The sequence below is a fragment of the Pavona decussata genome, unplaced genomic scaffold (assembly GCF_977016875.1).
Source record: "Pavona decussata unplaced genomic scaffold, jaPavDecu1.1 SCAFFOLD_16, whole genome shotgun sequence".
In the NCBI taxonomy this organism is placed as follows: domain Eukaryota; kingdom Metazoa; phylum Cnidaria; class Anthozoa; order Scleractinia; family Agariciidae; genus Pavona; species Pavona decussata.
This window is the reverse complement of record NW_028145439.1, coordinates 137,870-280,660: the sequence shown is the minus strand read 5'-3', so window position 1 is coordinate 280,660 and position 142,791 is coordinate 137,870. Positions and strand designations below refer to the sequence as shown.

Here is a 142,791-nt window from a genome sequence, read left to right as displayed (position 1 = left end):
TTTGTACTGCCCGCTATTCGAGCCCGCTAATAGACTACAACTAACTCGCACATTTGATCTCATATTTATACGCTTCGCGTCTCACTGTTGTACAATTTTTTCCATCCAAAGCAAAACACTGATGTTTGATGCTGTTTGTCCGTCGAATTCTCTGTTTTTGACAGTTGAATTCCATATGAGCAAACAATACGATTGAAATCTAGAAAATCCTCGCGAGTTCATCCAAAGCCAGTTGGTGACCTTCGGCCATTTCCAGCGAACGCAGATGTGCCGCGAAATCGTTGTCTATTTTAAACAGACTTATCTCTTTACCAATTTTCCACGTTTGGTGGACGTATCTTAACCACACAGGATTTCTACATCCACTCCACTCTGTCCGCTTTAACTTATGTGCTTCCAGAGAGTCCACAAACGTCCCGTCGCCGGTCGGCCGCGACGTCTCCTTGCCGATCCATCGACAAAAATGTCGTTTTCGGATGCTAAAACACATTTAATCTTACAAAAATCGAACTTATATTTACAACAGGAAACAAAGATTATAAAAAGTGAAGAACGAAGAGCGGATGATCCCAATTCGGGCGCGATTTCACCAGATTGTTCCACCACAAGCTCGCATCGAATTTAGTGTCGACCTGTACAATTTATTTTTGAGCCGTGCGCTTGACCGTGAAACTCGGCCTTTGAGTCGACTCAATGTGAGGTCTTTTATAGTTCCTTGTCAGCCAATAAAATATCAATAACATATCTTACGTTAAATCGCCTTTCTGCGCAGACAAAACGCCAAGGAAAGATCGAGTTATGTGATATTCAGTAAGAAGATGAAATACAGCAATACTGAGACTTGTTATTAAAAGAAATCCAGATCATCGTCTAGCATGTAGGGATCTCCGCCTGACGGTGAAGTTGTGGGTCTATCACTACATGCACCAGGTAAGTTTCCTTGCGGTTGGTGGCCATTCTCTGGTGCTGTTGGATCATCCCTCACCGCTTGAATTGCAGGGGGATATGTTGGATTGCTTACATTGCTAGATGGAGGGTGGTTCCGGTCAGATTGGTACCCTATGAACGATGCTGATGGATTATTTCTGACTGCTTGCACAAGAGGAGGATATGTTGCATTACTTGTTCTTGCACTCGAAGAATCATTCCTGACTGCTTCTCCTATAGCAGGATATGTTGGGTTGTTTCTGCTGCCACCTGAAGAACGTTCCCCGGATTGGTGTTCAGTGACTGCCATCGATGACTCATTTCTAACCGCTTGCATCATAGGAGGATATTCAGGATTACTTACACTCGTTCCAAATGATCGTCCTTCGGGTGAATGGCCAGTGGCTCGTTCAGGTGTATCACCCTTGACTGCTTGCGTCATGGGGGGATATTCCGGATTGCGTACTCTCGTTCCAGATAATTGCCCTTCAGATGGATGGCTAGTGGCTGGTTCCGGTGGATCGTTATCTCTAACTGCTTGCATCATAGGGGGATATTCTGGATTGCTCACACTCGTTCCAAATGATCGTCCTTCGGGTGAATGGCCAGTGGCTCGTTCAGGTGTATCACCCTTGACTGCTTGCGTCATGGGGGGATATTCCGGATTGCGTACTCTCGTTCCAGATAATTGCCCTTCAGATGGATGGCTAGTGGCTGGTTCCGGTGGATCGTTATCTCTAACTGCTTGCATCATAGGGGGATATTCTGGATTGCTCACACTCGTTCCAGATGATCGCCCTCCGGATGAATGGCCAGTGGATGGTTCCAGTGGGTTATTTCCAACGGCTTGCATCATAGGGGGATATTCTGGATAGCGTACATTTGTTCCAGAGGTTTGCTCTGTAAGTTGATGGCCAACGACTGGTGCCGGTGCGTCATCCCTGACTGCTTGCATAAGAGGAGGATACGCTGGATTGCTTCTATTTGAATCTTCAGATTGGTGGTTAGTAACTGCTGGATTATCACTTCCCTCAAAAGAATGTTCTTCTGGTTGGTGGCCAGTGGCTAGGGTTGTTTGGTCATCTCTGACTGTTTGATCTTCAGAGCAACTACGGGCAAAGGGGATATTCAGTGGATCACTTGTATCAAAGCACTTGGGCGCGCCTGTTTCCATCACTGGTGGGTGACACGGACTGATTGTACAGTGTCCAATAGAGTATGGCATTATCCCTCTTACTTCTACCTTCTCAACAGCAAATAATCCCTGGCCATTTTCCATCAAGGTCAGCAGAATTCGCATCAACTGGTCACCCATTCTTGGCGCTTCATTTCGCATTCTCTCAATGTATTGCAGGGTGAATGCTAAGTGGAATTCGTTTTCCTCAATGGTGGATGGTTGCAGAACCACATAGTTCCCCTGATACCTTGTGAACTTTAACGCTAATTTGCCTGGAGTTGTGTGTCCAACCTAAAACAAAAATATCACAGTTAAGTAAATGTTTAGAAACTTTTGGAGAACAGTGAGATACTAGGTGTGATTTGGATGGGTTAGGGCCCATTCAGATTAATAAGTGTTTCCAAAACAGTTTTACGAATGACACAATTGTCATTGAAAGATTTTCCAATGATGAGAGCTCTTCAAAGTAAGTGACATACGTGACACCAGTTATCTATAGTATGCTGTGATGCAAGACGTCCAGAAGCAAGAACTCTCCACTGTTGCCATCCTCACTGACTCGTAGTTTTAGCCTTACACATAACGCGAATTCATCCACAATCCACCCTCTCATCGGTTATAGCCATGATGAGGAAACACTCTACAATGACACTGACCTGATAAAACATTTCTCCAGATTCCAGGTGGTTTGATGGTGCAAACAGGTGAGCAATCACTTTACCCTCCTTCACCAAGGGAAAGCCCTGAAAACGGAAAACACGGAGAGATAACATGTTTTGAAAACTTTCTTCAAAGACGGAAGGAGTTCGCGATCGAATATGCGATTTTCACTGACGATTGCACAATATTGTAGACAAAACATTAGAGTGTGCGTGCAAAGGTCGTGATTGAATCGCTTCATCTAGAAGAAACATGTGCACAAGTCGACAGTATTAAATGGAAGACGAAACAAAGCAAGAGTCCACAAAATGCTTTTAGGTTTAAAGCACTGATTTCCTAGTGTTCATAGGTGTAGTGTTCGTATGCTAGAGACAAAAGCGAATTCAATCAAGCCGTAACAAAATAAGTAACGAACAAACAATACATTACAACTTAACCCCATTTGGGCTCCTCAATCTCAAATGGTTCTAAATCATTGTCAGGTTTTCAGCAGATACAAAGAATTTACCTTCGCTTTCAGATTCTTCAGTAAGACAATAGTCGACCTGATAAATTTGGTAGTGAAGTCCTGCTGAGAACCGCCATATCCCTCATTCAGTAATCTCTCTAGGCCTTGGCGTACTGTATCGCTGAAGGGATAGTTGTGTCCATAAACAACAGCAAGCGCACGCTGCGCTTTGACAAGGGTGTTCTGTTCATAAACAAACCCCAGAATTAAGTTTAAGTCCACTAACATAACATAACGTAACGTAACGTAATTAACACTTCATTTAAACACGGTAAAAACATCCCTTGGCAATAAATACAGAAAATAACTGATTTACACATTGCCGTGTGGTAGTAAAAAGAGGACATAAGACAATTTTATCACAAAATCTCCTTATTTAAAAATTTCATGAAAGATTTGGTGACTCCAACGCCATAGCTGAAAAACTACTCCAGACTGAGCACTGGTAGAGAATGCTTTTGTTCGATCCAGTCTTGATGAAAAAGGAAATTAAGAGAGACCTCAAACTCGATCACTGAATGCAATGAATAGATGAAACGTAAACAGAGGAATGCCGAAACGAAGTACAGTAAAAAAACTCAAACCAATTGACGTTACAACTTCCGGTTTCAATTCTTGCTAATTTTGTTTACTCAAACGGAACAAGCAACAAGCATATTTTCCGAACATGATTCATTGGTTTCAAAATACTGATAAACTACATATATTTCGCCTTTTCTGCTACGCAGGAAATGTTTCAGAGCAGCCACTGAACAACAGATTTTAAAAATCTTGAGTATATGACAAAAGCTTGCCGCAGATGTTTTCAGTTTTGAGCGTAACTTGTTCGAACTGAAAATAAATCAGCTGAAGAAATCAATTATGATCGCAACATGCTTGCTTGATCACAAAAGTGTGGTAGATTTTAACCAAGAAATTATGTTAAAAAACATGGGACATAAAACCGAAATAAAATGCAGCGCAAGCGAAAAGCAAACGAAGCAGGTAATTTAAGCTTACAGCATGTTGACTAGCACGCGCGTGTACTGATCATGAAAATCGAATGTTTCAAGTGAATCTTCATTTTGGTGCTTTCTGGATTTACATTCGATCTTAATTTCAAACTTCGTCGGTTATATATCGGTTTTTCTTCGCCGTCTTTTCACCTTTTCACTACCAAATGCAATAAGGCACGTGAAATTCCAAAAGCAATTTCCACTGACGCAGTACTGACAAACAGCATCTCACAATTCATCGACTTCCACGAGTCAACTCGACACACAGACTCAAAATTTTCAACGACTACACATAATTTGAGCAGTGAAACGCTTTAAAAATGATGCAATAGTAAATTTTACCTCAACTTCATCAGAAGTGGGCGCCATCGATGAAATGTAATGAAGGGGAAAATACCTTTGTAGTTTCAGTTTCGTACTTCGGACGTGGCTTCTAGGAAAAACAGGAAGAGTTATGCTTATACTTATGGATGTACTATTTTGGACTGGACTGCTGGAAGCGAATCAACAGGAATTCTCGGTGCCGATCGTCCTTCAGTGTATTAAACGTTGTGCCTAAAACATCAGAAAGAGTGAAACGAGACGCTTAGTCAATCGTGATTACAATTTTGCGTACGTATACCTTGGAAGTAATGCAAAAATTGCATTTCTGGCAGTCAGAATGAAATACAGGGGAAAACGACATTTGTCATACGAATGCTTTTTATAATCCCCGGGCTTTAATCCTTACGTTTTCACCTTTCGTTTAGAGACAGAAACCATTTGTACGGTCCTAATATGTATGTCAGTGACGCCGGGTCAATGAGGGATCGTAATTTTCGGTATGATCTAGACCGGGGTGGGGGTGGGGGGGGGGAGGGGGTTACTCCCTTATGTGACCTTAACTGGGACGTGCGGCCCGATAGGGTATGGTTTTCAGGGTGTTTTGTCTTGAACGGGGTATTTATTTCATCACTTTCTGTCTTAAACAGGGTATCCCTACATGACCTAATGGCTTAAACAGATTGTGATTGCCAATGCATTAAAATACAGTAAGAAAGCAGTGTATTCTTATTTCATTCTAGTCTTAACCAGGGTGTGATTTTGAGTTAAATGTCTTAGAAAGGGCCTGAAAATTTTGAATTCTGTCTTAAAAGGGATAGGGAAACCGGAGAATTGTGTCTTAAACTGGGTCAGGATTTCCAAATCCTCCAAATCATAGATGGCATTTAATAAGAAGAAAATCCAGCGCTAAACGAAAATTTACAGGGAGCACCGCTCTTTTCATGGAGAAAAGGGTGTTCTCTGGTAGACATATCCGTGAGGGCAAAACTCTTATTTAGGCTAAACACACACATGAGAGTCGCGCAGGCCTGTCAACCCCATTATGCCACGTTGATTGTTAACAGACAGGCCCCGTTTCATGTCGTGAAAGACACACTGTACATGAACTCCGTAAAAACAAAGACGAAAAACGTACTTCTCGCGGTGTATACAGCTTTATACAGTCTCCATAGTGAGCTATATGCTGCAAAACATATGCACAGTTCTACGGAAACACTTATCCGCGAAAAAAATGGCAGTTCATGTACAAAACTTAACGTTTTAGCCATCATAGAAAACACAGCGTCAAGCTTAGCCCTACTATGGATCGAACTCGCACTGCCACCAGATTAGCTAAAACCAAGGAGCCAATTGAATTGCAGGGTTTTCGATCCGAAGCATGGGTTTATAATTTGACAAGAGAGCGCGTTTGTTGAAATGATACCGAGAACTCATCTCTATCATTTCTGAAGAATCGGCAACTGAAGAGATCCACAAGATTAGGATCGAAACCGCGGTTTTGCCTGACCATGCATTGCCTTAAATGCTACAGAATTTACTAACGGCCGAAGGACTAGAAGCAGCCCCTGGCCAGAGCACGTAATAAAAACACAGGAGGAAAATACTAAGCTCCCGCAAAACAAACCTCACAGTTACAGAGCTTAGCGGAGCGACAACAAAACACAAAGGAGCCTCTCTATGGGTACCCACGGTCTTCGTTTTCTTCGCGAGTTTTTTTGCAAATCTTCGTTTTTTTTTTAGGAAGATCTTCGTTTTTCGGATTGAAATGGTTTAAACGTTTATTTAGTGTTATTCACAGTTGATAAATATTTCACTTCAATAGGAAATTGCATAACTCACTGTTTAAATTCACGAAAAGCAATATAAACAATTGAAACAATAAATAATTGTTGGATTCTTTGGCGACGTTCTGTTTGTTCAGTGCTCCATGCCATGTGCGACATGTTTTCACGATTTTCAGATCTTCGCTTCAATCTTGAGATCTTCGTTTTTTCCGCGGTGATCTTCGCGTCTTCGATTTCTTCGGAAATACCCATAGAGAGGCTCACAAAGCCGTAACTTAAGCGGCCTTTAGCCCTCAATTTGGTGCATTGCATAGCTTTCAAAGAAGCTACAATGTTTAAGAACGGATCAAGGGACAAATAACCGCGATAAGAAGCACAGCATCTTGCAACAAAAGCAAATAACCGGGCCCAGCAATCTGACAAAAGCTGCAAGGTAATGTATAGTTATTACACGGTTCAAATCCTATCCTTACCGAGAGAGGCTATACTGTCACCAGACGTACTGAAATGAGCCATACCAAGCCTACACTAAATGCCACAAACGGCATAAGAACAACAGTCGCTAAACAGAAACGTAACAACAAGAGGTCAAAATGACCTTTGAGATCAATTACTACACATGCGACAGTTAAACACATGGCTTTGTTCAGTGTCTATCGCGCAAATCCTCCAAATCATAGATGGCATTTAATAAGAAGAAAATCCAGCGCTAAACGAAAATTTACAGGAAGCACCACTCTTCTCATAGAGAAAAGGGTGTTCTTTGGAAGACATACCCGTGAGGGCAAAACTCTTATTTAGGCTAAACACGCACATGAGAGTCGCGCAGGCCTGTCAAACCCATTAAGCCAAAAAAAAAAAAAAAAAAAAAAAAAAAAACCCGGGTAGCCTAAAGAGCACTCCAGTTAGCCTAGTAAATTGCACTTAGGTTAGCTCAAATAGCTCCCCAGTTAGCTTAACGGTTAGCAGTTTATGTTGGAGTTGTTCATGCCTCGCATGCCTCACATGTTTTGTTTATGCCTCGCACGTCTGGCTCGCATATGATAAACACTCCTCACGGCCCGAAAACAAAGAATGCGACCGAGAATTTAAAGAATTTGATAACATGACATAAAACGTAACTCGTACCAGCCGAGTACAAAAAACGAGACCGAGAACAATAACTCGAGGCCCGAAGTCTTATCTCTCGGCCCATCGTGACCCCAAAAAGAAAAAAGAATTTGATAATGCTACCGAAACCTTACCTCGGTCCGCCTTACGGCCCGAGTAATAAGCCGTTCTTAAATGATTTTTTTTAGGGGCTTATATGCGGCGCGGGAGGGCAATATGCGTTTCAAAACCGGCTGGGCTTATCATTAGAGGGAACTTTGTGTCGGCAATTTTTCAATGTGCGTATGGTAATATTGTGGTGTTAAAAATTAGTGACAGCGTATCGGCCTCCTGGGGGCTTATAGTATTTTCATGTAGTCAATGGTGAAACCGGTTCCGACGCCGCACATTTCACGCGCCGTATCCTTCCCATATTATATTATGCTGCAAACCCGACTGTTACCTTGAAGTTCAGCCGTAAAATGTACCTACCTAGTCCAAATCTGAAAAAAAAAAAAAGAAAAAAAAGAAAAAAAAATCGATTCAAACACCGTAACCCTGTCGAACAACTGCGTGCAACTTGGTGAATGACGTATCAGCGGCACGGCGTTTGAACCGGCCATAACTAAGTCCATCTGCTGTTTCAGTGGAGGTACGTTGGTCCAGCTGCTGGCACCACACCGTTCAATAGCCTGCGAAATAGACATTGTCTGGGGTTGGGGTGAAAACGATGAGGACAAAAGCAGCTGTCTGGGAAAAAAAGGTAGGGAACGTTTAATATCAAACTGGCGGAGACAGAAATGAACTAATCGGCGCGGACACATGCACATAATTCTGATTGGTTAATGTCGAGCCGGACTGACGAAGCCTCCTCAAGCAAAATTTTTGTAAGAATAGCCTATTGTTGGAATAACAGTAGGCTATTATTCAGAAACAACAGCGGGAATGGACCATAAGCTAGGTGGTTTTTCTGATAAGTGGCCGCTGGACTTTCATTTGCAAGTCGTGTTGTTCAAATGGTCCTGTGGCTGGCCGAAGCCGTCGCCGCCACGAACACGAAAATTAAAGATCACAGGATGAATGCACTTCAATGTTTAATACAAAAACGAAATACGGAGATAATAGATGACAAGTGACAAGTGTGATTCAACTGAAATAAAATAAAACCGAAATTAGAAATTCGCAGACTGAAGAAAAGCATTGAGAACTACGCGAAATGAACAAACTGAAATATACAAATAGACAACTGAGAGTAATTCTAACAAAACTGTGACCATAAAAACTTGAAAGTAAAATACAAAGGCGAAAGAACGCTAAACTGAGCAGAGAAAATAACAGCTCGTAGAACACGACGCAATCCAAAAACTTGAAATAAACAACAACAAAAAAAAAACACGCTGAAAAATATTCAGCTTAGGCCCGGTTCATACGTTGAACTTTACATGAGCCGTGCCTAATCATTTGTTTCGGCGCATGTAAAGATCGAAGTATGAATCAGTTAGGATCGACAGATTTGTATTTGGGTCGACCCGCCGTTCTATGGGTGCTCTTTTAGTGTTTTGAATACGCAAGATCGACTTGTCGAGTTATACCAGAACATTCGTGTTAAGAAGCATCATAGAAAGAAAGCAATACAACTGTCAACTGCTTCCAGCTGAGGAGTATATCCGAAATTATTAAATTCTCAGCCTCGGATATTGCATTTCTAGCGTTCTGATTGGTCCACTAAATCTCGGTTATCAGCTCATATACCGTAGTTTGACCTTATATGGAAAACGAAAGCCCCAGGTGTCGCTAAGCTAAATTTTGTTTTCGGCGGGAAGCAAAAGTTTCTTCGGAAAAATGTAGGAAAAAAAAAAAAAAAAAAAAAAAGGAAAAGAAAGAAATACCAAACAATGCCATCTCAATATAACAACAATAAAAGGCACAAAGTTCGGTATGGCACTATTTACTGGTACGTATCTCTGAAGTTTCCTTTAAAATCTTCAAAATTGCAAGATTTTACGATTTTTTAGATCACATAACAACAACAATAACAACCGGTTACCTTCAAAAATTTCAGGATGGCTTGCAAATCCTGGCGGTAAGAGGCTAAAGCCAATCGAAGAAATTTCTCAGGAAGAGCTTCATGACTGCCTTTATGTTTTTACGAATTTACGAGGACTTCAGATGGTTCATCTATCAAATCCGTACGAGCGGCGGCCATAATGTTCGTTTCCGTCGCTCGGCACCAATCAGCAAAACATTTGCACTAATGTGCACAGCTCTTACGCTTCTCAATAACCTTGAAGTTTAAAAACTTGCACTGAATGCTTGTCTCAGTGAGGTTGTACCTCGTACACCTGGACTTGCCTGAAGTGTTTTAAATCGTCCGCGAGGAATTCAGTTCAGTATAATAAAAAAAAGCCGTCCTTGCCTTGATCTCTTCCTTCGCTCGGCACCACACAGCAGAACATTTGCTCAAATGTGCACAACTATTACGCTTCTCGATGAGCTGGAACTTCAAAAGCATTTGAATGCTAGTCTCAGAAAGGTTATAATTCGTACATTTAAACGTTTCTTGAATTTTAGATGTCCGACTGTGTCCGATTTCTGTGTCGCTTTCGATTTTTCATTCAACTCCGTTTGCAAAGCGCTGCGCGTGTCATGTGATCATTAGGTTTCGCGCGCTTTGGTCGGAGGTTGTCTCAACATCCGGTCGTTTAAATTTGAAAGAAATTTTTTCTTAAAATATAAAAATTCAGTAAACTTCAACAGCAATGTCCAAACGTGGAGAATTTAATAAAACAATTATTCCATTCGCGCTTGTTGGATATGAGATTAGTTATAGCCAACTCGGCGCTTCGCGCCTCGTTGGCTATTTACCATCTCATATCCAACGCGCGCTCATGGAACAATTGTTAATTACTAGCACTTGAAGAATGTCCTATAGATTGGTGACCTGTGCCACTGTCGTCTGACACTGGCTGAATTGCTTCCAGACCATCATGAATCATTCCTAACTGCTTGAATAAGAGAAGGATATGCCAGATTGCTACCATTTGCACTTGAAGAATATTTTCCAGATTGATAGATTGTGCCCTGTGTTGGTGAATCTTCCCTAACTGCTTCCATGAGAGGCGGATACGATGGATTGATGTCGCTTCCACTTGAAACGTGTTCGTTAGAATGGTGACGATTAGGGACTGATTTTGGTGGATCATCTCTGACTGCTTGCATAACACTAGGATATGCCGGATTGCTTCGAACTTCGTTGGGAAGATGTTCTCCAGATCGGTCCCCTGACCGCTTGCATGAGAGCAGAATATGGTCAATTGCTTCTTCTTGCAGTTGAAAACTGTTCTTTAGACCCTTGGTGTCCCATGAATGTTGTCGGCTTATAGTTTTTAACTGCTTGCAAGATAAAAGAACATGCTGCAGAGGTTCTAATTGGTCTTGATGATCGTTCGTTGTATTATTTACAGAGGTTGGTGGCGCTAGATTATCCCTGACTGCTCGCATAAAAGGCTGACAAGTTAGATTGCTTCCCCTATGACTTGACCATTGTCCCACAGCATTTTGCCCAATCGCTGCCGGTGTCAGCTGATCATCTCTGAAAGCATGCTTAAGAGGAGAATCGGGTGCATTGCTTTTACGTCCACATGAACACTTTTCTTCAGCGACTTGTCTTGGTGAACCATCTCTGAGCGTATGGTTGAAAGGAGAAAAAACAGGATTAGCTATGCTTTCACTTGAAGAGGGATTTTCAGTTTGGTGACCAGGGACTGCTGTCGATTGATCATTTCTAACCGCTTGTATAAGAGGAGGATATGCTGGATTGCTTGCACTTTCAATTGACAATTGTTCGTCGTGATGGTGACCTATGACAGGTCCCAGATGATCACCTCTAACTGCTTGTACAAGGGGAGGATACATTGGGATCATTCCACCTTCACTTGCGAACTGTTTGCCTGAAAGGTGTCCTGAGACAGCTGCTCGTTGATCGTCTCTTACTGCTTGAATAAATGGAGGATGAGCTGCACTGCCTACTCCTTCACTGAAGGACAGTTCCTCACACTGGTGAACTGAAAATGTTGTCGATGGAATATCCATAACTGCTTGTGTGAGAGAGGGAGACGTAATATTATTTACACTTGTCCCGGAAAAGCGTTCATCTAGTTGGTGGCCAGCCTCTTGTCTATTATTACCAGATTCAGATCGTATGGCTTGATCAGGCCAGTTGCCAAAAGTTAAATGCTGTCGTCTCATGTTACTCACAGCGGATGACTTTGGCATGACTGTTTCCATAACTAAGAGGCGACTGGAACCCCTTGCACGATTACCCGTCGAATTAGGCATTATGCTCTTTAACTCTATCTTTTCGGTAACAAGGACTCCCTGAGAATTTTCTGTTGAGGTCAGCAGAACTCGCATTAACTGGTCGGCCATTTTCGTGGCTTTATTTCGAAGGTTTTCAATGTATTGCTGGGTGAATGCTGAAGAGAAGTCAATTTCCTTTATGGTAGATGGTTGGAGAAACACAGTGCTACCATGATACTTTGTGAACTTTAGCGATAAAGTCCCTGGCGTTGTATGGCCAACCTAAGAAAGAACGTGAAATGTTCCCGGTTACAAAAATAAAATATAATTTGGATTTACAGTTAGTTGAAATATGACCAGATTTATTAATCTGTTGGCATTAAAATTTAATGGGGTGGACAAATTTTTCGCCCCTCGAGCAGCCGTTTTGTTGTTAATCCCTTCCTACCATTTTTTGTTTGTTTACTTTGCGGTGTATCTAAACATGCTGATCATAGTTCCATGATAAAACATTGCTCGTTTTTAGTTATAACCACTTAGAGTTAAAATTAGGAGTGATTAGAAAACAGAAATCACTCTTTGTTTTCTCCTTCATAGCCGGTTCTTAAAATTTTAGCTAAAATTCCCAAAGTAAACGTTCTCGTTAAAAGGAGCCTACAAAACAAACTTATTCGTGATTGTGAAAGAATAAAACCACGATATTGTATTTAAAATTATTAACAAGATACTTGGATTTCAATAACAGCCCCACTAACTCGAACTACTTTTTGTTTCCCTTGGGGTTTTTGCTGTATAGACAGCAAGTCTTTTTCTTCTCAGTTGTTGGCCTATTAAGCTAAGCTGTAGCTATTTAATAGTTGCCATTGGCTAATCTTAGCATAGTAGTACACACAACTGAGGTCTTTGTTTATAAAATTGTATTATAATATTTATTGTAGGTCTCGATCTACAGCTTACCTCATATGTCAATATGATTAGCTATACGCTACACTGAAAAAAAGAGCACACCTGTCTGATATCATTCGAAAAATGATTATATAATAGCCAACACTAGACAACATGAATTATATTCCTGTTTTTTTTTTTGTCATTATGAACCAAAACTAATCCTCTTTGAGGATCTTCATTAGGCTTGCAAAGATCTTTGCAGGAATATTTACCAGGATCTTTGTAAGATCCTTGCAAGTTCCTTGTCAATTCCTTGAGGATCTTTGCAGATAGTGTTCCAAGATCTTGGAGATGCAGGATCTCCAAAGATCCTATAAGGATCCTTTGAAAATCTTTATCTTTAAAGATCTTTGACAGGTGTTTGAAGATCTACAAAGAATCTTGAAGGTTCTGTGAGGTTTATCACCAGGGTGAGTCATTAGGAAATGGCAAAGCCGGCCAAGCAGCAGTCTACTTGGCTAGGTTTTTTTTTTATAAATCACTGTGCTGACATGTGCCAGTGACATGCCAGTGGCGTTCAATCAACTACTACAAATACAGCTGCATCTCATAGTATTGTGACACTGACCTGATAAAACATTTCTCCAGATTCCATTTGGTTTGATGGTGGCAACAGGTGAACAATCACTTTGCCTCTCTTAACTAAAGGGAAACCCTTTAAAAAGAACGACAGCAATTAAAAACTGAATAAATATGAAATAAATAAACATAATTAAAAAAATAATTCAGCCTCATTCCCAGGCCTGATCGAGCGTGCCGAGCTGCCTGTCTAAGGCTTGGGACCGAGCATGTCTTCCCGATCAGTTCAACAGGTGATGTCACCTCGGCTGCACACCAACGACGACTGGAGACGTCAGGCTTAAAATAACTAAAGCTTATATTAAATAAAAAAGTATAAAATAAAATGATTAATGATAATGATAATAAATTAAATGCATCCATCAGATGCAATGATGCAATGAACACAATGACTTTGCAGATTGTGAATTCCATCAACATTTCTGTCAGTGCCATATATAATTACACTTTCAATAACAATTTCTCAATGTTTCACTTAAGGAACATATAAAGAACTAAAATGCACTACAAAGTATATAGCATCAATAGATTTCATTTGCCAGATGGAAAAACTGTAGGATTTCAGGGGCATACCGGTAATTCACTTTTGAAGCAGTGCTTAAGCCAAAACCTTTTTAGTGTGCATGTTCTCAGTATCACTATTTTATACCTGCGAGTGGTGAGCAAGCTCGTATTTCTAGCCAATGATTTGTTTTTATGGATCATTTTTTATGCAAAAATCTTTACACATAAAGGGCATAATAGCTATATGTTAAAAAGGTGTGTGACAAATATGCAGACTGCAGATTGCAGACTTGCCGACCTGCAGACTTGCAGACTTGCAGACTCAACATACTGGCCTTTCCCAATTCATTTTAAAAATAATATTGTGTAACGTCCACCATTCCACATCATGCGCTGTCCACTTGGTACGCTTTAAGGCTACCTGGCTACTTTCACGTTTGTCCTGAAGGACAACCGTGAAGACTTGCCGGCCTGCATACTTCCGGATTTATGCGACTTTGGAATTTAACGAGAATTATGTGCTAGTGTTGTTGATTCCATGGAGTGCTGCTGATTCACTAGCTCGCTGCATTTAGTACGAGGCGATATAATCAACTGTGGAGGCATGTATAATGTTTACGAAATTTAACGAGCTAAAATCTCGCACAGGAATTTTTAAATTTAAACTAACTTTAGCATGGCGACCACTTGAATAACATGTCTACATAATTCTTTTGCTATTCTAACTTTGAACTCGGATATCTCGATAACCAATCAAAATATCGGAAAAGCCTTGTTGATGTCTTGTGCATAACGCTGCGCTGCTATTTTGTTCTTGCCAGGCTCTCAATACCCGATAAATTCAATCCATAACAGGCCTCATTCGTCAGCACAAACAACATAATATAGACAGGTCACTGTGCTTGTTTAGAATAAGGATATATAAACATAAATATAAATATTAATTAATTGGCTGGCCTTACGCATCAAGGAACAGATATTTTGTTTTCAACTTGAACATGCTTTAGCGCACGCTAATGAAATGATAAATTATGTGCAGAAAGAATGCACAATGCAATTCAATGGAATCACCTTTAATAGTTATGGTAGACCCATTATGTATATATAATTCAGTTTTGACAAAAAAATCACAATCAGCTCGGAAAAGATCAGCGGCCCACATTTCAAATTCAACGCCAGCATTAGAGTGGTTTCCAATTGAGTGTCGTAAAACCAAAACCAAAGTAATAATACTCTGGCCAATCACAACAGATGTAAACAACACAACAAGCCAATCAGAATTCGAATTTGACGAGGGGAAAGGCGTGCCGCCAAAACACAATTGGTTTTGGTTTGGATTCCCATTGGTTGAGAAAGTGACGTGAGTTTTGTTAACCAATCACAGAGCGTAGTATGCAAAACCAAAGCAAACACGAAATTACTTTCGACACTCAATTGAAAATCGCTCTTATGATGAGGGTCCTTTAAAATAATCAACAATGCTACAATGTTATAGTTAAATTGTGATAAAAGCTTTAAGGTACCTCAACTTTTAGTCTCCCCAGTAACAAAATCGTTGGTCTGATAAATTTATTAGTGAAGTCATCCTGAGAGCCACTGTATGTGCCATTCAATATTCCATCAAGGCCCTGTTTAACTGTGTTGCTGCAGGGATATCCATTTTCATAAACAATAGCTAGTGCTTCCTGGACTACCAAGATGCTCTAAATTAATTAGAACAAACCCAAAGGAAGCCAAAAAAAGAAAATAAAAATCAGTATTTGGTCATGCCTTCATGTAATTATAGCAGTTGAACCTACATAATTTAAGCAGTCACACTCAAGGAAATTGTACTATGTAAGTTACACAGGGTCCTTGGTAAGATTTGTAAAAGAAGGTTACCAGTTTTCAATAGCAGGTGGGTGCCATCTTGTTAATGTCTCCCAGGGAATGTGCAGTTCCAGAAAATCTCCATACTCCCCCTAAAAGGGCTTTAATTGTTTTGCACCCCTGCTCCCCTGGTGAAAAACCTCACAGGATCTTCAAGGATCTTTAAAGATCTTCAAAGACCTGCCAAAGATCTTTAAAGATAAAGATCCTCAAAGGATCCTTATAGGATCTTTGAAGATCCTCCAAAGATCTTCAAAGATCCTGCATATGCAAGATCTTGTTATACTATCTGCAAAGATCCTCAAGGAATTGGTAAGGATCTTGCAAGGATCTTTGTAAGATCCTTGCAAAGATTCCTGCAAAGATCTTTGCAAGGATCCTTCAAGATCCTCAAAGATTTGATGAGGATCTTTGAAGAATCTTACAAAGATCCTTTTAAAGATCTTGCAAAGATCTTTGTAAGGATCCTTCAGGATCCTCAAGGATTTAATGAGGATCTTTGAAGAACCTTACAAAGATCCTTTTAAAGATCTTGCAAAGATCTTTGCCAGGATCCTCAAGGATTTAATGAGGATCTTTAAAGAATCTTAGAAAGATCCTTTTAAAGATCTTGCAAAGATCTTTGCCAGGATCCTCAAGGATTTAATGAGGATCTTTAAAGAATCTTAGAAAGATCCTTTTGAAGATCCTGCAAAGATCTTTGCCAGGATCCTCAAGGATTTAATGAGGATCTTTGAAGAATCTTTAAAAGATCTTTTCAAAGATCTTGCAAGAGATCTTTGCCAAAATCTTCAACAATTTAATAAGGATCCTTCGAAGATCTTGCAAAGATCTTTGTCCGGATCCTCAGGGCTCCTAAAGGATTTTTAAATTAAGCTGAATTATCTTTGACGGATCTTAAAAGGATCCTTGATAGTAAAGATCTTGCAAAGACCTTTGCCAGGATCCTTCATGAGCTTCAAGGATTTAATGAGGATGTTTGCAAGACCCCTATGATAAATAGAAAAAAAAGGTGATGGAAAATAAAAGGCCATTACACTTGCAATTACAGTGTAGGCATATGGTAATTTATTTTATTAATCAATAAGACCGTTTATTCAAATACACTTCGCAGTCCAAAGACTGAATTGCATGTACAAATAATTAAATTGTATGAAACTGAAATACATAAATATATATACAAAATATACAAAAAATTTAATAATTACAGGTAACATATAATAAAGAAGAATTATGCATAAAACTCTGCGAGAGGAAAAAGGACATTATTTAAAAAACTACATACTACTACTAATGACTAATAATAAAAGAGTTCTTTTAACGATTGGTCTTGCACACCGGAATTATAAAACGGTTATTGCTCCTAAGCTTGTGGGATGAAAGGGCAGGTGGAGGCAGCAAATTTGAGCGTTTGTGGTTTCTTGATGAAGATATAGAGTTAAAATAGTTTGTTCGAAAGAAAGTCACACAGATCTGCCCGCTTTAGTAACAAATACATTTGTCACTTTTAAAATTAAGAATCAAAATTTCTGTTTCTACTGAGTTTGAGCTTCCAGAGTAAATAATTATACCTTAAAGGTGTTGGAAAGTACAGACTGTTGACTAAAACTCTGAAAGTTGCAATAATGCAATGTCATCAATACTGCTGGTTTTTTGCTTGGAACTATTGCTTGGATGTCCCAGAGAAACGGGTACGTGTAATATGGAATTTCGTTTTGGCAATTTAAATTTGTGATATGTTGCACCAAGATTCCTGCTTTATATGGCTTCCCACCAAAGGATATAATTCAATAGACAAATAAATAAGTTTACTCAGCTGATTGTCTGATCAGTGCTTGTCATGCAGCATGATAGTGTCTTAGTGATACTCAGACTAAGCAATTCATTCTTATAAATAAAGAGTGATTTCCAATAGCTAAAAGTTTGCTCACAGTCTTCATCAAATGATTACCCTGTCGCTTTCTTGCACAATACTTCTTTTATAAAGGAAACAAGGAAAGAGCGGCAGCCATCTTGGATTTCCATCAGACTTGGAAGACTGGGCACGAGCAAAGCCAAATTTGGTCAGCAGCTATACACTGCAGGCTCGCAGAAAGACCGTTTCTTTCGGATTTTTGCAGGACTCAAGAAAACAAGGCACATTTCCTCGGTTTTTTTCTTCTTTTAAGCTAGAAAATGATGGCTTTAAGCAACAAATCGTGGACAACTACTTTTTAGAAACAGGTAGGCTTTAATATCAATGATTTTGATAAAAGACTGGCTTGAAAATGTGATGCACAATTCAACCAAATGAATGCATGTGCTTCTGTGAATTTAGCTACAAATTCATCTGATCTCGGTTGTCGAGGTAGCCATTTCCTATTTATTTTTAAAAGAAAACATTTACAAACGTTTTTATGGGGTAAGTTTGTAGTTGTAGCGCTAGTTGAAATGAACAATCAGATGATTGTAGTTGTACTGAGAATCAATTGCAAGCTTTATTTGTATGGTGACTTATTCGATCGAGTATAACATTACTTTAATTTGCCTGTGATTTGATTAAGGTTGAAGGTCATTTGGTGGAGTATTATAATGCCCACATGTACAATAAAATAGCACCATCAGTTAAAAACGAATGTGAACACTGTAATCACACAGAAGAACTGACTAAAGTGCATGATTTTTTCTCTTTTTGCTTTAGATCTTCAACTCAATGTTGTTGTCAAGGCCGATACCCAAGACTGCAGCTTCAGAGTGTGTGAAGTCACCAAATCCTGCTCAATAAGCTAAGTCACTTGTAAGCAGGGGAGCCTATTTTTAACTGATTTAGTATGGTTATGAATTGTGACTTCTACTACTATATATACTACTCAGGAACAATGAAAAAATAAAAAATTTTGTAACTTTGAGCCTTGAATTCATTACTTGATGTTTGATAGTTTAATAGAAAATTAGAGGGTCAAATTGTTTTGGTCATGTAAATTACAAGCAAATTGGTACTTTTTTGTCTTTTAGCACTGTGCTTGCACAATTATTATGCCTATCAAATTTTTATAGTAGCACAACATTTGCTGATGTTGTGATTGCACTGTTTTGTTACATTATTCATTATCTAGAATATAGTTATTCCACATTTTGTGGGTCATCACGAGGGAAAAACTACAATTTTTCTGAGCCACTATAAATGACGTTAAAGTTGTGCAGACAAGGCAGTAACTTTTAAGTTTTGTTAAAGGCTGATAATTTAGAGAGGGATTTTGACTTGCACTACTGTTGTGAACAACATCTGTTGAAATTTGTTGCACTGTGTAGCCTTGTCATTAGAACTTTTGTACATAATCAGAGCTTGCTATAAGTTATTGTTTTTCTGTTATTATGTTTTCTTGTACAAACGTTTTCACTGGCAATTGTCAAACCAAATTTTAGAATAAAAATTATTACAGTTTCTTGTACATTAACATTAGGATCGTGATTACCCAGGCTTCATGTTGTAGTCAAAATTTTGTCCATCATGGTTGAGGTAAAATATCCATCTGCTGAATATTATTCTTTCACAATACATATTAAAAGTTATGTTTTTATTTCTGATTTTATTTACACAAGTTATTTTGTATTGAATTAGCATTGTAGACCTACATTTATATACAAATAAATTCCTGAATCTTAACTAAAATAAGTTAGGGATTGTTCAATAAAATTATCCCTTTTATGACATGCTGATGTTCTTTTTCATCTACATACTACATGTACATTCTCAACAGCTTATTCTGAGACTCACCGGAAATTTCAGTCACAAATGTTTTTGAGATTTTGGAAAGTTCAAAGTAGTAAAAGATCTTGAAAAGGTTCATTCAAGATCCTTGAAGATCTTTTGCAAGATTATTGAAGATCTTCAAAGATCTTGGCAAGAGCTGCAAAGGATCCTGTAGGATCCTTGAAGATCTTTGGCAAGGTTATTGAAGATCCTCAAAGATCTTGAAAAGGTCTGCAAAGGATCCTTGAAAATCCTTTTAGGATCTTTGGCGACATAATTGAAGATCCTCAAAGATCTTGGCAAGTTCTGCAAAGGATCTTTGCAGATCCTCAAAGATCCTGGCAAGATCTGCAAAGGATCCTTAAAGATCTTCACAAGATCTTGGCAAGATCTGCAAGGATCCTTAAGGATCTTTGAGGATCCTCAAAGATCTTGGCCAAGATCTTTAAGGATCTTGGCAAGAAAGTTGAGGATCCTTAAGGATCTTGGCAAGGATTTTTGAGGATCCTTAAAGATCTTTGCAAGATTGTTTAAGGATCCTTAAAGATCTTCATAAGGATCCTCGAAGATCTTCATGAAGATCTTTGAGGATCTTTAAAGATCCTCAAAAGATTTTCACCAGGGTCCCCCTAGGAAATTCCAGTTTAGCTTTATACTTTGCTTCTAAAATTTTGACTTTTAAGACCCTCCTCCCCCTAGGAATTTCCGATGACCTTCCATGGGGTGGGTATGGATTTTTTTTTTTTTCTGGAACTGCACAATGATACGAGCAAGATGGCCATGGGAAGAATGAAAACCAAACATGGTAGAGCTAACAAAAAAAAAGGGACATGATTGTCACTTTCGACATGATATTATCTGCTAGAAATCATGTTTTTACATTATTTATGGAAAGGAAATTCCCCAAAAAAGAAGAGATTTTTTTTTTTTAAATACAGTTGAACCTTCCATAAGCAATCATCCATAATGTCAAGGATATGTCGTCGCTTACGGGAGGTGGTCGCTTACCAGAGGTTACCACAGGGGTCTAAATTTCGGGTTATTTACATATGGTAAAAATTTTGCGGAGACCTAATTACCCTTTTGCCAGTGCTTATCGAAACCCATAGGAATAACTTTTCTTTGCTACAGTACAAGTATATTAAGACTGGTCCAAAGTTATTTTAGGCAAAAAATCTGAGGGTCTATAGTGATTATTGTTTGTATCTCACAAATTACTTAATACAGCGACTGAGAAAAAACTTGACTCTTTTATTACTCCAGGTGGCGCTGTCCAAATTTTTCAGGGAACGGAACAAAAAAAAATGCGCAAAAGGATAAGAAAGATAAAAGATTAAAGAGTTTTTTTCCTACAAGGGATTCAATCTGATTAAAGTTTATTTTAGTGTGAAGCATGGTACATTTGTATTTTATCAATTGTTTCAATGCTAAGCTATATTGGGAAACACTTCCGGTAGCTCCGACTGTGAGATTTACGGTGTCCGCTGTAACGATGTGGGCAATATGTTACAGCGACACATTTTTCAATTTCCACCCGTAAGAGATACAGCAGATTGTGTGTCAAGTGGTCGCCTACGGGAGGTTAAAAACAATCGAAAATTTTAAACAATCATCTCTAAAAGTAGTCGCTTACGAGAGTTGGTTGCTTACAAGAGGTGGTCGCCTACGAAAGGTTCCATCTATAGTGATTAATGACTTGAAACCTTTTGGTATTTTGGAAAAGAGGTCGCTAATGAGAGGTGGTCGCTTACGAGAGGTGGTCGCTTACGAGAGGTGGTCGCAAAGGGAGGTTCGACTGTAAACAGTCAATGAATTTTTGAAAGTAGTTTAAATTATAATTTCAAAAACACATTTTCACGACAGCGGTAACATGTACGTGAAATATAGATGGTAAAATAACCGGTTACTGGCTCCTGACAAGAGGCCCTGTGTACATGAAGTAATTTAACACAACGGCTCGTGACAGCGTACATAAAGTAATTCTACATACACATAGTTACATGTACTGTTTTCATGACTGCCTACATGAATGAATATTTGATTAGGCAAATTAGATTTTAAAAATTATATTAAAAAGCTTAAGGTTTTTACAATGTGTCGAAAGCCTACAAAAGAGGCGACGTCTCATTCTTTTGATTTATCTCATTGAAAGAAAGTTTCCCAACTGGTGCCATATAAGAACTATTATGATAAAAAAAAAATATGGAGTATATTCATGTTGATAGTATTAATAGTTCAACGTTTCAAAATGTTTATCAGTGAGATTTCAATCTTCATCGAAATCGGGTCTGTTAATTTTCTGCTGACAATATTTTTATCCTTAAAGCTCCGCGTTCAAAACCAAACCACATTTCACATTCTGATACCCTTTATTTGAATTTAATTAATAGCCGTACGTATATGACTCAAAAGTTTAGCTTGGTCTTAATAACGACGAAATGCGACTGTAATTCATGCTTCTAGCGATTAGACGATTAAAATACTTTGTTTTATATAATGTTCTCACCTCATTTTCCTCCAATGAAGGCGCCATTGCCGGAATTTCACGGGGAAGGTAAATTAACAACTTTCACTTTCGAATTTCGGTTTCGTTCTGACGTCAGTTTCACTTTCGCAATGCTGACCGTGACTTAGACCGTGACATTAGCGTGACACGATGCTCATTCCGTCTTCGCGTAAATTAAGCGTGGACTACTGGACAGGGAAACGGATCGTAAAGCTAAAGGTTTTTAAAAACTACAACCAAACCTGTATCAAGCTGTCACCCTCGGAGAATGGCTAAGCTACCGCTTAACGTAGGTTGCACAGAATACACGCCTGATAAAAAAAGACATTTTATGTAACATTTGATATGACTTGATGTACAGTTTTATATGCATTCACAAAAGCGCTCACAGAGTCACTTACTTGGTTAAGAAACTGCTGCAATAAAATATGGATTGCTAAGGAGAAACGAACTAATAAAGCATTATCACTGGCACCAAGATCCTTCAGTCAGTATGCGGTAGGTCGTTAGAAATTCAATTGCCTGACACGCGAGTGGTTTCCTTTAACAATTGAATTTCTTGCACCTACCGACTTAGACTTAGTAAAGAGTGAACGAGACCGCTTTTTATTAGGTCACCGTTCAATAGAAGTCACAATTACTGCAGTGCAATAATTAAGGGACGTAATTTGTTTTTCACAAATGACCGCGCTTATAATAGAATGTTACCACCTAATACGGTGCCGCTTAATACAGGTTTGACTGTCCTAAGAAAACTTCACAAAGTGACAAGCACAAATTCGGCGCAATATTGATTTATTTTGAGTTGCCAACATCGGTCATTGCGGAACGTACGTGGCTTTGTTAGTCTGGAATGAAATCCAGGGAAAAGCTATGAAATATCTAGAAAGTTTGGTTTATAAATTTCGTTGATAAATAAAGGTAACTTGACCACCGTAAAGCCTAACAGCTCAAACGAAGGGCTATCTATCACTCGAAACGTTAGCACTCGAATCTCTCTTTACTGTGGACAATTTACCTTAATTTTTTCAGCTCTATTGATAAACCAAACATTTTTTTTCTACTCCTCATCGACGCAGCACCGTAGCTTCTTTAGAAACTAAAATATCCATATGAAATATCTAGAGGACGTCTCAAGAGTCGAAGGAAACGGGCGGGGGGTTAAAGCAGGGAAAAGAGAACTGAAAGGCAGTGATTTTTACCTTTAATCCTGAAATATTTATACCCATCCCAATTACCCCCTTATGGTTTTACTCTGGTGCTCAGTTCACAAGACGTTCTAGAAACGTTTCGACAATTTTGAAAACTTCAGAAAGAACCATGTACGATCAACTTGCTCAACGTGGAATAAAAAAAAGATTGTGATTAGTTAAAATAAACTGAAAACTGCTGAAACATTTGTCAGAAGATTATTGCCTGAACTGATCAAACAGCGTATAAAAGCGTTGTTGCAATGTTTCGGCTGTTCATCTTGAAAGACAAAAAATAACACAGCCCGCCACCGAACATACCCCTTTCCACAAACACCATGTCAGCCACACGTGCAAATTGTGTGAATTACATACAAATACATACATACATACATACAAACCTTATTGATGCTCCCTAAGTGGGTTTTTCAGCTCAATACAAATTACCGTTACAAATCTAAATTAAGTAATTAAGGATATAAGTACAACAATATTATAATAATATTACAATGTATCAAGAGTATTACAAGTATATATTAACCTAATAAAACATTTGCGAAATGACGCCTAGAATTCTTGGGGCATTTTAAGAACTTAATACTATTATTCAAAGAGTTCCTGAGTTTGGTTCCTCTAAAAGCAAAAGATCGCTGCCCTGTTGACAGGCGACATAGGGGTATGTCCAAGGCACCAGACGATCGAGTTTGTCTATTATGGACTTGGAACGTAGTATAAACTTATCAGCAAGATAGTCTGGAACAAGATTGTTAATACATTTGTGCACCATGGTTGCATCGTTTAAAATAAGTTTCTCTCTAATAGGAAGCCATTTCAGTGATCGCAGCCCATCCGAAATATGGTCATACTTTCTTAGTCCCAGAATAATTCGTCCAGCGAATTCCACTTCCCTCTGATATTATTTTGGTCTAAACCCCTATTCACACCAACAAAACATGTTTATTTAAACCAGGTTTAACAAACAGAAAGCTGAACCATTGGCTTTGACATAGTATTCAGGTAAACTTTACTTTATGCTTTCACTTGGGCTAAATCTGTGGTCGACAAGAATCCGAAAGCAGCTTTTATGTAGAAAACAATTTTAAACTGTGTTAAACTAACGTGTTTAATTACAAGCCTTGGCCCCCCGGTGTGAATGGGGCATCAGTCAGTTAGGCGTTTAATATTCTTCAGTAGCAGGTCATCCACGGTGCGTTTGTTCCTCAGCTTACACGAATTAAGCTGAGCTACTGGCTTCCATTCCTGTCCTCTTCCCAAAGTGTGACGTATTGATCTACACCAGACAGTCCTTCATCCGGGTACTTGATCCTTGGATTCTCCCTGTGTTATCCGTAACCTGCCCCTCTCTTTCACCCGGCATAAAAAACTGAACCAAAAACAAAAACCTGAAACAAAAACAAAGTAAAGGAGAGAGAGAAGAATTCTAAAAACGTTCCCGGTTCCGGCCCGCTGCTTACTTTACTTAATAAAAAGAGCTACCTAAAATCTCACCTCTGTTGATTTTCCTTTTTGATTTTCTTACCGTCTAACGAATCAGGTTTTGCACAGGATCATCATTAAGCTTAGCCGACTTCTTAAAGATCTTTGTTCTCTCTTTTACAAGACAAGCAAAATCTGCCGTGATAAAAATAAATTACAATCGCGTTCGCAAAGGGAAGAAAAATAAAAAGCAAAAAAATGTTTTCTCGCTCTTCTACTGTTTTTGTCAAGTCAAACAATGATCGCTGCTGCACTTATACGCATGCACGTGCAAGTTAACAATGGTTTATAATCTATCTATATGTTTCTCTATATGTTGCCCCGACTGAATTTTTTCAGCCCGGCATTCTCCAGTCAAAGAGACTTCTTTATGTGGTCTCTAAGGAACACGTCGGTTTCTTTTAGGGTGAAAGATCAATCTAAGGTAGCCTATCACAGTCCAGTATATTCTGGGGTATCTGAAGAAGCAGTACAGCCATCGGTGGGTGTCAGGGGATAGGTAACTGCTAAATGTGGCTCATTTGACTTTGTGGCCACCTTTTGGAAAATCAGCTCAGATATATAAATGTACTTGAGAATGATGTATTATTCAGCGCCGTGCCTGACACAGGCATATTAGGAAAAAAGGAAATCCGAGTGCTCCTATCAGGAGTCGAACCTAAGACCTTCGGATAACTAGCTCGGATGTCAGTACCACTGAGCTTTAAGCGACTCGTGGGAGCTAAGGCCATTAAACTAGGTTCGTGGGACAAACATCCTAGATACTGCTAGGATACCTTACCTGTAAACTTGTGGGCAAATGTCGAAAAGAAAAAAGCAAACCGCACTCACAAGGTACATGTAAGGTAACGCTTTTAATTAGAACTGATCTCAAGGACTCTGAATAACCAACCCGATTTCAACTCCTCGGCTGTGCTTGTAAATACCCAGCTGGCCTGCCTCCTGCCAGTTGAGATTTTTAACTATGTTATTTTCAATTTAAATCATTACTTTGTGAAGTTTAATGCTCCGCCTCATTAGCACTTGGGTGATAAACACTGTAAATAAAGGTTATTTACTTTCTTTTACTTTTTGTACCAGCCCGCCGAGAGAACTAGACGATGGCGTTCACGTCACTGAAACTTGATGATCAATAAAAACTGTCAAACCGCAGAGAGGGAACAACTACTAAAAAATCATTCACAGATCATCACAATAAGCCATATATTAACGCTTGTACAGCCGGTTTTTTTAAGAAATTCATAATACGTGAAGTTCCTTCAACAAAACCACACTCTCAAACTATTTCATGACAATGTGCTCTCTCATGGCCTACCCTTCTTCGAAATGCAATTCTTTCGACGAACGTAGTTTTCGCATTTCAGTTCGCAAGATTAAAATTCACTTTGTTTCCAAATCGAATATCTCCTTGGAAGCTCTAGACTGAAGACTTAAGTCTTTCGGATTTTTATCGGGCCCTTTAACTATTGGGACGTTTACGGGAGCTTCGAGAAACGCAACTTAGGTCCAGAAAACGTGTCCCGTAGAGTTAACGGCCCCAAAAGTTACCGGGAGTTTGGAGAAACAGCCCCCTAAACCGGAGGCGGCTCATTTCCCGCGAGAGGCCTGAGTGAGATCGATGGAACTGAAGAGGTCAGGAGCGCTTTCCACTTTGCTAAAATTTTCGATTGAAAATAATTCTGGGAACTTTCCGTGTCAAACGGAAAGGCTTTTTTTTTCCATTCCGGCGTTCCAAACTTGTAATCTCACTGGTAGATCAAAAAACTTGGTGATGGCGCAACGGTAGCGCATGGCGCTGTACTTAATTTAATGCCCGCCAGTTATTCCTTTGAAAATATTCATTAAAAGCAGAATCAGTGCTCTTGAGGGTGAAAGAAGTAAGCTAAAAAATCAAATAAAATAAATAAATAATTTTTTTCGACTATAAACTTTTTATTGATGGTCAACACCTGCGTTCCTTTTAGGACTGTCTTTTCTTTTTTCCTTTTAGGACGGTCTTTTCTTTTTGAGAGACGTTCATTTTGCACTAAAGAGGCGTTTAGAGGGAATACAGAGCTCAAGGAAACAGCATAATAAAGAAATAATATATGGTGTCTCTCTGTTTCCAGATGGCATTTATTTAGCAACTTGACATATATACACAATGATTATGTGCTCACTGTTTCTGATAGTTAGTGGTGGGAGACATCTATATATTCTGTTAAAAAGTTAGAAAAAAATGAACCATCTATGCAAAATTTACACTTATTTTTCTCCTTTATGAAATAAAAACTGCAATATTCGATATTTACAGAAACAAATCGTAGTAAAGAATTTAAAACAGAGCGTCGAGATCTGCTAACTCTAGTCTAACGATGACTGCACCAACGTTGGAATTCCAAATGAGCATCACAACGTCAAATCAAACTTGACACATATATACAAAACACTTTTGTGCTTCCTGTATTTGAAGGTGCTCAGTGACACTGAAAATCAACACCAATTTGTCCTCTTTGTAAAATGAAAACTGTAATACTCCATATTTACAAATTCAATCGTGATCGAAATTTTAAATAAAAGTACAAAGTCAACTGACGACGAGCTGTCGGGAATTGAAAAAGGAGCAACTAAACTAAGGGGACTAGCATCTCCTTTTGTTTGTTTTTTTTGTTTTGTGAAAGTTTGAAAAAGCACTGTCTCTAACTTATTAATACCTAGTAAGATACAGAAAGAATAACTTCCACTTTGCAAATTTTGATAACTCTAAATTCTACCTTAACTCCTCACGTGATTGCAAACACGTCTGTTCTTGAATCTAAAGAGACCAGTAGTTATCTATTTCATGCTAGCAAAGCTAAAGCTGCTTTGTGAGTAGCTTTTGATGTAGATCACTTTGTAAGTAATAAGAGTCTGATAAGAATCTGATAAGATGTCTTCAATCCAAGTGATTGATCGTTCACTTTTGTTAATTTACTGTTCAATGTACTGACGCCTTCTTTCCAAAGAAAGTTCCAATTTTTAAGACAGGCATTCCTCTGCCAAGGTGAGACACCTGCAAATGATAAACAAAAATTAGATTTTAGGGTCAGTTTTGTGATCTGCTTTATCGGGCATAATTCTACTCCCTTGCACATAACTAACAAAAGGGGGAGGCATAACGATTAGCAATCACTGAGATTGTTTTCAAAACGAACAGTTGGTCTGATAACAACAGCACAACTTCAATGAACGAGCCTATGCCATTTAGTCGACTTTCAGGTTGATAAAAATCAATACTAATTCTCTGCGATACACATCGATATGTAGAACCCAGCTTACAGCCTTACAACAGACTACTGCACAATCACGTGATCGCGAAAGTCGACAACTAGACTATTTCCCGGGTCTCCCACACGCATTACAAAGCACAAAATGGTTTTATCACAACTCTAAAAGGGATCATTAGGAATGTCTACTGACCGTAATTTTTTTGTTAACCAATTCCGTTGAAGGAATAAATAACAATAAATCATAAATAAATATTGGAATAAAGTAAATAATTAATTCAGCATCCGTAATAATATAATTCAATAGCAAAACTAACCTTTACTTTCCAAAATCAAACGTCACGTTATCTCCAATCAGCATGAATGGTGCCCATTCGCAAACGTCAGAATAGCCGTTACTTCTCATCCACTTCATGGCCTGGTGAAGAGACTCACTGGCACTTTCCCCACGAACAAGGTGCTCATAGAAACGACTCATCAGTTTCTTTGTTGCTTCGTCTGGTATGGCCCACAGGGCCACCAACACTGAGCGTGCACCGGAACCTAAGAAAGCTCGAGCGATTCCAACGACTCCCTCCGCTTTAACATGTCCTCGTGCGCTGTAACTGCAGCTGAGTACTACAAGTTTTGCACGCAGTTGAACTCGTGAAATGTCAGCCATTGTCAAGAGGTAGTCTTTCTCGGTCGCAGTCCCCGGCTTCATTGAGCTTTCGGGAGCAAGAGCAATTTCTCCTCTGTCGGCATCACCATGAGCAGCAAAATGAATCAGACTTACAGAGTGTATGTTCTTAAGAACCGCTTGCTTACTTGCTTCCTTCCCTAACAAGGGCTGAGCTCCGATCAGTTTTCCGATCATCTCCGCTTCCTGTGTGGCAGATGGTAAACGGGAAAGATTCCCAAGGCATCCCTTGTAATACACGTCCCTAACGTCTGGATCGCCCACTATCAGTGCTCCGGTCTGACTGTGATAATGTGCTGGACAGTCCTGAATGAGCCCGAGAGTCGTCAAAGATGGAACAATGCGGATCCTGTAAGCCTCTGATAAGTAATTTCCTCTTTCATCCATTAAAGCTGCAAATGGAACTTTGTACAACACACGATCAGGAACAATCACAAGTTCAGGTTGATCGAGAAAGTCAGCCACAGGAGCGATGATCATTTGGTAACGCTCGGCTAGGGTGGGAAGGGGTTGCAGGTTTTCCTCTTCTTCCTCCTCTACTGGGCGGTAAACTGTCAAGCTTTCTTCCTCGGCTGGTTCACGTGTTGAGTCGCTGGCTTTCAAAAATGACAGTGATCGATCTTCGCACTGCTCTTGTGAAAGGATATTAAACCTTCTACAGCTTTCCTGACTAAAAACCTGATCAGCACTTCTCTTCAATCCCTTTTGAACAAAACATTCGTTGACGTCTATTTTACGAAAATGCATTGGTTTGTTTCCTTTAAGGACCGCCAAAAACATAAATTGATCAAGATATGAAATGTATAGACAGCTACAGTTACTTTCTCTCTTCAAGATCCTTTCAATAGCAGCCCAGGACGGCGGATTAACTGATAATTGTTGTTGAGAATAATGCTGAACTGAGATTAAGTCTGCCAAAGCTCTGGCTCGTGCAAGTTCTAGAACACAAACAGCATCTTTTACATTTCCACTAGAGAGAAGCAGTGCGGTGAGTAAATGATAGGAATGACTGCGGTCTTCTATAAGCGATATCTTAAAATTGGTCATTGCGTCCGAGAAAACTTCGCATTTTCTCGCACTTGTTAATGCTTGCAAAGAGATTCGAAAATATTTCATGTTGTGGACCTACATTTCCTTCTGAAATGTTGTCGTGTGTAAGTTGAAGGTGCCACGTAGCCTCTGCACTTATGTCATTGATCTCTCTGCTTATGGCAACTGCCTTCTCATGACACTGTTTAGCCTCAGAATGTTTACCAAGAGAACGAAACAAAGTTCCCAGGTTTCCATAACAGGCAGCTTCCCCTTCTCTGTCGCCAATTTCTGTTCTTATTGCAAGTGCTTTCCTTTGGTATTCTTCGGCTTTTCCATATTCACCAAGAGATTCAGAGACCCTTCCCAGGTTTCCATAACACGCGGCCTCTTCTTGTTTGTTACCAAGTTGTCTTTGTATTGCAAGTGCGTTGTTTAGATATTCTTCAGCCTTTGCATTTTCGCCGAGGGGAAGATACACAGTTGCCAGGTTTCCATAACATGCAGCTTCCCCTGCTCTGTCGCCAATTTCTTTTCTTATTGCAAGTGCTTTCCTTTGGTTTTCTTCAGCTTTTCCATATTCACCAAGAGAACGAAACAAAGTTCCCATGCTTCCATAACATGCGGCTTCCCCTTCTCTGTAGCCAATTTCTTTTGTTATTGCAAGTGCTTTCCTTTGGTATTCGTCAGCATTCCCATATTCCCCAAGAGATTCAGAGACCCTCCCTAGGTTTCCATAACACGCGGCCTCTCCTTTTTTGTTGCCAAGTTTTCTTTGTATTGCAAGTGCGTTGCTTAGATATTCTTCAGCCTTTGCATATTCACCACGGGAATAATACACAGTTCCCAAGTTTCCATAACATGCAGCTTCCCCTGCTCTGTCGCCAATTTCTTTTCTTATTGCAAGTGCTTTCATTTGGTATTCTTCAGCTTTTCCATATTCACCAAGACATTGAGAGACGCTTCCCAGGTTTCCATAACACGCGGCCTCTCCTTTTTTGTCAGTGCCAAATACTCTTTGTATTCTAAGTGCGTTGTTTAGATTTTCTTCAGCGTTTACATATTCACCGAGGGAATGATACACAGTTCCCAGGTTTCCATAACACAAAGCTTCTCCCTTCCTGTCGCCTGTTTCTATCATGATGCTCAGTGCTTTCTTATAAAGCTCTTTTGCTTCTTTATATTTGCTCTGAAGTTGATATAATTCTGCCAGTTGATAGGTTAGTTTGCCCTCTTCTGCCTTTAAGTTGAAGCCGTTAAGAAAGTCCAAAAGTTTTCTACCGCAGTTTATTGCACTTGTGTGATCGTTAAGAAGACGATACGCCTGAAATAACATACCGTATATGCTTGCGTATGCTAATTGGACCTCTCGCTCTTGGGCTGTGTTGCTTAGAAGAATCAGACATTCCTGCCACAACTCAGTAGCTTGTAGAACTCGACTTGTATTAAGAAGAAATATTCCAACGAGAAAGATCCACATGATTTTGTCTGTGTTGTCCATGGTGGTCTTAATTAAAAACCTGAGAAAGAAAACAAAAGTAGTGTCAAGGTTTTCTTTATACTGGTAAACCAGTGTTGAGCGATAATCATGTTTTCTAAGAGTGGGTAGTAACGACGTTAGTTTTATAAGGGCGCAGAAATGAAGGGGCGCCTGGCCACTTGGCTTTGACGCGGAACGAGACTAGGTCGAGAGCGCTGAAGGGTGCTCAGGCTCAAAACTCGCATGGCGGCCAATGAAGTTCAATCGGTTGATGTAGAAAATGGGAAAAGGTACAAAATTTGCACTTCCATCTTGTAAGATGAACATTTCTATATGATTATGAAGCTATAGGTGCTAAAGAAAGGGTTTCGATTTGCGGCCTGAAACAACACATGGTATATGGTTGTGTACGCTTATTCAATGGGGTTGATGCAGAATATAGGATAAGTACAACGGAACGGTTCAAAATTTAAAATTTACACTTCCATCTTGTCAGATGAACATTTTAATAGCATTTTGAAGCTATAGGTATGAAAGAAAGGGTTTAAATTTGGGAATTAACGGGGTGTTTTTTCAAATTAATTCGAACTTCTTCAAATTGGTATGCCATGCGATGTGTGAGAGCAGATTGCGTAAACTTCAGACTGAACTGATGAAAGGCAAGCTTAGCTCATCCATCTTATCCATTTTATTTTAAACTTTTCTGAACTTTTTGAATTAGAGACCATAGAACTGGATCCTTTATTTGTTAGCCTATAGTTGAAGTCGTGACTGAAAACAGTTTTGTACTGATAAGCCCAATATATTGTTATGTTTTAGAGAGTAGAGTCTTAAAGAAACTAATTTGAAACTAGCCAGGCTATGGGGTAAACCAGTTGAATGGACAGTTGTGCTTATATGCAGATGTGTTAGGCTAAAAGGGTAGGACTCGAACAGATCAGGCTAGGGTAGAAAATAATTGGACTTCAGTGCGCAGACTGTCAGCTGCTTATTAAACATTTTATACAATCGTCCGAATCGAGATCCGAAATTTGCAGGCTACCAGGCGTGTGATTACCAAAATAACGAGGCATTTCTCCCTTCTTGACTCTAAATTTGGTATGATCCATGATTATTTGTATCCTTTGTTCCGGAGGTAGCAAACCATCAGTATTTGTGGAAACATTCCTAACACCAGCTTTCCAGTAAATTGGTTTCACAATGCCTCATTTTCCATGGGGAGTATTTTCATAAGAACAGCTTGGGGTGGTGTTTCATATATCAGATCGATGCAAACGTACCAGCAACTGTCTCATGCAAAGATGAATTCAAACAAAACTAGCTGAAACTATCTAGAAATCCACACTAATAAACATGCAAAGGAAACCAACAAAGGATAAGGCTCAAAACACAAAGAGTGAAAATCATTGTTGCTGGTACTAACATATCAGGGAGATAGCCCTCAAGAGAAATGGGGCTGTAAGTCGACAGTGACAGGAAAGCAAAAGCAGCTGATCTTATTCGTTCCCCTCGGTCACAAAATTCAACACAATTCTGACGTATACAGTATTTCGTTTCTGATAAAATGATTTGATGGATTGATCAATTTCACAGGGGACTTGGAGGGGATCTAGCACAGTACGTTATTCACAACTTTTAAACGATCATATCACGTTTCGGCGTTCGGAAGAGAAAAGCCGACATTTATTGACAGAAACGTGCGTTAAAAGGAGGATGTTCCACACGAGTGCCTACGATATTCTAAGCAAATTGTTGTCCAAAGGTCTTAAACCATTCGAATGCAATAATCAACCTTGGTCAAAAGCAAAAAATAATTGTTCAATATGAAAAATTAGACAGAGCAAAATATTACCATTGAACTGTTGAAAACAATTAACTCTAATTCCTTTTCTTCATGGATAATTACATATTTGCTTCTTTTTGTCTTGTGGGGGGGAGGGGGGGTAGGGTGATTCGCCTCCTCTCTATAACTTCGCAAGTATAAAAGCCATAAAGCTGTGACGGTGAGATGTGTCCTTTGAGGTCCGCAAAGAGAATTGATGACGTCACATTACGTTGTAATAACATCAAGATTGTCAAATGGATGCCCTGTTGGATCCGCATCTTGGATTTCTGGATTTCCCCGAAACTTCAGGAAAGCGCCGAAATTGAACGAAAAGTAATCATCACCTATAAAAGAACACTAATATGGGCTAAAAAAAATAAAAGTTACAGAAAGAAAAGTAATTTTTCTTAATTTAAAATAAAGGATTTTCAATTTTCCGAAAAAATATGACAATCAAAAATTGTTTGCCATGAACATGAAGAATCAATTGAAAAGTCAAATCACACTCTGGTTCAATTTTAGCCGAAAGCGCAGCAAAAATGTACTCTTTTATAGTCTTTTTTACCGGATTAAAAGCTTAGGGATTACATACTTTTCAACAAACTATTTCCTATTTCTATCATCAAAATTGTATTCTAACGCCATTCGAATTTCGTTATAGAACGATTTATTGCATTCCATGTCATCGTTCAGTTTTTGATTTGGCAGTGCATGTAAAATTTGAGTTTCAGACAACAAGAGATAAACTTATTTTTTTGCTCTATATATACGCTAAGGTCAACGCTAAGGTGGTATGTACAAAAATCTTTCAACACTACTTACCACAATGCCTCTTACACTTCACAAATCATCACCATAGGCCAGTCGGGTCGATCGGGAATGACCGGAATCCACACAGTAGCGGGGAAAACGCACTTTTTTGATAACAGCTAACGACCGAAAACAAAAGCACTTAAAATTTGAAAACGAACATCAAAATCTCGAAAACAAAGCAGTTGAGACGCGAAAAGGAAACGTTCATTTGGAATGCGGACTGTTGAATATCAAATCAGATTGTTATGCCTCCTAACTTAAATACGTTTTCCGATTGGAGGAGAACGTGTCACGTGCCATGGGTCAAGACGCACTAACTTCCTAGGGCGAACAAAACCTTGAAACCGCGGCAAATTTGTGTGCCAGCCCGCGTCAAGAAAATAATTTGTATATAATTTGTTCTCAGCTTCGCCTCGGGGAACATTGAGGTTCTCGGGGAAACGAAACTCACTGTTTCCCCACGGGCCAGTCATTTAGTGCTTATGAAAATCAGCTTTGGGTAATGATTGGGTATTGTAGTCCATAATGACATTTTGATCTGTGAATGGCAGGCACTGACCAATACTTCGAGGCGATTTTGATCTCGAGCTTTGGGCTTTGTTTTCAAGTCTGAGTGGATCGTTTTTGATTGTCGAGTGCTGTTTTCTTTGATTTTTTTTTTTAATAGCTGATGAATTCGTTTACGACTTTTTCCTTTTCAAGTTTGCTGTGCTTCATTTTCCTGATTTAGGTCAAATTCTGTCAAGCAGGATTGAATTACCATGAGACGATCACATGATAACAATCAGAGCACCTAATCTCCCAATACGCAGAACACTATAATGGTTAAATAAACTGCACGTGATACTCAAGGAAGGCCGGCTATGACAAGCACATGCGTCAATAACATATAATTTACATGAAATAGATTGGCGAATAAAAACAAGTCTTAACCTAGTGAACTCTTCTCTAATGGTATCACGTGGGTGACGTTTAGTGGTGCTGGGTGACCGGCTGGCGGCAACAGGCGTCGCCAAAAATAAAAGTTTTGAAGTGCTTGCACTTGGAAGACTAGTCTACACGCTCCTTGCACTATTTAGAGTACTCCAGTATGAATTTCGAATCTCGAACAAATCAAGTTTCAAAGCCCTCTCTTACTTCCCTAAATTGCCTTATTTTGAAATCTTTGTCGAAAATATTGTTTTTTAGCAGACCCCCTGACCTCCATAAAACGCACGCCGACTGATAACCCCGACTGATGACTGGAATTTACCCACTGGGTGTTCAAATTGGTTCCCTTCTGCCCAATAATCAAAGACTCTTGCCGATCATCTTCCATGGTCGCAGCACCGAGGTTATGGAACTCCTTACCACTAAACATAAGATCTACGACAAGCCTGTGATATGTTTATAACTTAACTGAAAACATTTTTATTCAAGTAAGTTTTTTCAGAATGCGCTGAAAAATTGTTATACTTCCATGTTTCTTATCATTTGTTTCAACTTTCAGTTTGTAAAGCATAGTTGAACATTTAATTGGAAATTGCGTCATGTAAGAGTTGTAATTAGTAATCAATTCTCTTATAGCACAGACCAATGATGTCGCAGCTCTTTATTCCATTTTTATTGCAAGTATTACTATCAAGAATTCTAAACCAAAAACCAAAATCCAAAGAGGTACTTGGAAAAATAAGGTTATTTTTTTATTATAAAAAATAGGCTGTCTTATAAGATAAAACGAACAAGTTGAAAAGTTGGTAACTGTTGAGCCTGTAATTAACTTTCTTTCATTTAAATTTATCATGATGTTTTGGATAAATTACGTTACTACGTTTGAAGCTTTTTTGCTGTTTTTTATCATCCAAACATGTACTGCATCTGTGGTGTTTTCAGCTACTTCAAGTGCACTTGAGTACAACAAACATGAAGTGAAAATTAATTATTGAAAGAATATACTAATTTAGTCAGACAGCACTGTTCATCATCCAAGCGAACATCCGTGCTCTGTTCCTTGTAGGATCAAACAAAAGGTCGAAAATAATAAGTGAAAAAAAGGGATTTTCCCTGCAGAGAAAAACACACGCAATAGAGCAAGCACTGCCAGAATCTGCCATGCCTTGGGTGAAATTTTCAAAATCATAAAGATTAAATTCAGTACAAAAAGAACTGAATAAAAGAAATTACGTATTGATTGAGCAAAGGTCCTTTAAGTTGACAGTATCTGTTTCATTCCATCACCACGAGTTTCGTTGCGTAAGAGTTGACAATTATATTGCATATATATTCACCTTCAGATTTCTAAATTTCGAATTAACGAAAGGCGCAAAAAACTGTGTAGTTTCATACTATTTCTACGTATTTCAACGTTTTCTTATACAAGTATTTGGTAATTAAAGTCTTTTACGAGGATAGGACCGATTAAAAGAATAAGATATATAATAATGGAGTTAAAAACTACCAAATTACAATAATAGAGTAATCAGTAAGGAAGTAATCACTAAGGAAGCTAACTAACAATTTCGAGAAATGACAACCAAACAGCTCAGCCCTCTGCAGAGAAAACGCATGTACGATTTTGATACAACTGCGTTGCTATTTGACGGCAACGATAAAATGGAAATTATAGTTATATTTACTATTCAAATGGTACAAATAAAGGGCATACAAGAAAACAAATATCGAAACTTACCACGACGCCACTTACTGTGATAAAGCGTCGCCTTGCGCAGTCGTCGGAATGTTAACAGCGGTGGCGAAAAAGAGGACTTTATTATTGCGGACGCTAAACATTGAGAGCTCGAAATACAAAGCGCGTTAAAATCAAAAAAGGAATACCCAATGTTGGCAAATGATGTCACTAAAAGTGGAAAAACGAAACACCTATCGATGGCTCGAAAACGAAGCACCGAAAACTCGAGAAACAAAACATCCTAGTCTTGCATATTAATCGGCATCCTATAAAAGGAATAGTGAGCGGCAGCTTAATTGTGTGTCATAACTTGGCTATAAGGTTCACAAATACTAGACGGACCTTACTTATCATATATAATTTTATTTATTTTCAAAGCTTCCGCCTTAAAAATTATTCTAAAAAAGAACTAAAAACAGAAGGGAGACAAAAATCAGTGGTGACGCGTATCTTGAAACCGAAATACGCAAAGCTGAAACAGAAATACACTGGAAACACTTGCTTTTTACCGCTTGAAATTCGAGGCGGTTGACAAAAAGGGCCGAAGGCACGATGCGTCAAATGCGTGGATTCTCGCGTGGGAGCATCACTCGCTTCAGACTTTCGTTTGTAGACTGCGGGCGTTCGTATGACGGACCAACGCAAAAATACGGTCTGTTTTGCAGTTTGACAAAGCACATATTACATTCGAATACAAAATGAAGTACCTGAAAAGTCAGCCGCTCAACTCGAAAATGAAACAGCTGATAATTAAAGTCTTTGAGACTTTAATATTACACTACTCGATGCTTCATCGTAATCATAATCAACTTTAATCAGGTGGTTTTGCATATGTAGTGTGAGCAAGAGACAAGGAAAAAGGAAAATCATAGTATTCATATTTAGAAACAGCTATTAATTTTTTTTTACGCGAATAACATTGAATAACATTGAAACTGAAATTGTGACTTCCTTGAACATGAAGTATGTTTTACATGAGGCGAATTTCTCGTAAAGACAAACAAACAAAAAAAACACAGAAATGAAATCAAGGCTCCTGTGAGCCAACTCGTGACTGCAGATGTGACTGGCCGGGTAACAATATTAAAAGCGGTACTCGCATAAAACTAAGCTACAAGGAGGCCGTCGATAAAACCAGGAACATGGAATATTCCGGAACATTCCGAACATCCCGGAACATTCCGGAACATTCCGGAACATCCCGGAACAAGAAAAAAAATTAAGATACAAAAAAATCAGTAATAATAATAATAATAAATTAAACAAAAATAAAGAAAAAAATGAAAAAAAGTGTGTATATTTATATAAAATTAAATTACATTGTATCCGAAAAAAAATTCATATAAGAAGAATTACGGAGTAGGTGGAGAGGTGGGACGGTAGTATAAATGGGGTGTTGAACTGACCACACTGGATGAAGGCGCAAGAACTTTCCCGCCATTTGCAGCACGTGCTTATCGTCCGCTACGCCAGAAACTGATCAGTTCCGGCTATTTTCAGTGGATTTTATCTTAAAAACAAACAGGCCTAACAGGAAATTTTGTTCATATGAAAAATAGTTATAAGCATAGAGAACAGCTTTGTAAAAGCAAACAATCTACAAGGAACCGCACAACGAAAATGCTGCAAGTATACGCAGGATCTGTGAAAGATCTAATCAGCCAAAAATATAAATGACTCAAATTTCTCAAGGCTGATCGGACTGCTTAGAAAACCTAACACGACAGTGACATGATAGAGGTTGCCGCATTCTGTTGATTCTCGGTTTGGTCTCATTGGAAGGGAAGAGAAGTTTTCGTGGCTTTCGTTCGAGAAACGGGTCCAAGCTCCCGAACGACTAACAAAGGAGTACAAATACGGAACGTGAGGCCCTAGGCGAAGACGGCGGGGAACCCGGGAGGGTTTTGGTAAAAAGACTGCGCGAACGACTTTTAGCTCCACTCTGAACATCAGGAAATTGATTCTTTGGTCAGCCGAGCCGGAACTGATCCAATTCTGGCGTAGCCGGCGATAAGCACGTGCTGCAAATGGCGGGAAAGTACTTGCGCCTTCATTCAGTGTGGTCAGTTACAACACCCCATTTATCGTAGGTACCTCATATATCCCCTATTATAATAAGGGATACATGAAGTACCTACCATTGAAGTACATACTCCATTTATACTACCCTCCCATCTACTCCGTAATTCTTCTTATATGAATTTTTTTCGGATACAATGTAATTTCATTTTATGTAAATATACTCACTTTTTTTTTCATGTTTTCCTTTATTTTTGTTCAATTTATCATTATTATTATTTTTTTATCTTAATTTTTTTTTCGTGTTCCGGGATGTTCCGGAATGTTCCATGTTCCTGGTTTTATCGACGGCCGCTACAAGGATTCGTGGACGCCATGCCAAATTGCCGGAATGCATTATGTACATAATGTCATTTGCTTAACACGTAAAACAATTAAATTACGCACGCACTCTGTTTCCTTTCGGTGCGCGATGCAACGCAAAGGTGGACGTACACGTTCTTTGGTGATTTTACGTGGTTGTCTATCGACTTAAAAAAAGCGTCCAGTTTTTATTCCAAGAACCTCCGTAATTATTTTTTCCTTGCGTCGTGTTCTTACCGAATAAAACTTGAAATTTTGTTTGCCTAGACGTGACTAAAATCTTGCTGTTTTCAGTATGGTAATATTCCTTTTAACGTTCAAACGACGGCTCCTCTCAGCGTTTTATAACATCGGAAGAAGCTTTCAATCTTGTTAACGTTGCTTTTTAGGCTTACCAAATGAACGTAATATAGAAATACGTCAAGCGTTGCGCTGATTTTTTACTGATGTGCATTAGTAAACTTTTAAGTGTTTACATTTGTTGTTGTGAGTAGATCTTATCGCTCACACTGGACCCCGAATGAAATTTATTGCGAAGCTTAGGTTTTTGTTCCCTATTTTACCCTTAGCTTTTCATCCACGGAACAGCCTTGAACAGGGTTTTTTTATATTTATATATATTTTGCAGCCAGAGATAGAAGTACATGAAGTGTTGTGTTCGGCTGCATGTAAGTTCCTTGTTTACATCCTGATCTTATCTATTAGGTTTGACACCGAAGGGAGATTTATCGCTCAGTGGAATTTCATATTATTTCAGTCACGTCGTTTCCACGGATTTTAGGGTAAGCTCCTTTAAAAGTTTTCATGTTTGCATGACAACTTCACGTCGATTTAAGTGTGTACCCACGTTTCGTGGGTCGTTAAGTATTCATATATTCATGCTATTGTTTAGACTCATTGCCGATTCATCTGTGTTCACGTCGGATGTCACTCGGGAATGTAAGACAACTATAGAAATCGGAGGGCTCTTTGAGGAAATGTGTGACAATTTCCTTTTGTTTGTCATCTGAGAACGAACAATAGCTGTAATTCTAATTATTTCCCCTCGCATTCTTTAACCACACACTGAAACGAGCAGTTCCGCCTATCGAAGATTAGCCTCTCTCGCAGATTGGCTCGTCACGCAATCTTTTCTCCCCAACAAGACAAACCAAAAGAGCGTCTGCGAGGTAGGTTAACGAAGTAGAACTTTTGGAAAATATTCTTCCTGAAAGGAAAGTTGCCCCTTAGTTTCGGTCAATGGAAAGAGTTAGCCGACAACACTTCTGCTAGCTGTTTTCTATTAAGATTAAGTTATTCGTTGAGTTGATTTTACGCCCTTGTTTTTTGAATTGATATAAAGTTTACAGCTTATCGAGCGAGCGAGTGACATTCAGCCCACAGCGATAACTCGTTCATTGCGCAAACACATTCACGAGTTAAAAAGGATAACAAACATTCTTAACCCCTGAAACTACTAGGCGAGGACAAATAATTGCGTTCCCTGGGCATCAGCCAGTTGTACCGCTGTGACGTCATTAGTTTTGGTGATTTGAGCCGTTTTTGGAAATAAACTAGTGAGGGAGAAAAAGGTCTTGGAATGCACACCTAAATGGTAAAATCAAAGTGAGTTGTGACCCGAAAACCAAGCATTTTTACTCGACGTTTTTATTTATTTATTTATTTATTTATTTATTTATTTATTTATTTATTTATTTTGGAAAATTCGATCTAACAACCAAATACCTCTATGTGCTTAAAATACACACAGACATACATACATATGAACAAGCTTAAACAAGCGTTATGAACTTTTATCAACATGCAGGTATCGATGAAAATACATTCTTAGTGCATGCCTCTTCATATGAGCCCGGTGACCGGGCTGGCTCGGTAGCTCGCTGTTCATATGGGAAATTTAATCCCGGTTAATTTACCGAGATGAAAAATGTCCAAAAGGCCCCAAAAAGGCCGGTGGAACCGCGTTCCGACTTTTCAGCGACCTTACAAGCCACGCAATCTCGGTCGCAAAAACCGAGACCTCGGTAACCGGGCCAGCCCGCCTTCTCATATGAACACATCGAAATTTTTGTAAAGAAAAGAGTGGAGAGGCCAGATCTCGGAAACGAAGCCAGCCCGGTCGACCGGGCTCAAATGAAGAGGCCCTTAGATATAAGAGTTAAGCAAATGCGCGCGCGCATGTATCCTTAAAATCTGTAGCATTCTTTTTAACGGTCAATAATTGTAATGAACTCCACAAACCCAAAAGACAAATTAAAAAGAAGAAAGAAGAGAAAAAGGGAAACAAAAAGACGAGCGTGTAGGGGAAAGTTTCCTGCTTTCTGCGCTTGCATTAAAACGAACTTTTAAAATTGTTTGCCAGTCTAAAGAGAAAGGTTGAGTTACAAACAACATTTTAGGTTGTTTGGTTGTAAGTGGACGTACTACCGCACAAAAATGCAATTTCCAGCTTCAATTTGCGGTATGTGTCTCGAATTTCAGCAGCCAAAGCTCATGCACAATCAATTTCAACTGAAGTCAGATCACACTCTTATTCAATTTCAGTCTTAAGAGCGCCTAGAATACAGGCTACTGAACACACTATGTCCTCGTTCTGTCATTTAAGTCAATGTATTTCACTGGCATCAGAGTTTTGGCGTTACAGAAAGATTTCTCGTACTCCAGATCTTGTCTTCAGTTCTTAATTTCGGAGCGCGAGCAAAATTTGCATGTTCGTCAGTCAACGCAAAGTAAAATAAACATTTTCTTTACTCTCTACATACGCAAATGCCAACGCTAAGGTGATATATACAAAACATTCAACACAACAAGCTTTCGAAATTATTTGTACTTACCTCAATATCTCTCGCACTTAACAAATCGTCACAACGGGAATGAGCGGAATTTACACAGTAGCGGGATAAACAAGTTTCTTCATTACCAGCTAACGATCGAAAATAAAAGCACTAAAAATTTGAAAAGGAACATCAAAAGTTCGAAAACGAAGCGTCTGAGACTCGAAAATGGAACGTTCATTGGTTTATTCGGGTTGTTGAACACATACTAATATCAGATCAGATAACTAATAACTAATATCAGATCAGATTAAATGCACACAGGTGAATTAAGGCCTGGTCCTAAATTCCTGTCTTGAAAAATTTAGTGTGTGTGTGTATTGTGTTGGATGTTGTCTAGGTTTGTTAACATTTTACATAACTTAAAAAAAAACCTCTAGCATCGGCTTAATTGTAATAAATTATAGAAATTGAAAGGGTTAAGGAGGTCATCTGTTGTCACGTTGCTCAATTAAAATTAAAATCTTTAGAGCAAAGTGGGAACACTTTTTATTACTTCCTGGAGGCTCCCACCTGGCTCACATAACCTTTATACTGTCAAGAATATCACTTCCAAAATTCTCACGCTTGGTAACTTTTAAATAACTTTATTAAATAACTTTTTTATAACTTTATTATGTTATTATATCTTTATTTCTTATTTCTTTATATCTTTTTCTCTTTACTTCATTATAACTTTTAAATAACTTTATTATTATATACCGCACATATCACCAAGTCTCATGGCGGTTTACAATTCGATGGGGTGAGATCGGACGTCAACATGTGAAAGCGCCTCTGGCAGCCGTTATCGGTCCATATTAGATCTCACCCATCCACCCACTCAACCCAAGCATGAATGTGGAAGATAGGGGGCCAGACCACAACACCGCGAACTACGTCCCCTACTCTTGCAAACAGTGTGTGGGTTCTTTAACGTCCCACAAAGTAATCATGAAGGGTTGTGAGACGGGACGGACGATTTATCGTCCTTATCCGAGAAGACTAGAAAGTCTAGCCATTTGCAGATGCCATGGGCATTACAAAGGCAGCACTTTTTCTCCTCACTTAATTTAAAGACCCTGAGTGTTGGTCCGGCCGGGGTTTGAACCCGCGACCTCCCGCATGGGAGCCCGGTGCTCTACCAATTGCAACTGAGCCAACCGGTTGGTACGAAAACATCAATGATGGTTTTAGACACTGTGTTCAAGTACAAAACATTATTTATTTTTAGAACTAACGAAAAATTTAATAATTTCTAAGCACCGAACTTTTATTTTTGCAGTTCGTACCTGTCTCGTACTAGTAAAGGTAAATTACTATCAGAATAAACTGTTCCGACTTTTGGTCGAACGTTTTCCAGCATTTTCTGGCCTCACCGAGTCACGATATTAGTATGAAGGCCTTAGAGGATAAACCCGGACCCTGACTTTCGTGTCTAAATTTACTTGAGTAGTTTTAGGTATTGATACTTGGGTATTTTAGTTGAACGCTGACATCTGGATCCGTGTCCGATAGTTCGTTTTAAAGTTTACGAATTTTGTTAGTCTGAGTTGTTCCTTTTTTTTTATTTAATGATCGCGTGCTCTTTTCTTTGATTTTTTAACATTGCCGATGATTCGTTTTCGAGTTTTTTTCCTTTCCAAGTTCCCTTGTGCTTCATTTTCCAGATTTAGGTTGATTTAGTTTTGGGTGCCTCGATGCTTCCTTTCTTGGTCAATGTTGCTTTTTCGACCTTAGCATGCTTCTCTTTCAAAATCCGCGGTATGACTTCGAATTAATTCTTATTCAGTCAAGGTTGGAGTGCTTCGATTTTCAATTTAAACGTATTTTTTGAGGTGTTTGTGCGCGATACAAATTCTTTTCAACATTAATAAATAGACACTGGTCAAGTACAATTGCCCTAACATGAAACGACCACGTGAACATGCAGAGCACGTGATGTCTCGTTACACCAAAAACCCTAACGGCCAAAAAGAGTGCACGTGATACTTCTATGATGCAGACTATGAGGAGCATATACATGCACGTCAGTAACATATAGGTTACACAGAACGGACTGTGAATAAAATGAAGTGAAAAACAGGAGCTCTTAACCTAGTTATCTTTGTAGTTATAAGGGTAGTAGCGGTGCAGGAGGGTCTGGATGGGGGTGTCTCGAAAACACTAAACACTAAAATTTTTCCTTCTATGACATCAAACAGTTAAATTTTCGGCTGTTTAACATCTAGCACTAAAAAATTCACTGTAACACTAAATTTGATACAAATGTAAGCGGAAATGGCTTAAAAAAGCGAAAGATACCAATTAAGACAAACATGGACATTCGATATGGAATAATATCTACAATTAATTTACAGACATTTTCATAACAATTTTGTGTTTGCTCATTGTTTATGTTTCTATCATGGAAAATCATGGGAGACTTTTTTCTCAGCAGAAGGGTACATTATGCTCGACAATGAAAATTTTCCTCTGTCGTTATTACACTTTTGCAATCTTTCATTTCAAATTTTTTTTAATCCCTACAGCCGTGACTAACGAAAAACAAATGCAACTGCAACTCTTGCGTGACTTTGAGAATTTCGCAAGAAGAATGAGACTAAGATATATTTTTCACGGGCAGGATAAAGAACCGCATCCGTTCCACGTCAAATCTACGTGGAAATCACCAATACAGCGGTCAGTTGCCCTAGAGAGTTGTTTAGAAGAGGTTAAAATACAACTTGCAGAAATCAAACCCACAAAGCCAAAACATAATCTTCCAGCAGCTGAACAAAAGGCATTCAAGGCCTTAAAGCACGACAAAGAGATCAACCTCAAAAAGGCAGATAAAGGGACGACCACTGTTGTATTTAGCATACAAGACAAAATCAAAGAAGGTCAAATTCAACTAGATAACAAAGAACACTACAGACCACTTGAAGAACCAATGGTAGAGGAGACAAACCGCAGAGTTATACAACTAGTTAATGAACTCTACCACAAAAACCACATAGACGAAACAACTAAAAAAATGGCTTTGTGAAAGATCAAACCCGCGTCTTCTACAGACTTACTAAAATTCACAAACCGACACCAGTCGGAAGACCCATAATATCAGGATGAGTTGGCCCAACAGAGAAACTATTATCATTTGTTGATAGAACTCTTCAGCCTATAGCAAAACAGCAGAGATCATATCTGAAAGACACAACTGACTTCATTAACTTCATAGAGAGAACGAAAGTCCTAAAGGGGATTTTTCTTGTTTCAATGGACGTAACGAGCTTATATACAAACATACCACAGGAGGAGGATGCATTCTATAAAAATAAACCTCCTATCCCTACTCCACTACTTAAAGAAGCGCTCAGGCTTATTTTACAAGAAAATTCATTCCAGTTTAATGGAAAGAATTATCTCCAAACACATGGAACCGCCATGGGGACAAAGATGGCAGTCGCCTTTACCAATATTTTCATGGGCAGAGTTGAAACAGAAATCATGAGCCAAAGCACAATCAAACCGCTCGTTTGGAAACGCTACATAGACGACATATTCTCCCTCCTGGAACACAAACTGAGGAGAAATTACACAGTTCGTTGAACAAGCAAACAAACACCACCCTACAATCAAATTCACGGCTGAAGTTTCAGATACTGAAAAAGCTTTCTTGGACACCATTATCTACAAAGGCGTATTTTTCGAAACAAAATCAGTAGTTGATATGCGAACCCACTTCAAGCCAACGAAGACATTTTAATATACACATTTCTCGTCCTGTCACCCACCCGGTGTCAAAAGGGGATTTGTGAAAGGAGAGGCTTTACGACTTCTAAGGACAAACTCTTCTAAAACATTATTTGAAGAGAAAATTAAGACTTTTAAAACGCACCTTACAGAGACAGGTTACCCTAAAGGGTTTATCAAAAAAAAAAAAAAAAAAAAAACCCTCGCACATGCAAGTACATTTTCAAGATAGATCACAAGCCCCCCAACAAAAGAATAAAGAAAATAAAAGAATCTTGCCGTTTGTAACACAATATAATCCATCAGTGCCAAACTTAAAGGAAATCCTTATGAGCAAATGGCATTTAATAGAGCAACAACCAAAGCTCAGAGAGATTTTTGAGGAACCGCCACTAATCTCATGCAAGAGAGGGCGTTCCCTAAAAGACATACTCGTCAGATCAAAACTGTGACTGAACATGGCCAAAAACACGCAAGTGGGGGTCGCGCAGGCCTATCTTCATTCCTTTTTACACAAAATGTCTGAAGAACTTATGCGCATAAGTACAAAGTATGCATATTGACCAGTTCGGTCAGTTGTGCGCAGGCTCTTCTCTTTTTGTTTCTAGTTTTGCACGCCTTTATCATAAGAGCTAAGTTTGAAGAACCTTAGTCCATTTTTTCTAACATTATTGCATTCTCTATGAAACTTTTATTGATCTTTAATGCGTGAAATCACTGTTCTAATACTTTTTAACACTTAACAGTTAACTTTTTTAAAACGCTAAACATTAAAATTTTACAAATTTTAACACTAAACATTAAAAAAAAAAAACGCCAAATAACACTTAACACTAAACCCCATCCAGACCCTCGTGCAGGGGTAACTGGTCACAAGAGGCGTCTCTTATAGTCTTTATGGTCCCAGTGTAGTGTGGTGTGACGAGAAAAAGTTTTAAAAGCGTTTGTATTTGGGTGACTATGCTACACGCTCCTTGTACTATTTAGAGCGCTTAAGTACGAATTTCGAGTCTCCAACCAATCCAGTTTTCAAAGCACTCTCTGTTCCCTAACGTCTAGCAATGAGATTTGTGTGTCAGCCGACATGACACGTGATAATCTAGAGCACGTGCGATAGGTTTAAGAAGTCGTGCTTTCACTTGTATTTAGTGTTGTGCTGGTACTACGATCTGAGGGTTTCCGGTTTAATAAACCAACATTTCAGAACGGTGTTTTGGCATAAAACGCATATAAACTGATCATGCAGTTACGGTACTCTTTACCCACTCTACATAATATCTAAACACATGCTAAACACAAGGTACCTAAAAATGTAGCCTGCGAACGCAGACGTATTTCCGGAAATACGTCTGCGTTCGCAGGCTATTAAAAATGTGGACTAATTTCTAGCTTGGTCCAAGATATACCACATATTATGAGCGACTTTAACTGCTGCCAGCAATCGAGGCTCTCCAAAAAAATCCTCTTAACTTTATACTCAGAAATGAAATTCTATCAAAATATTAACCCACCTTACTCCGATAAGAGTTATCACCAAGAATATATAGTCAACTCAAGGGACCCTTGGCTGTGGTCTCTAGGAAAAAACTGCAGTTGATTCTTTCTTGCCTTTATATTTTTAATCGAGGGAGGGGTTGCTAATACCTGTCGACAAAAGGTTCAAAGGTAGACTCGCTGTGCCAGACATCTATTGATTGATCCTTGTTTCCGGTGAACACCCGGTTACAAGCAAAGGCCAGAGTGTATAAAACTTTGTAAGCTATTCTATGACCGTGATGATAGGGGCAAGGCCCGCTTGTGGTGTCAAGGGCGGGGACCGGTGCTCTGAAGGAGTTATCCCTTTCCCCCATCCCCGGCTTCCGTATTCTGTATTTTCAAGTGTATTAAAGACAGCCAGTCAGTTAATCAATCAATCAATAATTAACTTTTATTTACCTACTATACCTTAACTTTGATAAGCAGCACATGAGAATCTACCTCATTCAGCAAATTCATAGTAAGCTGGTTTTCTGGCAGCCGTAAAATTGACAAATACTGTTATGAAATAAACCCGTATCAAACTACTTCTGTTAGCTACAGTAAGTTTTATCAGTAAAAATAACCCATCCACTAATAATTAACACTGAAGATCTAAACTAATTATTCCTCTTTGGAAAATGAAAACTGCAATGTACTCGATACGTACAAACTTAATCTTCATCGACGTTTTGAATCAACACACGACGAACTGTTAGAAATATGAAAAGGAGCAGCAAAACGTAGGGATATTAGCATCTCTTTTGCTTTTGCATGATTGACGATTAACAAACATATGAATCATTTCATATACTTCACATCACATTCATTTGTGTAAGTTTGAAAAACCAATGTCTCTACCTTATTTACACCTTCTAAGATAGAAAAACAATAACTTTGACTGTGAAAAGTTTGAGAACTCTAAGTGCTGAAAGTACCAAATTGGAACCCCATTTTAGACCCCCTAAAGGGTAGGACGATTACCCATTTCGGTTTATTATAGAAGGCTCCCCTTCCACGAGAATTTCGTAACAGCACTAAACTCATCACGTGATTGTAAAATAGTCTGTTCTTGAATCTAAAGAGATCGTTATCTATTTCATGCTGGCCGAGATAAAGCTGCTTGCTGAGTAGCTTAGATAACTTCAAACCAGACAATAAAGTTAAATTCTAAGTAAAAAGAGTCTGATAGTTATTGCCTTCAGTTTAAGTGATTGAGTGTTATCTTTGGTTAACTGAATGTTCAGATGTCCTCTTGCCAAGTTTCAACTTGTAAGGTATTCTTTAGTCAAGAGAAGTCACCTGCAAATGATAAACATAATCGGTTTGTTTCCTAAACGAATAGTTGGACTGATAACAATAGCAAAAACTTTATGAACATGTCCATTAGTCGAATTTCAGGTTGATGCAAATCAATACTAATTCGTCTCGGTATACATCGAAACAGAACCCAGCTGAAAGCCTTACAACAGACTAATATACAATCACGTGATCAGGGAAGTCGACAACTGGACTATTTCCTGGGTCTTCCACACGCATTATAAAACACAAAATGGTTTTATCACAACTTTAAAAAGGATAATAAAGAATGTCTACTGAACGTATCTTTTTTGTTAACCAATTCAGTTGTTGGAATAAATGACAATAAATAACAAACATTTGTTGGATTAAAGTGAATAATTCATTCAGCACCCCTAATAATGTAACCCAATAGTAAAACTATAACCTTTACTTTCGGAAATCAAACGTCACGTTATCTCCAATCAGCATGAATGGCGCCCAGTCTCTCATATCACGATAGCCATTATTTCTCATCCACTTCATGGCCTGGTGAAGAGATTCACTAGCACTTTCCCCACGAACAAGGTGCTCATAGAAACGACTCATCAGTTTCTTTGTTGCTTCGTCTGGTATGGCCCACAGGGCCACCAACACTGAGCGTGCACCGGAACCTAAGAAAGCTCGAGCGATTCCAACAACTCCCTCCGCTTTAACGAGTCCTCGTGCGCTGTGACAGCAGCTGAGTACTACAAGTTTTGCACGCAGTTGAACTCGTGAAATGTCAGCCATTGTCAACAGGTAGTCTTTCTCGGTCGCGGTCCGCGGCTTAATTGAGCTTTCAGGGGCAAGAGCAATTTCTCCTCTTTCGGCATCACCATGAGCAGCAAAATGAATCAGACTTACAGAGTGTATGTTCTGAAGAACCGCTTCCTTAGTTGCTCGCTTCCCTAACAAAGGCTCAGCTCCGATCAGTTTTCCGATCATCTCCGCTTCCTGTTTGGCAGATGGCAAACGGGAAAGATTCCCAAAGCATCCCTTGTAATACACGTCCCTAACGTCCGGATCGCCCACTATCAGTGCTCCGGTCTGACTGTGATAATCTGCTGGACTGTCCTGAATGAGCCCGAGAGTCGTCAAAGAAGGAACAATGCGGATCCTGAAAGACTCTGATAAGTAATTTCCTCTTTCATCCATCAAGGCTGCAAATGGAACTTTGTACAAGATGCGATCAGGGACAATAACAATTTCAGGTTGATCGAGAAAGTCAGCCACAGGAGCGATGATCATTTTGTATCGCTCGGCTAGGGTGGGTAGGGGCTGCAGGCTTTCCTCTTCTTCCTCCTCTACTGGATGGAAAAGTGCCAAACTTTCTTCCTCAGATGGTTCACGTGTTGAGTCGCTGGCTTTCGTAAATGACAGTGATCGATCTTCGCACTGCACTTCAGAAAGAACATTAAACCTTCTAAAGCTTTCCTCACTAAAAACCTGATCAGCATTTCTCTCCAATCCCTTGTGAACAAAGCATTTGTTAACGTCTATTTTACGAAAACGTATTGGTTTGTTTCCTTTAAGGACCCACAAACACATAAATTGATCAAGATATGAAATGTATAGACAACTGCAGTTACTTTCTTTCTTCACGATCCTTTCAATACCAGCCCAGGACGGCGGATTAACTGATATTTGTTGATGCTGAACTGATATTAAGTCCGCCAGAGCTCTGGCTCGTGCAAGTTCTAGAACACAAACAGCATCTTTTACATTTCCACTAGCGCAAAGCTGTGTGCTGAGTAAATGATAGGAGTAACTGCGATCGTCTATAAGCGATATCTTAAATTGGTCATTCCGTCCGAGGAAACTTCGCATTTTCTCGCACTTGTTAACGCTTTCAAAGAGATTCGAAAATATTTCATGTTGTGAATCCACATTTCCTTCTGAAATAATGTCGTACGCAAGTTGAAGGCGCCACGTAGCCTCAGCACTTATATTACTGATCTCTCTGCTTATGGCAACTGCCTTCTCATGATATTGTTTAGCCTCAGGATGTTTACCAAGACAACGAAACAAAGTTCCCAGGTTTCCATAGCATGTAGCTTTCCCTTCTCTGTCGCCAATTTTTTTTGTTATTGCAAGTGCTTTCCTTTGGTATTCCTCGGCTTCTCCAAATTCACCAAGATATTCAGAGACCCATCCCAGGTTTCCATAACACGCGGCCTCTCCACTTTTGTTGCCATGTTGTCTTTGTATTGCAAGTGCGTTGTTTAGATACTCTTCAGCCTTTGCATATTCGCCGAGGGAAAGATACACAGTGGCCAGGTTTACATAACATGAAGCTTCCCTTTCTCTGTCACCAATTTCTTTTGTTATTGCAAGTGCTTTCCTCAGGTATTCTTCAGCTTTTCCATATTCACCAAGAAAATGATAGACAGTTCCCAGTTTTCCATAACATGCGGCTTCTCCTTCTTTGTTGCCAAGTTGTCTTCGTATTGCAAGTGCGTTGTTTAGATATTCTTCAGCCTTTGCATATTCACCACGGGAAAGATACACCGTTCCTAGATTACTATAACATGTAGCTTCCCCTTCTCTGTCGCCAATTTCTTTTCTTACCGTAAGTGCTTTTTTCTGGTATTCTTCAGCTTTTCCATATTCACCAAGAGATGTAAAGACACATCCGAGGTTTCCATAACACGTGGCCTCTCCTTCTTTATTGCCAAGTTGTCTTTGTATTGCAAGTGCGTTGTTTAGATACTCTTTAGCCTTTGCATTTTCACCGCGGGAATGATACACAGTTCCCAGGTTTCCATAACAGGTAGCTTCCCCTCTTCTGTTGCCAATTTCTTTTCTTATTGCAAGTGCTTTCCTTTGGTATTCTTCAGCTTTTCCGTATTCACCAAGAGATTTAGAGACCCTTCCAAGGTTTCCATAACACGTGGCCTCTCCTTCTTTGTTGCCAAGTTGTCTTTGTATTGCAAGTGCGTTGTTTAGATACTCTTCAGCCTTTGCATTTTCACGACGAGAATAATACACAGTTCCCAGGTTTCCATAACATGCAGCTTCCCCTTCTCTGTCGCCAATTTCTTTTCTTATTGCAAGTGCTTTCCGTTGATATTCTTCAGCTTTTCCATATTCACCAAGATATTGAGAGACACTTCCCAGGTTTCCATAACACGCGGCCTCTCCTTTTATGTTGCCAAGTTGTCTTTGTATTGCAAGTGCGTCGTTTAGATATTCTTCAGCCTTTGCATATTCGCCGATGGAAAAATACACAGTTGCCAGGTTTCCATAACATGCAGCTTCCCCTTCTCTGTCGCCAATTCCTTTGCTTATTGCAAGTGCTTTCCTTTGGTATTCTTCAGCTTTTTCATATTTACCAAGACATTCAGAAACACTTCCCAGGTTTCCGTAACACGCGGCCTCTCCTTTTTGGTTGCCAAGTTGTCTTTGTATTACAAGTGCGCTGTTTAGATATTCTTCAGCTTTTGCATATTCGCCGAGGGAAAGATACACAGTTCCCAGGCTTCCATAACATGCAGCTTCCCCTCCTCTGTCGCCAATTCCTTTGCTTATTGCAAGTGCTTTCCTTTGGTATTCTTCAGCTTTTTCATATTTACCAAGACATTCAGAAACACTTCCCAGGTTTCCATAACATGCAGCTTTCCCTTCTCTCTCACCTATTTCTATCAGGATGCTCAGTGCTTTCTTATAAAGCCCTTTTGCTTCTTTATATTTGCTGTGACGTTTATATAAGTGTGCCAGTTGAAAGGTTATTCTGCTTTCTTCGGCTCTTAAGCCAAGGCCGCAAAAATAGTTTATAAGTTTTCTACCGCAGTTTATTGCACTTGTGTGATCGTTAAGAAGGTAATACGCCCGAAACAACACAGCGTATATGCATGAGTAGAGTAATTCGACATCTTGCCGCTGGGCTGTGTTGTTTAGAAGAATCAAACATTCCTGGCACAACTCAGTAGCTTGTAGAACTCGACTTGTGTTAAGAAGAAAACTGGCAATTAGTGTACCAATACAGATAATCCAGATAATTTCGTCTTTGTTGTTCATGGTGGTCTTAACTAGAAACCTGAGAAAGAAAACAGTAGTCTGGAAATTTTCCTTATACTGGCAAACCGGTGTTGGGTGGTAATCATGTTTTCTAAAAGAGGGTAGTAACGATGTTAGTTTTATCAGGGGTCAGAAGTTAAAAGGGTGGCGAGACGGCCACTTGGCTTTGGTGAAGAGGGAGAATGGGTCGAATGTACTCGAGTGCTCATCAGTTCAAAACACGGAGGCCAATGAAGTTTAATCGGTTGATGCAGAAAATTAGATAAGTACAACCGAACTGTACCAAATTTACACTTCCATCTTGTAAGATGAACATTTGTATGTGATTTTGAAGCTGTAGATGTTAAACAAAGGGTTTCGATTTGTACCTAAAGCATTACAAGGTGGATGCTTGTGTATTCATCAATCTGTTGATGTAAATGAGATGTAAATGGCACAAGTGCATACCGAGCGGTACACACTTTACACTTTCATCTCGTAAAACGAACATTTCGATATGAATTTTGAGGTTATAGGTACTAAAGAAAGGGTTTTGATTTTTTTTTTTTCAAATTAATTCGAACATCTTAAAATTGCGGAGCTCTATGTATATAAACGGAAAAGTCGAACATTCTTTTCATGCTATGTGTGGGAGTAGAAGGCGTAAACTTCAGACTGAAATCATTAAAGACAAGCTTAGCTCATTCACCTTTTAAATTTTATTTTTTAAATTTTTTCATCATTTGATTTAGAGACAACAGAAGTGGATACTTTATTTGTTAGCCTAAAGTTGAAGTCGTGCCTGAAAACAGTTTTGTACCGATAAGCCTAATATATTGCTATGTTTTAGAGAGAAGACTCTTAAAGAAACTAATTTGAGACTAGCCAGGCTATGCGGGAAACGAAGTGAATGGACAGTTGTTTTTATACGTAGATGTATGAGGCTAAAAGGGTAGGACTCGAACAGATCAGGCTACGTTAGATAACAATTGGACTTCAGTGCGCAGACTGTCAGCTACTTGTGAACATTTTAGTTATCGAATCTCCTAAATCGTGATCTGAAAATTACAGACTGCCAAACGTGTGATTACGAAAAGGTTGAGTCATGCGTCCTCTTTGACTCTAAATTTGGCTTATCCATGGTTGTCCTTAAGCACGGTAAGATAGCAAACCACCATGCAGTACTGATTTGTTGAGAGATTCCTAGCACCTGTTTTCCAGTAACAATATCCAATTTTCCACAGGGAGTATGTTTATGTGTTATGGAAGCAGCTAAGAGTACAAAAGTACTAGTAACTATCCCATGCAAAGAAGAATTCAAACAAAACTGAAACTATGTAGCAAGCCAGTAAATAAGGCTCAAAACACAAAGAGCGAAAATAAATGTTGTTGCAATTGGCAGTAAAAAAAAAAAAAAAAAAAAAAAAAAAAAAAAAAAAAAATGAGGGAGGTAGACCTCAGGAGAAAATGGGGGTGCAGTGATATAAATTGGACTTAAACAAGAACATTAACATGATTTTCCATTGGAAAAATCAACCAGAGCTTAGATACATACGGTAGTCTGTATCTAGTCTGTTTTATTAAACCGTATTAATGAAACTGTTTTGTTGCAGTAAGGTCAGTTACAGTGATATGTCTCTAACATGTAAGCAGGGTGAACTGTGACTCAACATACCGTACAATAAAAGTTGAAAATATTAAGGTTTCTTCCACTTAATACTGCTGCTTGTACAGAGAATTGCAAAAATTAGTTCCCGGCAGAAATTTCACATATTTTGAACCACAAAAATGTGTTCCCGCATTAACCACAAAAAAATCGCCAATCCGCAAAATAAAACTCCCGCAAAATTTTCGTGTTACACGGTATCAACTTGTGAGTCTACATGAAGGCGCAAGTATGTCAAGAAAATCCGCAAAGTGGAAAAACCCGGCAACTAAAATACCACGAAAGTAATGCAACTATACAGTACAGCGGAAGTACTAGGGAGAGTGGAATGGATAACTTCTGGACTTCGTGGAATGACCTAATATATTCTTATTCTGTTTGTCGACGAAATGACAAACAGAAGAACATAAAAATGTCATTCAGATTTCCGTTGTAATGAGAGTAAAATAATAAAACTGTTAATTTGGGACCACAATTTCCGTATTTAGCGGGAATTACTTGCACACATCTCTTTGTAGTTTTGGTCGGGGATTTAGCTCCTGTCCTTAATAACGGGGTCAGTGTCGGCAAGGCGAGAGTTGACTGTATATGCTGTCCTTATACAAGGTGAAAGAGACAACATGTCTTTGCAAATGACCGTCCCACCCTTACTCACTGGAAAGAAAAAGGATGAAATGAATTGTAAACAATATCGATCACTTTGGTTATTTTTCTCGCTTACGTCGAATTTTTCTCAAGTCACTCTATCACAAAAATAATTCACTTCGTATTTTTACTATAAAATCTGTAAAGATGAGAGTTTCTATTATACCTTATTATAAAAAGGGGTCACCTTCTTTTCGTGGGACAGTTTGATGTCTTTCAAACCTTAGATCGTCTTCGAAAGTAAAAATAGATACTACTTGCGGCAAGGCGCCATGTTTTTTTGCAATATATATTTTTTGGATGTTCTCAACACAGTCAAACGCCGCATCAAAGGTCGCTCAAAAGACGAGTGGCCGTTTCACCTCCCATTCTTTTCTGCACCCTGGTTAAATATTCCGTAATACATGTATAGCACAAGTCAGTAGGATGCTGTAAACAGTATTAAAAAAGAAAGCAGTGAATTAAACTGCCGCCTCTTCAGCTTTACATTTGCTGGGCACGGCACCCTTAAAATTCGACACTCGTACCTAAAGTTTGAGTTCCGGCAATCTCGATATATATTTGGTACGGGGGTCGAGACTAAATGAATACTGAGGTGGTCCCGGTTCCGCCCGATAGCGTGGCTGCCGTCTGTCGTGCCCAAATTTTTCTCCTTTCAGGTAAGCATTCTGGATCGCCGCAGGAGCAATAGAAGATGGCATCAGCGCGCTTTAACGTGGTAAGGGGGAGGTGGGGGGACCACAACGCTAATTAAACTGTGAGTCAAGAAACCATATCACTGTCATTGGACGCTTCGAAAACATGTAAAGAAACAATTCAAATCTACAAAACCTTGCTGGTGAGCTTAAGCTTGCCTTGCATGGCTCGAGTTTTCGGCGCTTTCCTGAAGTTTTGGGGATATTCAGAAATCCAACATGGCCGCCATCTGATAATCATGATGTCATGACGTCATATGACGTCATCACTTCAAAGGAAACATCTTTACACGCACTCTCTCTCTTTCAAGTCTCATTGTCATAGCTTTTATACTTGCGAAGTTATGGGAGAAGACAAGCCCGGACAATACATACTAGTTATGCAATGCTTTCGAGTGGTAAATTGTGAATTATTAAAAACTGGATCATTGTATAAGGCCCGGTTCATACGTCGAACTTTACATGAGCTGCACCTAATACCTATTAAGATCGACCCAAATAATTAAGTTCGGCAGTTGATTCAGACGTCGAACCTAACTGAAGTCGAACTTAAGGTGAGAACTAAGGTGAGAAATAGATTTTCGTGGTCAGCGGCTGTTTTTTTACTCAAAAAGATACAAAAAGGCGGGAAAAATGAATTCTGACATGGAAGAGCTTGCTTGGTAATATAATGTAGACAGGCCAAACACGGCTCCTATTGCTCTTACGAGTACGTCTTTCAAAGATCTCCCTTTTCTGTACGAAAGTAGGGAAGGGACTTTGTAGATCCTTCTTAGCAGAGGCTGATTTTCTTTTAAGTGCTATTTACTCATCTGAATGGTTTCAGGTTAGGCACAGAAGGGCGATATTCCGTAACAAACGGAATAATGTCTTTGCGCGTTTTTTGTTTGTTTTGTAGTGCCGACATTGACTTCTGAGAGAGTTTTATCTATAAGGTTATCGAGGTAACCTCTGTAGCGTAATCTCTGTTTGGATAGAGTAATGTTTTCTTCAAATGTTGTTTTTGACAAGTTTGTGCTGAGAAGTCTTGAGGCTTCGCCTTTGATATAGCCTGTATTGGAAAGTTTCTGTCGGTTTGAAGTGCGTGTGTACATCAACAATAGATTCTTTTTTTTTTTTTTTTTAATCTTTCGCATCTCAGACAAGTATATTTAGTTGTTTCGAAACAAGAAAACAAGCACATTCCTCTTTTCCCGCCATCTTGTTCAGAATGAAGTCCTTTGCGCATGCCAAGTCGATGGAACGCGCAGACCTCTGGGATAGATATAATTTATATAATTTATACGTAACGTATGCATTTGGTTCGGCACATGTAAAAGTTCGACTACTGAATCGAAGTCGAACTTTTGCTGTTCTATTCGACTGCGCCAGTCGAATAGAACGGCGGGTCGACCCAAATACAAATCTGTCGATCCTAACTGATTTATACGTCGATCTTTACATGCGAAATGAATAGGTTCGGCTCATGTAAAGTTCGACGTATGAACCGGGCCTTACCGGTCATGGTATATTACCATGGCCGAGAAATGGCGACCATTAAATTGTCTCCTGGTTGTTCTTGCACAGCGAAATCAGTGACATCTAGCAATATTTCTTGATTGTTTTTAATAAAAAATTATTCCACTTGCGCTTGTTGGATATGAGAATCTAGGCGAATCGAGGCGCGCTCGTGGAATAGTTGTTAAGTATCCCACGAGTGACTTGATTTTTCTTAGTAAGCCCGTGTGTATACTAAGAAAAATCAAGTCACGAGTGGGATATTGATTCCCATCAATTGTGCAGTTCCAGAAAAAAAAAATTCCATACCTATCCCATGGAAGGTCATCGGAAATTCTTAGGGTGGAGGGGGCGGCTTAAAAGCCAAAATTCTGTGGTGGTGGGGTATGGATTTTTTCTGGAACTGCACATTCTAAGACCATGAACAGTTAATCTTGAAAATTCATTAGGCGATGATTAACGAAAATTCGTTACTAAAATGAGTATCCCCATTGTAAAAACATCTTATTTTAGTTTGATTGTAAATGGTTTGAACCCAGTTGTGCTCGCCTTGTTAAGGTCTGTACAGACCTTAACAAGGCGAGCACAACTTGTTTGTGACTCACCTGACAGACTCGCAGACGAAAACAACTACTTAGACAACGTCTTCAACAAGAACAACTATAACAAGGACTTTGTTAGACGTAACACTTACAAGAACACTGAACCTAACGTCACAAACAACGACGCGACTCCCGTAACTACTGTAACTATACCTTACGTAAGGGGCACTTCTGAGACTATCGCACGGATTCTACAACCCTACAATATCCGTGTAGCTCACAGACCTATAACCACTTTACGACAACTACTGACGAAAGTAAAGGACAAAGACGAACCGAACCGCAGACAGGGAGCAGTTTACAAGATCAAATGCTGCGACTGCCAGGCCACTTATATTGGTGAGACCGGCAGAAATTTAAACGTACGACTGACTGAACACAAACGAGCAACTAGAAATGGTGATATCAACAATCACATTGCTGGGCACCATTTACAAACGAACCACAGAATCGACTGGGACTCTGCCAAGTACATTACCTACTGTACAAATTACTATCAACGACTCACTCTGGAAAGCTGGGTTACTAACTTAGAACAAACGCCACTCAACCGTTGCCTACAACTACCTGCACCATACAAACGACTTATTGACAACAACAACGAAACAGACAAACAATAGACATTTTACTAACAATAGAACCACGGACTTTTTGACGAACAAAAGACGGATCGAAACACACCAATCACTTTTTACAGTCTTCACAGCCAATAACATCACGGCTTACTGACAAACGACCAATAACATTTGGACTTCGTTGACCAATCAGGTTAACAACCAGAGACGTATATACCACCTACTGACGTTCCACAATTCACTTGACTCTGAAGATGACTTCTGCTCAGGTTGTCGAAACGTCAGTCAAAGTCACCACAAACAGTTCTTCTCAGGACTACACTCACCCGGATGATCATAATTTACGTACTTATTTTAGTTTGCGCGATGAAACAAAACAATTCTTAGAATTACAAGCATCTTCCCATTTCCAATATGTTACGCTAACAGCATTTCAAGCGATACTGACAGCTCGTGTGGATCGATATTTTTCAGGAAAATTTGCGTCCCTGTCTTTTCCAAAGTTATTCATTAATGACAACAACAAAAACAGGATACTATGTTATTCAAACGGTTGATAATCCCCCACATAACCGCCGCGGATTCCTAGAGTTAAGTAAAATCACTGCGAAAAGTAAATATTCTTGTACGTTCCCGTCGGCCGCACACTACCTTGAAGACGTGAAATAATTGCTTGAACGTATTTCGTTTCTAAGAAAATCAACTGACGATTGGATCGATTTCATAGGGTAATAAAAGGTGGGTCTGGTACAACACGTTTTTCGCAAACGAGCATTTCACCGTTCAGAAGAAAAACCTTTAGTCTCCGTCTCGCGTCTTTAAGCGGCAAAAGCACATTTTGCAATTTTAAGACTTGTTGAAACTTATCGTTTCTAAGGGAACAAAACTAGGAACTCATCCCAATGCAAAACACTAATTTTTTTTAGTTGGCCTCTAGTTTGTATCAACTCCTGAAATTCTATATTCACGACTAAAGCAGTTTTGCGTCTGCGAAGATTATGGGAGTCTATATAATGTATTCAACAATATGTGCGTGCATCTTTTAAAGCTGTAAATCTATTTATGGCAATTGGTTACATTCCAGTTACTTTAAATGTACGTACCGTTCAATTGCATGTCAAAAATATCGTTTTTGAAACGAGTTGAGTTCTCAAACGTAAATTCAATCCGGAAGAGGTCCCTAACTCGAGAGTTCAATCACGCGTATAACTGTGAATATGCCGATAGCAAAATGCATTTAATATACCATTACAATTCATGAATATTTTGCATATTGTCAGTCTGGTCACGGATAGCGCAAATTTAAGGAGTGAACCTACAGCACAAACTTAATAGCCTTTCCAAAGGCATAAGTTTGTGAGTTAACACAGTGTGATATGTTCGGTCACTGTAGCTGATGCCAGCTGGCCAAGCTACCTCGATATCTACAATGTTAGCGACATATTCTCCTCTCCCAACAAAAGGAATTAAGGAATTAACTTTCCACTGTTTGTTTCGAAAGTTTGAAGTGACATTTCTCTACACAATACTCAAAGCTTTTACTACAATCTAATCCAAATTTCTTGTGTGGTTACATGGCTTAGGTGCTCCGAACAGATAATCTACCAAAACGAAACAACGATGTTTCACAATGCAACGAGCTTCTTTCGCCTAAGCTTCGATCAACTGTTCTCCACAACGCTACAATTGTATCGTTAATGTGTCTCTCACGGCTTTTTGCCGCAGGTACGGAAAGATTAGTTCTACTTTAAGCTAGTGTAAACTACACTAAACGACATGGTAAGGGCACTGAAATGAAAAGGTACTTACCGAAGACTGCGTCGCACCGTCACAATGTACTGATGAGTTTACACTAATGAGTTCACACTATGGTGCAACATACATGAAACATCGTAACGGACGAGTAGCCGAGAGCCTGGTACTGAAGAGTTACTTATTTTGGAAAGCAACCTTTAGGAACGTATTTAAAGGGCCCTAGTCAGCCACACCTTTGTTTTTGTTTAAATGCGAGAGTTTGGCTATTATATTTTATTCGGAGCATGTCGAAATGAACGAAATCGCTGTGAAACTACTAAAGATAATGAAACATACTTTCAGGAACACAACTTACAGTTATAAGCAATAATATTTAGCTTCACCATGCAGTATCAATAATTTCGATGGCATCGAAAATGGCGGAGGCTGACTAGGGTCCTTTAAACGAAGACAATCAAATATGTCAATTCAAAGGCTATCACACCTTGAAGCGGAAGCCTGAACGAGAAGCCCGAAGAACGAAAAGATGTCTGGAGACGCAACGCATCCAATGACTATCAGACTGTCAATGTAGAAGGCTCCCTTCATTACACGACCATTGGAACTCTTTCGAAGCAGGACAGTATGCTCAGAGCAATGTTCAGTGGACGAATGGAGGTTTTAACAGATAGTCAAGTTATGATCTGGCACATAAGCTTATAAGTCTATTTCTCGCTAATCGACCATCGAAAGTGTAATTTTCGATATGTTTTCATGTGCCTTAAATGTGATGATAAAGTCAAGCCTACAAAGTTGGGCCGGTTCTGTCGCCATATCTGGCATAAAAGTTGTTGGCTGTTTTCAGCTCAAAGACAGACTTCGTCTACCTGTAAGCTGAAAACTTTTAGTTGTAACCACCTTTTGGAAATTCAGCTCAGATATTAGCCGGCTTGATGCAAATGGCCTCTGTCTGGCGTCAATCAACTGGGAAAGCAGTCAGATGCAGCAAGGGGTAGCCACTGCAAAAAAAAAACCCTTTGCTTTCTGAGCTGATTTTCCAAACTGGAGGCCACAAATTCAAAGGAGCCACATCTAGCAGTTACCCCTCCCCTGACACCCACCGCTGGCTGGACTGTTGCTTCAGCTACCCCAGAATACAATGGACTATGAGAGGCTGCCTGAGATTGATCTTTCGCCCTAAAAGAAACCGACATGTTCTTTAGAGACCACAAAAAGAAATCTCTTTGACTGGAGAATAGCTGAAACAATTCAGTCGGGACAACATAACCAGCCAATTCATCCCATCCCTGACCGATCTAATGTCATCGGTCCAAAAGGCCAGTCCCTGGCCAGTGTGCTGTCATACCAGTTAACGCGGCTCCCCCTCTAGTTTAATCCAGTGCAGACGTCGAAGTTGTTGGCTGTTTTCAGCTCCATGGCGCGCAGACTTTGTCTACCTTTGAGCTGAAAACTTGTAGCCACCTTTTGGAAAATCAGCTCCGATATATATGGAGAATATTCGTGTTATTTTTAATAAAGTTGAACGTTTCAAAGTGTTTATCAGTAAGATTTCAGCCTTCATCGCAATCAAGTCTGTTGATTTTCTGTTGACAATATTTTTATCCTTTAGTAATCCGCGTTCAAAACACATTTCACATTCGATTTTGTGTTTACCCTTTATTTGAATTTAATAGCCCTACGTATGACCGAAAAGTTTAGCTTGGTCTTAATAAGGACGAAATGCGACTGTATTTCATGCTTCTAGCGACTAAAGGATTGAAATACTTTGTTTGATATAATTTTCTCGCCTCATTTTCCTCCAATTAAGGCGTCATTGCGGGAATTTCACGGGGAAGATTAACAACTTTCACTTTCGGTTTCGCTCTGACGTCACTTTCACTTTCACAATGTTGACCGTGACATCAGCTTGACACGATGCTCATTTCCGGTCCCAAAGAAAATTCAAAATTAGAGCGTGGACTACTGGACAGGGAAACGGATCGTAAAAATAAAGATTTTTAAAAACTACAGCGAAACCTGCATCAAGCTGTCACCCTCGGGGAATGGCTAAGTTACCGCTTAACGTAGGTTGAACCGCCACGCCTGATTAAAAACGACATTTTGTATAACATTTGATATGGCTTCGTGTAGTCTGAAATGTCAGCCGTCTCCTCCCCCTAGGGAGAGTGAACCTACAGCACAAACTTTTAGCCTTTCCAAAGGCATAAGTTTGTGAGTTAACACAGTGTGATATGTTCGGTCACTGTAGTTGATGCCAGCTGGCCAAGCTACCTCGATATCTATACTGTGAGCGACATATTCCTCTCTCCCAACAAAAGGAATTAAGGAAGTAACTGTCCACTGTTTGTTTCGAAAGTTTGAGGTGACATTTCTCTACACAATACTCAAAGTTTTTCCTACAATCTAATCCAAATTTCTTGTGTGGTTACATGGCTTAGGTGTTCCGAACAGATAATCTACGGCTGACATTTCAGACTATGGCTTGGTGTACAGTTTATGCCCAAAAGCGCTCACAAAATCACTTACTTGGTTAAGAAACTGCTGCGATAAAATATTGATTACTAAGGACGAACGGACTAATAAAGCATTATCACCAAACTCCTTCAGTCAGTATTCGGTAGGTCGTTAGAAATTCAATTGCCTGGCACGCGAGTGGTTTCCTTTAACAATAATCGAGACCACTTAATAGAGGTCACCGTTCAATAGAAGTTATAACTACAGTAATTAAGGGACGTATTTTTTTTTTACAACTGACCGCGCTTATAATAGAATGTTACCGCCTAATACTGTGCCGCTTATTACCGGTTCGACTGTCCTAAGAAAACTTCATAAAATGACAAGCACAAATTCGCAATTATATTGAATATTTATTTTCAGTTGCCAACATCGGTCATTGCGGAACGTATTTGGCTATGTTAGCCTGGAATGAAATCCAGGGATAAACTATGAAATATCTAGAAAGTTTGGTTAATCAATAAAGTTAATAAATAAAGGTAAATTGGCGACATAAGACTGAGAGCTCTAACAAAGGGGTAATACGTGAAACGTCAGCACTCGAATATCTTTACGGTGGCCAATTTCCCTTTAATTATCAGCTCTTATATTGATAAACCAAACTTTTTTTTCTACTCCTCACCGACGCAGCACCGCAGCTTCTTTATGAACTAAAATATCTACATGAAATGTCTCGACGACGTCATCTAATCCAAGGCTTAAGAGTTGAAGGAAACGGGCGGGGGAGGTGGTGTGGGGGGGGGGGGGGGGGGTGAACTTGGCTGCTCCTTTTTAAAGTAGGGAAAAGAGAACCGAAAGCGGTGATTTTTAACTGAATCCTGTAACATTTATACCCACCCGAATCACCCTGTTATGGTTTTACTCTGGTTCTCAGTTTACAAGACGTTCTATAAACGTTTGGACAATTTTAAAACTCCAGAAAGAACCATGTACGATCAACTTGCTCAACGTTGAATACTGTTAAATGAAAGACAAAACATTACACAGCCCGCCACCGAACATACCCCTTTTCAGATACCAAACTTGGTGATTACAAACACCTATTCAGCTTGCATGCAAGAATTGTGTGAATTCCACTTCCCTCCGAGGGTTTTATCTCAGCTACACAAATATATTTAACAATTATTCCACGAGCGCGCGTTGGGTATGAGATGATAGATAGCCAACGAGCCTCGGAACGTAGCGCCGAGTTGGCTATCTATCATCTCATATCCAACAAGCGTGAGTGGAATAATTGTTTCATTAAAAACAATTGAGAAATGTTGCTAGATCTTACTGATTTTGCTTTGCAAGAACAACCAGAAGACAATTTAATGGCCGCTATTTCTTGGGTATGGTATAATGGCTCATATACCATAGCCGCTTAGCCAATCAAATCCCTGTAATTGCATTATACAATGATCCAGTTTTTAATAATCCTCATTATTTTAGTCTAAGTTAGGTTTAAGTATTCTTCAGTAGCAGGTCATCCACGGAGCGTTTGTTCCTCAGCTTACACGAATTAAGTTGAGCTACTGGCTTCCATCACTGTCCTCTTTCCAAAGTGTGACGTACTGATCCGCTCGCAGCTGCTCTACTCCAGGCAGTCCCTCATCCGGGTACTCGGTATCAATACCATAGCCTGTGATGTACACTTTAGTGTCTTTCAACTGTAAATGACATGAATCACAAAATAAAATTACGTGAGTGTAGAAATAGTCCTTCCTCTTACGGAAGATGCCAGTAATGTTCAAACATGACAGGAGAGTGGTAAAAGAAAAAAAAAGTATGATTCGCCAACGGGCAACGGGATTGGAACCAATGACTCCCCGCAGATGGAAGATCACGGGTTCGACTGTCTTCGGATGGTACTCAGGTTTTCTCTTTGACCAATTCTAGCGAAAGCTACATCGTTCTTGCTCAATAAAGCTTAAATTTCACCGTCTCTCTTTCTTTGCCACCACTAGCATTTTGTGTTCTTTGCATGTGGAGTGCTAGTGGGTGAATCTGAAGCTGTTTATTTCTACTGAGGTTAATTACCCCAAGAAACGAATTACCATCGTAACTGGAATATTTGACCTCTGACAATTGAATTCTTTGGTCATTACCCTTTTAGGGCGAAGGCGATATCAACACTCCAAATTTAGCTCATTTTGCAAACCACTCAATGAAAAATGAAACAATTACGGAGCTCACTGCAAGATTGCACAAAAAAGTATCTAAGTATCGTTTCAGAAGCCATTGGATAGGTCCAGACACTACCAACGCTACTTTCTAGGAGATACTGAGTACATGAAAAATAAACCTTGTGTTTGTTAGTTTTTATCGTCTGTTGACATTATAAAAGAAAAAAAATGCAAATAACACAAAAGTACCTCACGTTTCTTGACATAATCCACAACTTCTGTGAACTGAGATATCAAATTCATTTATTTAGTCAAGTTATATTTTATTACAAGATGAACAATAGGACCACTAACTAACTAACTAACTAACTAACTAACTAACTAACTAACTAACTAACTAACTAACTAACTGACTGACTGACTGACTGACTGACTGACTGACTGACTGACTGACTGACTGACTGACTGACTGACTGACTGACTGACTGACTGACTGGCCTGCCTGCTTCAGTGTTTGGTATTATCGATTGACTGACTGACTCCCTCACTGACTCACTGACTCACTGACAGACTGACTGACTTACTGACTAACTGACAGACTGACTGACGGACTCACTGACTGACTGACTGACTGACTGACTGACTTACTGACTCTCTCACTGACTCACTGACTGACTTACTGACTGACTGGCTGACTAACAGACAGACTGCCTGACCGACTGACTGTCTGACCGACTGACTGACTTACTGACTCCCTCACTAACTGACTGACTAACTGACCGACAGACTGACTTACTAACCCCCTCACTGACCGACTGACTGACTGACTGACGGACTGACTGACTGACGGACTAACTGACTGACTAACCAACTGACTGACTGACCGACTGACCGACTGACTGACTGACTCACTGAAACCCTCACTGACTGACTGTCTGACTAACTGATTTTATTAGTAACTAAACTGACGGAATGACGACAACAACAACGACAGCTCGCAAAGAAAGAAAATAGATCACTTACTGAGGCGTGTTCTTTGGATCCATTCTCCCGCGCGTCCACAACCACAGTGGAGGCCTGGAAGAAAAACTCGTACACGTCGTCTTTGAAGCCAGAGTCAACACAGTATCCCAGGATTGGCTTGTCTTTGAAGTAAAGTACGAATCCTGTAAATAAAATTACACGAAATGAGCCTGATTGCTGTTGTGCTAAGAATTGGTTTCTCAAGAAAGGAATAAACAACAGCAATGTTCAGTAAACCAAACTATTTAATACACAAATCCTCTAACTAAAACCTATCTCATAACCGCGCGGCCACCTCTTTACTGCGACGGCGGGAAAATTATGTCCGAAGGTGACCGCTATAGAGAGGTTCAAGCGTAGCTAGTTATAGACTGAAATCATCAAGTAGCCAAATCAGCTCAGAGATAAAGAATCCTTGCAGACTCGTGTCTTGTTACACGGGACGGTCGTTGTCCGCGAGAGTTACAACAGCTGAAATATTTCGATCTAGATCAGATTATAGTTTCTATCCTGTTTGAATAAATACGCTTTTCATAATTTAACTTTCCTACCTACCATAACACACTTCGCCATGTAAAGTTCGATAAACCTTGATGAAGAAGTGTTTGCTATCATCTAGGTATGCTGGCTCTCCTCCCGGATGGCACACCACCCAATCTGCCACTTGTTCCTGCGAGTAATAACACTAATAAGAACATTTTCAATGACGGCTCCAGTATGGGGCTTGGATACTACTTGTCTTTTTCCGAATTTGCCCCGAACCGGTAAACGCTATTCCAAGATTCTGCTTACTTGGTCATTGGTCAATAGAGATTTAGAATTACGTTAACGCCAAACGGTAAACGACAAATGACCACGTGACCATGTTTATCCTACATTTGCCTATAGCTGCAGTTCAGTTTCTAAGTAAAATTCAGTAGTTTTGCATAGTTTGGTAACAGACAACTAAAAGCTGATTTCGATGTGGGGTGTTTAGAAATGAAAAGAGCAACAGGTCCAAAATAGTACAAGTATGTGCGAGCACATTTAAATTACACCACGAAAAGATAGACTACTACAATACAGTTAATTACATTACATTACATAGACTACTTTTGTAGTGAGTGGAACTCTCTGTACTCTCTCTGAACCCTCTGTGCTTAGTACAACTCAACTGATACTAACTGGTTTACACAAGCTCAGCATTTCATCAAGTCTGTGTATCTTCAGTTTATGTTCCACCTCTGGGCCACACAGCACCCTCAATCGTGGTTCGCCAGCTAAGTATCTCCTTTTGCTCTCAACTGCAAAGAGCATTGGCAGCTCTCCAGAATGATCCATGTGATTGTGCGAGATGAATACGTTTCTTGGAAATTCATTGTAGGCTAAGGATTCAAAACAAACGTCTCAAAGTCAGCCTTTTTAGGAAGTGGTCAAATCTACCATGATTGAACAGGACCCACCAAACCACAAAATAGATGGTGGCCTCTGCCTGCAATCCCCTATAATCCTCAACCTTAACAATTGGTGTCTTTGTTGCATAGCCACTCATCTATAGCTATCTAGCAGTAAAAATGACGATGAGTCCAAACCTCACTTTTGTTTTTTATCTAGCAATGCTGACTCTTGCTAGCTGAATATTTCTTTGTCAACTCAAATTTTAAAGCCAATACAATTTTGTCGGTAAAGTTCACGAGATAGGTGGTGCTTTCAATAACCCCTCTACCGCAGAAAAGGTGGGACCTCTTCGAACAAACTTGTTATGACGAATTCCCTGATTTTATTCTTGCAGACGATGAAAGTATGCGCGACAACGACTCCTAATACAGTTTGAAGTTTTAGATTAAAAGATATAGACGGGTTAAACAATTTGTTACAAATTCGCCACCTAGTCCAATCCTGGCCCTTCCGTTCTCTGTCAGCGAGTTGCGTGACAAAGTGCGGAGGGGCCAGGGCTGGACTATTCGCCACCAAACAAGTAAATAAGAAAATAAACAAGCACACAACAACAACAATGAAACAAAATCAAAAGCGAACAAACCCTTACCGAGCTTTTCTCTGCAAGGTTTAAGAACTCCAGCTCCAACGTCAGCCATCAACAACGGCTTTCCACCCTGCGCAATAATGACTGACGAACTTGGCTTCCCATGTAAGACAGCTGTAAGCAAAGAAAGTAACAGTTTTACGGAAATGATAATGGAGAAACGGTCACTCAAACGAAATGTTGTATTTTGTCACCACATCACAGGACGGAACCGGTGCGTTTTCGAGAGCTATGATTTGCCATATTTTTGGAGTGAAATGTGAAATGCCTGTTGTCTCTCTCGTGAAACTTGATTTAAAAGTGGCTACATATGCTTCGATTTTCTATAAGCTCTTCCTTTAAAGCGAGAGCGGATTTCTTAATTGTCATTAAATGTGACCTTGTAGAAAACAATTAAGAGTGTCTTGACAGTTGATGAGCTGGAATTTATGTTAAATTGGCGGACCCACCTCCACCTACTAAACTCTCGCATATCACCTACCAATGAGTCACACGGAACGGAGTCAAAAGGTGTTTTTTAAAGAAAGTCGCTGGCTTACCTGAGATTCTAGATACAGTCAGTTGACTGAGAGTGGATTCAAACCGGAATAGATTTGATAAAGATGGTCGATTACGAGAGACTGTAAATACAGTGTAACACTGTGTTTGACTGAAAACCGACTCAAATGGGATTTGATAAAGCTTGTCACTGAAGGGAGGTTGTCGCTTATAAGAGATTTTCAGTAATACGGAAACTAAGAACTATTTTAGACTGCCTGCATTTCATAAAGATGGTCGCTTCCAAAAAATGTTCAGTAAAACAGTGTTTGATTGTGAAATAACTCAAGTGAGGTTGCATAAAGATGGTCGCAGATGGATGTTCAGTAAGATCAGTCCACTATACCATCGTACCTGTTGTACCAGTGCCAGTCCCCACGCAGTAAAGCTCCACTTTGTTTTTGTGCGCGGTTACTTTTCCTTTCAGGATACTGAGGACGAAATTCATTTCGGGACGGGACTTTTCTGCCTTCAGACATTCGTCAATGATAGTTTTGAGCTTTGTTGCAAGTTCCTCGCCAAATTCTTCAACGGAAATTTCCTGGAAGCCAGTGATATAGAGTGTAATAATAGTGATACCCAATTCTTAATTCCTTAATGAACATGTAATTATCTTACCCTAATCAAGCAGATAGGTGTTGAAAATTACTTCAATCATCACCACGGGAAAGATTAGCAAAACTGTTTCAATAGGATGTCATTAACTACACTTAAAAGGGCTTAAAAAGAACTGAGTGTATTTTCTTGGAGAAGAAATCACCCAAGAACACTAGGAAAAAAAGGAAGGGTCAAGTGATTTTCTCAAAAGGAGAAAAAACATTATAAATTTAAATGATTATTTTTCCAAAACAAAAGAGAAGAACTCTGCCATTAAAAGAACTGAGCCCAATATGCCATTTCCGATTTGCTTTAAACCTCATTATGAAAACGAGGCTTCTTATAAAAGCTTTTCATGTGAAAATAAGTGGTTGGTTTTATCAACAGAGTTGACAAAGTAATTTGTCCACCGTTAAGAGATTCGAGTGCTGACATTTCGAGCGATAGCCCTTCGTAAATAAGCGAATTTGGATTCCCTGTGACGAAGGGCTTACGTTAGAAACGTCAGCACTCAGATTTCTTTACGGTGGTCAAATTACCTTACCAACTCTGTTAAGAAAACCAACTATTCGTTCCCATTCTCCTCCGACGCAGCACCGCAGTGTCTTTAGAAACTAATACCCTTACCCATATGAAAATTACGTTTCTTAGCCTATTTATGAAAATGAAGCTCAAAGCAACTCCGAAAGTGCCTATTTTCTCCTGTTGCAATCCACTGTCATCATGGGCATCCATGCATTGCCATGCAAAGGTACATATTTAAAGTTTCTCAAAACAAGTTATTTTAAAGAAAATTGAGCCAGTAGTTTAAGGTTTCTTTTAGTTCCCATTCTCCTTTTAACTCGTTAAAGAAGTAAGTAATAGACTCCGTAAGGGACTTCCCTCGGAATAAGAGATATAACAGAAATTCAGAATTACGTTCCCGGCAATGGCAGAAATGACCACGTGACCATGTTTACCCTTCATTTGCCGCTCGTTTTTTTCAGTTTCTGAGTAACATTGATTATTTTCCTTTATTATGAAAGGCAAGGCCAGGATTGTTTTGCACTATTCTCACCTTTGCATTTATTTTTTTTTCCAGAAAACATAAACGCGAATCTCACGTTTGCCGTTTGCCGTGAACGCCACTCTAAATCTCTCTATTCTATGCAAATACAATTTGAATCGTGTTCTTCAGAAAGCCTTTTTAAAGTGATTATTACCGGAATAGTTGGATTTTCACCAGCCATTTTCTTGTTAAAGACAGTTTCATGTTGAAGTATGTCAGCATACACAACTTCGCCACTCAGCACTTCAATCAGGCACAAACCTAAGGGTACAAGAGAGGAAGCATTATCAGTTAATTAATGAATGAATGAAGAAGCTGTTTTGGTAACCGGTGTCTTCTTGGCACCATTATCAAGTAAAGAATGTAACAGAGAAGATAATTTATACAGAAAGTAAAGGTGAGAAATAAAATAAATTAAATTAAGGCTAAAAGTAAGTGTCAACTGTATTTCTAAATTTAATCTTATAATTTAATTTTATTAATTTAATTAGTTTCAATGGAGTTTGGTGAAACCAAACCCAAAGGAATTACTTTGGCCAATCACAACAGACGTAAGCGGGGCAATTTAACCAATCAGACCCCGAAGCAAATACATCAACCGGAGCCAAGCGCGGGAAAACGCCTGCCGGCAAGCAACGACTGATTTTGTTTTTGTTTTTCACTCGTTGAGAAAGTGGCGCGAGTTGCCAACCAATCACAGAGCTATGTAATGCAAAACTTAAGCAAACGTAAAGTTACTTTCGACACTCAATTGAATCAATTAATCATTAAGGCACTTGAATGACTACGCACCTATTGTCGATGTATAGTTATTGACTTTTAATTAATTAATTAATTAATTAATTAATCAATCAATCCTGTGTTGGAGCATTACCCTGCAGGTCCGATGGCGGCTGCAAGCTAAGTACAGCGGTAAGACAAACAGTTGGAATTTATGTCCTTTTCTGGAATCTTATTGGCTCATTTTGTTTAAGCGACTCCAATTTTAAAGTACCCACTCTGTAAACGTTGTCTCTGGTTTAATGACTTGACCGAAGAATAAAAAAAGAAAGAAATTCTGTTCATGGACAAGATGTTGCTTACGACAGGTGATGGCTTACAAGAAGTGGTAAGCCAGAGAGGTCCATGTTGCCATTGACTCACCAAAGCTATGAACATCAGCCTTCTTAGAGTAGCGTCCTCCAGCACTGACCACCTCTGGCGCCATGTAGCGGTAAGAACCGATCTGTGTCTTTGTTTGTCGCGTGCCTTCTGTTGCACGGGCCAGACCAAAGTCTCCAAGCTTCAGAACAGTGTGATCCTCAGACAACTGGGTAAGCACAATGATATTCAATAGTAAAAATACTCGCCTAATACTTTGTTTTTAGATGGTGGTATAGGCTACGAGTCTAAGTAAACTTTACTCTGCGTTATATTTTGCAAACCTATATGAAAGGAAAATTAAAGCAAATATCCACTTTTAACTAAAAAACGGACAAACGGTGCACAGAGATTCCACAAGCCCAAACAACTACGACGCAAGCGAAGACGGACATGAACAACTATTTTCCCGCCAAACCTTTCCGAAAGAAAGTAACTTTTTCCTATCACAAGTAGCTGCACGCTGTTTATTCTACTATTGGGGGCACAATGAACAGAACGCTATTCCACTCATTCCTTAAACGAAATAGGTCCCAAAAGAACGAGATTACTAACTATATATCAGGAGAGCGTATTCCTGTTTCACAATAGTCCAGTCTCGTGTTTTTTTTTTCTCGACTAGCTATGCATAGATCAGACAAAAACAATATTCTTACAAAAACATTTTCAGGTTTAACGTCTCTGTGAATGATATTTAGTGAGTGAAGATGTTCAATTGCTGAGCCAATATCTTCAGTGAATCTGACTGTGAACTCTTTCTTCTGTCCACCATCTTGGTGATTTTCCAAAAAAGCTTTAAGATTTCCTCCCGCCATAAACTCCATTACAATTGCCAGCTGATTCTGGATTGAGATACATTCAATCACTTCCACGATTTTCGGATGCTTTGCTTCCCTAGCAAGATGAAAAAAAAAAACGTTATTGAAACGTTATCAATGTTAGCCTTCCTCGCATCAGGAGACACCGCATGCCGTGTTAAGCGCGGAAAAACAAAAACGCGGGGTTTTTATGGGAAGGACACCCAAAACTCCCCACGCACCGCAGTCTACGAAGACTGGTGCGGGACGACTGAGGGCTTGGCAACTTGAAGAGTAACTGTGTGACAAAAGCACTTTTTTGCCCGAAATCATTTCCAATAATTTGCACAGTAGTCAAGGAAGGAAATATGAATTGCTTGTAGTTTGACTTAGTTACTACCAAAAAGCATGAACTAGCACTGGTAGATCTAAAAATAGTAAAACAAAAAAAGGCATAAACGGTAAATGTGTCAAGATAATTAGTTAGTTGTGGTGCATGTTAACAAGCTCACTGAAAGTTTTACAAGGCCATGCAATATATGTCATGAAACAGAAGAGTGGATTAAGACCATCGAGAAATATGAGCGAATGATAAAGGCAACTATTGTCGCATGAAGCAAATAAACTTGGATGGAAGAAGACAGAAAGGAGGTACATTCTATCTGTCTCAGAACACAGAACGAAAGCAATGGCAAAGCTGGACATCTCCAATCTGATTGAATATCTGTCTGTACACCCGGTAGTTGCCAGGACAAGAGAACCTCAATGAGCTATTGTTTAACGTAAGTAACAAGATTACCAACCTCAGCATGTCCACTTCTCTTTCAAAGTCCTGGACCTGTTTGCGGTCCGCTATGTCCTTAAGAATCTTGACAGCAACTGGCCTTCCGTCTTTCTTGGCTCGAAACACCTGACCGAAACTGCCTTCACCAAGTGGATCGAGGTAGCCTGGATCCAACTGACTTCTTACTTTTTGGCTTATGCGGGTAAGAGTCTCCAAGGCTTCCAGGTCTTTTTCCTTTTAAATAAATTAGGGCTTTCGTAAAAAAAAAAAAAAAAAAAAAAAAAAACCACAATCTACCACAATAAACAATAAACAGCAAACAATGTTTGAACTCTATCATCAAGTATCATGCAGTGCAAACACCCAAAGGCTGACTCGTTCCCAGTCGTCTCTCAGCCCCCGCGCTTCTCTCCCCCTTGAGCGCGTGTTTCCGAGCGCATCTCCTCAAAGACAAGAGAGAGAACTGAGGACGAGTCATATTCAAAGGTGTTGCCAGTTTTACGTGGTGTGCCTGCCGGAACGATTCCCGTTCTTAATTTCTTCCCTTTCATCTTCGTTGATTGCCATTTGCTGTCGTCATTCATTCGTTTGTTTGTTCGTTCGCTTGTTCAATGTCATTTATTCGTTTGTTCGTTCGTTCGTTTGCTTGTTCAATCAGTCAGTCAATCAATCAATCAATCAATCAATCAATCAATCAATCAATCAATCAATCAATCAATCAATCAATCAATCAATCAATCAATCAATTTTAGTTCATGTCGTTACATATGTAGTCATGGTTTGGCACTTATCATTCGTACTTATAATGGCAAGAATCATTCTTATGTATACTTTTATACATCTTGATGTATAAGGAAGAATAACTGTTGTTGTTGTTGTTGTTGTTGTTGTGTATGCTAAATAGCATTTGATTTGTCCGTTTAAACTGAATGTAATCAAGAGCTGATGTAATGTAATACTGATATATTGCAATTTACTTAAAGGACTAGACTGGTTACTCAATACTACATAACTTACTTCAATTGCATCGATGCCAAATTTTTTCTTCATTTCCACGTTTTCTTTCATGATTGCAGTGGCCAGTTTCAGAATGGAATCTTCGTTACTCCAGGCGTTTGCTCGACTTCTTTCGTAGACTTTTCTCTTGTTCAACACCTCGTCACCATTGATGTTGATCAAGTGATTTGCAAACTTTCTGTCGTCTGGCGAAGTGGCTGTTTCCGCGTAACAAATGGCTTCGTCTTGTCCACCTAAAATAACAAAAGTTAAAGTAAATATAAGGCGTGGAGGGTGAGCAGCTAAGCTCCTTGGAAGAAAATTAAGGCGAAAAAATAAAAAAAAAAAAACTGAGAAAGGTGGAACATTATCCAAGCGAGGCATCATACGGCTTGTCAGCAATTATCGACTTTATTTTGGCCTAACTTAAGGGCCTGTTCGCAGGATATGTCTTGTTTTCTGTCATCCAATTGCAAATGTTATGGCAAGGTGCTAGCCGCAGAGAAGCTGCCCAGGTGAAGAAACTAATATTTCTCTTGGGTAGATCGAAAACATACTTTCTCAGTCTCCGAGGTTTATCTGCATGGTAAAATTTGAGACTGTGGATGCAATGCTTAAGTGTGACCATTCAAGCGAAAGCTACTGAGCAGTACTTTCCTTTGGTGTTGTTTATTATGCTGGACAATGCGGTTCTTTATTTTTAATCTGTGGATGGTGAAGTCCTAAAGCGAGACCATTCAAATTCATAATTACTGAGCCGTAAGTTTCTTTTGTGCTGCAAGTCGCTTGTTTTGAATATCTGTCAAAACGGCAATTTATTTAAAAAAGCTTGAAAAGCTTGGGCCTTCAAATGACTTAGTGGTTTACAGCGTAAATAGATGTCGATCGACCAACCTTTTAGGCGGATAAGAGCAAAGGTTTCTTTCTCCACTTCTTGTACTTTGTACGTATCCTGATCACCAACAATACGAATTTCCAACGAGCTGTTGCTTCGCAGAAAAGACTTGCAAAGCAAAATGGCCTTTGCGTATTTACTGAGAGAAATCTTGCATTTCTGCAGGATTTTTTGCTTCTGATCTTCAGATAAAGATTCTGATTTTTCTGCTTCCTTCCACGATTCTATCTCTTTTTTTACTCCATGGTAAAAGAACAGCGCGGTGATGTTCGTCTCGGATTGCGTGACCAGCTGAAAGAAGAACGAATAAACATCGATGACTTAGAAAAAAGGAAGGACGGTACCTCCTTTTGCTATTGCGCATACGTTCTGCGCATCTCAGGAGGGTCCAAGAAACGCTGATTTCTTACGTAATTCAAATGTGTTTTTGCGCAGTTATACTGACTATGCGGGGAGAGAGGGTCTTAGCAAGGGCTTTTGAAATCCAAAAAGAAAATTGGGGGAAACCACGCATTTTTCAGAGATAATTAAGCTTTAATTTGGGAAAAAAGGCCATGCATTGTTACGTATATTAACGCTAAAAAAGGAGTGGCTACCCCAAATTAATTCTTTTTGGATTCCACCTGCCTTTGCCAAGGTCTGCTTTTCCCGCATAGTCATAAGAGGAGGCAAAAATACTTCTGTATTAAGAGGTACCATCCTTTATAAAACTCTATTTTATTTGCGCTGTAAATATGCACGATAACAGCCGGCGGACTGCTAAAACCCTACAAGCAGCTACAGGAAGCCAAAGCGCTACAAATCGTTACTAACACATGCTGAAATGGTGAATAGAAAGTGTCGAACTGGCGTTAATTTTTTTGTTCCTAAAGCAAAAATTATCTTCGTTTAGCATTGGGTAGCTCGCTTACGATCATCATACATAAGACCGGCAAATAACATCTTGACAGAAATACCGATGCATTTTTCCAAGGACATCCGAAAATTGTCACTTTATGGTTTGAAGAACATTTGCTCTAATCAGTGTTAAAAGTTAAACTGTATGACGGATCCAACTCTATTTTTAATAGAGCTTCAAAGTTGACACGTCTACCTGAATCAGGTTATCACGTCTTCCTTTCATAGCATCTAAAGACCGCTGGACTTTCTCTTCGGAGTAAACGCCTAGAAAAAAAGGAGACATGTAACCTATTTTCTAGTTTTTTCTTTTCTTCTTCGTTTCCTTTTATTAGTTCGCTGGCGTACGATTTCATGCGACAAGCAGTTTTACATTTTTTTCCAACCACAAGGGAAGGGAATTGAAATGGCTGGCAACTTGAAGATGCAGGGTCAAGGAGTGTACTGTACTCCATCTCCATTCAGGTCTGTACGCCAAACGACTTTTAAAGTACCAGTATGATATACTTGTACACCGAGCCTCTTTTAAACAACACTGGGACATAACTTTCAGGTTTCAATTGGAGTAAGACTGTTTCTTGCGTCAAAAAAAAAAAAAAGCTGCCAAAGTCCCTTTAACACTTATTATTAAAGTATGAATATATATAAAAAAAACGCAATCAGCTTACATACCAAAGGGATCATTAGCAAATATGTTTTGGATCGTTGGACGTGAAACCTGTTCAAAGTATTCGTCAGGTGAAAGTGCGTTTGTGATAGAAATGGTGTGAAATACGATCTCCGATGCCATTTTCTCCAGTGTAAGTTGTTGTCGAAGATATTCCTCGCGTTGGATTCGCAAGTAAGATCTTTCATAAACCTTGAGAAATGAGAAAAACGTGGAATTAGCCAGCAACAGCCAGGCAACACGAGAGAGTCTTTGCGTAAATTAAATCTATTTGACAGCCAGGTGGCAGGTCAGTCAGTCCGTCCGTCAGTCGGTCGGTTGGTCGGTCGGTCAGCATTCACTCGGTCAGTCGGTCAGTTTGTTAGTCGATCAGTCAGTCAGTCAGTCGGTCCGGGGGGTCGGTTTGTTGGTTGGTCAGTCGTTGAGTTGGTCATTCGGTTGGTTGGCCGGTCAGTCGGTCAGTCCGTCGGTCGGTCAGCAGTCAGTTAGTTAGTCGGTCACTCAGTCAGTCGGTCAGTTGGTCGGTCGGTCGGTCGGTCGGTCCGCAGTCAGTCGGTCGGTCGGTCGGTTGGTCAGTTAGTCGGTCATTCTGTCAGTCAGTCAGTCGGTCGGTCAGTTGGTCGGTCAGTCGGTCAACCAGTCAGCAATTCTGTCAGAAAGCCAGCCAGCCAGTCGTCAGGCTTAGTACGTTGTAAGTGATTCATTCAACCAGTCAGCCAATCAGTCATCCAGTCGGTCCGTCACTCAACCAGTAACGGGTTTGCTCTTGCACGGGTCAAGCTCGAGCCCGAGTCAAGTTCGAGTCACCAGTCAAGTTCGAGTCAGGTTCTGTTTTCTTTTTCCTTTTGCTTCGTTTTCGTCTTGATCAAAGGCTATGATTGTGATTCTTGCTTTCATAATGATGTGCCAACAAATGTTCGTCAACACGATCGCGAGAATTCATTGTAAGTAGCTGAATTAACCGCATGCAGTCCTCATTCATTCTCACCATCTATAATTTTCCTGAAAGGGTTTATCCAACGTTGTTGGTGACTAAAGCTTCAGTCCCTATCTCTTGTGAAACCCACGTGTTAGGAAAATTAAAAATTCCCATGGTCGTCTACATTTTGCCCGCGAAGGGTATAGATCAGTTCTATTCTATGTTATCCTGGGTGTCCTGTGGACGCAACAAGATAGCTCTCATTACCGTCCGTTTTCTCAGTCGTGGAAAAGGGAACCCTACTGCAGGTGTATGTAACTGCAGGTCTTAATCTCCCTAGGAAATTTATGAACACTAACAGATGCCACAGTAGCAGCGAACCACAGCGGTATAAATGGCTCTAAGCGGTTGATATAAACGAAAAATGTTGCAAATCTGAAAGTTAATTTTTCCCGTTTACCACTAGCACATCGTTATATAAAAGAAGACAACAACCAGAAGACATAAGAAGAAGAAAAAAAAGAGAGAAAAATAAAAGTTGGACCCTGACTCGAACTAATGGCGCGTGACTCGAACTTGACTCGGGCTCGAGCTTGACTCGTGCTACGAGTAAACTCAGGTCTTAATCTTCCTAGGAAATTTATTAACACTAACGGGTGTCGAATATCTTTCCACAGTAGCAGCTTTAATGGCTCTAGCGATCGATAACGAAAAATGTTGCAAATCTGAAAGTTAATTTTTTCCGTTTATCACAAGCACATAATTATATAAATGAGAATAATAACCAGAAGACATAAGAAGAAAAAGAAAAACAAAGAGAAAAATAAAGGTTGGGCCCTGACTAACTTGGCTCGTGACTCGAACTTGACTCGGGCTCGAGCTTGACTCGTGCTACCAGTAAACTCACCAGTTAGTAGTCAATCGGGCAGTGAGTTTGACCGTCAGAAAGTCAGTAATTTAGTACTAATTTAGTGTGAAAAAAAAAATACTTCTCAGATGCACGACGAAATACTACCTTTCCAGGCTGAATGTTCTCTTGAATGGTTCCTGTACTCAAGAACTGCACGAATTCCCAGGGCTGTATGTTCGCTTTTAGAGTAAGAAGATTTCCATCCCTCTCCAGATCCGACTGGTCACAAGTCTCAAACTTGTAATGTTTCATCTGCAAACGGAGAAAGAAGGGGAGAACAAGTTCAAAAACTTTGCTTTCCTTCCGATTCAATGCAAATTGTTAAATGAATACGTTTCTGTCGTGAAACAATTTCGTTATTTCAGTTGGTTTTGAGTTAGGGTTAGGGTTAGAGAAGGACAAGGCGAAACAATGACGAACAAACTCAGTTTGCTTCCCTTCCGATTCTATTTCTACAATGCAAATTGTTAAATGAATACGTTTTTGTCGTGAAACAATTTCTATTTCAATTGGTTTTGCGGAGTACTAACACAGGTTGACGAAACAACAAGCTATCACTGGACTATGATATTACGTAATATACATGAGTGAATTTGAACACATGAACTCCTTCAAAGTCTTACTTCACGCAAGGTCCACATAAGGAAATAAAAATCTCAATTTACCTGCCCATTGACAGCAAACTTTTCGAAGAAGTTCTTGTACTCCGCGCGGTTTGGATCACAGCCGAGGAAAAGAACGGATCTGTCGTTAAAAACTTGACGCATAAATTCAACTTCTGGGCTTTCAAGAGTACTGCAAAAGTCTTGGAAGTATTTTTTGCTGCTTGGCTGGAAATTATAATGAAAATAATTAAAGCTCTTTTAAAGGGGAGTGTCATGGGGTTTTTGACCTCTTTTACTAAAAATGGTGAAATAAGACCTTCACTTACTACGGCTACAAAATAACTCTAGAACAACGAGAAGAAAGAAATCAACTCAATTCTTGAAAGGAACAGCTTGCCATCTGTTCTAGCGCATTTTGGAAACAGAAATGTGAGAACTTGAAAAAGTTAGCCAAACATTTGTCAAGTTTAAATCCATTCTGGACAACCTACTCTGTCTCTGGCCAGGGGCACTAATCGACAGTTTTATTGCACTGGGTGATAATTTATAACAAAACTAGACATTTCTTTTTTTGAACTGTTGACAGACAAACATTTTTGGGGTTTGAAATGACATCAAATTCGCGTAATCCTTCCCCTTTAACGGAAAAATACGGGGACAAAACAAGGATTGAAACTCGTAAGAACTTACCAACGTGCGCACATTAAACCCGCCATCACCAAGGCACTTGATCACCAAGTCTCTGTGAAGATCGGGCCAGGATTGAGCCAAGCATGAAATCTAAAAGAAAAAAAGAGATATTTATCTGTCCTTCGTCCTTCAGGGTAGCTCGCGCGAAAGTATGACCAGTGCTATGACCAAACTGTATGTTAAAATTTCTAGAGAATTTAGAATTTCTTAGCTGCAACACTTGTTTTCAATTTTAGTTGAAATCTTATCATGTGTAATTGACTTTCTGCCCCAGCCTTACTCTTTTTGAAGAAACGACCTAGCACTCTTTTGAAAAGAGACAACTCTGATCTTCCCTTCGTCATGAGTTTGTATTACGATTGTCTCAGAGAAGGTAGAGCTCACTCAGTCAGCTTCTCGGGGCGGCACAACAGTAGTTCTTATTCCTAAGCCAAGATAATTTGTGTATTAACTCAAAAACATTCCGCTAGTATCTAATTTAATGTGGAATCACTACAACTCAGAACCATAATACGTCATCTCACCTGATCTAGTCGTAGTTTCTCCCCACCATTCCCAGTCTTCCACAGGAAACACTCCAACAGCTCATCCATGTTGGTGGTAATGATAAGAGGAAACTTCCCAACATTCCTTAGGGCATTGTGAACACGTGACGGCGCTTGCTGAAGGTTACCCAAGAACTTCTCCTCGAGATCCAAAAGCGCCTTAACGCCTTCCTGTAGGTTGACATTTGCAAAATAGTTACAAGTAGTTAATATGGTGGTTTTAATTGAGTGTCGTAAAAATCCTCAAGGTATATGTACTGCACTCTAACCGAGGTCCAAAGCGGGTCCCTGCGACTTGTTCAACTTGTTCGACTTGTTCAATGAACTAGTTTGAATTGAAGAGGCAAATGCCCGGGAATTGCCCCTCAAAACCATGCTTTTCCCATTGCCTGCTCCTTCATGTGAACTATGCGTGGGACAAGTCCAAGTCTCAAAGCGGTCATCAAGCGAACCGAGCCTATGTCGGAGGTTAGTTTGGGGTCGAGCCAGACAGCATCTTCTTAATCAACTCTACGAATGACGTCACATTTAATGGCATACCAAGGGTGACTGTGAACGAGGCTCGCGGAACAAAGGATCTTCTTACCTCAGAATGATTGACAACTTGCCACCAGTCATCCAATGAGGGATGCGGTCTGTCTGGAGTGACCAGGGTTGATACTTGCTCGCCAACGAAAAGCACGAGATTCCCTGCTACAATTTTAGAGCGAATGGCTTGGAGTTCTTGCGATAGAAGCAGGCGAACGTCAGTCTCATCTCCTGTCATCTTGAGTATTCAGTTCGTTATCCTTGCGTAGAAGATGGAGCGTAAGTAAATAAAGATAATGCGTGGAAAGAGCTAAGAAAGTTACCACTGACCAGCATTACTAAGAAAGAAAAAATGAAACTTTCGGTTCCTTTGTCGGCCACAAGTTATACTGACTCATGTGATATCACAATATGAATAGGCATGCCGAAATTGAAAAGAAAATGCGTTCGTTTTAACCTTTTCCGCGTCTCCAAATATAGAAGATAACGCCTTGCTTACTTTGAGCTTAATAGTATTGTATAAGTTTAGTTAAATGCGGATTCAAAGAAGCGCATATGAAGCAAGATTTTCAAAGTTTTATCGATGAAAATTGTCTAGTAGCAAGAGAGAACAGTAGTTGGAAGCTTTTGGCGCTGAACTGAAGCTTGGCAGTCCAAATTCGTCGTGACGAAGAGTAGTTATCTTGTGGGATTTTTGCAATTCGCTCCGGTATTGTGTTTCCACTTTCTTTTTTTAGCAACCATTTTTCTAGGGGGAAAATTGTGATCATACATAGAAAAGGAACTATGACGAAATACAGGAACATTTAAAAAGGTCCACTTCCGAGAAATTCAAAGAAGGCCACAATGCAAGTGAGCAGCACTTTTCAGTTTCTTGAAATTCTGACAAAAAAATTTTCCTGGTTGTAGATCATCAAGCGAGAGAAAGCTGAAACCCTACGGGCAACAGGTACGTTGGATCTTCAGTTACTTTCCTTTTTTTTTTCTTTTTTGAGCACGATCACACAGGGTCAAATCAAACATTTACTGACTGATCTCGTGTCCGTTCATTCTTGAAAAGCGATAGGCAGAAACAGATACATATAAACCAACATTAAGTAATAACTCTCGAAACCTACCGCTAAATACAGCTTGAGCCGGAATTCCGAATGTAACTAACCTGCGAATACAGCCGCCTCTCATTCACTCGCAGTAGCGGGAGCGAATGAGAGGCGGCTGTATTCGAACGCTAGAATATAACTGGTTTTAAAGAAATTTCAACGAAATCGCGGAAGACCCACAAAAGATCGACAGAACATTACTAAGTGCGGGCCATAAAGCGACTCACGGGGTGCTTATCATTTACATGGAAAACCCGGAAATTCCAGTTGGAAAATCAAATGGTACGCATCGTTCCATTTGGAGTACTTCTGAAATGATGGGCTTCTGGTCAAAGTGATGCATTTTTATTACTTCTTTTGGGATTTAAAGCTGATGTTCATACATTTTGCATGTTATCCATCTACTGTTAAGACAACGGCTAAATCATTTCATATTTATGCCGAAAATCAGTTCCATCCCGGTGGTTTGCGTAAATGGTAAGCACCCACGCATAACTCTTTTTGTAAACTGTAATGACAAGAAATGTCAAAGGCAGCGGCCATAATATTGTTGTGTATGTTAATGCGTATCTTTTTCCTTTAAAGCGAAGTGACCCTTAATGCAGAGAAAGACTATGGATCAACATGCTCTCGTCAAGACTTTATAAATGTGACCGCGATCGCTTAGAGCCCCTAATCACTTTTTCCATGTAGCAAATGACGATAAAAAGCGACAAGATTTTTGGACCCGTGAGAAACTTGCCGCTTAATAAACATTGACCCTTCAGTACAGGGCCCATTAATACAAATTCTAATCAGGGCAATTCAGAGGTTGCCGAAATAGCCAATAACAGTCACAACAAAATAGTAACACAACCGAACGTATACAGTCGAACCTGTATTAAGCGGTCACCCTCGGGGAATGGCTTAGTGACCGCTTAATACAGGTTGACCGCTTAATACAGGTTGTACAGAATACATCACTTCCTTGGTTAAGAAAGTTCGGCGATAAAATGGTATGACAAAGGAGAGCATGGTATTGAAATGGACCAGTAAAAAATTAACGCCACGATTGTGCAGCTCATTAGAAACTCAATTGCCTGACACGCTGTTTGTTACCATATTTAAGTGGTTTCCTTTTACAAAGTGACCGTTTAAAACAGGTCAAGACAATAGAAATCAGCTCGTTGGGACTTAATTTTGGGTGACCGCGACCGCTTAATAGAGGTGACCGTTTAATACAGGTCAGGATAACAGTAATTAAGGGAAGTAATTTTCGGGACTTTGACAACTGACCGCTTACTAGAGGGTGACCGCTTAATACGGTGCCGCTTAATACAGGTTCGACTGTAGTAAGCGTAATAGAAGATATGTATACAGGATTAGACAGCAAGGCAGCCTGGTTCGGCTTGCATGCAACACGACCCTAAAAACAAAATGGCAACATGAGTTAATACTAAATCACCTGCAACAGAGGAATCTCTTATTTTATTTCTGGTGTGAAATGTTTGCGAAAAGCAGTACAGAACCTACAGTAGCTACTCTCCAATCCTTTCCGGAAGTCCACACCCGCATTAATATTTTCAGGTCATTGAGCTAGAGATACATGTACTTTTCTTTGATAAAAGCGGAAGTTACTCAAGTTACATTGAAAAGGCCTATTACATCATGTCAAAAAATACTTCTGCGATGCAGTTATTGTGCTGAGTAAAAGAAATTATTATAAACAGTTGCACTAACTTGTTTTTATCATAATTGCAAACCGTCCTGACCAGGGAGATTTAGATGTTATTGTACGTTATACGTTTAAAAGTTTCGTGTAAACTGAAAGCATAAATCTGTCACATAAGCCACCACTACTTAGTTGTTGGTGATTGACTGTGCTTTAAAATTTTCTATGGACTGAACACGAAGGTAAGTCATAATGTTTCTTTTTACCTCGCAATATTGATATGATTGTCTCGCGGGACTACAGCGAATCGAAATTGAAAAGTCTATGTTCAATCGGAGCACTCAACTCAGTCTTATCCGTCTATCGCTTGACCTCACCACAAGAACAGTAATATGTATACATGCAGCTTTAGCACTCTTAACCTATTTTAGTTGTGAGTTGTCGATAGTTCACTTTAAGTATGGATTTGTTACGACTTGAATTAACCTGCATAATGCACGGAGAAAATTGACTTTACTACACAGAGAAATTGCCGTTTCTGGAACCAAAATCAGAAAACCAATGAATGAATAACTTACCTAGAAAGTACTTTGTGTAAATCATAAGTGGCGAGCAAAGCAAATTTCACTTTCTTGCAAATGCTCGGGAAATTTCCCGGAAGTTTTGTTTGTTTTATAGCTTGAGTCTGCGATCGCAGATACCTCGGAAACATACTTCATGTACTTAAGCACGGGGCAAAACCCGCGCGCACGATAACCCCGATTTAACAGCGGAGCATAGATCTGTTGTTTTTAAAGTATGATATCTTTGAGAAATGAACCACGCTTAAGCTTTATTTTCCCTTCCTTCTACAAAACAGTGCCATTCTGGAGTACAAGATCACACGAGAGGGAAAGCTGATCACAGTAAACCGCATTGTCAGGGCAACTTTTAGTACGTACGAGAACAGTCGTCGTCTGCTTCGGATTGTGACACAATGTCCCACCAAACCAGCGTGGATGTAAGTAATACACCGTGATCGCAAACATCTCCAGGAAAAAAAATTATACAGTCTGAAGCCCCTACCCTATACCAGACCATGTTCAACCCGAACCACCCTATTCTTAGCCTGCGCGCGAACGTAGTATTTCTAGCTGTCGCTTCTCTCCGCCGACAGAAGCAACAGCTGGAAATACGTCTTCGTTTGCAGGCTACCCTATTCTAGACTTGACATCCAAATCCCCACCAAGGCTTGGGTCTTAAATTTTTGTTCCTCTGGACAATGAGTATAAATGATTGAAAGAAATCAGTTTGAAAGAGGGATAAGGAACCTATTTGGAGGGCTGGTGTTTACTGAGACAAATTCTCCCAACTTAATTAGTGTCATCCGTGGCATTGATTAACATCAAATAGGCCTTATCACGGTTTTCGACGCCATTTTGACGGGTAGGCAAACAGGCTTGAAATAACAGTGTTTGTATGGAAATCCGATGTCAAATAATTTTCATAAAACATCGTTTCTGAAAAATTCATGAATTGGAAACTTTTGACACTAGGAAAAGGATGTTAAGGAAAAAATTGGAGGGATGTTTTTTTTTTTTTTTATTTATTTATTTTTTTTTTATTTGTCCATTATATTATAAACACAATCAAATAGAATCTTATGACTGCTAACTTAGATATAATGGCAGGAGATCTTAGCAAGCTCAATGAGCTTTTCTATGAAGATCCCCTATTCAAGCTTAGACTAATTACAGGGCAGATGGTGATTTATTATAATTCTAGATAGATTACTTCTAATACTTGCTTTGTCCTAAAACAAAACTAAAAACATAATAACCTAAGATACTTTGATTTTGCACATAAGCCTTTATGCTTCTCTTAAAAATGTAGCTGTGACAGAAAGCGTCCAGTCGTGTTTTGAACTTTCCATACATTTCCCTGTATTTTTTCCCGCGAACTATTTTTAGTAGCAGATCACGGCTGGTTCGCTATACAGACAAATGTATGGAAAGTTCCAAACACGACTGGACGCTTTCTGTCACAGCTACATCCCTCCAATTTTGTTCTTAAAATCCTTTTCCTAATGCCAAAAGTTTCTAATTCATGAATTTTTCAGAAGCGATGTATTATGAAAATTATTTGACATCGGATTTCCATACAAACACTGCTATTTCAAGCCTGTTTGCCTACCCATCAAAATGGCGTCGAAAACTGTGATAAGGCCTATTGGACTGCCTGGGTTAAACCCCCGGGCACTTCACCATCCTCCATGAAATGAATGACAGCGACTGCTGATGACCTGACCTGTAAATAGAGATATCTTATATCCCTGATCTCGATCAGCTGCTCACAGGGAGTTAGACAAGGTGCGCATGTGTACATGTATGCTGTTTTCTTTTTTTCTCTTTTTAACCCATTGATAACCAACTGTTCCCGGAGGTTTTCTAAACATAATTTCATCAAATTTGCAAAGTGGTTATTTCTAACCTCATGTGCAGTAAAAATGCACAACTTACAGGGAAAAAAAAAACAAAACCCTTTGGTCTAAAAATATAGTCAAAATTACTAATATGGAATTAAATTAATTTAAAAACTAACCCCTCCTCCTACCACCCCCCCCCCCCCCCTGCCCCCCTCCACCACGCAAGAACAAAACAAAACAAAAACAGAAAATTCAATTATAATAATTCTTCTTTCAAATATCTGGCAGGAGTGCATCAGAAATGTGGCCAGGATTTTCCGTGATTACTACCAGTGTGAATATCCAAACAGCCGTGCTGTCAAAGAGGGACTGAAACGACTGTTGTGTGACAGATACGGGAATAACATCACTAGCTTTGTAGACAACTTTGTTCACCCCACACAGAGTCTGCTCAGTAAATTACAAGAGGAGGTATATCATTGCAATCTCTACATGTAAATGCACAAATTGAAATAATTACAATGAAATCCTGTAATACAACCACCTTTAGAAGGTGAAAATGTGGTTGTAATATACAGTAAACTCCCTTAATATTGCAGACACCTTCGAGACCATGAGTTGGGTTTTTGATATCTTTTGTTACAAATGATGAAATAAGACCTTCAATCACCTGCCAAATAATTCTAGAATGACGAGGAGAACGAAATCAACTCAATTCTTGAAAGAAACAACTTGTGATCTGTTCAAGGGTATTTTGGAAACAAAAATGCAAGAACTTGAAAAACATTAGCCTAATACTTTTCAAGTTTCAATAGAAACCGGCCTACCCTGTCTCTGGCCAGAGGCACTTATCGACAGTTTTATTGTACTGGGGTGATGATTTTTAACAAACCTGACAATTATTTTGTTGTTTCTGCTAACAGTCAAACATTTTTGGGTTTTGAAATGACAGCAAATTTTTGTGATACTTCCCCTTTAATAGTGAGAGTCTGTTAGTAATAGCAGGAATTTGTTTCAAGCAAATGTCTGTAATCTACTTTTGCCGAGGACTTAGCTGCTGTTCGTATTATCAGGGTGACTGCAATAGCAAGGTGTCCGCAAGGCGGGAGTTGACTGTATGTAAACAGTGTGGTCAAAACTAAGATAATGACTGGAGTTTCAATTTGTTTGGGGCATAAAAGAGTGGTTGTAATAACGAGGTGGTCATAAGGTGAGGTTCCACTGCATTGACACAAGGCTCATACCCCTCTGGGGAAGCACATTACACCATATTTGCTAGCTCCAGTTCAAGGGGTATCTCCACAATAGTGAATACATACACTTAATGAACTCTGTTCAACTACTTTAGGTAAGGTTCAACTTTTCACAATAATTTTATAGTATTCTACATGTACCAATTCTCTGTTTTTTTATGCAGAATTTTCCTTTTATTTTGTCCAATGATAACATCAAAAAAATTGTCCTTCACCTGGTGCCACCTCAGCATAAACTGAATATTGGCGAGTTCTTTTACCAGGTGAGCTTGTTTTGTACATTTCATTTTCAACTTGCCTTGTATTTATTTCCCCTTATATTTACGCTTGTTGTGTGGGGGGTGAGCTGGTTAAAAGGGCTCTGCAACTGAAGGTACATGTAGATCATTCCTTCTGTATCTGTGTAAGATATATCCCTCAAGAATTGATTAGCCAGTGGAGCCTTCAGGATCTTTGCATAGACCAAATGAAGATCTTTGCAGGGACCTCAAGGATTACTGCACAATCATGTGAGATCCTAACCTCCCAAAGAGACATTTTTAGGGGACCTGTATTACCTCCTCCCTAGCCTGCGTAGCAAGCGTTTCCGTGCTGTTTCGGAGCATAGAAAGACCGAGGAACGAGATTCTCGGTTTTCGCTTGCTACGCAGGCTACCTCCTCCTCTTAAAATGGCTGCGTGGGAGGCTAGTGAGATCCTTGATGGATTAACAAATTATACTGTGATAGTCACAAGGTGGCAGTACACAAGTAATCTTCAGAGCTTGGGAGAAGTTGCTATACAGAATTAACTGCACCACAAGGAGTGACCTAGTTTAATTTCACTCAATAATGAATTCACCCCCAAAAAGAGGAAGGATGACTGGGTGAACTGGAGTGTATTAAAGGATAAAGTTACACTAATTCAAGGCATTATGGCTTGAATTAGCATTTGGCAGCTTTTATAGTAAGACAGTGTCTCAAAATTCAACTAACAAGTACAGCTGTACTATGTACAAGTAGTCTAACTGAATCTACTTTTGGCAACTGTTGCAGCAACAAAAAACTATGAGACTGACATGGTCACTTCAGGACATGCTATGCTGGGCAATAATTCTTAAAATTGAGTTGCAACAAAATTGCAAGGAAAGGTGCAAGAAAAATTGCCTAGTGTAACAGATAGCACCTCAAAGGTCAGGCAAGTCTCCTAAACTCAAATGTTGCAACACTACCTGTCTGTTTTTCTTAAAGGTTGGTCACACCAATCCTCGCACGCTGGTTGTTAAATTTGCCATGTATCAAAACAGAGGAATGTCAGTGAAGGAATTGCAACGTGCAACAGTTGATGAAGGAGATTATGACATAGCTTTCACAAAGGAGTACTTTGACAAAGTGCGAAGTGAGGCAGAAACATTAGGAGATGCACTGATGCGCACCTTAATTGTCTTAGGTGCCCCAGATTGGTCAGTTCAGAGAGAATCTGCAATCACTCATCTGAGAGATGTATGTGTGGTAACGTGATTTCTATTTTTATCTTGTTACATTCATCTTTAGTTAGTACAGGATGAAATCCTTGAAAAGATTCATATCAGGTCCAGGGCCCAGTTGTTCAAAGCCTGATTAAGCTAATCCTGGATTAAAGTGAACTTGGATTCAACTACACTAATCAGATTCAACAACACTAATCAATAATGATTCTTGCAAAAGATTTTTGTCCCTCTGAGGGCCTCAGTTTTGACTTGGAGTTTTCTTTACCATTAGCTTAAAGCTTGCCTTTAAAAACATTTTCAACGAGTGAGATTAGCTTTCTAACAACCAGGCCTGAAATGTAGACAACAAAATACAATTTTTCATTTTTTAAATATTCATTCTCCTGTGCATTCTGCTGTAATTCAGGATCTGGGAAGTGTGCTTCCAAATTATTGGTTACAAAACATTGACCCTACTTGGAAACAGAAGACTGACTATTTCATTTCTCTTCTAGTGCCCAGAAGGTAGACATGGAAGGCTGAGGTCTGAGTCTCATATTTCTGTCCAGGAAAGCTGTGATGATGAGTCCATCGCCAGTGAGAGTTTGGGTCCACACACACCTACCGAAAATTATGATTTCAGTTCAACAGATGATGTATTCAGTCACTTATTATCCATTAGTTCCAGCTGATCTAGAATAATGGGTTTGTCTTCCTTGTAAAGCTAGATGGTAGTCAATGGGAAGGGGGTGCTCCTTTGATGCTCACTGGATGTTTCAAAACAACCTCCTTTAAGGTAACAGAAATTTATCTTGTAGGTGTAGCCCCACATGAATCATCATTCAAATAAACATGTTCTGTGTGACTTGAAATTAGAGATCCCACCCCATCCTAGACATACTACTGTTATGGGATATATAAATTCTCAAGTTTTATAGTTACGTGTTTTTACAAACTACAGGTATGTACAGGTGACAATCGTTTAATTTTGGTAAGCAAATAAATTGTTTTAACTATAAAAGTTAACGTTAAAAGAGAACGACGTTTCGACCGTCCGACGGTCATTTTCAAGTTCAAAATGAGAAGTAAAATATGTGCTTATATACAATTGTGAAAAAACTAATGAGATACTGACTTAAAAAGCTCTAAGATATTCACATCTAAACAATATCAAAAATAATAGCGTGAATCATAAATACAAAGGAACGCTAAAAACGATAAAAGGTATTTAAAAGGTATTTAAAAGTGAAATAATTAAACAAATAACTTCGCGCGGATCGAGTCGCATTGTTTGTTCAGTTTCGGCTTTAGGTCGCGAATAAACAACATCTCGAAGATCAAGCAGTCGAGTTTGCTCTGACACTTTCTCAGGATTCTGAAGTTGCTTTTAATGGTCTCTGGATCCTGTCCATGCTCGTCCTTTAACAAATAAATTGTTATCATCAAATAAATATTGTGCTTAATCTGATTGTTAATGCTGAAAAGAACACCAAAAACCATGTTTTATTCCTAGTTTGATATTAATTTTAATATAGCGGTAGTCAGGAGATTTTAGTTATTTTGAAAATTTATGCACCAAAAGTTTAAAGGCATTAATTAAAGCAAAAAAGGACCTGAAGTGTACATGCAGGCAAACAGTCTTCAATAAATTGTGAAATAAACAATGGTTTTGTTTGTTTCACTGAAATGTCATTTTCATAGTAATAAAAACAAAACAACATTTTCTTTTGAGATCTTCTCTGCAAGCCTTGTGTTTCTTGTTATAAAACCACTACCTTTTAAGGTGATTGACCAAACACCTCCAAAAAAGGTTGATAATTTCCCTCTCCTCTGGCATTATGATCGTTAAGGATGGCAAAAGAAATGTGCTTGTATCTGTTCACAAATTCTTCCTCGGATAACACTTCCTTGAAGAGCTCAGCCACATGACGTGGCGGGTTTCTGAATGCCCCACAACCAAGTGCTGACAGTACCAGCGCGTCATGTCCATAGTACAGTCCTGTAGCCAACATGCACCGAATCTTTTGTTTTGTTTTCTCTGCAAATTGTGGAATAAGCCTCTGTTTGTCTTTTGTAAGAGGGGGACTACAATATGCAGATAGGGCAAGGAAAGACATGGGAACTGGATCTTTGAGGAATGCATATCCTTCTGCTTCTGAGGCTCGTATGATGAATACATTTGTGGAGTAGACACATGAAAATTCTGGGAGTCTGTATGTCCATTTCCTTTTGGGGTCAAATTCTTTGTCAGGGTCTGCTAAATGTTGCACATAATTTGTTCGGCGAAATAAGTTCTCTTCTTGTGCACCAGCCCCTGACAGGTAACCTCCTCCTGTGAGAAAGAAGAACAGAATGGTTTCAGGAGAACACTGTCATCCTAGCTTCCTTTCAATGGCAGATCCAGTTAATTGTGCACGTGTAAAGTGAGGTGCCGGAATTAAAAAGGGGAGCCTACAGTTATTTTTTTTTTTTTCAAATTTTAATGTATAAAAGTAGACTCAGACATTTCATTGCAAAGGAGGTTGGAGGCTCTCCAAAGTCTAACCTCCTGGGCCCAGTTGTTCAAAGCCCAATTTTTGCGCCTCAGTTTTAACTTAGACTTGTCTTTACCTTTAGCTCGAAATTAGCCGTTATAGCCATTTTTAACGAGCGAGCTGAAAGCCTTGATTAACTTCTAATCATGGATTAGCATTAATTTGCTTTTGAACAATCCGGCCCTGGGCAGTCATTTCTTGGGGCATTGAACTCTCTCCCCTTCCCACAGTAATACGACACCCCTAAAAACGACTGCATGGGAGGCTACACTAAGTCCCTTACTTTTTTGGGGGGGAAGGGGGGGGGGGGGAAATCTGAGGCTATTCAGTTTATCAGGTGGCCAAATTATGGAAAGATGACAATTAGTGTTGAGTTAACGCTGGGACCCATGCATGAGTGACATAATGGGGCCCAGCAACCCTCAGCCCATGGCCTGCAACTTGGCCTGTAGCCCTGTGACCCCCAGCGCACACCGCTTCTAACCCTAGCCCTTCGGGTCCAGAAATGGAGCATGGGCTACCAAATAAGGGTTAGTATTAGAGGTGTGAGTCGGGGTGGGGGGTCAAGACGGTCCAGGTTACTCTCAGCCACACACTCTGGACCATCTGAGAATTAGGCTAGTGAGGTAAGAGGGCGAGGGTCACTGAGCTGCAGGCCTAGGATGCTCATTGGATGTTTCAAAATAAACCCCTCTAAGGCAACAGAAATTATTTTGTATGTGTTGCCCCACTTGAATCATCAAATAAACATGTTCTGTGTGATTTGGAATTGGAGATCCCCCCTCCCACCCCCACCGGGCAAAACCCTTTCTGAAACGCCTGAAAGTTTACCTGGTCTTCGCGAAGAAGCCATGTTTAAGACAGCTGGATTGAAACCCTCATTCTTCAACCGAATAGCTTCCTCAAGGCAATCAACATTTACCACAGTTATTTTTGTTTCCAATTCATCACTTCTCACTTCTCTTTGCGGCGCAGATTCCTCCACGTGAAGCTTCGTTTTCCGGGCGTATTTTGAAACACTTTCACGATCTGAAAATGTCACCTCCGTACCATCTTCTAAAGTATACTTGAAGTTTTTGCAAGCCTCGAGGGTTTGCTCTATAATTTCTACTCTTAGCTGTTTAAAATTTTTCGAGGACTTGAACTCCGCAAGCCATCTCTTGTGGTCAAAAATCGGTTGCCCCGAAGAACTGCTGCCTGTAGCTGAAGCCATTGCGATTCGAGAATATAAGAAGATAACTGTCGATGCAATTCTCCGCATATATATGCCCAAATGTTGCCAGTTGTTGTGAAATCTTTTAGTATATTTCGCTGACTGCCGCAAAGTAGAAATTTGATTCAGGAGCGCGACGAACCTCGAGGAGAGATCCTGGGAACGAGGTTGGCGTCCGACCAGCGCTCCTATCCAGTCAGCGGTGCTAGCTATTAGACCCAGACCTCTCACGGCTCCCATACATTTGGTCGCCATTTTGCGAGAAGTTTTGGGGTTTTAGGATGGTATGTACCACTTCTATCAAGCTTTAGTTTATTCGAATTGGGCCATTCGATAGTTTTCTTACTACCTAGTCATTTTTTCACTCAGGGGAAGGCGAAAAAGACGAGGAAGTTTGCGGCTGTGAAGCGAATGATCTCTCCCAAGGACATGAGAATGTGAGTTTTAGTTCGCCGCATGCGAGAGTTTGAGCGTTCGCGTGTATGGCGGGTTATAAACCTCGGAGGAATCATGTCTGTTGGGTTCAAAAGAGAGGTATTTTTTTTTACATCTCAAGATTCTCTTTCAGTCAGAAAAATCAAGAAAAGGAGAAAGAGAAGAAAAAGAAGGAAGAAGGGAAAGAAATCCGCCACGTGTAAGAGACGTTTATAAGTTGTTTTCGTTGTTTCCCTTAGATAGTGTTTACGGTAATTTACCACTGGTTATCCGAAACTCGTGCTCTCTTGTGCAAATTTTTGTGGTAGTTCATTATTTGAGATAAGTGAAGTCTAGTGCACATATAATAATGTCACACAAAAGAGGAACAATTTGTAGAAAATCTGGGCAAAGATTTTGCATTGCCGCCATGTTGGTGCCAATCTGCTCACATAGTTTGTATAAAAATGGAAGTTAACTCCCAGAGGAGAAAAATATCATTGCTCCTATCCACCAACATGGCTGCCATGAAGTCACATGCAATTGACCTATTGCATAGTGAATGTCAGGACGCTTTGAGGCCATGCAAGCATCAAATGCATGACCTCTTAGCATCCTGCACAGACACTTCTTGAGCTTCTCAAGGATTTCTCATGACAAGTGCAAAGAACGTCTACATATGAGGCCAGAGGGTTCTGGGAGGTATCCTGTCCTCACAATTTTTTTTCAAAACAAAGGTACACCACTACAACTCCTCTCTTTGCCTATCAGCAAACTGTTTGTGGCCTCTCTGCAACCTTTCAGCAACCCGCCAGTCAAGCGTTGGTTACCTGTGAGTGCCAGCCAATAGTTGACGGACAGTTGGTTGAGGGTGGTTGCCCTTCAAAGTTTTCCAAGTTGTTATGTGTAGTACAATATTTGACTGAGTATTAATCATCTTGAAAGTGGAACTATATATCCCTTGGAATTTATTTCATTTCTGTTTCAAAATTTTTAAAAGTATGTTTTGTCAATTTAATTCCTTCTTACACAGAGAGCAAGCTTCATCTGCCTTGTTTTTTCAATACAATACTCAACTTGGGCCTCCATACTATGTTCTGGTTGACACCAATTTTATCAACTTCTCCATTAAGAATAAGCTGGATATTGTCAAGTCCATGATGGACTGCCTATACGCAAAATGTAAGTTGTGTTTTCTGTTGCATGCAGTGGGTGAGGTTTCTAAAACCGGAATGTCTACATACATGTAAAATGCTTAATGCAGTTAAATGAATATCTTAGCAAAGTTTACAAGCCTACAAATGAAATGTGCACCAGTTAGAAAGTACCTGCCTGGACCAACACTTAGGGTCTTCAAATAACTGAGGAGAAAGTGCTGCCTTTGTAATAACATCATTCTGCATATAGTTAGACTTTCTGGTTTTCTTAGATAAGGACAATAAGCTGTAGGTCCTGTCTCACAACACTTGTTCCTAATAATCCTGGGGCATTCAAGAACCCACACAGTGTTTGAAAAGAGTAGGGGACACAGTCCCCAGTGTGGTGATCTACAGTATCTCTATCTCTGAAATCAAAATATGGACTAATAGCGGCTGCCAGTGGCGCCTTAACCAGGGTTCTCATTAGAAGGCGGGACCTGGGTACCAGTACGAGGGTACATGTACACAAGAGTCAGTACCTGACTACTTTCAAACTGAACATAAAGAAATTCACTTCAAGTGTAATTTTCTGCCCGGCTATGTACTCTCCTATAGGTGCCCCCCTACTTCAAAACTTAATGAAACCCCTGCTTTACATGTTCACATCTGATCTCACCCCACAGAAGAATTGTAAACCGGCATGAGACTATGCAATATGTGCAGTTATCGATATGTGTGGTTATTGCCATTACCACTGAGAGACTTGTGATAAGCTGGGCCAAATAATTGGGTACATGGCAGTAATGATGATTTGCACTGGGTTATGAGCCAATGATTCCCTTGCATCACTGAATTGTCATGAATCATGTGTGTTTCCCTGTATTGGTCATTAATTTTCATAAAATAAATGAACTGTTAGAATCACATAATGTGGAGTTGCTGTACAGTCATTAATTTTGTCTTCTTACCAGGTGTTCCTTGCATTACTGACTGCGTGATGGCCGAGTTAGAAAAGCTTGGATCCAAGTACAGAGTGGCACTCAGGTGTGTGCACTGTACATACCAATGTAGAATTGTTGCTATAATAATTTTTATTGGAACTGTGTTTTGTGAAATGTTCTCAGTTGAATCTGTTCACACTTTTCTATTAAACTGTAACTTGTTTGTAATAACAGTGACGCCAACAAAACACACTTAAAATTAGATTTGCTTTTTCGAGCTCCAGCTGTACTGTACATGTACTATGTCACACATTGTTATTCTGACTTGTACAGTTTGTGTAATGTGCCTGAACTGTCTAAAGGATGAATTTGTGAGGGTAGATTCAACTTTGCAAGGATAAACTGTAGGGAAAATCATTGCATGTATTCATCTTCTCCATAAAGCCTTCAATCTGGTCACCTCATGGTGCTGTTGTGTAGAGGAAAGGAAAGAAATGTGCCATATATTACACATACATGCATTTACAGCCCCATTGTTTTGCTCATTAAACCTATCAGCTGCAGTATGGCTCTTGACATTGTAGTTGCCATCATTGTTACTTCTTAAATTCCTTAGTGGAGCAAGCAGTGTTAGAAGTGCTGTAGTGCATTGGACAGAATCTGTGTTAAGTGCACCTGTTTGATGAGACCTGTGTAGGTTGTAGCAGTAATTGGACTCCCAATAGACCATGTACTAGTAACTTCACAGTTAAAAGTTAGAGAATGGAGAATCAATCAGGCATGAGAGAATTTTGTTGTAGAATAATGAGATATGGTTAAACATGTGTAGTAAGAACTTGTTATCTCATTGAAGCTCTTTTGTTGTAAAAGGAAACACCCCATTCTTTCACTACAGTGGCTCTCAAGCTTCTATTACTTTTCAATCTACCAATAAAGTCACATGATTGTGCATGTTCAAATCTTTTGTGCAAAACATGTAAAACTATGTACACTGTATTTTCAGTACTGTTTCTGGTAAACTAAGTATTGTTAGGTGGATTATGAAAGATTCAAGAGACAATGGCAGTAATGATGATTTGCACTGGGTTATGAGTTCGAATGATTCCCTTGCATCACTGAATTGCCATTGACGAACATTGTGTCAGTTTTTTCAATAATTGTTTATGATGTTAATTTTGCATTGCTAAGTGGATACAATGTACATGACTATTGTACTTTCCTTTTATTAATACAGTGAACACTGTATATTCAAATTTTTAGATGTGTTTTATATGCGTATTCTAAATAAATAAAAGGTCTAGTCAGTGTGTGGAATACTTGCACAAAAATAAAAAGTTGAATTGTACTCAACTTCTTTAGTGTTTACCTAATTGGCTCATGAATGTATAATTTTTATTGCATCTTTACATGTATTTCATTTATGAATGTGAAACAGGCATAAAAATGACATAGCACTGGAAATCTACCAAGTGAATAAATTAATTCATCTTCAGTTAAATGGCAAACTAAATTGTACCAATAAAAATAATTATTGTTCCTCCAGGATGGCTAAAGATCCACGCTTTGATCGCCTTCCATGCATGCACAAAGGGACTTATGCTGACGACTGTATAGTTAACAGAATACAGCAGGTAAGTGAGCGCAATCATGTTGCACCTTGCATCTTTTTTGTTTCATTTTGTCTCTTTTCTTTTTTCTTAATTGAAAATGGCAAAAATGATGATTTGCACTGGGTTATGAATTATCATCTATGATTCCCTTGCATCACTGAATTGCCATTACAAATACTGGGCAGTTGCTCAATTATTGTATCCAGGAGGGAATACAAATGTACAATCATGTTCTAGGGAAAAAAATGAGGTGCATGGGTTTAGTACCCAGAAGAAAAGTGTGGTGGTCAACATAAATATTAATTTCTGTCATGTTATCCATTGCAGCACAAGTGTTACATTGTAGCCACATGCGACAGAGATTTGAAAAGAAGAATCCGCAAGGTTCCAGGAGTTCCCATCATGTACATTGCACAACACAGGTATAATGTGGAAACTTCTATAATCTAATCTGGTCAAAATGCATCATGTCACATAATGATGTTGGTAGAACTTTCCACATATTAACATGTAACGTTGGCATTACTGTGCTACTTATCGTGGTGTGTGTCCTCAGGTGGCCACATAAGCCAATAGGCCATTTTCATGATGGCGTCATTTGACTACAACTACCAGAATTCATTTCATTTTCCTTTTCAAATTCAAATTTTGTAATCCCAGTGGAGAGCAAAGAACAATAGCTCTAATTAGCATGAGAAAACAAAAAAACTGAAGGATTCTGGTAGTTGTAGTCAAATGATGCCATAGTGAAAATGTCCTATTCTGATTACAGAATATTTCATTGGCAGGGGAAGTCTGTTGTATTTTGTACAAATGATGCTGCTATCTGGGGTCAGTTTAATAAAACTTTCACGCTTGCTGTGCCCTTGCAGTTACACATGCATGCAGAAAAATTGATAGTCACAACAAACATTGTTAGAAGTCTTTACTGAGGATAATAAAATTATTGACATCATTTTTGAACTCTTCATTGAGTATTTTTTCTTGTGTTCACACATAAAGGCAAGGGCCCAGCTTGTAAATTACATAGTTTTGTTTAATATCGCTGTCTGTCCACAGTGGCTTTCTTTGAAGGCTTGACAGACAGTCCTGATGAGTGCTGTCAGCTGGTGCATTCTCAGTCTTTTGGACAGTCACCACTGTACTAAGGGTTGTTGATAAAGCAGTGACTGGTAGGACACTAAAAAGTCAATGTCCTGCTTGTACAAGTATTGGTTTTGGCCTAAAATATCGGAGGGATAAGAAGTTTATGTGCATGTCCTTTCTTTTATTACCACAGATACACAATTGAAAGAATGCCTGATGCATATGGAGGTAATCATGTTGTTTATTTTGAAATTTATACCATTCTCAATTACTTACTGTACCTTGGTACACCTTGTGACACAGAGATCCGACTTTTCAGCCATTCTGGCAGAAGACAATTAAAAGAGTTTGTCTTGTTACTCATTTGTCTTGTTAGTGGAAGAAACACGGTGCATCTTAAAGAAAAAATAATAAATATTTTCTTGGTTATTGTGATGATTTGCACTGGGTTATGATTAAATTAATGATTCCCCTTTGCATTACTGAATTGCCAAGACTTTCCATTCAAGAATTTCATTGAATTGTACCATTTAGTCTAGATGTTGACAATTACAATAGATGAACATCATTTTAACATTAACATAGAGAGTGAATTAGGCCCTTCACATACGTGACTATGTTTTACCATCATAGCAGGCTATTGGTGTATCTTGTTTAGTTGAATAGATTCATTTTAGACCATTGCAAGTGCTATTATATAATTTTATTTATATGTACACTGATTTGAAATAACTCATTCTGTGTGCTGCATACCAGGTGATGAAAACGTTGCACGCGATTTTGACCCCAATTGGTTTAAGTGATTCATGCCTTGCTGTTGCAAGTGAAAATTTGTTGAAATCTCTTAGCAATCTTCTGATGGCTCCCATCGAATGTGGTTTATTAGTTGAAAGGAAAGAGGTAGAAACTTGTGAAACACCAAACAAAGCCTTTCTGTGAGTGGCAACAGTGCGGTGCTTAACACAGTATGGTAGTCTTCTGGCCAGCATTGCAGACGCCGAAGGGGTAGAGGGGGCGCCCCCTCCCCTTATGTTAAAAAATCCCGGAACACCCTCTCCCTGCACTTTTGGCACTTGCCTTGAAGGCTAACAAACTTCAGCAATCCACAGAAGGATTTTTCATTGATTTTGAGGCACAAATTAGTTAAGAAGAAGACCTGATGCAACATCAATTTCGTACTGTTTTATTCCAGCTCCAAGAGTGTAACTGGCATTGAGCTGGTGTGAGCGTGTTTCCATTGGCTGCTGATCGCACCTGACAGGGCACACGTGGATATGGAGACAACTGAATGAGCTGGAACTGGAACGGTGGGCAGCTGTGTATTCCAGCGGTAATTCGTGAGATGAACAAAACAAGCACCATGCAATATGGGTGAAAATCAAACTGGTGGTTGCTGGTCAGGACCCAGTAGTTCAAAGAGCGGTTAACTTCATCCAGCAGATAAGGCGCTATCCAGCGGATGAAGTGTATTGGTGGGAGTCAGTCATCCGCTGGATAGCGATTTATCCACTGGATAGAGTTATCCAACCGCGGCCAGAACCTTAAAGCAATAGATTGATTGCACATCGTTGTACTGTTGGAGCTATTTATGAAGGCAAAAACAGCTTGTAATTGCCATGATAATAAAAAGAAAAAGAAAAGAAAAGAAGAAGCGAGAAAGGCGATAAAAAATGTTACTACTGCTTAACAGTTAAAAACAAGTAATAAAATAAACTGAATCTATAAACTGAATCTAGCTGATTTGTTGAGCAAAAAACAAAGCAGACTAAAGCAAACAAACAACAACATCTGATTTACCGCAAATTATAAATTATAATGCTCGTCGCTTCACCCGTGGAGTCCTCGGCTCACCCTCCTTGCCCGATTCACAACGTAAAATAGTATTTTTATTCGTTTAATTCCCTGAGTGGTCCAAACCTTGCATACGGACAACTAACAGGAACCGAATATGCAAAAGAAACTATACACTGCACTTGCAGTAGGAGCCAAATCCATCTTTCAACTAATCGATCGACGATCAAGCGACAAGGCTTGTGTGTCGTGTTTCTACTGAAAGTACGAAAAGAATAATGTAGTTCGAAGAGTTAGGTCATTGAGTAGACATAGATCAATATCTTCGTTTAAAGCGAACTCCATTGCTTGCTCTTTTTCGTTTTGTTGCCGGTTATACTTTTTCAGGTGTGTATTGAGCTTTCTCGCATCACTGAATACAGTTTACCTGAAAGCGACCTCTGGCAATGCAAGGTCAATAACATCTACATTTTCCTTCAAATGGAAAAGTTCATTGCCTGCTATTTTTTGTTTCTTTGTTTCTCAAACGTTTTTGTCTTATCAGACAATTTTGTCATTGCAATTATGTGGTTTGTTTGCAAGTGCTTCACGGAAGAAGCTTGAAAAGAAACAAAAATAAGAATAACAAAGAAATAGTGCACAATGTGCACAATAGTGCACAACACGTTGCTTCAAAAAAAAAAAAGAGGTGTGAACAATGTGTTGAAAGATGTTAACTGTCGATTATCACCAGTAATGTGCCCCTAAAAGCATTCTATTCCGTATTCAGATTATTAGTATTGTTTATTAGGCAATGCTAAAAATCGTATTGCTTTCGATGATTAATTTACATTTCCACAACTGTATATTTTTCTTGTCGTTGTAATAATTTAGGTCGCCCAAAGAACTAACTTGTTAATTCATGATTTATCTAACAATTCGTTGAATGCGGAAATGTATTTTTTACAGTTCTCGTAGTTTGAAGTCTTTCACGTGATGGAATCGCATTAGGCTGGAAATCGTTATAGGCCTTAAAAAAAAAAAAAAAAATTGGAGGAATGTAGCAGTGCCAGATAGCGTCCAGTCGTGTTTTAAACTTTCCATACATTTAACAAATCGACGGCAGTTTTCTATGGTCTATACTCTTATAGACCATAAAATGACGTCAAAAAAATGTTCAAAACTCAAGTGGAACCACGAGCCGCAGGCGAGTGGTTTCACTGCCAAGTTTTGGACATTTTATGGCGTCATTTTATGGTCTATAAGAGTATAGACCATAGAAAACTGCCGTCGATTTGTTTTTTACAATAACATGGAAAAATTACGAGCGCAATTGGCTATTTTTTTCGTTGAGAAAGCGCGCGCGTTACATCTGACGTGATTTTTATTGTCTACACTCTTATAGACAATAGCTACGAGCCAATCAGCGCGCGGGAATTTGGACAGTTATTGTAAAATTGTCTGTATAACGAACCAGCCGTGAACTGCTACTAAAAATAGTTCGCGGGAAAAACGTACAGGCAAATGTATGGAAAGTTCAAAACACGACTGAACGCTTTCTGGCGTAGCTACATCCCTCCAATTTTTTTCTTAAAATCCTTTTCCTAGTGCCAAAAGTTTCCAATTCATGAATTTTTCAGAAGCGATGTTTTCTGAAAATTATTTGACATTGGATTACCATACAAACACTGTTATTTCAAGCCGGTTTGCCTACTCGTCAAAATGGCGTCGAAAACCGTGATAAGGCCTATTAGGGAAGTGGTCAAAATTAATATACTTGAACAGGGCCCACCAAACCACAAAATAGATGGTGGTCTCTGCCGGCATCCAACTTCCTCAAACTCAAAAGATGGTGTCTTTATTGCACAGCTACCCCTCTATCCAGCAGTAAAAATATGATAACGAGATTCAAACCTAACTTTTCCTGTTTATCTAGCAATGTTGACTCTTGCTAGCTGAATATTTCTGTGTCAACGCAAATTTTAAGGCCAATAAAATTTTGTCGATAATGTTTATGTTCGAAATACCTCTCTACCCAGCTAGCAGAGGTTTCTTTCTGCATGTACGGAGTCATTTGCGTCTCTAGTGTTTCGCGTAGTCGGCTTGTCTAACTCTCGGGGAAGTAAACAAGCCGACTACGTGTAATACTAGAGACGCGAACGACATCTTACATGCTAAAATACTTGCCAGAAAGAAGCATACCAGCCGGGTAGCTTCGAACAAAAAAATTATTCCCCAACATACCCGATCAAGACTGTACAATCGCCAGCGCGCGCTGTTTCCCGCGCAACCAGCGTCATGAAAGGAGAATTGCCGTTTCCATAGCGACGAGGACTCGCCAAAGCTGAATTTGAACAAGACAAGCCCGAGAGCAAATACAAAAGATCAGCGAACCTAGCCAACGTGAAAATAATGTCGGCAGGTGGACTACAACCTATTTCGGAGTCACCGGTTGACAGTTTGAAAGACAGTGAGCAATTTAGCATCAAGGTTAGTCTTCGTTCGAGTGGAATAGAAAATATTTTTCACCGATAAAATCGGCGACAAAATTTTAATTTGCATCGCTTTGTTTTTGGTCCAGGGAGATGTGCTACTAGAGGAAAGCGAAGACGAAGCCGCTATGCCGGCTGAAAGCGTCGGAGGATTTTTTCTGAAACATGGCACTTTCATGGGAGCGGAAAACGAAATTTCTCAGAACTCTGATGCTGCGGGAAGTGACAGCGATTACGACACTGATCTTGATACGGAAGGTGAGCTTCTTTCCTTGAAATTTGCTAAACGGTATACGAATAAATTAAACATTATTGGTAGTAAACGAGCGATCGGTTTTTCATAGAAGTGGAAATTTAAAAGTCATCGCTATCATCTTAAATCGTAAGTGACCTTCTAAAAGACTTATAAATAATGTTTTTAATTTTTTTTAACGGTCGAGGTTTAACTTAAAACTTATAGCTCAAATTTCTCTCCGTTTTAATAAGTAAATATAAGCTTCATCGGCTGATGAATTTTATCAAGTCTTAATCAATCATGGAATTAACATTTTCTTGCTTTTTAAATTTCTGAACTAATATTAAGCTTAAAATTAGAACTTTTTCGAGCGTTTGTAATGAAATATGTAAGCTTAAATTAAAAAAAAAGTTTTTAATTTCGAATGAGATGTCGTTACAGATCTGTCGATCAGCTTGGCAGTGCAAATGTTCTAGCCGATTCCTTGTTTTGTTTAATTGTCGTGCTTAAAAATAGTTTTCATGTTATCACCACCGAGTTCTGAATTATTATAATTTAAGCTCAATTGAAAAGTGTTTATTATTAAAAAACTGGTAACGAGTTTGATAGTGAAGGTCCGTTTTTAATAAACGGTGTTCAAATTTGACCAATATTCGTTCGCCGGAAAAGTTAAACAGATTGCGGGTAAATCTTGGACAAATGTTAAACGGAGTGTTCAAACGGCTTCAAAGCCATTCACCGTTTTCGAGAACAAAGGAAATTTTGAATCGATGTTGAATGAAAATTTAAATCAACACGCTTTCAACAAGCTTTCAACATTTTTTGCACTATCCGGCAATGTTGGATGACGACCTGTTCAACCCGACATTTGGTTCAACAAAGTGCACGTTGAACGTCAACTGAAGCAAATGTTGAAACCGGCCGGTTTATTAAAAAAAATTGACGAAGACGAAACGCCGAGAAAACTCGGTTGAAATGTTTCGATTCTGCCACCTTCATTTATTATTAGTTTATTTAGCTTTATAATTAATACAAACAAATCAAGCTGTGTTTCTTAAAAATACCAAAAATATATGGGAAACATAACATATAGAATATCTTAAAATATCTTACCCTTCGGCGCCGGCTTCAATTAGTCTTCAATTTCACCGTTGAGAAAGATTTGAATTCACGACCCGGCTGAATGGTCTGTCTACTGTTGTACTACAACATCTGATAGGATCAAAACAAAACTAAACAAAACATTGCCGAATTGTTCTTCCAACCAAGGGCATATGTTAAAAAAATTGCTTTTAGTTTCTTCCGAATTTTGAGTAACACATACGGGACTCGATAAGTGCGAGAGTCGAGTGACCATTTTTGCGATTTCGGACACCATCTTGGTTGGGAAGCAAACGCTGATTTGCCCCACTTTGAATCTCTGTAACTCCGCTCAAGATTGACGGACTTCCAAAATTTGACAATATTTTGTTTTAAGTTCTCGAAAATTTGCATTTTTGGAGTCACCCTGCTAGCAGGGCTTTTCTTTTGAAAGGAGGCTCTGCTCGGAGGGTGTTTTGGAGTAGAAGGGTTTGTATGAAAGTTCGTAAAACTTGTAAAAGTGCGTTTCCGGCCGTTTAAAAAAAAAAGGAAAGATTCTTGGCCAAACACATATACGCTGTCAAAATCCGGCAAATTTGAGTTGAGTTACAAAGATGCGTGTAGTCGACCAAAATCCCATACATTTGCTGTAAATTAAGCCGAAACACCCCCTCCCCCCCCCCCCCCTTCAAGCCCCCTGACCCCCCTTCCCTGATCAAGATCAATCATCAGGAACCGTAAAATTCAAAACAAAACGCTTATCATGATCAAACTTCTGATCTCCTTCTGTAATCTTGTAGCGAAAGAAGAAAAGTATGATGCTACAGGAAGGAAAGTCTACATCGCTGCCTGTAAATGCTTGGACATAACACCTGCATCATTCTTCCTGAAGAATATCGAAGAAAAACATCTTGACTTCAAACACCGCCTGCTGGGACCGAAAGGAGCACGGGCCCTCGCTGCTGCCCTTGAGGTGAGGGAAGATGCTCTTATCGTTTCACCTGCTGCCTTGCTTTTTATTTCGCTGCAGCCCTAGCTGCAATCATGTACCATGCTTCATACATTCAGCATCCATGCAGGATGTATTCGGTCTCTTATATTGTGGTTTTATATCATGCGTGTGGTAGAAATCCTGCTTTTTTTTTATTTATTTGCAAAACTTCCAACCTCACTAATTAACAGTAGATAGTAACATAATCATAGTAAAATTAAAACTACGAAGGTGCATGAGGGACTGCACAACAGAGCTAGGCTTCGTATTAAGTGCACCCATTGAATAAATATAATAGAGCTAGTATCTAGTAATAGATATGCTTGTCACTCTGAACACAATAACAGTAGGCCTGCACCTTGTCCAAGCTCTATTTTCACTTGACCCAGAAAACCTTCAGCTCCATATTTTTGTTTTTGTTTTGTTGCTCGTTCTTTTGTCCTCTCGACCAATTATGCGAAAAGTTGCAAACGGTGCAGGTCGCCCACACAATAAACCCAAGCACATGCACGAGTATTATTAAGTATTAGAGTGCCTGACGTTTTGAGCGTTAGCCCTTTGTCAGAGCCATTACAGAAGGGGTAACACCCTGCTCGAAACGTCAGTACTCGAATCTCTTTACGATGGTCCAATTACCTTAAGTTATTAACTGGGTTGATAAACCAAATATTTGTTTCTACCTCATCACAGTTTATATAGAAACTAACCCGCTCAAGCGCATTTTTCTTTTCATTCTTCTTAGAATGAAGAAAAATCTGTGCTGAGGTTTTTAGGCCACGTTTAAGGCAAACGGCAAACGTGAGATTCGCGTTTATGTTTTGCTAATTGAAAAAAAAAATGAGTACATATAGATAAAAAAAAAGTACAAGATAATTCTGGCCTTTGATGCTAACGCAAAGCTACTCAATTTTTCCGAGAAACAGAAAACAGCGAGTGGTAAATAATGTTGTGTAAACGTGGTCACGTGGGCGTTTCTGCTGTTTGCCGTTTGCCCCAAACGTGGTGCTTAATCTCTCTAATATGAAACAGCCTTTATCAACAAAGTAATAATTGTCATTGTTCTGCTTTTCAGCGATTTAGCTAGCTTCCTTAGTTCTTGTTCGGACAAGTAAAACGTTGTTGTTTATTATTTCATTCAGCAAAATACAGTACTGACCACCCTGAACCTGCACGATAACTACTTAGAAGGGGATGGTGGGGCAGCCATTGCAGCCATGCTCAAGGAAAACTGCTACATCACAGAACTGGTAGGTACGGACGAGATCAAAGGAGAGAAAAAGTTTGCAAGTTTAAACTTTCACTCGCTGCTCTTTTAGCAGCAATGAGCTGTCGAAAAGTAATCTGGGGGATGGAGGGTGGGGGTAATTAGGAGGTTCAAGCCTTATCCTTTCACTGGGACCTCTTGCACGTTCGTTATACGCGAAAATCGAGAGATTTTGAATTACGTTTCCGGCAGGCGGCAAACGGCAGGAATGACCATGTGACCATGTTTACCCTACATTTGCCTCTCGTTGTCTTAAGTTTCTCAGAACAAAAATTGAGTAGTTTTGTGTCAGCATCAAAGGTCAAGAATTATTTTGTACTATTCTCATCTACCGTCGATTACATCTACTCGTGAACGCACGCGCGCAAAACATGTTTTCACGTGATGTCAAACGTCTAAGTTTCAGGTGTCAAATTTTGAAGTTTTCCCGCCCAAATGTGTGGTTCACTTTGTTCTCTTGACCGTTCACTGTCAGCGGGGTCAAGAAATCAGCGAAAATCTCTTCACTGATATGAATGGTATCGATGTTTACATTGATCAGATTGAATAAAGCCTTATTATAATTATGAAGAGCCGAAAAAAATCGAGGACTTTCTCAGAGACGTGGATGAAGACTTATTGATATATGCTGGTGAACTACGAAGCAATGGTTTTACGTCAACAGCGAGCGCAATTTCCACACCGCCACCGAAAATTATACGGCTCAAAATTATGAAAACTGATAAACGCGGATCTTACGTTTGCCGTTTGCCGTAAACGCGATTATAAATTCTAAACTGTTTCCCTCTCTTGTACCACAAAGATAAACCAAGGCCTCGTCTAAATGTGCAAGCGTAATCTTTCGCGTTGTAATTTCTGCCACGAATTTCTCATCAGTTTTTGCTACTCTTTCCAATGCTTGGAATGAATTGCCACCCTTTCTGTTCAAGGTCTAGTTTTGCGTACTACGAGAGTAAAAACTTAAAGGGATATTTTATTATATAGACACGAGTGTTTTAACTGGAAATACAGTGTCACTCATAAAATTCATACGAAACCACAACCGGGACCTGGTGGCGTATGTTCCATATCTTCGCTAGTGAGGATATTGATGAGGTCATTTCTGTCTCTTTGACGGTTGTTTGTGCAAACAGTCCGTGAAAAATGGCGAACGATGATTCGATCGTGAAGTTCTCTGAAGCCGACGTAAAATCGTTGACTAAGGAACAGGAAAATGTTAACAAGAAGAAGAAAACTTCATACGACTTAATATTATTCAAGGAGGTCCTCTTGGTCGGGCTTACTTTTTGGAGAATAAAAAGTGTTGTAACTTTAAATTAATTCGTGTGTTTTTGGCTTTTTTTTGTCGATATACTAAAAAGAAAATAACACGGTGGCTTGAAGAAAGGAATTTCATTTTCTCGTGTTGATATTACGACTATTACCACTCGAAAATAAAATTCATGTCTTCGCAACCGTAGGACCAGGGAATTCCTAAGCTCGAGTTTGAATCAAAGTCGACATCAAGTTGAGTTTCCAGTAAAACATTTTAAGCAGATTTTAACATTATTTTGAGATTAACTAAGTTTAAGTGAATTTTTTCAAGTCATGCATGATTTTAGTATTTTATAGTTTTTTACAATAAACACTGGCTTCAAACGGCTTGTTTTTAGGAGGGATTGTTACGGGCCTTGCTTGTGCCTACTCACTCAGTGAGGCTTAACTCGAACCCCAGAACACAAAGATCATTTCATTCGCCCTTGCCGGCTCTCGTTATTAATAGAGACCCTTAGGTTCTAGTACGAGGACTACTACGGCTACGAAATTAGACTTCAAGTTTTTAGCGAAGTACTAAGAAGAGAGATATCCCAGGAAGCTTCATTTTATTCTTTGTGAGCGACGAACTTGTCACAGTTGTTTTGAATAATGATAGCTAAGCCCTTTCGTGATTCCTAAAAGACAAGATCACCTACTTTTCGAGGACTTGTTTTCGCCACTACGTCGTTCTCACATAATCTCGTAGTAAAGTGACGACGGCTATCTCGTGCGCGTTTTCCCGCCAAAACGACACTGCTTCACGCCTGCGCACTCTTTATCCATTGGAAAAACTCGTATTCGTAGTCGTACTCGTACTAGAATCTAAAGGTCTCTTTAATGTGTCAGGAGGAACTAGAACCCTGTGAAGACAGGATGCTAATTGGGGGACACAATTATAGCTAAGATACTAAAACTCACAATTAAGACTAATTAAAATCCTCAAGCTCACCATTAAATTTAGAATTTAAAATAACATTTACAATTTAAATTTAAAAAGATAATCAACGAAGTTCTGAACTTACTATCATTTCATCTGCAACACCTATATACAAACTACTGGAATCGTTTGGCCACCAGCTTATGTATTATGTAATTTTTCATATTACAGGATTTGTCGTTAAACCACCTCGGTGCTAGGGGCTGCCGGTGGATGTGTGATATGCTTCAAAACAATGTCACATTACTAAAGATAGATTTATCTGACAATGGCTTTAGTGATAGCGACACAAGCTGTCTACTTGAAGCATTGAAGGTAGGATATACAAACGATGTAAAATTCGATGCGCATTTACCTTGTGAATAAAGCTTGAGATTTTCTAACTTGTTTTTGCGGCACAATTACACTATAGTTTGTACAAAATATTCTTTTAACATCTAAGGTTATTTTTTTCAAGACAGGTTTGGCTTTATTTCTTGAAATACCGATTCCACAACGTTTACTTCCTGCTTGCTCACTATGTCCGCCGTCCCTGCTGTGACGTTGAAGCGGTGAATGTGTGGCAATAGTGGGAAGAGCTATCCCTTTTCTAGTGTTGGTTCCTGTTTAAAGGGAACCTTCGTTTTTACAACAAATTGACATTAAATTGTTTGAAATAGTGTCTGAAGTTCAAGCTTAGTTAAAAAAAAAGCGGATAAAGCATTTAGTGTTACAGTGCGACTACTATTGCCGGAAACTTTTTTTTTTTGCTTCTTTTTTCCTTTTATTGAAGTACCACACATTACTTACAACACTAACACTACTTACAATACTAACATTATTACTAAACTAAATTTCTAACAATGCATAATACTATTTACAATGTAGTAACATTAGTTACAATACTAACTATAAATACAACACTTATGTTAGTTATGCTAGTTATATTTATAATACATATAATTTTTAATTTTTATTTATTTACCTAGTTTTCTACAGTTTGTCACTAAGGGAGAAAAAACGAGAGCACTGTACCGTAATTAAGTATCTAAAGCGTACCGTCTATATTTTTTACATTTAAGTTTGCCGAAAACTGGCCAATCAGATCACAATATGATACGAACAGTGAATCTTTCCAAAATTTTGGGTTTTAACTTTTGTTTTCTGTCTACTCGTGATTGGTTCAATCGGCTATGGTTGAAGTCCGTTGTTTTTGTCCTGCCATGCGATTGGCCAGTTTTGTTTACTGCGCCTTTCAATAACATGCGGACTCTGAAGTTCAAAATTCAATCAACCGGTACGCTTTTCACTGCCGTCAATCACTGCAGCGGACCTCTTAGAAAACAAAACGTTTGGCTCAACAGGGTCAAAAGGTCATGCTCGTGCGCTGTGATTGGCGGATTTCAATCCACTTTGTCGATTTCTGTATTTTTCTGGTCAGTTGCTTGTCGCCGTAATTATGATTGACGGCAGTAAAACACACAAATCGTTAGCTGGGTTGAAGTTCAGAGTCCGTATGTTATTGAAAGGCGCAGTAAGTGACCCCGGTAACAGCAGTCGCACTGTAAATCGGATATGACTATCGCTCACTTTCGCGTTTAAATTTCCCGCCCGCAGCCATTTTCGATTCTATGACGTTACGGCTATCGTCTGGAAGGAGAAGGTCCTTTGTGTGGAATAATTGGGCAGCCGTATGGTATCATGGAATCCAAAAATATGACTTTTGTCGTAAAGAAACCTGGTTGTCTTTCTTTGTTTTATTTATTTTGGAACTGAAATTATTTCCTTTTAAGGGAAACGATAAGGTCACCTGGATGAACCTCAGTCACAACAAGTTCTCAGAAAAGTCAGGCGAAAATCTGGGCCTGGGAATAAGTAAGTTTATAATTACTTAAGGACGGTGCCTACTTTTGCTACTGCGCATACGTTCCGCGCATCTGGAGATACTCGGGTTTCCTATGGGTGGTGTCTACTAATACGGGGATATTTTTGCGTAGTTTAAAACTATGCGGAGAAAGCAGAACTTAGCAAGTGCTCCTGGTATCCAAAAAGAAAATTGGGGGTAAGCATGCATTTTCAGAGATTTGAAAGCTTCAATTTGGGAAACAAAAAACCAACAACAAAAACAAACCAAAACAAAACGCCATACATTTCTTTATATTTTTTTTCTTTTTAGAATAATTGTTGCTTAATTACCTTAAACATGCCTCGCTATCCCTAATTTTCTTCCTGTTTTTTCCAGAAGCCCGTATTAAGATCTTCATTTTCCATAGTAATAAACTGTGCAAAAATACTTCCGTGTTAGAAGGTACCGTCCTTATTTATTTAATTAACTACAAAGAATGACACACGACTTACATTAGTTTTCGAAAAATTCGAAATGGATAAATCCTCGAAAATAAGAACAAAAACAAAAGTGACACCAGCGTCAACAGCAACAACGGTAGTGACAAATCCCTGCACAGTAAAAAATAGATTTCGTTTTTACGTTTGTTTTATGTTAAGTATAATTTATTATTTTATTCATATATTCTGTACAAATTTCAAATTTCATGTTAGCGCCATTGAATTTGTTGAAATGCAGTATCATCAGAAAGAGATATCTAATCTATAAAACAAAATCATATCAATTTTTTACTTTTCATTACACTTGAAAATGAAGAAATAGACCCCAAACAAATAGCTACTGATGCATTGTTTACCCTTTTGTCTGCTCCCGCTACACATTTCACAATGGCTTGATTGAGACTTTGAAATGATGTGACATTTCAAAGTCTCAATCATAGTTAATTGAGAGACTAGTTAGGAAATCTCGCCATCAAAACAATGGTGCTGTAATTTATGTTGGAAGGGCCGCGACCCTGCACAATCCTTTGTTTTAACGTTCACACCACAGTTGAATATCTTATCAAAAACGTTTCGATTGGTCAATTGCTCCAACACATTCCAAATTCTATTGTTGTTTGTGAAGGGTCAAGACCTAAAAGGCAAACAAAAACGCATAACAAAGAAGTTTGTCAAGTTTCATAACCATTACCTTTTATTAACTATGACTCAATCAAGCCATTGTAAAATCACGAGCAATTTGAAGCTACTTTCCACAAAATCACCCTCAAAAATTTCAGCAAAAGTTGCTTGTTTTTCTTCTTTTACTTTCACTTCTCGTTGCAGGTTCTAACGATGCTCTAGAGTATCTGGATTTGAGCTGGAATCACATTCGACGTAAAGGTGCCATCGAGATTGCCAATGGTTTAAGGGTAAGAGGACAAATCTCAGAACTCATACTTTACTAAAGGGATAATGCACCACAGATTTTTATTATTTATTTTATTATTTATTTTATTTATTATCATTATTTTATTATTATTATTATTTTTTTTTTGCTACTCTACTCACATTACGACTAAGTACCCTCCTTCAAAAGGAAGGGAAATTCTACCTAGTGGTTAGAGTTCTGGACTTGTAATTCAGAAGTCTTGGGTTCAAATCCTTCCTTCTCTGCTACCAGTGGATTTGTCGGGTAGTCCTGCGGGAATTCTGCTCATCCAAGTCATGCATGCCATTTAGAATTCGTAAATATCTTATCTTAGTTTAAGAATCCCACTTTGTAAGCACAGGCCCGCAAGGTGATCAGTTTAAAATCTAACGGTGTATAATATTTAAAAAAGAGTTTTACATGCTCATAAGCGAAATCGTGCTGCAAACCAAATGGAAGATGTCAACCTAAAGTGAATTCTGGAGCAGTTTTTTTCTGAATTTTCTACTAGGACACTTGCCACCATTACTGACACACTTGTTGGTAGTTTGAGTAGACAGAATAATAGAGAGACTTAGAATTTCGTTTACGGCAAACCGTCATTTCTGCCGTTTGCCGTAAAGGTTAGTCTAAATCTTTCTAATAAATATAATTTTACTAAATTGAACTATTGTTTTTTGGCTTTCAGTCCATGCATATCAGAGGTTCCCACTCCCCTGATGCATGAATTAATCGTATATCCTTTTCTTTTCAGAGTAGTACTCACAATATAGCTGATCACTATAATCTCATCTTTAGCGAGTGATACCTGATGTGGCCCTCGTATTGAGTTATTTTTTTGTTTGTTTGTCTTTCGTGAAAATGTTTAATAACTAAATTTATATCTCTTTGAACTTGCAAACGAGAGACGGAGCATTGAGAAAGTTTTTATCACCTGCTGACATTTTTTGTTCTTCCTTCACTGCATTAGACAAACTGTACTCTGAAGTCGTTCAATTTGTCGTACAATGGGTTTTCCAATGACGGAGCTGTTGCATTAGGAGAGGCAATCAGGGCAAATAATACACTGCTTGAATTAGATATCAGGTGAGCAGACAGACACAGTCAAATAGTTGAAGAGTGGCCATAGATGTTATGCAGCCTATGAAGCTTATCTGCATGTTCTCCGTGTATTAATGAGGTCCACTTGGTGTCAGCAGTGGGATTCAAACCTACCCCCTCCCCCCCTACTGATAAACCAAACCACTGATGACACCATGTAGATTCTGTAAAACCACGCTTCAGCATCACTGATATGAATTTAATAAGGTACATTCGAATAATAAAAATGTAAATTCTCACACACAACAAACAATTACAAGCCTAACTTGTCACGTGAAAGGCGACTAATATTATTGGAAGTAATGACTACGACTGGTACTGCTGTTAAAACTCCAACTAGGTTGTACGTTTAATAAAATGTTCATGTGTGTCTGTGCGACAGAGGTATAACAATTCAATTAAATAAAACATGGTATTTGTGAATATCGCAGCAACAGTGTGGTTCAAAAATTGGTGACAAATTGTTGAACTTCCGTATCTATTCTAGCCAACTGTTTCAAAGCCCTCGTTTTGCGTGTAATGTATTGGACTCTCTTGCTTTCTCTTCCATATTAACCAGCAACAACAGAATTACGACGCAGGGTGCATTGTGCATAGCTAAAGGACTGGAAGGAAATAACACATTAGAAGTACTCAAGGTGATAATCGATATTATTATTCAACACATTGTAACACTGCCCAACATCGTCTGTAGTCAACAGATATCCTGCGATATACGTAATTTCGTATGTCGGGGAGACTGAAAAATGGCAAAATAAAGGTCGTCTCCACTCTCGAAACATGTTAACGTTAAATTGTTGAAAATACAATCTACTTTGAAATTTCGTTGGAAAACATGGGAATAATATTTCAGTGTCGGACAAAACATGATTTGATTATCGTCTGTTTTCGCTTTTAAATTTCCCGGGCGCCGCTATCTTGGATTTCATGACGTAATACGGTTGCTTAATTGTTTCAAACAAAAGAACTTCTAATGAATAACACTAGTGGCAACCGTTACACGTCATAAAATTCAAAATGGCCGCGCCCAGGAAATTTAAAAGCGAAAATAGTCGACAATCATATCTAATTTTGACACTAGAATGTCATTTCTACGTTTTATACTAAAATTTAGAATTTGGACACTATTTCCAACACTTAGCCATAAATTTGTTGTCAGAGTGAAGGATCCCTTTAAAAGACTGTTCCAGAGCTATCTAATTGTCAGGCGAGCACTTTCTCCTGATTTCCTTATCACAGAGGGACTTGTTAGACTGCAAAACTGCCTAAATTACACGGTTATCCGGTTTCTCACTAATGCCTTTGATCTTCAAAGCAAATGTACGAGGCACGCGAGGAAATGTTTGAGGTCGACCAGATATAGCACACCGGCTCTTCAAAACCTCTAATTTCGTTCAACCTGTATGTCACATAGTTCTATTGTTTCAGGGCTAGAGTTCATTGTTTCTGTTCTCTTCACTGCTCCGCTATTGTTTCTCAGCCAATCATATGAGCCGCTCTATAAAGAGTTGTGTGGTGGCTTTCAACATTATGATTCATGCAAGTTCGTACTTTTGGCGAGTCACGTTTCTTTCCATGAATCGATTGTTTTGCAGTCTAGGAAGGGCGAGAATAAAACAATTTTTACTGACAGAAATTCGATTTTCCTTTTTGACTCTTTATGCTATATAGACGGGAAGCAATCCAATCGGCACTGAAGGAGCGAAAGCTATCTTATCAGCGGCAAAGAATTATGCTGACAGTGCTTTGACAGCATTGCACTTTAAGGTAACTTAAGCGACAACTGATATTCCTCTAAAGTAGCCATCCTTGTATAGTTCTTCTTGCCCGGCCTCAATCTCAGTCTTTTTTGATAAATAAGTACAAGTCCCTTGTAAATTCCGCATTTGATGCCGACATGGTCTGCACTTTGTCCAATGCTCGTAACTGTCCACGCCACAAGACTTAGGTCCTGTATAGTTTTTTAATGTATATATTTGTATTTACACACATTTTATATTTACCTAGTTGCCGTGTATTTAACTTCTTTTTCCGAGTGGGCACCTCGCATTCTTGAGTCCCGTTCGCCCCGTTCGCCCAGTTACTTTTTAGGTTCTCTTTTTATATTTACTCCAGTAAAGTTACACCCAATTCAAACCTCTACATCACAAGTAACCTTGGTGAGAGACGGAGAGGTACCGTCCTTCGATGGTTGATTTTAATTGTAGGATTTTCCAGATTAACCAAGGAAGGATGAAGCTCATTGACGAGAGTCAAGAGCGCTAGGATCTGGATCTAACAAATCATCGTTGTGCTCCTTCTTAGGATGTATATTTAGACGAACAGTTTGATCGACTTTTGGAAGAAGTGCGGGAAGTGAAACCAGACATTCAAATCATCTCAAATCTGCGGCCTGGTGTCAAGGATCCTCTCAGTGTTGTTAAGAATTTTGTATCAAACAACCAGGAACAATGGATGGAATTCTGCCAGCAGTTTGACTCCGATGGTGCACTTAAAATTACAAGAACTGACTTTATGAAGTGCTTAAAGGTTTGTAGATGATGTTTTTCAAAACTAGAAGAAGAGATCAAGCTACATGATAACTGAATTAAAAGCTCTGTAAAAATAAAGAAACACCTTGCATTCAAGAAATGATTATCACATTTCACCCGCACCTAATGTAATCCAGTCAAGCATCAGAAATAAAGGGGGTGGGGGTGGAGTTGGAGGTAATTTCAGTAAAGCAGGCTAATAACCACACAGACAACAAGTAATGCACTTTATTTTAGGAGATGAATGAACAAAAGGAGAACAGTTTGCAGATCTCATTCTTGTCTGTAACTTGAATTGTCTTGAAGATGACTGAATTTTGACTTAATGTATCAAACAAGAGACACAGTGTTTCATCACATATCAAACACCGAGAAGAAAGTTGAAAATACGACGCGTAGCGGAGTATTTTTGACGAACTTCGAGGTTTTTGACATTGTGATGAAACGCTGTGACGAGTGTTTGATGTAACTTCTCAAACAAACTGATTTTGAAGGAGAAATTAAGGATGCAAAAACGAGGAGTTTTTCATCAGATACCCAAACACGTCACGGTGCATGATTTCCTTTGTCTCTGTCTTGGAAGTGCCAAGGGACTAGTGGACATGTACAGTACCGTAAAGAGATTCGAGTGCTGAAGTTTCGAGTTTTAGCCCTTCATCAGAGCGAATTCAATAAACACCGTCAATGGGTTGAACTACATACCCAACTACGCGGCTTCCATAACTAATAATATCATGATCAGAATGTCCCTTCCCATATTGTACCAGTTTAACTGTGTAACAGATAAAAGCCGTAAAACATTTTCTCCATTTCTTTGCAGAAGGCGGGCATTGAATTTGGGATTGAACAAACAGCCCGTCTGCTGACCCGGCTTGATCCAAAGAAAGAGGGCTTTATAAGTTACACGTGAGTACTATACATGATGAGCTTTTGTCAACAAAATTAATAGAAACATTAGCTAGGAAAGTTAGCTATTGTCCGAAAAAAAGTCCGACATTTGAAAAGTAACTCAACGGATTGTGCATAAATTCAGGGAGTTTTAATGGAAAATGTTATTTTCGGCTTCTGGCCAGGTTTGACAAACATTTTTTGAAAGAAAGTGTGTGTAGTCAAATGATTTTTTATGCCTTTACCAGGGAATGATTCTTAATTCATGGTCACAAATAAATAGTTTGCACTAAGAAAAAGTCAGGTAACTTTTATCCTGAAGAGTGGCAACCCTTAAAGGTGAAATTGGAAAATGTTTCAACGCGGATATCGTCTGGGGTGGTTACACCACTTCCCCCAAACGTTCTGCTCTCCGCGAATACTGTCCATTAAAGTGCTAAGCACTTTAAAAGACAGTATTCGCCGAGAGCAGAACGTTTCGAGGAAGTGGTGTAAGCACCCCAGACGATATCCGCGTTGAAACATTTTCCATCACAATGATACTCTTTCAAACTTAACAAAGTCGTCTTTTCAACCTTATTAAAGGTCCGCCGCTATCGCGTTGATCCGCAAATTATTTTCTTGGGCTAGTTTCCTCTCTCTTGTTTCCTGCATTTATGCAACATATCCAGCTTGTCAGTAATGTAACTTAAAGATGTGACACCTGTTGTAACTACAGTCAACTACAGTCAACATTTCGCGCAATACTCAACTCCTAGTTAAACGTTCGCCGTGTTTCCAGTCCAGAAACCATTGAGTGCAGCATTAAATTTAGGTTGTAGTGTCATAAATATGAATATGAATATTTACTAGACTTATGTTTAATTCCTTGTCGGTACTTGAATTGCTTCTAAAACACCAATAAAAAAAATCAAATGAACATTGTTATAAATTAAGGGCGAGCAACAATAAGATAGTACCCGAGTTTTCTCTGAGATACAAGGTAGTGGAGCTTGAAACTTTTCCATGTGTTAATCACGGCATCTTGATGATCTGTGACCGAAAACAGATATAAATAGTATCCGTGGCCTATAATAGCTGTGTAAAGAAAATGTTGTTATTATTTTAATGCTGCTTTCAATGACAGATTTTCTTTGAATTTTCTAAATGCTACTAGCATTAAATGACCCAGTCCCATTAAAACAAGCTTTCATGTTGTAGAGTTTTGGACTACTAACGCTGAAGCTATGTTGCGCATTGTGGCCTTTTCTCCTTGTGTCTATTGACCATCGCGTGTAGTATCTGGTCACTTAACACCATACATGAATATCGCTGTTTTGAGAAAGGTTGTCCAAAAGAAGTGTAAAAGAGGCAAAAAGACCGCTAGGTGACATGTGTATTATATTAATGAATTTATCCAACTCCCCTATCAGAGCATTAATCACCGAGTCAAATGTTTATTGTTTTTTTGCTCCATCCCATCACACTGACAGCCTGGAATTAAAACCGATATTTATTGATTTACGGCAACTGATTTGTCGCGTAAGATCGACGATAAAATCCAACGACGTTAAGTGATATAGCTGTGTATTATTATCCGTTCTACTTGGCCCCTAAATAATTCTGTTTTTTTTTTTTTTTTTTTTTTTTTTTTTTTTTTTTTTTTAATGAAATGAGTCAGTTACGAAGGTATTTCACTGTGCATGATTTGCAGAAGTAAGATGCTAGGATATCGAGAATTGCAACCAGAAGAGTCAGAGAGCTGGTGAAGATTGAGGCCAGTTAGACAGAAAGATCTTATAGAATAAGTAAAAGACTATTGTCAGTACATTTACTAATAATATCTACAGTGAAAGATACGGCATGGAAATGTAAATAAATTGTTTGTTTATTAAACTGAGTTGATTTAGCAGTAGTAACGATTTGAGATTATATACGATTTAAATAGAGCTACTGGTAGAACTTGAGCAATTAAATTGAATCCTTCCCTTAGATAACAGTCAGTTCAGTTTTAGTTTCAGTTTATTTTTTTTTTGCCAATATTTTTACACATCATTACAAGATAAATGTAAATTGAAATATAAAATATAAATAAATAACAAAAGAGAGAGAAACATATGGCGAGGATGCCCATAGAGAAACCATTGGAGCTTGTACGAGCTACAGGCTCCTCGAAAAAAATTACAAGTCAGGTTTTTGGAGGAAGTACACTGTCGTAGAACTATCGATACGATAAATATGCTTGGAGGAGTGTTAACGAAAACCGAAGCGTCGAGACAGAGAGCGTGTAAATACGAAACAGGCAGAAATAGAAAGTGTGCACGATAAATTCTTTGGACACCCAGTGAACTCAATGCTTATAATAAATCATCGAAAACAAAAATCAGAATTTCACAAAAATATAATGCTACGCTGCCATTTTATATGAAATCATCTTCATAATATTTCTGTATTTTTTTCGTTATCTGGAAATGGTAATCACCCATGCGATAGCTTATGTGGATCGTCCAACTCTGCAAAATGATCAATTTCCGCAGAAAATTATAAGCACCATTGCCTGGAAATATCCCATCAATATCATGTATTCTTTTCTTTAGTGGAGTAAATTATTTTGGGATTTGTGTCTTTTGGTAAATCTTGTAGGGTTTGGTAAAAGTCACAAAAATCCAAACCTGACAAACAATTACATTCATTAACGCCTTGTAATGTTTTATTTCAAAGCCTCAGCTCTCTGCTCGGGTATCGTCTCCCTAAGGAAATGAGCTTTGTCTTCTCCACCGCGAGCATTCCTTGAAAGCATCTAACTCGGCGTCAGTGATATTTATGTCGAGGTTTTGACCTGCTCAGCTTCTTGGCCAGGAAGTGAAGGATACTATTAAGGAGTTAAACCAGGGTGCAGGGTCGACAGGTTTGACAAGGACCGTTGCTGTAGATGATCATAATGTTCATATTCTTCAAGCAAGCCTGAATTATAACTGAACACCGACTGAGGGGAAGATGGATCGTCATCAGATGCTCAAATGTCAGATGGATAAAAAATATCCTCATATTGCCTTAACTCATCGTCACCGACGCGAATGGAGACAGCGAGTGGCCTCACCTTCGGCTGTTCTATGGGGTCTGATTGACTTTCAGCGCAGGTGATGTCCCTGGTACTCTTTCTCTGATATCGACCGACAACTGAGCATCAATATGACTACTTTCTGGATCCGATAGACCATGGTACTATTTTGCGCCAGTCGAATCGCTCATCCTCATTGAATTACCGCCAACAGTCTAAATGCCTAGATCTGATCACCAACCTTATCACCAGCACTTAACACCCTACCTTAACCTGAAATGCTGTAAACTTTGCAAAATGATGTTATCCCTTTGAGTTTACTGTTGCCCGTGAAACGAAGGGAGCCAGACAAGACAACATTAAGGTCATTAAGCGAGAAGAGTAGGATAAGAAACCGTACAGTTTCTACCCATACTCTAACACTGTCAACTCCGTTAGACTAAATACCTAATCGCATACTTTTAGTGTTCAGTGACACAAAGATTCTCGAGAAAAAAAAATGTTACTCTTTTCTAAATACGCTCGTCTGTAAAATAAAAAAAAAATAATAAATAAATAAATACAAGTAAAGAAAAAAATAAAGTGAATCATTGTCTTGAATAATGAATGAATGAACGAACGAACGAACGAACGAATAAATAAATAAATAAATAAATAAATAAATAAATAAGCGAAGCTAAAGGGTTAAAGAAATAAACAGATTGAAGGACTTAATTGCACACTTATAAAGGAAAATGGGTTCATGTTGGGATGCAGAGACGTGCAGCCAGATATGTGTTAAACCGATATCACAACACATCCAGTGTCAGCGAAATGCTCCAAGAATTACACTGGGACACCCTCGAAGAAAGAAGGAAAAGGGACAGACTGTCCATTTTTTTTTACAAAATCCACAATAGAAAAACTGGAATTAACACCATAAAATTTCTAACCCCCCTGGGGCGTATTAGTCGCCATATAAATGAGAGAGCTTACGAGGTCCGGTTTGCACATACAGACTACTACAAATTTTCATGTTTTCCTAGAACAATAAGATAGTGGAATGTCTTATCATCTGAAGCGGCTAATGCCCCCTCCTTCGCAGCATTTGTAAACTACCTTTAAATTGATGGTTTTTATTTATCTGTTTTTATCTATTTATTTATTGTTTATTGGTTCATTACCGCGACCGATTTGAAAGAACTATTTTTGGAGGTAAATTAATGGCAGATAGATGGGATAGATATCGAAAATCGAAAAGCGTTGAGGAAAACTATTCATGCAAAGCTAATTCTTTGCATAAGTATTCGCATTGCTGCTAGGGATTTTCTTTAATTTCATTGGAGAACATCTAATGATGATAGTTGTTCATAAGAAAATTCCCCTTAGCACAGTGCAATACCTACTAGCACGTTACATACCGTTACTTTGCTGCAGTCCCCATACTGAAGTGACAAGTGTTGGTTTTACCATCGAGCCGTTATTTGTGACCGCGGCCCACCTAGTGAGATCAGAACTGTCTTGATTAATGGTCTCTTTGGTAATTATATCTTTTCTTTATACCACCAAAACCTGGATATTATTTAATATGGTTAAGCTAAATTACCCAGTTGGTTTAAAGGGTAAAATAAGGGTTGTTTTTAACAGGTTATACTGTTGCTATGGCAACCCAAGAGAATTGGGGGGGGGGGGGGTAACAATGCATTTTTTTATAAAGATAATCAAGCAACAATTATTGTAATAAAACAGTAAAATACAAAGCAATGTATGTTTTTTTTTTCGGAAACTGAAGCTTTATTATCTCTGAAAAAAGCATGGTTAACCCCAGTTTTCTTTACGGATACCAAGAGTACTTGCTAAGTTCTACTTTTTAAAACGAGCAAAAATATCCCTGTATAAGTAGGCACCACCCATAGGAAACCCGAGTATCTCGAGATGCGCAGAACGTATGCGCAGTATAGGCACCATCCTTAACTTCTAGATTTAAGTAAAAAACGAGCGTAGTGACATCCATTTTTTTATTACGAAAATTTGATCAGCATGTTGAGATACAACTTTTCGCAAAGTTTTAAAAGAATTAAACAGTGTAGTGTGTAGAAGTTTTACGCTGCCAATTTTCGTTGTATGTCGTATTTCTCGACTATGTTCCCTGGATTTGATACGGTTGTCGGTTTTATATCGATTTCAAAAACGTCATAGCTACGCTGCTGTGCTTTTCCTTGGCTGTTCTTGTCATGTTGAAGATTGAGGCGGTAAGTGATCCGGATCACTTTTTTTTACAATGATTTTGTGTTGTTTTGCGGTGATAACGAGACAGAGTTAGAACTCTCAAGCAATATATCGGTTGCTTGCTTCTAAAGGTTTTTCTTGGATTTTGGACAGTTTCTCCGAGTTTTCAAACAAAATAGTGATAGCTGAATCAAAGTGTTTGTTTGGCTGTGGTGGTCGAGCGACCCTTGAGCCGAGTGTAGAACGAGAATGCAAGAGAAATGTCTTTGGTTCAGAATATGTAATTACGGTTAAGATTATTGATTGTGATTCACGTGATAAGCGTAATGCATCTTTTAGTGGGGTAGATATTGACAACTGACATTTGTTTTGATTTGTATCACAGTTTAAAAAATGAGTCAACCAGCATCGTCACACTGAGAGTAAGTAAAAACTGCTTTTGATGATAAATTGTTAATTTTCAATACATATACGCAAATTTTACCTTAATTTATTGAATTTAATGTACTGAAACAAGATAATTTTCATCTCATTTCTCATCTCATTTCTACCCAATATCTCTTTTTCTTCTCACAGCAAAAACACTGACAAACATTCTCCATGTGAAGATAAAAAAATGTTACATCTATATTTATTTAATCTCCAAAGTCACCACCCACTTGCCCATTTGAAGGAGCCAATATCCAGCCATCTTGACCTCACCCTTATAAAAACTTTTCGTGGTCCCTACAAACCTTTTGTGATCGCTGGAGAGATACCTATAAAGGTAGTCTAAAAATGCCCCTTTATCACTTGAAAAGTAACCTACCTAAAATTGTCGGCAAATTTGCAACCCCACTAAGGCACACTTACCATACACCTACCAAAGTAACACCCCAGCTTTGCAAATGTTTCATAAATGCACAAAAAGGGAGTCAATAAAGCAGACAAAAAACCCTACAGTAAATGTAACAGTCACATATAATTTATTGATACCACCTTCTTTTGCTTTATTTACGCGTAAAATTGTAACATGTATGTCTGCCGTCTGACAAAATAAATAATAAGTAATGAAAATAGAAAAAGACCGTTAATCAATAAAACCCAAGCATGGTTTATCATTGGTGATTGAATGTATTTATGTTTTACTTAGTAAATCATACAGTGATTTTGGGTCTGATTCTTGAAATAGAAGATGGTTAGGCGCCGTTAGACTCTAATTACTTAAGTTTGCGTAGTTTTGACTGTTCATCTATCAACTCAGTTGTTGATTTTGTTTCATAGGCTATACCAAACGAATGTTCCATTTTACTTAGTTCTTATTAACCGAGCGGGAGGTCTGTATGGGAGAATCTTGACCGAGGTCGCCAGTGCAGACCGAACGCAGTGAAGTCTGTACCGGCGACCGAGGTCAATTCTCCCATACAGACCGACCTAACTCGGTTAATAAGATGTTTATTATATGGCCAAACAGGAAATCAAAAGATAAAAAGTATATTTGTTCCCCTGCGCGGGCTCAAGCATTTAGCTGGCTTACTTCTGTCACTAGTCTTCAGTCCAAACGGGGCAAAAATAACTGTTCAAAGTACAGCTTTGTACAAACTTCGTCAATGAATGAAGACAAAATAACCGTTGTTTTCTTACAGGCTCAATGAAAATTTTCTAAAATGCGACCAAAATTGCAACAAATTTTAATGCCTGTCTGTGCCACGATCGCTCAGCGATCAGTTCTCATTCAGCCTTGCGATCTTTGACTGATCGCCACAGAAAACGTGAATGTTGAATGTGCGGCCTTCAAACTTGTCAATATGTGCTCCGGCAAAGATTGCCTGAGGTTGGATTTGTTGGACTGTGAAGACATTTTGCTGAGTTGTAGTGGAGGCACTGGCTTGGTTTTCTTCTTTTCTGAGCGGATGTATCTGGTCCACGATTCAAGAGAGTAGACATTTCACGCTGTCGCTTGACAGATGCTGAATGGTGGCTGTCGAGACTTTTCAAATTTTTATGACCACTTAGCTGTGCAACGAAATTTAGCTGAACGTCTGCTTCGAGGAGTCGTCCAACACTGGTATTCCTAACGGAGTGATTAGAAACCTTCTTCTTGTTTGTTTCATCGAGTTTGGCTGAAGCAAAGGCGTCTTTGAGGAACTTGCCAATTTCATTCTTTCTGAGGGGCCTATCCAGATACCATACTTTCTCAATTGGTTTTCGTCGGTGATTTATGGCGAGATAAAAAGGAGCATCTGGATCTAACATGGCCTCGGAACGATGGCTTCGAAACACTTTGTAGAATTCAACTGGGCATCGTGACTTGTTTATGCTTGCATGCGCTTTCGGTTCAAAGGCTCTTTGATGGCCACCATCTTGTCCGGTGCGTGTTTTGCTTCCTCTTTCTGACTTCCACACAGGGTATTCAGAATCGGTTTCTGGATCACTGGCCAAGCCTGCATCACCCCCAACACAGCTTACGGCTCTCATCTCGAGCCCTCCAGCCGAAATGGAGGGAAAGAAACCACCACAAAGCCCTTTGTAATGATTTAGGATCCCGAACACCGAACTGGCCATTTTCAAAAAGTGCATCTTCCTCAGCCTCAGTTAGCTCTCTTGTGGCATTTGGACGGTTTCCTTTTCCTTGGCGAACCAGGTTCTTTCGTTTGGCAGCAAGAACCTCTCTGGACTTGGAGAACTCGTTATCCTTAAGAATGTTGATTAGACTTCGTGCAAGTGGCGTTGAAAACTTCGCTGGAAGCCACTCAATGTACACGGTTCGTACTTGGTGCCATCTTGTTTATGAACGGAGATAAAAAATTTAGACAAAAGAAGGTCGAGCTCATTGGCAGGTATGTTTTCAATTGCTCTAGACTCTTTCATTGACTCACAAAATTTCTTCCATACGTTTAAGTCGCTCTTAGTCTTGTATTGAGTGTTTTTGGATTTTTGCGCCTGCAAAAACTTCTCAATTTCGACTTCATCTTTGCTCGTAGCTTTCTCGGCTGGACTCAAATTTGCCAACGTTTGCTCATTCTCTTTACCTGCTTCCACGTTCAGGGCTACTAGTTCTTCCATTTAGTACTGTATTAACAGGAACAAGCCAATTTTTTTTCTTTTTTTTTTTTGTTTGTAACGTTTGGAGGACAAATGTTACAATAAGATCGGTCTAGGTGCCGGTCGAGATGGGAAAATCTAGACCGCCGTCATTATCAATTTTAGCCAATCAAGTTCTTGAATTTGATCGTTTCCAGTCCTTTTGAGACACAGCCATATAATAAAATGAAGTACAACACCAGCAATATAATAGAGTTACAGCAGGTGATAATTTGAATATTCATTATTGTCTTTTCTCTAAAATTAATTTATGGGAACAAAATCAATGAAACACTGATCACGCAAAGCACAGCCGACAAATCATCTCACGTTTTTCAACTGAGAACTCTTTGAGCTTAAAACTCCAAACGATGGCAGCCGCCACCGAAGGTCAAGACTACTGGGTGCCAGAGTTAACAACAGGGAGAGCTATATTCCTCTCATCTTTAAACACTTTTCTTTCCATCACTGCAATCCTTGGCAATGCACTGATTCTAGTTGCTCTTCGTAATGTGTCTTCTGTTCATCCACCAACAAAGCTGTTGTTGCGATGCCTGGCAGTGACGGATCTGTGCGTCGGTCTAATTTCACAACCGCTTTTTGTCAGCATGATCCTGAATTCTGTGACCAAGATAAACATGAATATTTTATTCTACCTATTCAATGTAACAGTTGCCTTATGTTTTACTCTGAGTTCAGTATCCGTCTACACATTGATGGCTCTTAGTGTTGACAGACTTCTCGCCCTGCTGTTGGGGCTGAGATACAGACAAGTTGTAACATTAAGGCGAGTTTTTGCAGCTGAATGTTGTTTCTGGTTAATGAGCATTTCATGTGGTTTCATTTACTCATTTTGGAGACGTCTTGTTGGCTACATTATAAGCGCAGTTATTGGAATACTTGCTTTATGCATATCGATCTTCTGTTACACAAAGATATTTATCTCACTGCGGCAACGTCAAGCCCGAGTTCAATGTCAAACCGGCCATGAGCGAGCGAGAGGAGGGATTCCACTCAATATAGCAAGATACAAAAAGAGCGTTTCTACCGTAGCGTGGGTGCAGTTGGCATTGGTTGTTGGGTATGCGCCATTTTATATCTCATTTGTTATAACACTGCTCTTGAGATGGCGTGGTATGACGGCTGATTTCGTTGTAGCATGTGCAGGCACCCTTCTTTATTCCAACTCGTCTCTAAACCCGATTCTCTATTGCTGGAAGATCAAAGATGTGAGACGGGCATTGAGGACCACAGTGAGAAGCTTGTTTTGCTTACAAAGTTAGTTAATTAACTAGTACAATAAAGTCTTATTGGTGTTACCCGGCCTAATGCTATCTCTTACACTAATAGCCTAACTGAAAAAGAGATATTTAATATTCCCCCTCCCTGTCGCACTGACGGGCTTGGGAACTCATTCATCATGCACAATGAGAATGGATATAAACTACGTAGTTATTTAATTGTTTTCTCTCTTAACTGGTTATATATAGTAAAAAACAAAAAGTTTTAAATTTAATCTCTCAATAATTTTTTTTTCAACTTTTCATTATTTGTAATTACATGGTATAGCCATATGCAAGTCGGTTGTCCTGAGTGCAAAATATGTTTTATAATCAACGTTTTATCGATCGGTCATCTATTCTTTGCTTGTCATATTGGACTAATATGTAATAAAAAAAAGAAATTCAGAACGTTATACTTGGTTTCTATCTTAAAAAAGAATACTGTATTGTGCTCTTCCCGGGCTTTTTCTAAATTTGGTACTCTTCCTCCCAAACCATTGAAATTAGTAGCATTAACTTCTTTTATTTTAAAAATATCAGTTGGGTTAAAAATTCGACGATATAATTTACTGAGCTATTTTGTAAAGGCAGATTTGAATTCAGTCGATCATGTTTACCGTGACTAACAATTGCTAATGTGGAAAAAAAACCTGAGGAAAGCTTTTGAAATCCCCAACGAAAAAGCCACGAGTTGAAGACGTCGCCGCTAGAATTATGTGTTGTAGAAATAATACGTTATGCTAATTACTACTTATGTTGCCTATTTGCAATGTAAAAATGTTGGATGCAACAAAACGATACGCATGATTATGGTTAAGAATAGTAACTATTGTAATTAAATGGAAAAAATAAAACATAAACCGATGTATTCTATCTCATTTTAATTCACATAGTTCGAGTATACTAATACCAAAAAGAAGAATAAACTTTAAAAAGACAAATTAAGACGTTCGCCAAGACATAAAACAATAACCAAAATCTTATTGGTTCAATTGTCAATTTCTGTTAAAAAAATAGAACGTTCTTTTCGAGTGACATTCTGCTAATAGAAACAAAGAAACTTAAAGCACACTCCATCTATGTTTAGATGCAAATATCTCAGAAAATAGTCTTAATACGTATTCGTTTCCGAAGATTCTCATGAAAACTTGTAAATATCCCGATTTTTTTTTCTAGCAGTATGTGGTAAAATTCCCTATATATTTTTAATTTATAGATATCTTCATTTATAATATGAATTTAATTGCCTGCGTGCCATCAAAAGTGAAGGTGTACGTGACACGGTTTTATTAGGTTCGTACTGGTGATCAAATATTAACAGTACTTTATTATACTAGCTGTGCGCACAATAATATTTCTAATACTGACAAGGAAAATCTTTTCGTAACTCTTGCATATCTTACTCCGCCAGATTGGATTTACTGGACAGCAATGGCATTGTGGGGCACATTATTCGAAAGTAAACCCTGGATAAATACTGGCTGGTTCGGACCAAAGCTAAAATGCCTGCAAAGGGCTGAAATTTTCTTGAAAATATTGCGACAAGTCAGAAAACCCATAGAGGGTACTCTAAGAGTCCTAAATATTCCATAACATTATTTTCTCTGAATATCCTGACATTTTCTAACTATCCCAGGAGCTTCTAAATATCTAAAAAAATAGTTATATATCCGGATATTTGTATTTAAGCGCAACTCCATCAATCAGAGGCAGTTCACTGGGAAACTATAACCGCTGTTTAACCTCGTTCGTGAACGTCTGATATAAATCACCACGTTCGCTGGATTGATTCCAATCGATTACTTTCACACGTCACCATTTTTGGGCGTGCTCTTTTTGGCATGCGCAGTTACGGGAAAACCTTTGGCTTTTTCATGAGCAATTGCACTACGTCAAGGTGAGAGTTTTTTTTTTTTAACTGATGCTAGTTTTGTGCAAGGTTTTGATCACACACGAAAACTTAAAAAAAAAAAAAATCCGCATAAACACTGGCTTTCGATTTCGTTTAATTTTCGCAGTTTGGACAGTTTTGGAAATGCGTCGACACTTAAAGGGCAATTTCTGTCACCAAAAACGGTTTTGGTAATAGCAAACTGATGAAACCACTGTTTTTGAAAAGTTCGGTCAGTTTTCTGTCCGCATTAAATGTTGAAAATTGTGTTTTCAAAAGAATCTTCTTTTGAGAGGATTTAAAAAACGTCTATTTCGGTGGGTGACCGAAAAAGTCGTTTTAGTATACCACGAAAATGGCCGACTTGTATGAAATCGATTTTTTGTTTGTTTGTTTTTTTTGTTGTTGTTGTTTTGTTTTTGTTTTGCTGTCTCAGTTATAAGACATTTCCTCGCTAATTTTATGTTTATTTCGCAATGGCGGATTTGCATAAGGTGTTTAAAAGAGGAATCAACCTTACGGAATTAGATGACCGGACACCGATCTCAGCCTGGCAGCAAGGACTCATTTAGAAATATAGTCAATAATGATATAAAAAAATGGTGATATAGATTAGCTCCGTTTTGTAGTCAGTAAAACGCATGCACGGTTCCGATGATATTAGCGGTTCGATCTATTTACCAATATTGAAACCAGAAGGGTACATGAAGTTACATAACCAATTAACTGTATAAGTTAGACACCTTTAGCCAGTATTTTATTACTAGCTAGTGTTTAAAAACACTAATTCCATCATATTGATTTTATTTCGTTTAATTTGGACTAATAATTATTTTAGTAGTTATTCGGTTTGATTTTCTTTCTTGGATTTCGTGAAACTAAATTAGAGTTTCTAAGTAGTTTTCAGAAAATAATATATTGACTGTTCAAAGACGCCGGTACAACCGGCACCAGCAGGTGATAATTTGAATTTCCATGAGTTTGCCTTTTTACTGGCAATGAACATAAAACCGAAGCCGAACTGATCATGTTAAGCGCAAAAATTATTTAACATTCTCCCAACTAAGAATTGTTTCCACAAACGATGGCAAGCGTTACCGAGGGTGAAGACTATTGGAGGACGCTGAATCAAGTACCCGAGTTAGCAACAGAGATAGCTATATTCCTCTCAGTATTAAACACTTTTCTTTCTATCACTGCATTCTTTGGCAATGTCCTGACTCTAGTTGCTCTTCGTAATGTGTCTTCTCTTCATCCAGCGACAAAACTGTTGTTGCGATGCCTGGCAGTGACGGATCTGTGCGTCGGTCTAATTTCACAACCTCTCTTTATCAGCATTATCCTGAATTCTGTGACAAAGATAAACGTCACTGTTTTGTATTATGATATGGCTGCAATGGTTACTTCAAGTTTTATTCTGAGTGGAGTATCAATATCCACATCGATGGCTCTTAGTGTTGACAGACTTCTCGCCCTGTTGTTGGGGCTGAGATACAGACAAGTTGTAACCTTGAGGCGCGTTTCTGCAACTATATGCTCTTTCTGTTTCATGTGTGTTGCTTGTGGTTTTGTTTACTCCTTTTGGAGCCATTTTGTTGCTTATACCACAGGCACATTTTTGGGGTTAATTTCTTCATTCATCTCAATCTTCTCTTACATGAAGATCTTTCTCACACTGCGACAACGTCAAGCCCAAGTACGATTTCAAGGCCGGCATGAGCGAGCGAGAGGACGGATTCCACTCAACATAGCTAGATACAAGAGGACGGTTTCCAGCATAGCGTGGGTGCAGTTGGCATTAGCTTTTTGCTATGTGCCATTTTATATTTCTGTTGTAATAATCGAGGTGTTTGGATGGCGTGGCATTAAGGCGGATGTCGTTTGGACATGTACAACCACTCTTCTTTATTGCAACTCGTCTCTTAACCCGATTCTCTTTTGCTGGAAAATCAAGGAAGTGAGACAGGCAATGAAGAATACGGCCAAACGGCTGTTTTGCTTGCAAAGTTAATTACAAAGATTGGCATTTATGTACTGTGGGTTTGAAAAAGGGCAAGTTCACGAAGCAACACTAGCTGGCTATCGTGTAAATTGTACCCTTTAGACATAGTAATAAATATCATTTACACTTTTGTTCTGTTATCTAGTCTTACAATTGAGTAACGAATTTGTTATGGCGGTCGTCGTTTTTAACTAGATTTAAACCAGTTAAATTGTGGTAATATTATAACTATGTCGTAAAAGACATAAATGAGTACAGCAAGGCACTCTTGTCAAGATACAAAACCAATTTCAATGCATGTAAGACGGTATAATTTATCGAGTTATATTTTAGGGGCAGAATCGAAATTAACTGGAAGCCGCTGAGTTTAACGGTAGAGAGATCTGCTAATTAAAAAAATGGCTCTCACTCGAATTTTTTAAAATCGATAACGAAAGAGCCGCGAGTTGCAGTCGACAACAGAAAATTGTGTTGTAAAAATGGTAATAATGTTTTGTTACTTCTATGTTTACTCTGTTCCTGTGAGTAGAAATATTTAAATGAGAATTGGTTATAGTAATTAGCTGTCAAATATAAAGACAATGTTTCCGCTCATCTAAAGACAATTTACATGCATACACTCGATTGTAAAAACGTTGACACCTAAAAAGCATAAACCGTGAACGATGAGACCCAACAGATTTGTGGGTAGTGTTTAAACAATAACCTCATTTCCATAATAAATAATTTACCATTCTCGTTCTTTGGCAATAAAAAATACAGTGCTGACTTAATTCTTCCGAATAATTTTCTACCAAATATTGCTTAAGTTCATTGACTGATTTGAACTTAGGCAAATCGCGAATTGTATATGACTCAAATTGGCCCTTGTTGGCCAACTTGGATACTTTAAGGAAAACTTGGATAGTTTCCATCATTCACCACGTGCAACTAATTTTGGTTAACAACCGTCGCACGAGAATAGAATATTATTCAAATAAATTTAGCACACTTATACCCATAAAGCCATTGGGTTTTATCGTTTCAGTACGGTTTATGCTTTTTAGGTGTCAACGTTTTTGCAATCGAGTGTAGTCTGAAATATAACACTTAATAAAATATAATTAAAAACTGGATCATTGGCAAATGCAATTTCAGAGTTTTGATTGGCTTAGCAATTCATGGAATATTAGCCATTATTAAAAACTGGATCATTGTATAATGCAATTCGAGCGATTTGATTGGCTTAGCGGCCATGGTATATCAGCCATTATACCATGCCCGAGAAATAGAGACCATTAAATTGGCTTCTAATTGATTTTGCAAAGCGAAATCCGCAAAATCTAGCAATATTTCTTGATTGTTTTTAATAAAACAAATATTCCACTCACGCTTGTTGGATATGAGATGATTATAGCAAACTCGGCGCTACGCGCCTCGTTGACTATCTATCATCTCATATCCATTGCGCGCTCGTGGAACAATTGTTAATTATATCATGCCCATGAAATAGCGAGTATCAAATCATCTTCTGATCTTCCTTGCAAAATGAAATCTGAAAGATCTAGTGATATTACTTAATTGTTTGTAATAAAACAATTATTCCACTTGCCCTTGTTAAATATGGGAAGATTGTGGCCGACGAGGTGCCGTATCATCTCATGACCCAACGATTAATTTCCGCGCGTTTTTATCAGACAAAACACGTCATCTACTAGAAATCGGATGGCACCGATATCAGGCGTCCGATTTGATAACAGTCACCTGACTGTTTTTTCGACGAGAAATAGAGAAAGAACGTCATAGTTTTACAGTGCAACGAACTCAGCCGGGGCCACTGAAAAAACCGGCACTTTGAAATGTTCTCGTTTTTGATTGGTTTACAAACTACCACGGCAAGACTCCTTTGTTGTAAACGTGGCCTATGATTGGCTGATCAGTGTCGGGTGGCCCCGGTTGTGTTCGTTCCACTGTAAGTCTAAGTTGTTGTAATTCAATCCCAGTGTCCAGTTGTTCAAAGCCCGTTTAAGCTAATCCTGGGCTAACGTAAACTTTGATTCAGGTTTAATGACTAATCGATAACGATTCTTCCAAAAGATTTTTATCCTTTAGTTTTGACTTTTCTTTACTATTAGCTTAAAATTAGCTCTTGAAAACATTTTAAATAAGCGAGATGATAACGTCGGTTAATTTTTAATTGGGGATTAGCGTTAATCGGCTTTCGAACAACCGGGCCCAGTTTGAGAAAATCCAGCAAACTATTCAGCTTACAATTCAGTTTAGCTGCATTCATGCCATGACCATCACTGGCTGTCATTTCCATTGTAAAGCTCGTGCGTTTCAGAAATTAATCGAAGGATTATAAAGGAAATAAACACCTTTCCGGATTACTGGTATATCCCGGATGATAACGTCCTCGGCTTAAAGACTGTTCTTAAAGACTGTTCATAATCCGACGCGCGCTATGAAATAATTGTTAAATAGACTACGATCTGTATCCTGATAAGAAAAACACAATAGCAACAACAATAACAACAATAATACGACAATTTGTGAAGTTCACGAAGAAATCAATTATTGTACACGATACTGTCTGGCTCAATCGTCAATTACTTTGGGAGAACAGGTTTTCTGTCGAGGGACTTAAAGTCAATCTAAGGTGTAAAACAATATTTCCAGTATTTGTCTCGACTGGCCTTCCAACTTGAACTCAATTCCTTCACACTTGACAAACTTCACGGGAATACCTCTGTTTGGAGAAGCTCTTGCTTCGTTGGTTCCAACTATTGTGACTTTGACATTGAACTGAACTTCTCTAGAAACAAGAAAAGCTTCCGGAACCAGTACATCAAATCCCAGCCTATTGCTCAGCTGTCCAGGGAGAGTCCCCACTTTGAACGTTCCGCGCACAGAGGTGACCTCTTCCTTCAAACCGTGGCATCTTGAAACTCTGAGCTGTACTGAGAATTTCTTTTCCGCGTCTTTGTGAGCGTAAAGGCGAACCCCTGCAAAGTAAACTTCTTTACTGGTTGAGAACTTTAGGTTTTCAGACACAGAAAGGAAACTCTCGGAACTGGGGAATGTCTGATTTTCTCTGTATCTATAGCAACGTGACAACTTGACGTCAGAGTTGCGTGACTGAAGCAGCGGCCCGCGCGGAATGCATGAAAATTTCATTTCGGGATCAGCTATGCCGCCCTGTTTATGGAATAAGTAGACTTGAGAAACCTCTTTGTCGCTAAGGATTCCTGTTGCTACCACCATTTCGCCAAACAGTCGTGGCGGCATCATTGGAAAACGTATCAAATAGATTGCGTCCTTTAGGACTCTTCTCATCTTTTGCCCTGTTGGCTCCAAACCTCGCACCTTGCAATTCGCAGTCGCCCATCTTTTTGCAGCTTTAAAAACGGCGCACTCCCCATCTACCAAAGTGAGGGAATCTCTCTTGAGAAGCGATGACAGTGTGTCGTGACCAATCCAGAGCAGACCTTCAGTCCGCAGGCAGGCACTTGTCTTTGTCTCCAAGAGCTTCCAACACCGTTGCTCAAGATGCGTTTCGGAGAATAACCTAGCGTGCTCCAGGATCCTGAAAACGTTGTTTTCCCTCAACTCCGCTTCTAAGAAACGGCAACAGTTCTCTGCCAGAAAAGGCACGATGTATTTCTTCGCCAAATATAACAGCTCGAATACGTTACCAGAGGTCAAGTGCACTTCATCTGAATACAAGTACCGAAGGAACTCGACAAAACCTCGAGGATCGCAGTCGGAGAGCGGAATCTCTTCCCTGGTGTCCGCTATGTTGCTATAAAACATGGCCTGGAACACGGGGCTGCCAAGCGACAGCAGAAACTTGTGAGCGTGGAAAATCTCACGACCTTTCTTGTTTTTGGGGTTTGAATCCTGGATTACGAACTTGACATCGCTCATAAGAGGATTATTTATCATAAGTGCTGTCCTCTCTCGAATGCTCCTGTTTTCCGTTTGCCAGTTTTCACAAGTGGCAGAACTACCTGCTGTTGACGTTGCAAATGCCATGTCTTAACGAAACAGAAGCTCAATCTCGTCAAATTTCAGGAGTGTTAGCTCTTATGCTGGACAGATATTCTGATCAGCACGTTGAGAAAATTCGCGTCTGTCCATGCAGATAATCAGTTTTTGCTCGGTTGAATTCACACCATTCGCCTGTTAAGACAATTCTTCCCCCCAGGGGGTCTATACAACGTGACATTTTATTTGTACACAAGTCTTAAGTAACACAACAAAACTTAAATATTTAGAAAGAGGGGTCTTTATTTAACACAGTTGTCAGTTCGGGCGGGCATGAAAGACCTTTTTGACATTGCGAGATATTTTTAATACAAGTGGACTAAGATAATTCCTCTAACTAACGAAGAAATAGATCGATCTGCTAAACAAAACATCTGAACGTTATCGTTTAGTAATTAGCTTTGTAAGTCTCAATGTCAGCAAAATGGTAAAAATTTCCCTCGCCCATATACATTTTAAAGTTTTTTTTTTTTTCGGAAAAGTTCGTAATAACGCGTTTTTGGGAACATCTGTAGTTGCCTTTTTAAAGTTTTTCCTTCATTTTAGTCTTATAGTCTTGAAATGAGAGAGCATTGGTAGGATTATTTTATTTTATTTTTTGCAGTTAATTGCTATAAATACTATTCTTAACATTATAATGCGTATCGTTGCACGGAACTGTGAAAAACGTGTACGAAATAACATAAGTAGTTCATTAGCATAAGTTAATTATTTCTACAACACATTATTCTAGCGGCGTCGGATGCAACTCGTGGCTTTTTCTTCGGCAATTTCTAAAGCTTGCCTCGAGTTTTTTCCACATTAGCAATTGTCAGTCACGGTAATCGTGACCGACTCAATAATCTAAACCGGCTTCGGAATATCATTAACGAGAAAGAGTAGTGGCCCTAGAATTGAACCTTGGGGAACACCACATGTTACATATTCTAATGATGAAGTAACACCATTAACGTAACATACTTGTTGCCTATTTGATAGATACGATCGGAGTCACTCTATTGCTGTGCTTTCTACTCAATAATATTCCAGTTTTCTAAGTGAAATCTCTTCAAGTCTAGAAAAAGAACTCCGTTTATCATACCTTTGTCAATATTAGAACACTACTCGTTAGTTATCTCAAGTAGGGCGGTAACGGTGGAATGAAGAGACCTAAATCCGGACTGCTGCGAATAACTGAGAAGTTTATTCTCATTGAAATAAGAGTATAACTGCTCGAAGAAAAGTCTTTCAAAAACTCTCGCAATTGTGGGCAAAACTGAAATTGGTCTATAATTGTTTGCATCGCTCTGATCCCCCGATTTGAATAGTGGGGAGACTTTTGCCACTTTCCAATCAGAGGGGCAAACATTTGAAGCGAGGGATAAATGAAATATATCTGTTAAGCTTTCATATATACTGGGAGCAGCTATTTTTAAAATTCTGTTTGACATTTTATCGATACCAGTTGCCTTTGCTATTTTTGCCCAATTGAGTAATTTAAGCACTCTAGAGGAGTGTACTCCTTTAAAATAAAAGATAGGATCTTTTTTATTCAAGATCTGCTATTATCTTCATTGGTAGAAATCTTTGAAGCGAGATTTGGGCCGATCGCTGCGAAATGTCTGTTTATATAATTTGCGATTTCGTTTGTATTGGTCAGTGTCTCACCAGAGTCAGTCTTCAAGCCATTTATTTTAGTGTTCTGTGACTTTTTTCCCAAAATATCATTGAGCACTTTCCAAGTCGCCTTTTGATCGCCAGATACCTCATTTATTTTTTTATTTATTTATTTTTTATCTTCGTTTGATAAAATCTTTTTTTTTAGCAAACCTAATCTCTTTATTTACCGAATTTCTTAAAGTTCTGTAAGCTGTCCACTCTTCAAGCGTACCAGTTCTTACTGCTTTTTACTTTAACCAATCCCGTTGGAACATCATTTGCTTTATGTTTAAATTTAGCCACGGGGAAGGTTTTTTTCGTACTCCAATGTTTCGACAGGGAACATGCTTGTCAATAACACCTAGAAATACATTACTCCACGCGGTCCACGCACTATTAACGTCTTGAGAATAATCAAAAGATGGCCTAGGTGCAATAATGAGATCCATCTTAAATTTTGCTTCGTCAAAAAAAAAAAAAAAAAAAAAAGCTCTTGATTGAATAACCCTAGGTTGACCCCTGGGAATGCCTATTTTTCTAATTGCATAAGTGTGATAGTGGTCGCTAATAGAAAGTGGGTAAACCCCTTGCTGTTGGTTATAACAAGATCAATTAACGTTTTTGATTTTGCACTGACCCTTGTGGGTTCGGTTAACACCTGGTTCATCTGAAAGCTAATCAACACGGCCGCGGTTAGATAGAAAGATAGATAGACAGACAGACAGACAGACAGACAGACAGATAGAATGATAATTGCAAAGCAATATAAATTTAAGATAGAAAATGTAACACAGTTACTCGAGTTTCACGCAATAAGCGATCATCAGACTGTACCGTTGGAGATTGTAGAGTTATAATTTAAGGAGGGCGGTTGGAGTGATCTTGCTTTTGACTGGCTGCGTAGAATTTATTCAGATCATACGTGCATTTTGTAATTAACTCAGAACGTTTATTGAGGAGGGTAGAGTTGTCAGCAGATAGGATGCAGAGCTTCTCAGATAAGCACAAATTGCAGCGCGAGGGATGTCCGTAATATGGATTTGCTCGTTTCAAACGTTCTGAGTTGATTACAAAATGCAGGCATGAAAATAAATTCTACGCAGCCAATCAGAAGCAAGATCGCTCCAGCCGCCCTCCTTAAATTATAACTCTACAATCTCCAACGGTACATGCTGATGATCGCTTAGTGCGTGAAGCTCGAGTAACTGTGTTACACTTTCTATCTTAAATTTATATTTCGCTCGGCATGTTTTTGCACCGAGCACTCCTGCGACTGAGTGAAGCAATCATTGTATTGTTTCTTTGTTTCTATTGCAATATATATATTAAGAACAACTGAATAACATATGGTTATATAGAGGATATTACATGACCACGCGGAGATACGAAATTTCTCTTCGAGTGCTGAAAAATATTTCACGAGTGAGCACATCATTGGAAAAGGCGCGATTTATTATGTAACCATAGCAGCGGTGATCTGTTCACGTGTGAAGATAACGTTATTCTCACGTGTGATGTCATGTTTTCGCCCGAAAGCTATTTCATTGGTGTTTATATAATAAAACATATTATTACAGATTATGAAAAGTTAAAAAAAATTGAGAAATCAAATTTTCAACAAGTTATTTTTGTGTACTATATATAAGCAGTTAAGAGAGAAAACGATATCCATTGTCACTGTGTATGATGACAGAGTTCATGAGCCTGTCTATGGGACAAGGTGGAATATTAAATATGTCTTCTTTCTTAGGCTATGAGTGTAAGAGCTGGCATTAGGGGGTAACACCTATAACACCTTATTGTACTAGTTAATTAACTAACTTTCTAAGCCAAATAAGGTTCTCACTGTGGTCTTCATTGCCCGTCTCACGTCTTTGATCTTCCAGCAATAGAGAATCGGGTTAAGAGACGAGTTGGAGTAAAGAAGAGTGGTTGCACATGTCACAACGAAATCCATCTTCATACCACGCCATCCAGATAGCAGTATTATTATAGATACGATATAAAATGGCACATGCCAGACAACCAATGCCAACTGCACCCACGCTATGGTAGAAACGCTCTTCTTATATCGTGCTATGTTGGGTGGTATCCCTCCTCTTGCTCGCTCGTGTCCGGTTTGTAGTTGAACTTGGGCTTGACGTTGTCGCAGTGTGAGAAAGATCTTGGTGTAACAGAAGATTGAGACGCATAAACAAAGTATTGCAATAACTGCGCCTGTGATGAAGACTACAACATGTCTCCAAAACGAGTAAATAAAACCACATGAAATGCTAATTAACCAGAAACAGCATATAGCCGCAAAAACACGCCTTAAAGTTACAACTTGTCTGTATCTCAGCCCCAACAGCAGGGCGAGAAGTCTGTCAACACTAAGAGCCTGTCTGTCAACACTAAGAGCCGTCAATGTGTAGATGGATACTCCGTTCAGAGTAAAACTTGAGGCAACCGTTGCACTGTAAACGTGGAATAAAATATTTATGTTTATCTTTGTCACAGAATTCACGATCATGCTGACAAAAAGGGGTTGTAAAATTAGACCGACGCACAGATCTGTCACTGCCAGGCATCGCAACAACAGTTTTGTTGGTGGATGAACAGAAGACACATTGCGAAGAGCAACTAGAATAAGTGCATTACCCAGTGTTGCAGTGATGGCAAGAAATACGTTTAAAGCTAAGAAGAATATAGCTATCCCAGCTGTTAACTCTGGCACCCAGTTGTCTTGACCGTTGTTGCCGGCTGCCATCGTTTAAAGTTTTAAGTGAAAAAACCTCTCAGTTGATAGAACGTGACAATTATAGTTTATCCTCTGCGCTTTTCGTGATCGATGCTTCTTCGTATTTGTTCACATAAATTAAGTTAAGACAAAAGAAAATAATGAATATTTAAATTATTACTTGCTGCAGCTGTCTCGCTTGTCGGTCGTGCGTCATTGTAAAATAAAGGGGTAAGATTGGTTTTAAAAAGCCCAAGAAACGAAATTAAACTGAATCGATTGTTAAGTAGACAAAAATAAGAGTCTAATGATGGCTAATTGTCTACTTTTTATGTCAAGGATCAAACCCAAAATGGTCACCAATAATAAACCATGCTTGAGGGTTTTAATGAAAAAACCGTCTTTTTGTTTATCATGCATTATTTTCTGTTTATTTTTTTCACACGACAGCATTATACGTCTACAAAGTAAAATAAGATGGTAACTGTGGTGAGGAGACACTTATTTTATGACTTGAAGCTGGAATTAACCTCGGCTAACAATCATAGTTCAACTTTACTTTAATAGAAATAATTACAACTTAGCTTTCACTAATTATTTGCAATGGTTGAGAAATCAAACCGCCACACAGATCCGTCACTGCCAGGCATCGCAACGACAATTTTGTTGGTGGATGAACAGAAGACACATTACGAAGAGCAACTAGAATCAGTGCATTTCCCAGGATTGCAGTGATGGAAAGAAAAATATTTAAAGATGAGAGGAATATAGCTCTCCCTGCTGTTAACTCTGGCACCCAGTGGTCTTGACCGTCGGTGCCGGCTGCCATACTCTCCGTTGATAGAACGTTGAACGTTGATCATCCGCTGCGGTTTTCGTGATCGGCGCTTCTTCGTTTTTGTTCTCATAAATTCATTTTAAAGGAAGACAGTAATGAATATTCAAATTATCACCTGTTGTTGCTTGGTTGTGCGTCATTGTAAAATCTAGGATTGGTTTTACAAAACCCAAGAAACGAAGTCAAACTGAGTCATAGCTAAAATAGTAATAACCAAGCAAAATTAAGAAGTTAGAGTCTAATAATGGCTAATCATGTTATTTCTATTCCAAGGGTGAGACCAAAAAAAATCACTCTACTGGTTTATATTACACGGTGAAAAATACAACCATCACAGACATACAAGATGGCATGGTGACAGTGACGAGAAAACATAAAGCAAGCTTAATGCTTATGACTAATTTGACTTTCTCGGAAAACAAAAATGAACTTCTCACTTCAAATTAATTATGTAATCTGGTAAATTAGATACAGTATACAACAAGATCGCATTATACAATGCTTTACAATACCAAGGCCGTGTAATTACTTATTTCATATTTATTCATATTTATTCATATTTGTTTATTTATTTATTTGTTTATTTATTTATTTATTTATTTATTTATTAATACTCACTTGTTCGTTTGTAGTTTATTGTCATTTATTAATTGACCAATCAAGCCGGAAAACTAAGTATCTTTAATGTTAATTTCTCAATGCTTGTTATGGACGAAATCGTATTTTATGCATCAATAAATCATTTGTAATTAGGATGACTCGTAAATGGAGGAAATTATGTTTTCCTTAACTGTAGAGTTTGCAATGACTAAGACCAATTTCGTCCATATACAACAATTCTTAATGGAGCATAATGTAAGGTTGCAGTCCTCGGTATTACAGATCTGTTGGCATTGCTTAACCCTTAGAGTACTGGGTTTGTGTTAGTTTTTCAATAAATATTTGACAATAAATAGTCTGAACCACTTAATTTCTCCATACACGAAGATGCCATAAAAAATATCTGCGGTCGTAAGGTACTGTGGACTCAGGCTGAATTATCACGTGACGCACATGACGGTTGTTGTTTGTTCGAGCGAGTGCTGAGTTATCCAGAATTCGTGAACGAGTCAACTTGAGATACGCAAGACCGGGTATGATTAAAAGGCTGAAGTGTAGCCCGAGGAATACGTTGGGAGAAAAACTTCCAGTCAGACACCGAGGTCTGACTTTGAGGTTCGCTGTAAATGAAGACTTTTCATTTTTGAACAAATACGTTGGAGTTTTAATATGCACGACAAATTAGTGTAATTTTTAGTGTTGTTTTTTGGCCCAAAAAAATGGCATTTTGGGATTTGTTTCCGGACGAACGGTGCCATGCAGCTAAAATCGGGAGGTGTAGTCGGTTTGTTGGCTGTGATGATGGCAAAATACACCAGTTGGTGACGTTCACATATTATCTTGACGTTGTTATTAAAGTTAAACAAGAAACAAATCATAAATTTTAAAGCAGAAACAGTGTTTACAACGCAAATATGCGTTGTTGGTCCCCGTTTTCTGATGGATTGAAAGAGCATTTCTTTGTTTGTATTATAGCAGATAGCCACTCGACAGGAACAGTAGTTGACAATTGAACCGAGAAGATTGGGTGTCGTTAAATATCTTGGGAACATGTATAGTGGTCTTTTTAAATTTTTCCTTCATTTTGGTATTATACTTCAAACTATATGAATTGAAAGTGAGATAGCATTGGTAGGATTTATTTTTTTTTTCCAGTTAGTTGCTATAGTTACTATTCTTAATCATTCTAATGCGTATCGTTGCACGGAACTTTAATAAATGTGTACGGAATAACATAAGTAGCTCATTAGCATAAGTTATTATTTCTACAACACAAAGCGGCGTCGGATGTAACTCGTGGCTTTTTCTTTCGCGATTTCTAAAGTTTGCTTCGAGTTTTTTCCGCATTAGCAAATGTCAGTCACGGTTATCGTGGCCGACTCAATTTAATTACGCCGTTTATAAAATAGCTCAATAAACTATGCCGTTGGTTTTTTTTTTTAACGCAAGTTGTATTTTTAAATTAATTTCATGCTTCCAATATCAAAGGTTTTGGAGGAAGAGTGGCAATTCTAGATAATGTCCTTAAAGCAATCGACGAGTACAAAAAAGTACCCATTTTAAGATAGAAACACTTTCATCGTCTTGAATTAGATTTACATATTAGTGTAATATGGCAAATGAAGAATATATAGACAGATAAATCGTTAATTACAAAACACATATTGCAGTCAGAACAGCTGAATTACATATGGTTTTAAAATGTTATTGCAGATGGTAAAAAGTTAAAAAAAACTGAGAGATGAAATTTAAAACAAGTTTTTGTGAGTACTATATATCATCAGATAAGCATAGGAAACGATTTTAAAAATAAATTCGATTGTATATGTAGTTAATATCCATTGTCACTGTGTATGATGAATAATTTCAGAAGCCTGTTAGTGGGACAGCAAGGAATTTTAGATGTTTCTTCTTCCTTATACTATGAGTTTAAGATATGGCATTAGAGGGTAACACCTATATAACCTTCTTATACGAGTTAATTAACTAACTTTGTAAGCAAAACATGCTTCTGAGAGTGGTCTTCATTGCCTGTCTCACATCTTTGATCTTCCAGCAGTAGAGAATCGGGTTTAGGGACGAGTTAGAATAAAGAACAGTGGTTGCGCATGCCTCAACGAAATCCAATGTTCTACTACGCCATCCAGACAGCACTATTATAAAAAATGCGATATAAAATGGCACATACCAAACAACCAATGCCAACTGAACCCACGCTATACTAGACACGCTTTTCTTGTATCGTGCTATGTTGAGTGAAATGCTTCCTCTTGCTCTCTCATGCCGGGCTTGAAATTGAACTTGGGCTTGACGTTGTCGCAGTGTGAGAAAGATCTTCAAGTAAGAGAACAACGAGATGCATAGAGAAAGTATTCCATTAACTGCGCCTGTGGCAAAGACAACAAGAAGTCCCCAAAAGGAGAAACTGAAGCCAAATGAAATGCTCATTAACCAGATAAAACATATAACTGCAAAAACTCGCCTTAAGGTTACAATTTGTCTGTATCTCAGCCCCAACAGCAGGGCGAGAAGTCTGTCAACACTAAGAGCCGTCAATGTGTAGATGGATACTCCACTCAGTGTGAAACTCGAGGCAACCGTTGCATTTGAAAGGTAATGTAAAATATTCATGTTTTTCTTTGTCACAGAATTCAGGATCATACTGACATAAAGGGGTTGTGAAATTAGACCGACGCACAGATCCGTCACTGCAAGGCATTGCAACAACAGTTTTGTTGGTGGATGAACCGAAGACACATTACGAAGAGCAACTAGAATCAGTGCATTGCCCAGTGTTGCAGTGATGGAAAAGAAAACGTTGAAAGTTGAGAGGAATATAGCTCTCTCTGCTGTTAACTCTGGCACCCAGTAGTCTTGACCGTCGGTGCCGGCTGCCATCGTTTGGAGCTTTAAGCTCAAAGAGTTCTCAGTTGATAGAACGTGATATAATACAGAGGCTGTGCTTTGCGTGATCAGTGCTTCTTCAATTTTGTTCACATAAATTAAAAAAAAAAAAAAAACGGTTATAAATATTCAAATTATCACCTGCTGTAGCTCTATGACATTAAGTGTTGTGCGTCACTGTAAAATTGATCATCGGTGTTGTAACGCCCAAGAACCAAAATTAAGCTGAGTCGATAGCTAAATAGTCAAAACTAAGCAAAATTAAGGAATTCGAGTCAATAGCTAGTCATGCCTGACTATGGTCTATTTCAAGGATCCGGACCCATAATCACTGTACTGCTCTACTTAGTGAAAAATAAATACATGCAATCACCAATGACAACCATGTTTGGGTTTTAATGAGTAAATGGTCTTTTTCTATATCATTATTTATTATTTATTATTTAATTTTGTCACACGGCAGACATACATGTTACAATTTTACACGTACGTAAAGCAAAAGAAGATGGCAACTATGGCGAGGAGAGGTAAAAGACTCTTAATGCTTATGACTAGAAGTTTAGTTCTGTATACATATACAGGCATGTAACTATCCCGACGTAACTAATCGAACTTAATCGAACCCAATCGAACTTCATCGAACGATTGGGTTCGATTAGTTCAGAAATCGAACACAATTGAACCAAAACATTAGTGTGAGAGTTCGATTGAGTTCAATTTCCGAACCCAATGGAACTCAATCGAACCTCAGGCTAATCGAACGATATAAAAATCACTTAAATTATGCCAGTTCAACTTAATTCTTGAAAGGAACAACTCGTGATCTGTTCAAGCGCATTTTGGAAACAAAAATACGAGAACTTGAAAAACATTAGCCTAACAGTTTTCAAGTTTCAATCCATACCGGCCTACTCTGTCTCTGACCAGTGGCACTAATCGACGGTTTTATTGCACTGGAGTAATAAGTTTTTAAAAACTTGAAATTATTTCTTTGTTTCTAATTCTGCTGACAGACAAACATTTTTGGGTTTTGAAATGACAGCAAATTTGCGTGATACTTTCCCTTTAAGTAGATTGTTTGAAAACACGGTTTTCCACATTTACTGCGGACGGGAAACTGAGGTAGCTTTTCAAAACCAGTGGCTTCATTGGCAATTACCAAAACTATTTTTGGTGAGAGAAAATGCCGTTTGAGGGTCTACGCATTTCCAGAAATGTCTGAATTATGAAAATCAAACGACGTATAAAACTAGTGTGGACGGAAAACTTTTTATACCTTTTTTTTTTTTTTTCAAAGTATCAGTATACGTGTTATTAAAACCTTACTAAAAACTCGCCATATTTAGAACAATTCTCACATTACCGTGGAAAAGGCAGTGTTCATGGAAATGCCAAAAGAAGTCCGCCGAAAATGGCCGAATCATTTCCAGTAATTAATTCGGCGAACCCGATGATTCATATAAGACTTTCACTATTAAACTAATCAGTTAAAAAGTGGTTTTAGTTTCCCATTAAACGTCTTCTAATGGATGGAGAGAGCATTTCTTTGTTTGTATTATAGCAGACAGCCACTCGACAGGAACAGAAGTTGCCAATTGAAACGAGAAGATTGGGTGTCGTTAAATATCCTGGGAACATGTATAGTGGTCTTTTTTAATTTTTCCTTCACTTTGGTAATATACTTCAAACTATATGAATTGAAAGTGAGATAGCATTGGTAGGATTTACTTTATTTTATTTTATTTTTTCCAGTTAGTTGCTATAGCCATACTATTCTTAATCATTATAATGCGTATCGTTGCACGGAACTTTAATAAATGTGTACGGAATAACATAAGTAGTTCATTAGCATAAGTTATTATTTCTACAACACATAATTCTAGCGGCGTCGGATGCAACTCGTGACTTTTTCTTTGGCGATTTCTAAAGCTTGCCTCGAGTTTTTCCCACATTAGCAAATGTCAGTCACGGTTATCGCCGCCGACTCAATTTAATTCTGCCATTTATAGAATAGCTCAATAAACTATACTGTCGGTCTTTTTTTACCCAAGTTGTACTTTTAACTTAATTTAATGCTTCCAATATCAAAGGTTTGGGAGGAAGAGTAGCAATTCTAGATCATGTCGTAAAAGCAATCGACGAGTACAAAAAAGTGCTCATTTTAAGATAGAAACACTCTTAACGTCCTGAATTAGATTTACATATTGGTGTAATATGGCAAACAAAG

The 142,791-nt window shown here is 38.9% G+C and overlaps 11 protein-coding genes, 1 long non-coding RNA gene and 1 pseudogene across 17 annotated transcripts in view; 5 read left to right on the top strand and 8 right to left on the bottom strand.

Annotated features, from left to right (window-relative positions):
• Positions 1-4,678, bottom strand: part of LOC146487148 (uncharacterized) — a 5,555-nt gene extending 877 nt beyond the window's left edge. Inside the window, exons 1-4 of the mRNA XM_085085953.1 lie at positions 4,610-4,678; positions 3,273-3,455; positions 2,761-2,847; positions 1-2,395 (exon numbers count right to left, since the gene is read on the bottom strand). The exon at positions 1-2,395 is cut by the window's left edge and continues 877 nt beyond it. Coding sequence (XP_084942079.1) covers positions 848-2,395; positions 2,761-2,847; positions 3,273-3,455; positions 4,610-4,636 — 1,845 coding nt within the window. The 5' untranslated portion in view covers positions 4,637-4,678 and the 3' untranslated portion in view covers positions 1-847. The remainder of the gene's footprint in view (positions 2,396-2,760; positions 2,848-3,272; positions 3,456-4,609) is intronic.
• A 4,329-nt stretch (positions 4,679-9,007) lies between these two features.
• Positions 9,008-22,024, bottom strand: LOC146487146 (uncharacterized). Of its 2 annotated transcripts, XR_014857189.1 has the most exons (5): positions 21,903-22,024; positions 15,318-15,497; positions 13,280-13,366; positions 10,379-12,045; positions 9,008-9,147 (listed from the first exon to the last, which is right to left on the bottom strand). XR_014857189.1 is itself a non-coding variant. In XM_085085938.1 (4 exons), exons 1-4 carry the CDS (start codon positions 21,927-21,929, stop codon positions 10,450-10,452), a joined length of 1,890 nt encoding a protein of 629 aa, XP_084942064.1. In that variant the 5' UTR covers positions 21,930-22,024; the 3' UTR covers positions 10,062-10,449. The 2 variants fall into 2 exon arrangements, 1 of the variants encoding a protein (XP_084942064.1); XM_085085938.1 differs by lacking the exon at positions 9,008-9,147 and having other exon boundaries at positions 10,062-12,045.
• LOC146487147 (uncharacterized) lies at positions 16,851-18,551 on the top strand. The gene is made up of 2 exons (XR_014857221.1): positions 16,851-17,886; positions 18,344-18,551. It is a non-coding gene; the product is annotated as an uncharacterized LOC146487147 (long non-coding RNA).
• Positions 22,025-27,246: 5,222 nt separating the features above from the next.
• Positions 27,247-29,547, bottom strand: LOC146487145 (tetratricopeptide repeat protein 28-like). The gene is made up of 2 exons (XM_085085998.1): positions 28,152-29,547; positions 27,247-27,620 (listed from the first exon to the last, which is right to left on the bottom strand). Exon 1 carries the CDS (start codon positions 29,291-29,293, stop codon positions 28,154-28,156), a length of 1,140 nt encoding a protein of 379 aa, XP_084942124.1. The 5' UTR covers positions 29,294-29,547; the 3' UTR covers positions 27,247-27,620; positions 28,152-28,153.
• LOC146487144 (uncharacterized) lies at positions 29,417-41,646 on the bottom strand. Of its 3 annotated transcripts, none has more exons than XM_085085966.1 (2): positions 41,545-41,646; positions 29,417-31,062 (listed from the first exon to the last, which is right to left on the bottom strand). In XM_085085966.1, the coding sequence occupies exon 2, from the start codon at positions 31,041-31,043 to the stop codon at positions 29,547-29,549; it is 1,497 nt and encodes a 498-aa protein (XP_084942092.1). In that variant the 5' UTR covers positions 31,044-31,062; positions 41,545-41,646; the 3' UTR covers positions 29,417-29,546. The 3 variants fall into 3 exon arrangements, with proteins under 3 accessions (XP_084942092.1, XP_084942103.1, XP_084942098.1); XM_085085977.1 differs by having other exon boundaries at positions 29,417-31,049; positions 41,541-41,629; XM_085085972.1 differs by lacking the exon at positions 41,545-41,646 and adding an exon at positions 36,329-36,424.
• A 2,140-nt stretch (positions 41,647-43,786) lies between these two features.
• LOC146487143 (uncharacterized) lies at positions 43,787-46,106 on the top strand (annotated as a pseudogene).
• Positions 46,107-47,166: 1,060 nt separating this feature from the next.
• Positions 47,167-59,599, bottom strand: LOC146487142 (uncharacterized). The gene is made up of 2 exons (XM_085085912.1): positions 59,576-59,599; positions 47,167-52,126 (listed from the first exon to the last, which is right to left on the bottom strand). The coding sequence occupies exon 2, from the start codon at positions 52,105-52,107 to the stop codon at positions 48,499-48,501; it is 3,609 nt and encodes a 1,202-aa protein (XP_084942038.1). The 5' UTR covers positions 52,108-52,126; positions 59,576-59,599; the 3' UTR covers positions 47,167-48,498.
• A 2,769-nt stretch (positions 59,600-62,368) lies between these two features.
• LOC146487141 (uncharacterized) lies at positions 62,369-79,979 on the bottom strand. The gene is made up of 20 exons (XM_085085920.1): positions 79,800-79,979; positions 79,193-79,384; positions 78,669-78,758; positions 78,039-78,203; positions 77,479-77,625; positions 75,550-75,736; positions 75,074-75,144; positions 73,980-74,271; positions 73,107-73,339; positions 72,109-72,323; positions 71,165-71,402; positions 70,512-70,677; positions 69,523-69,629; positions 68,078-68,264; positions 67,190-67,300; positions 66,328-66,527; positions 65,719-65,833; positions 65,164-65,306; positions 64,390-64,425; positions 62,369-63,684 (listed from the first exon to the last, which is right to left on the bottom strand). The coding sequence occupies exons 1-20, from the start codon at positions 79,977-79,979 to the stop codon at positions 63,547-63,549; spliced, it is 3,213 nt and encodes a 1,070-aa protein (XP_084942046.1). The 3' UTR covers positions 62,369-63,546.
• Positions 79,980-83,358: 3,379 nt separating this feature from the next.
• On the top strand, positions 83,359-89,256 carry LOC146487140 (uncharacterized). The gene is made up of 5 exons (XM_085086006.1): positions 83,359-83,492; positions 85,185-85,367; positions 86,314-86,412; positions 87,378-87,629; positions 88,111-89,256. The coding sequence occupies exons 1-5, from the start codon at positions 83,469-83,471 to the stop codon at positions 88,285-88,287; spliced, it is 735 nt and encodes a 244-aa protein (XP_084942132.1). The 5' UTR covers positions 83,359-83,468; the 3' UTR covers positions 88,288-89,256.
• On the bottom strand, positions 88,080-91,594 carry LOC146487139 (uncharacterized). The gene is made up of 3 exons (XM_085085986.1): positions 90,961-91,594; positions 89,371-89,927; positions 88,080-88,216 (listed from the first exon to the last, which is right to left on the bottom strand). The coding sequence occupies exons 1-2, from the start codon at positions 91,580-91,582 to the stop codon at positions 89,374-89,376; spliced, it is 1,176 nt and encodes a 391-aa protein (XP_084942112.1). The 5' UTR covers positions 91,583-91,594; the 3' UTR covers positions 88,080-88,216; positions 89,371-89,373.
• Positions 91,555-98,263, top strand: LOC146487138 (rRNA-processing protein FCF1 homolog). The gene is made up of 9 exons (XM_085086019.1): positions 91,555-91,626; positions 91,712-91,779; positions 91,911-91,976; positions 92,790-92,938; positions 93,867-93,939; positions 95,380-95,467; positions 95,774-95,868; positions 96,726-96,760; positions 97,725-98,263. Exons 1-9 carry the CDS (start codon positions 91,624-91,626, stop codon positions 97,736-97,738), a joined length of 591 nt encoding a protein of 196 aa, XP_084942145.1. The 5' UTR covers positions 91,555-91,623; the 3' UTR covers positions 97,739-98,263.
• A 2,354-nt stretch (positions 98,264-100,617) lies between these two features.
• Positions 100,618-117,924, top strand: LOC146487137 (uncharacterized). Of its 3 annotated transcripts, XM_085085906.1 has the most exons (14): positions 100,619-100,792; positions 100,884-101,052; positions 102,910-103,082; positions 104,240-104,347; positions 106,769-106,912; positions 108,370-108,451; positions 109,748-109,833; positions 110,803-110,918; positions 111,493-111,571; positions 112,605-112,700; positions 113,238-113,462; positions 114,285-114,370; positions 116,046-116,139; positions 117,053-117,924. In XM_085085906.1, exons 1-13 carry the CDS (start codon positions 100,715-100,717, stop codon positions 116,098-116,100), a joined length of 1,497 nt encoding a protein of 498 aa, XP_084942032.1. In that variant the 5' UTR covers positions 100,619-100,714; the 3' UTR covers positions 116,101-116,139; positions 117,053-117,924. The 3 variants fall into 3 exon arrangements, with proteins under 3 accessions (XP_084942014.1, XP_084942032.1, XP_084942023.1); XM_085085888.1 differs by lacking the exon at positions 116,046-116,139 and having other exon boundaries at positions 100,618-100,792; XM_085085897.1 differs by lacking the exon at positions 117,053-117,924 and having other exon boundaries at positions 116,046-116,253.
• A 9,447-nt stretch (positions 117,925-127,371) lies between these two features.
• Positions 127,372-132,355, bottom strand: LOC146487136 (BTB/POZ domain-containing protein 6-B-like). The gene has a single exon (XM_085085258.1). The coding sequence runs from the start codon at positions 131,851-131,853 to the stop codon at positions 130,468-130,470; it is 1,386 nt and encodes a 461-aa protein (XP_084941384.1). The 5' UTR covers positions 131,854-132,355; the 3' UTR covers positions 127,372-130,467.
• Positions 132,356-142,791: the final 10,436 nt, after the last annotated feature.

Coding starts and splice junctions, on each gene's coding strand:
- LOC146487146 (XM_085085938.1), bottom strand. CDS start 21,929: ATGGCGCCTTCATTGGAGGAAAATGAG. Junction 13,367..15,317: donor TGGGGAGACTAAAAGTTGAG/GTACCTTAAAGC, acceptor TTCTTTTTAAAG/GGTTTCCCTTTAGTTAAGAG. Junction 12,046..13,279: donor CTGGAGAAATGTTTTATCAG/GTCAGTGTCACA, acceptor GTTCTTTCTTAG/GTTGGCCATACAACGCCAGG.
- LOC146487136 (XM_085085258.1), bottom strand. CDS start 131,853: ATGGCATTTGCAACGTCAACAGCAGGTAGTTCTGCCACTTGTGAAAAC.
- LOC146487145 (XM_085085998.1), bottom strand. CDS start 29,293: ATGTTTTTGGCGGTCCTTAAAGGAAACAAACCAATGCATTTTCGTAAA.
- LOC146487142 (XM_085085912.1), bottom strand. CDS start 52,107: ATGAACAACAAAGACGAAATTATCTGGATTATCTGTATTGGTACACTA.
- LOC146487144 (XM_085085966.1), bottom strand. CDS start 31,043: ATGGACAACACAGACAAAATCATGTGGATCTTTCTCGTTGGAATATTT.
- LOC146487141 (XM_085085920.1), bottom strand. CDS start 79,979: ATGACAGGAGATGAGACTGACGTTCGCCTGCTTCTATCGCAAGAACTC. Junction 77,626..78,038: donor AGTTTGCTGTCAATGGGCAG/GTAAATTGAGAT, acceptor CTCCGTTTGCAG/ATGAAACATTACAAGTTTGA. Junction 74,272..75,073: donor GACGTGATAACCTGATTCAG/GTAGACGTGTCA, acceptor TTCTTCTTTCAG/CTGGTCACGCAATCCGAGAC.
- LOC146487137 (XM_085085888.1), top strand. CDS start 100,715: ATGTCGGCAGGTGGACTACAACCTATTTCGGAGTCACCGGTTGACAGT. Junction 104,348..106,768: donor ACTGCTACATCACAGAACTG/GTAGGTACGGAC, acceptor TTCATATTACAG/GATTTGTCGTTAAACCACCT. Junction 106,913..108,369: donor GTCTACTTGAAGCATTGAAG/GTAGGATATACA, acceptor TTTCCTTTTAAG/GGAAACGATAAGGTCACCTG.
- LOC146487139 (XM_085085986.1), bottom strand. CDS start 91,582: ATGGGAGCCGTGAGAGGTCTGGGTCTAATAGCTAGCACCGCTGACTGG. Junction 89,928..90,960: donor GGCTTCTTCGCGAAGACCAG/GTAAACTTTCAG, acceptor TCTTTCTCACAG/GAGGAGGTTACCTGTCAGGG.
- LOC146487138 (XM_085086019.1), top strand. Junction 91,977..92,789: donor GGGAAAGAAATCCGCCACGT/GTAAGAGACGTT, acceptor CTTCTTACACAG/AGAGCAAGCTTCATCTGCCT. Junction 95,468..95,773: donor TAGTTAACAGAATACAGCAG/GTAAGTGAGCGC, acceptor TATCCATTGCAG/CACAAGTGTTACATTGTAGC.
- LOC146487140 (XM_085086006.1), top strand. CDS start 83,469: ATGTCCCACCAAACCAGCGTGGAT. Junction 83,493..85,184: donor CCCACCAAACCAGCGTGGAT/GTAAGTAATACA, acceptor AATATCTGGCAG/GAGTGCATCAGAAATGTGGC. Junction 86,413..87,377: donor TTGGCGAGTTCTTTTACCAG/GTGAGCTTGTTT, acceptor TTTTTCTTAAAG/GTTGGTCACACCAATCCTCG.